A 143720-nucleotide genomic window follows, 5' to 3' on the forward strand; every position below is an offset into this window, starting at 1 on the left:
AGGAAATGGGTGAAAAAACTACGTGAAACCACGCGTTCGAACTGTTATAATTAGCTAAATCTGCTGCTCTCTAAGGCAAGATTAAGCATCGAGATTTAGCTAAAAGAACTCGAAAAACGCTATAAGCCTGCTATAAAATGTCAGTTGGGATCACATCACCAACTGTCAAACTTTGACATTTGAGCTTTTCGAATAAATGCACGTTTAAATTATTTTTTTTTACTTCATATAGGGTAACTGCTCCAGTTTTCGGCAATGTACCTATTTTCGGCAGGTGAACCAAAAGAGCATAATAATGTAATAAAGCCTGATAGAAATATTCTTTCAACAATTTTTATCGAAAGAAATCAATATTTACTCTCCTAATACAAATCTTGAGAGCATTTACATCGATATTTACAGAAATATTAAAATATTTGTGCACAGCTTCTAGCATTTCGTCAGATATGCTGTCAGTCAACAGTTCGGCAGATTTTGTGAATAAGCAAACTAAAGCATTTTAAAATGTTAAGTGTGATTTTTCTGACCAATCAAATTGTTTAATAATTTATTCAAAGCTCACTGAATTTTAAAAACCCCGATGAATAGTTTATTTTTCGTTTTAAAGACTGCCGAAAATAGGTACACGATAAATGTTGATTTTTGACAGCTCAATGCTGTGGGCAGTGCCAGCCTCAAATGTCAAATCGTGTAGGTGGAAATACCGAAGAAAAAGAAGAAGAATCATAAAAGCAAATTCAGCGCCGACGAGTTACAACAGTTTTAAAGTGATCTTCCTGAAGTTATCAAAAATGCCGAAAAAAACGAAACTTTACGACGAGAATGCGATTCGTGAATGTATTCATTTAATCGAGCATTCAAACGTGAAGTTATCTGATGCCTGCAAGCGATTTAAAGTGCCGTGAACAACAATTCAATATCGTTTAAGTTCTCGGTGGCAGTTAGGAACGTGTAATGGACCGAAAACTACTTAAGCTCCGAGGAGGAACATCTTATTTCAATGTGGATAGTGCAAATGCAACAAAGTGGTTTTCCAGTAACAAGAAACCATTTGTTGCGGAAAATAGCGGACTACATTGCGCTCAATGGAAAAACGACGCCATTCAAGGATAACCAACCAGGTAGTGCTTTTTGTTCAATGTGTTGTGTTTGTGCACTGGTACTTATTTTTATTTCACTTAAAACACAATTAAAACGAACATTAAAACAAAACGTAAAATACGAGGCCGCGCGCGAGCCACGTCTGTCCCGGAACCGTGATGAGCAGAGAGTCCCCCAGGATCCGCATGATCCTTACTCACGAACTTCTACGCTCTTAAAGCGCATCCCCGATCGTTGCTAGAGCGAGACAGCCATATCCGCTACACATCGGATGCTGTCAGTTCCCAGACGGCATAGAGCGTACGGTTAGGCTACGTTCTAATCAGGATGCAACACAATGGATAATGCATCGTATTTACAACTTATACATTTCTATTTCACAGGACGGAAATGGCTTGAGGCGTTTTTAAGGCAAAATTCTACAATTTCATTTCGCAAACCTGAATCAGTGTCATCTGCAAATAGTAGAGTTAGCGAATGTGATATTAGAGGATGGTTTACATCAGTTTATAAGTGGCTTAATGATAATGACTTGTGTGATATTTTAAAAGACCCGACAAGAGTGTTTAATGGAGATGAAACGTCGTTTTACATGCATTCAAAAACAAAAGAAGTGCTTGCCCAAAAAGGATCCCGTAATGTGTATGAAATCGAAAAAGCACTAGCCAAGCAAAACATTACCGTTATGATTTCCTTCAACGCCTGTGGATTTGTAGTGGATCCACGGTAAAAGACTCGAGAAGGCCCCCCCTAGAATCTTTTGTGTGCAGCACTGTGGCCTGTCATTTTTGTTGTACAAAGGGATTTCCATATGGTCAAAACCCATTTGATGTTAACATTGTGCATTGTTCCTTAATACTGTTAATAGATAGCGAGTAGAACTTGATAAAATACATTTTAACAAGTGGTTTGAGATTATGATATTCTTATGTTTCCTCCTTTGCTGAATATCAATGCAAGGTAACAAGTATTCATCGAATTACTGTTTCGTTACCGTCCGAGAACGCCGTGCATGTTTTAGGCCCGATTGTTCACGCCTAGTGCGACTGAAAACTAGTACGAAGCCCCTGTAACCAAAAATGAATGGTAGGGTTAGCGGAGAGGGGATTTTAATCAAATAATAGCAATATTTTATTCGACTTTCTTCAAACAATTTTGACCACACTGAAAGCACACTGAAAGCTCACTGTGAAGCTCTCGCAACGTGTACTGCGGATTGCATACCTTTAGGCATAAATCCTACAGCGCCTAACAAATTTTGTCAGGGGGGGGCCTTCTCGAGTCTTTTACCTTTTTTTTTAGAATGTATTTAGAAGGTGAATTTTTATCGATTTGAAGGGCGACATTTTAGTCGAGTTATGTCAGAGTTTGTTTACAAAATCGGTAAAAGACTCGAGAAGGCCCCCCCCTGACAAAATTTGTTAGGCGCTGTAGGATTTACGCCTAAAGGTATGCAATCCGCAGTACACGTTGCGAGAGCTTCACAGTGAGCTTTCAGTGTGCTTTCAGTGTGGTCAAAATTGGTTGAAGAAAGTCGAATAAAATATTGCTATTATTTGATTAAAATCCCCTCTCCGCTAACCCTACCATTCATTTTTGGTTACAGGGGCTTCGTACTAGTTTTCAGTCGCACTAGGCGTGAACAATCGGGCCTAAAACATGCACGGCGTTCTCGGACGGTAACGAAACAGTAATTCGATGAATACTTGTTACCTTGCATTGATATTCAGCAAAGGAGGAAACATAAGAATATCATAATCTCAAACCACTTGTTAAAATGTATTTTATCAAGTTCTACTCGCTATCTATTAACAGTATTAAGGAACAATGCACAATGTTAACATCAAATGGGTTTTGACCATATGGAAATCCCTTTGTACAACAAAAATGACAGGCCACAGTGCTGCACACAAAAGATTCTAGGGGGGGCCTTCTCGAGTCTTTTACCACAAAATCATATGGTATGGGGCTACAAACATGAACAAACAGCATCGATTCTCAGTCCCTTGAGCAATTTCGCTAATTTATGGGTCGTCTTCGCATATTAAGTGTTGTCCCACAGAAGATTGACGATATTTGGTTGCATTTTTCGTCAAAAAATCGCATGCGATACCACCACCGGCGCCTCCTCCGACGCTTCTATCACTCTTCTCAATACCCTTCCCCTCGATCACTACAGAACTGTTATGTCAGGTCGAGAAATGTCAATTTCCTCTAAACAACTCTACCTCCTATATCCATATACCTTGTTAACAACTCTACCTCCTATATCCATATACCTTGCTCTGTCTTATATAGACTTTGGTATGCAACATGAAATGGTGAGCAACAACATTTTTTTGCAAATATCAAATCCATCCGCGGCGCACGATACATTGCTGTAAATGTGTTAGTGCCACCGCGGTTGTCCTTGTGTGCGTGCAATCGATCCCCCGATAAGTTGCCGGTCGGTCGAGTCCAATAAAAAAAGCAAAAAACTGCTCGAATTTTCTACTTGAGAAGATTTCCTGTCGAGTAGTTTTGAATAGTTTTGTTCCAGCAGCATTTGACAACCGTGTAGGGGAAAATCGACCAAAAACGTCATCCGCATTTGACAGATCATCATTTTTCCTTCATTCACCGCTCACCGCGCTGCCTTCCTTCGGGGAATTGTTCTATCCCGTATGTTTATCGGTTTACCGAAGAAAAAAAGGTAGACTGGCTATTGGTAAATCCCATCGAAACTCATTCGGCACGGCAATTGCGTCCTTAGATTTTGTTATTTCGCCCATTAAGACGTGTTGCGACACTTTTTCACACCGTGCAGAAACAGTGACCTGGCAAGATTTCTTTGTTTTTTTTTTTTGGTTTAAGTTGTGCTCTACAACAGATAAAACGCTGAGGTGCATCGCATATCGTGCCCACGTAGGCCAAATTATCTTCTCTTTATTTGTCTGTTACTGTGTGTGTGTGTGTGTGTGTGTGTGTGTGTGTGTGGGTGTGTGTGTGTGTGGGTGTGTGTGTGTGTGTTTGTGTGTGTGTGTGTGTGTGTGTGTGTGTGTGTGTGTGTGTGTGGGGTGAAATCTGTTCCAGCGAGAAAGTTGTTGGAGTGTGTCGGGGGTAGTTAGGCTAGGTAAACGAAGAGATGCGAAGTTACGCTAGGTGACCGGGCGGATTGTGTGAGCTGGCACCTTAGCATCAAAAAACGCTGACAGCGACTCCCCCCACACGGTCCTCTTGTGGGCCAATGTCAATCGCACCCCAGCAGGGGGTACTCAGAAAGCAGGGCAACCCTTGCAATCCCGTCCGAAAAGCAAACCAATCAACCGGCACAACTGTCTGTCGCACAGGAGCCTTTCCCACGCACGAATCGATCAACGGGTACAGTCGTACACGCACGCTACCGTACCCGAAGGAGGCCACAATCAGACTGATCCTTGCTTCTTTTACTCCGCATCCGAAAAGACACAGCCAAAATGGCGCTGAAGATGGTAAAAGGCAACCTCGAACGGATGTTTGACAAAAACCTTACCGATCTGGTTCGGGGCATACGCAACAACAAAGATAACGAGGTAAGTGAAGCAGAAAGGATTAGAGTACGGGTAAGCAACGGCACCATTGGGGCAGTCGTAACTGTCGTTCGTTGCACGATGGATCTGCTGGGGCATGCAGGGCCTCGTCTACGGCATCTGTTGTATCGTGTCGATCGGAAATATTTCATCGCTTCTTTCCCGTTACAGGCCAAGTATATTGCACAGTGCATTGAGGAGATCAAGCAGGAGCTGCGGCAGGATAACGTGAACGTAAAGAGCAATGCGGTGGCAAAGCTAACCTACCTGCAGATGTGCGGTTACGACATCTCGTGGGCTGGCTTTAACATAATCGAGGTGATGAGCTCGAATCGGTTCACCTGCAAGCGAATTGGCTACCTTGCCGCTAGCCAGTGCTTCCATCCGGACAGCGAATTGCTCATGCTGACGACGAACATGATCCGGAAGGATCTGAGTTCCACCAATCAGTACGATGCAGGCGTTGCCCTTTCCGGTCTAAGTTGCTTCATCTCGACCGATCTGTCGCGGGATCTCGCCAACGACATCATGACGCTGGTATGAAAAACAATTGGTACGAAAGGCAATCAATTGCATCTTATTTGCTTCTTGCTGTTTCAGATGAGCTCCACCAAACCGTATCTGCGCATGAAGGCGGTACTGATGATGTACAAAGTGTTCCTCCGGTACCCTGAAGCGCTACGGCCTGCCTTTCCCAAGCTGAAGGAAAAACTTGAAGATCCAGACCCGAGCGTTCAGTCCGCGGCCGTCAACGTTATTTGTGAATTGGCTCGGAAAAATCCGAAGAACTATCTATCCCTGGCGCCCATCTTCTTCAAGCTAATGACCACTTCGACCAACAACTGGATGTTAATCAAAATTATTAAACTGGTGAGCTAATTAACGGTTGACCGTACATCATATGTTATTTGTTACTGATTAATCCCAATTACAACACTTCACCCTGGATGAGCAACAAACCCCTTTCAGAGTTTCGCCAAGTAGGCGTAAATTGTAATCGAATATTTCATTGACATTTTCTTCTGCACTCACAACGACGACCAGTTTGCCAGCCTGACCGCGATCGAGCCAGCGTTGGGCAAAAAACTGACACATCCACTAATCGAGTTGATTTCCAGGTTCGGCTTTCTACGCTAGATTTGTGAAACGCACACCCGCTGCCCCCTTTCGTAGGACTCGTTCGTTTTAATGCTCCCCAGCTTCATTCAAGCTTTTGGCTCTCTCTATATTGCTCTAACATGAAACCATTTTGGGGAAACGTCTGATAAATGTTACTTTTAATCATTTTAATGCATTTTGTTTTTACTCATTATCAAAAGTACGAAAACATAACACCGTTCTCACATGAATGGTGTTTATATGTGTATGTATAAGACGCGTTATATTTCTTCTGTTTTGTTGTATTTTTACAGTTGTGATTTGATTGACTCAGTTTGAACACTTCCACACCAATTTTGCAGGACATACACACACGTCCACAAACTGACACACATAAACACGAAACAACGAAGAGTTGGAATGTTTAATTCGTCGTGAATTTTATTTTTCTATTCATTTTTAATACATTGTGTCAACACAGTTTGGTTTTCGTTTCCATTACGCTAAAATCGTATTTCTTTTCTTATTTCGTTTCCGTTTACTTCCAGTTCGGTGCTTTAACTCCGCTAGAACCCAGATTAGGCAAAAAGCTAATTGAACCGTTGACCAATTTAATCCATAGGCAAGTTTGATACAATATGTTTTTTTTTTCACATATGTGCTGTTGTTTTCGTTACACGTTAGTAGAGCCACTCTATGCGTATATTTCCGCTCAACGCTTGTTATAGTTAAACACGTGCACTAGAACCTTTGCAATTTTATCGTGAAGCTGTAGTCGTTTTTGGTTTACTGCATTGTCGGCATCATTTTTAAGCATTTACTTTTTCGTGAAGAGCGACATTGTATCAGTTAGGAATTATTATTGTTTGAATTGAGATTTTCTTTAATTTCATTGCATATAAAACAGTAAAGACTTCATTTGTTTAATTCTAAAATTTCATAAATTGCCCAATTAATATGATATCAGTGCTAGGCCAAGCTGTTTCTCTTAAGAATGTATGGATTCTTAAATAATTTTGAGTCTGTCCCACGTTTTTTCAGATTTCTGAGATATTTTGCCTCGATGTTTTGAGCCTTTTTTTATGTTTCTTTCGAATTAATTTACTAATCAATTCGAATAAGTAACATACCTTTTTATTATTGTTAAATATTTTACTAGATAACTATAAAGTTATCAGTTAAAGTTAAAAAATTCTTGCTTTTAACGTAATGATAAAAAACAAATCTTTGTTTTCGATCCGTATAATTGTTTAAAAATACATTGAAATGTACAGCTTATTGTGCGCAAATTTAACAATTATAATGTAAAATAATTTTTTTTTATTCATAAAGAACGGCCTGGCCGTATTGCTTAAAGCTAAATTACAAATAATATTACAATTAACAATGGTTTGGAAACCCTTCCTTCTCCAAACCGTGAAAGGGCACCTTATCCCGGGTGAGCTCGGTTGATATATATCCGTCATCCAGTAGTCGTGGTAGTGTTGGTTGCGAGGGTCGGTATCGTAGGTGATCATCTCATCCCGTTTGTTTTTGGGATATGCCATCGTCAGTATTCTTTGGGTCGAGATCCATCGTTCTTCCATCCCTCTGGCTTGTCTGCTTTTCTTGACCGTTGCAACACGCCATTGCAACGGTGGTAAAATAAATTTTATTACATTTAAAATTTGAAAACATGTTTCAAAATAGTTTTCATGCTTCAGTTATTTGGCTCTCTCATAAACAAGTCAGATGTTGTAGACAGGAACAGTATTGTAGCATAAAAGTTTGAAACCATTTTTTTTATATAAAAATCAGCCAACCAAACTGCATGGAAGGGAGCAAAATATCTTTGAAAGTTTTAAAAATATTGTTTTGTCGTATAGCCGTTTAAACTACTTGCATTTTTGAATATGTTTAAATACAGTTGTATCTACTGAAGGACAACAAACTTCACTGTTCGTTGCGTTATAAGCAAGAATTTTGTAAAAAGTTATGGTAAACAACATGAGGAAAAGTGTTAAGAAACAACGAGATCTTCACTGTAATTGAAGTGATTTAATTTCAGTTTAAAAAAACTACATATATTACGAAATACTATATTATGTTTGTTGTACAAAATTTAGTAAAAGTTCGTAGAGTTGGTTGTGGCTTTCTGATAGTACTTTAATAAGCCCAAAAATAACACTCCAAACTTTCACAACCCGCGATTCCTTACACGTAAAGTTCCTTATCTATTTCTATCTCTCTCTTGCGCAAAATCTGATAGCACGTCGGCGATGAGTCTATTGTACGAATGCATCAATACCGTGATCGCGGTATTGATAAGTATCAGCAGCGGCATGCCGAACCATAGCGCTTCCATACAGTTGTGTGTCCAGAAGCTCCGCATCCTAATTGAGGACTCGGATCAGAATCGTATGTACCTTTTTATTTTCTATTGACGATAAGGGCTTAAACGAATACTTATATTCCCCGACAAATCTTTCCAGTAAAATATCTCGGCCTGCTCGCAATGTCCAAGATCTTGAAAACACATCCAAAGAGTGTTCAGACGCACAAGGATCTGATATTGGCGTGTTTGGACGACAAGGACGAATCGATCCGACTGCGTGCGCTTGATTTGCTGTACGGTATGGTGTCGAAGAAGAACTTGATGGAAATTGTACGCCGACTGCTCGGACACATGGAGCGCGCCGAAGGGTCATCCTATCGTGACGAGCTGCTGTACAAGGTGATCGAAATTTGTTCGCAGGGTTCGTACCAGTACGTCACCAACTTTGAATGGTACCTAACCGTGCTGGTAGAGTTGATTTTGCTCGAGTCAGGCTCGCGGCACGGCCGCTTAATTGCTGCTCAACTGCTGGACGTGGCGATACGAGTTCAGGCTGTGCGTACATTCGCAGTAAATGAAATGGCAACGTTGCTAGACACGTACCCTGTTACGGCAGCACCGAACGGTACAATGCAGGAAGTACTGTATGCGGCAGCCTGGATCGTAGGCGAGTTTGCAACCCATCTGGAAGGACCGGAGCGTACGTTGAGCGTATTATTACAACCAAAGCCCGTTGCTGGTCACATTCAAGCGGTATACGTACAGAACGCGTTAAAATTGTTTGCTCATCTGGTTGATGAAGCTGTACGAAACCGGGATGCAGCCGCCATCGACCGGTACTGCCAAAAGTTGCACGAAGGTCTACGCAGCTACCTCAGCTCGGCCGACATCGAGGTGCAGGAGCGTGCCAGTTCTGTGTTCTTTTTGGTTGCGCTACTCCGTGAATCTCTTGGTGCGGCTGAACAGACCGTATCGCTAAGTGGTTTGCTGGAAATAACGTCCGATACACGAACGGGGGCTCCCGTAGAAGTGGGAGATGAACATATCTCGAACTCGATGACGAATGATACCTCAGGCTACACCTGTGCCGCATGGGACGAGATTGAGCAGATTGCCACAGATCTGCAGGGGTTATTTGTCAGCGAGCTGAATCCGGTTGCACCAAAAGCCCAACGCAAGGTGCAACTGCCAGACGATCTGGATCTGGACGAGTGGATCAACCAGCCGCCCCCATCGGCGGATGCAAGTAGCGCAGACGGAGGTTCGAGTGACGAAGACTCGAAATTCCCACTATTTCTCACGGACAGCGCAGGTCGGAGTGGAGCTGGTGGTGAACGTGAAACGAATGACGGTGGTGGTGGATCACGCTCCTATAAGCGCATAGAATACACACAGGAAGAGCTTGACAAGGTAAAAGAAGAAAACATTATAGTACGGGAAGCTTTTCAGATACTGCACACACTGGTTACTCAAACGTATTTTTTGTGATTGAATTATTTTTATTTATTTGTTTGGTGTTGGTTTAGATGAGACAAACACGACTCCTGGAGCAAACAAACAATCCAAACTATCTTAAGCCGGCCAAAAAGAAGGCACCATCCGCTGACTGTCAGCAGCAGCACGATGGTTACGACGATATACCGATCGCTGAAATTGCTCTTGAGGTGCCTCTTCAAATACATTGTAAGATCATTATTGACGATTATGATCGGTCGTATTGAGCAGTAATGCAGCGTGAGTAATGCTTATCATTTTTTTATTTACCATGTTTAGCCACAAAACGTTCAGACAAGTATCTCATGGATGCTGACCGATCAACGCGTGTATTCGTTGGAAAGGGAGGTGGATCATCGCGAAAGAGCAAGGGCGAAAAATGTGCCTCGAGCAAGAAATCAAAGCGGCATGGCAAGAAGACTAAACGCTGTTCAGACGAGTCCGATTCGGAAAGCGATGGTAAGCGATGTTTGTATTTATTATAAAGATTAACAAAGCAATACGGCCAGGCCGTTCTTTATGAATAAAAAACAAAAAGAAAGATTAACAACATTTTCATTACGTTTAAAATTTTTTTCTGGATATGTAGGGTTAGTTTTATGCTATACAATACACATAAATGCTTAGAAGACAGAAATAAGACTGATTAGTTTACTAGTGGCATTAGTTTCAACTAATAACTTACGAGCATGAAAAATGTTTAACCTTTTAGATTTTATAATAGGCGAGGGTAGGGTCGAAGCTGCAAAAAGTTTTCGAGAACTCAGGAACACGAGTTGGGTTACTCCACAAAATAATCAAAAGGGTGAGAAGCTTAACCGAAACTGATGAAAACGATTATTTAACTAATCTATAACGATTGAAATGATGCATCACAAACAGATCAAAACGGATTTTTGGCATTTTGGGAATCCATGACAATGTGTAGCACATTTTTTCAACAGTTTATCTATCAATTCAACTTAATTGGTTTCGCAATTCTCACGAGTTGCCAAGGACGTTACTGCTAGTTAGTTTGTGCAGCAAATACCATCCGATGGTAATCACTGTAGAAAATTGAAATTGAGACATAGAAACGAACTCAGATAAAAATAATTTTGGACATCTGTTACGATTATTATCTAGTGGATCTAGCAGATCAATTTCATTTTAAAAAGGGTAAAACAACATTAAACGTGCTAACGGCATCAAATGGAATTTGATACCCGATATCGGCGCTGCTACCGGCTCGGCCATGGTGACAAACATTTAAAATTTTGATCTTAGATAATTTGGCCTTCAGCGATAGAACCATATGGTCCTTCAAAATTCTAATATAATTTTTTTTAACACCAGCGTCAATATATAAAAGGCAGCATTTTTAAACGATTGGATGCTTAATTTGAATCATAAACTTTACCTTCCGGGAAACATCCACAAGTTTGTCTGCTGAGATAATGCGGCAATTGATAGCAACATTGATACTGAGTTGGTTTTCCAACGCAGCAAATTTTTACCAAAGAGTCACTTGTAGTTCCTTTGCACGTACGTATGGTCTTTAGATTTAAACTTTCCAGTTTTCGTACCTAAGGATCATTTTACAGAGATTTTTCGATGCGGAAGACTATCGCCAGATTGTCATCCTACATGCTTGGTGATCGCGTTGTGTGTTCTAAGCTAGAAGCGAGCATATAACACATTTCTTCAGCATACTATCTCACAATAATAATAATAATAAAAATTACATTTCAATACACAGAACTGAATGTTCAGTTATGTAAAAAATTAGCCAAGGAAGCTAGTCACGGTAGGCCAAGATCCTACGAGCCAACATCGTGTAGAACCAAAAAAGAAGAACATGATTATTTCGTTTCGGAGCAATATTTAATAGTATCGGTTTTGCATTTTTCTTTTTGCATCCTGTATTGATAATAAAGTTCGAAGCGCGCCAGTGACAAACCTACTGTAGTGTTTAACTGTTTAAATATAATGTATAATTTGAAAATAGTTCATATAATCTTAGGTAACTCCTTAATGTGTATCGTGTTTTTTAACCTTTTTTGTTTGTCCTTATGCAGACCCCAAACCACTGCACGTCGTAAACACGGTCATCGAGCTACCGGAAGGTGCAATACTGTCCGACACAGAGGACAAGAACAATGCTGACCCGAACGATCCACATCGGGCGCTCGATATTGATTTGGATGCGTAAGTATATCCTTTCCCAGAAAGTACTTTAACGATTTGCGACAGTAAAGCACGATTCTCTTGTTGCTTTCATTGCTTCCCACGCACTCGCATAAAACTAGCCCATTTGACGATGACTATCCAGCGGATATGAAACGAAAATCGGCCAACGCCATCCAACACCACAGCATGATGCTTTTACGGGACGGGGAGGTCGGTACCAACGCCAAAGCCATCACCCGAACTGACCCGATTGGTCCTAGTAAGGAACAATACCTTCTGCGGCACGGCAGCCGTTCTTCATCAAAGCACGCCAATCCAACCATAGATACCAGTATCGTTCTACAAAATCACACACAAGAAAAACAAAAGAAGAAGAAAAAATCATCCGACAAGGAGCAATCATCTTCAGCGGCAATAAAAAAGACACCCAACGCTAATGAAGACACAATGATGCTGATGATCGACGAAGAACCGTGCAAAACGGAACAGACCAAGGGTGCAAAAGGACGAACGAAAAAGGAGGACAAGGATGGGGCGGTCGCCAACGAGGAGCTGGAGGAAACTAAGAGCAAGAAGAAAAAGCACAGTAAAAAGTCATCGAAACATCATCATCATAGCAAGCGGAACGAAGATCGACAAAAGGCAGGATATGAAGAGATGCCGGCGCAAGCAGCGGTCGGAAACGAGGCCGGTAGAAAGGATGCAATTTAATATTTGCCTTTACGTTCAACCACTGCTAGGTGTGACAGTTAGCGGTTATGTGTTACGATAGGCAGGGAGTCACTGATTGGACGAACAAACCCGAATGTAACGTGTCGCAGTTCTGTTCTTTTACAGATGTTTCGTTTACCCAGTGTGTATTTTGTTTCCATTGTTAAGACACGCTTAAGTAAACACTCTCACATACATATACACAAACACACAGAAAAAGCAAAAAACATTCGTTTTTGTATCGTATGTTGAATCTATATGAATGAGCCACTGAGGAACAAATCCGTTGTGAATTAGCAAAAAAAAAACACAACGAAGGAAAATGATCAAATATTTGATGTCTATTATTGAGCGTTGTGGCAAGACGAAATAAAACAGAATTTAGCATTGTCCAAGCGAAGCAAGGCAAGGAAGAAAGAACGCTGCGTGTATAACTCTTCAGAACGTTCCTCTAAGGACGCGTCCTCTCCTGCTCCCAGTTAGTAATGTGGTAGTGTGTCTCGATTTGTCTCATAATTAATAATTAATTAATAATTATTATCATTATTGCCATTTTGAGATCTGTATTACTATAAACATAAACGGTTACTCCTTCCAGCGCTATTCCTTTCGAATTTTGTTTTGTTTTCGTTGCGGCCTTTTACACAATGAAAAATGAATTGTACGTGAATAAACGCATTAGCTCGTATTTAGGAATGAGCATGGATGAGACTGTGTTAGTGAAAATAATGTAACACGCGACACGATCTCGATCGCGTCGTGATCTCTTGTTTTACACCTACCAAACGGTTGGTTGTCGAAGGTTTTCCTCTTATTCCATCGCACCCACAAACCTACCTTTTCCTAGAGTTTAACGTTTTCTACGGTATATAAATAGTTGCGCCGTATGAAATAAGCGCCAAGGAAGAAACGCAACTTAAAGTAATGTACTAAATGCTTCGCCTTAACTATCCTAACATCATTTTACACAAGCGTTCCACAACCCTTTAAAAGGAAAGTATAGACAGATGGCCGGAGAAAAGCTTTCACTATCGAAATAACGAAAAGGAAGAGATGTTATTGAAAGATTATTATTATTATACAAACAAAACAAACAAATGCAAAACAAACGTCTAAACATAGTCGGGAGGAAATTTAAACTTCTTTCCAGTATTTTTTTCACAATTTCAAAATTCTTTAAGTTCTTTTCTGTTTCAAACAATAAAAAGCTAAACATATGTGTAATGTTGTAATAGTTTTGTAGCAGACGAAAGGAAAAATTTCTGCAAGATGGAATGCAGTAGGTAGAAATTAAATTATATGTGTGCGCTTCGCGGTCTTGGCCTGCTCCAACAATCTTCGATATCGGTCACAGTTTAGCGCCGTCGACGGTCTAATGACATGACCAGCACCCCAGAATCTGGTGAGTCTAATTCGCTGCACGATATTGAGATCACCGTAGAGCTCGTAGATCTCGTCATTGTAGCGGCTCCTCTATTGTCCTTCCATACATATGGGGCCAAAAATTCTGAGCATCCTCTTTACGAACGTGGCTAAGATGGTTTCGTCAGTTTTGGACAGAGTCTATGTCTCAGAGGCGTATGTAAGTATCCAAGCGCCATAAATTGCTCAAACGACTTCTGAACGGGGTCGTTTAGACTAAAGCTTGTCCAAACGGAATGTAAAACTGTTAGAAGAGTAATCTATGAATTGTAGTAACCTTTGATTTATCATACATGTTCATTCTTTGTTTTCTCACTGAATATATCAGACGTACTTTTCAATAGGTTATGGGCCCAGGATACGGCTCTGTTAGTTTGAAATTAAAAGATTGAAAGCAGTTTTGTGAAGAATGGCGAATTCGAAACTAGCGACATCTTTTTCCCTGCCTTTGCGAGAAATTCTTCGAGGATCGGAAAACTACAGCTCTTGGTCTTTCGCCGTCATGATGGTTATGATCAAGGCGAAAATCTGGTGTGCAGTGAAGGAACCAGCTGTAGGAGAACCGGCAGTGAGCGAAGAAACATCCATGCAAGCATTGGCGACGATATGTTTGAGTATAGATTCTAGCATATACGGACTCGTGAGAGATGCTAAAAATGCGAAAGAGGCGTGGGATAACCTTCGAAATACGTACGAGCATAGTGGATCAATCAGGAAGATTGGTCTGCTGCGACGGCTGACAGGTATACGTTTGGTTGGAGATGAACGAGACGAAGATATCATTAGACGCAACAGTGAGTGAACGAATTATTCACAGCAAGTCGTCAGTTGGCAGAAGTTGGGTTCAAAGTCGATGACGCTTGGTTGGCCAGTTTACTTATGAAAGGCCTACCGAAGCAGTATGACCCAATGATCCTTGGTTTGGAATCATCCGGAATCCAGTTGACTGCGGATATAGTGAAAGCGAACATTTTGCAAGACGTGAAAGTGTCGAGCGAGAAGCAAGCTGTGGAAGCGTTCCTTGGCAATTCGAAATTGACGATGAAAAGAAGTAGTGTGAAATCTAACGTTCAATGCTACCGGTGCAAGAAAATGGGTCACTTTGGTCCTCAATGTTCGAATCAGTTTTCTGACAAGAAATAGGAGAAAAGCAAGGACAATGGTCACGCTACATTTTTCGCGGCTTTCAATGCATGTCAGACATCAACAGCGACAGAAGAAGAATGGATTTTTCATTCCGGAGGAACTGAGCAACAAATGTGAATTTGTGCCGAAACAGCAGTTTATTGGTTGATGCAGAGAATATTTCGTCGAGCATCAAAGTAGCCAACAATACAGCTGTTCCAGTGGTTGCTAAAGGTTCGGTGAACGTCTCTGCAGATGTTGGTGCATCGACATGTGCGATATTCATGAACGATGTCCTGCATGTACCGGAATTGGCGGTGAACTTACTATCTGTTAGCAAGATGAGTCAGAAGGGCTAAACAGTAACGTTTGAAAAGATTGAAAAGAGCATCTGGGTTGGCGAACGTGGTCAGTCGGATGGAAGACAACTTTAAACTTTGGCATCGCAGGCTATGTTATATGTCTGTTGGCTGCATGAAACGACTTGAAACCATGGAAAGCGGATTTGAATTTAGGTTGACGGATGGTATGCAGTGTGTACCACGTATACAAGGGAAACATCTTCGACATCCGTTTAACAACAAGGGACAACGTGCGGATCGTGTGCTTGAGTTAATTCATTCCGATTTGTGTGGACCCATGGAGACATCATCGATAGGAGGAAATCGTTATTTTATAACATTCATCGATGACTGAAGCAGAAAGGCGATCGTATATTTTCAAAAAAGGAAAACTGAAGTGTTTGAATCGTTTAAATATTTCAACAGCTCTGCCAAGAAACAGACTGGTGAGAAAATTAAGCGTCTCAGATCGGACAATGGACGGGAATATATGAATCGTGAAATGAAGCAATTCCTTTGTCAAGCCGGTATTCATCATGAGATATCCGCTCCGTACACGCCGGAGCAGAATAGATTAGCGGAACGTATTAACCGGACGATTGCAGAAAAGGCGAGGAGTATGCTGTGTGATGCTAATCTGCCAAAGCGTTTTTGGGCTGAAGCAGTTGCGACAGCATCGTATGTGATCAACTGATCACCCACTATGGGATCGCGAATGACACCTCACGAAGCGTTTACTGGAAGAAGACCAAATCTTGCCCATCTTAGAATATTTTGAGCAAAGGTGATGTGTCATGTGCCGAAGGAGAGAAGGCAAATATGGGATGCCAAATCAGAATCTAGCATTTTCATGGGATACGGAAGCAGTTCCAAGACGTATCGAGTTTATAACATAAAGACTAAGAAAGTTATCGTTAGTCGGGATGTCATATTTGTGGACGAGTGTTCAACGGATCGAGCTTCTCAGTTTGGAGAAACTTCTACTGAAGTTAGTCTTGGTGAATTCTATTTTGAACCTGATGATGATAGCGATGCAGAATACGACGATGCTATTGGAGATCAAGCAGAAGCTATTTGTTGAGTGTATACTCGACCAAGCAGCGGAGGCCCGGACCGTAACGCCGTTACTCGGTCCTGTCAACGGATGACAGCGATCGACGTGCCATGCGGTTCATCCTTCGTGTTCGGGCTTCGGGACCGATCGGCCTCCTTCTTGATCCAGCCGCTGCCGAGACAGGACGCGTTAGACGAGCGAAGTTTTAGCGTGTGTGTGTGTGTGCGTGTGTAATAAGTGTAATAAGTGTAATGTAATAAATAAGTTTTAATTTGTTGTAAACCGCAATCGTCCGCGTACCGGCATCATTGTCTCCCCCGATATCACCAACATAAAAGTGGCGACGAGGAAATTTGGTAAAAAAAAAAGTGATACACACGCAGAGCAACAATTCCTTCCTCACGCAAACGCCGTCGTACGGACTCATCGATGGAGGAAGAGCAGCGCCGTCTCTCGCAGCAGTTCGAAACCCCGGGTACTGCGTTACTACAACCCGGATACGGCCAACCGCTCCCGCCAAACGCTCCAGCGGTCGAGCAGCAGGGATCTCAAGCGTCCTCGGTACATTTTTCGCCATCGCTATCATCAGCGCCCACAAGCCTTCATCCGCCATCGCTCGCTCCAGCCGCTTCGATGCAGCACCCGCCATCGCTACCAGGCGTGTCACAAAACGGTGAGCCAACAATGTATCAAATAATGCAGCTTCTACGCCAATTAATGACAAAAATTGAGCAACAGCCGCCAGCATCACTGCCCACAAACGCATCGCAGCAGCAGCTACCAGTAGTGCATCCGCCAAGTGCATCACAGCAGCAACCACTAGTATCGGAAATCGCGTCGCAACCGCAGCAGCAGCATCGGTCAGCTCCAGCCAATCCGGAGCAAATCCTGGACTCGCTGGCGAGAAACATCACCGAATTCCGCTTCGAGGCTGAAGCCGGTCTAACGTTCGAGGCGTGGTACTCGCGCTACGAGGATCTGTTCGTCAGTGATGCAGCCAGGATTGACGATGCGGCCAAGGTACGAATGCTCATGCGGAAGCTAGGATCAATGGAGCATGAGAGGTACGTGAATTACATTTTACCCCGTAATCCCCGCGATTTAACATTTGAGGCTACCGTGGAAAAATTGAAGGCCATTTTCGGCAAGGCAGAATCCCTTTTAACTAAACGCTACAAATGCATGCAAATCGTCAAAACGAAAGCTGAGGATTTTTTGGCCTACGCATGTCGAGTCAATCGGGCATGTGTTGATTTTGAGCTGAACCGCATGGGTGAAGAACAGCTCAAGTGTCTGATTTTTGTATGTGGGCTGAAAGAAGACACGGATAGAGATTTTCGGGTAAAGCTGCTCTCGCGTATCGAGGAACATGCTGAAATCACCCTCGAGCAATTATCGGCGGAGTGTAGTCGTCTGGTGGCATTAAAGAAGCAAAATGCGATGATCATTGGAGAAAAAGAGGAGCGAGTGTTGGCAATTCAAAATGGCGCGCGCCGTAGCCATCATGGGTTTCGCGGCAAAGGATTGCGCTCGCGTCCCATACATCGTGATGACCGGTCGGGAAAACCAAGTAACCCTTGTTGGTTCTGTGGAGCTTTGCATTGGGTGAAGGATTGTCCGCATACTAACCATAAGTGTCGTGAATGCGGTGAAGTTGGTCATCTGGAGGAACGCTGCCGCAAGCAGAAGCATCGGGCTGGCCGAAAGTTTTATCGCCCAACGCGATTTGCTAAAACCGTCACGGTGTGCAGCGTACGGGCTAGTCGCAAGTTTGTGGAAGTTTCCATCAATGGAGTTGGCATCCGGTTGCAGCTAGATACGGGTTCAGATATATCGGTCATAGGTCGTTCAGCGTGGGAGAAAGTAGGGAAGCCGTCATTGGTGCAGCCTACCGTTTGCGCAAAGACTGCCTCTAATGAGAGGCTGGAGCTACTTGGCGAGTTTAGAGCAGAGGTTGCCATTTGTAATGCTACCAAGCCGGCGATCATCCGTGTGGCTCAAGTCGATTTATTGTTACTGGGAGCAGACTTGATTGACCTTTTTGCTCTTAGCTCCGTTCCAATGGATGTGTTTTGCGCCAAAGTTTCGACGACCGCACAGATTCCCAAGGAATTGCAGAGCCGTTTTCCGGAAGTTTTTCGTGGCACAGGGCTTTGCACGAAAGCGCAGATCAAGCTGCAGCTTAAGGATAATTGCCGTCCGGTGTTCCGCCCGAAGCGACCGGTTGCATACGCAATGCAGGCTACAGTAGAGGAAGAGCTCGATCGCCTGGTCCAGATGAATGTGATCACACCTGTTGATTACTCGGAATGGGCGACACCAATAGTCGTCGTACGCAAAAGCAGTGGAGCTATTCGAATCTGCGGCGATTATTCGACGGGGTTGAACGATGCGTTGCGTCCGCATGAATATCCGTTACCGCTCCCCGATGATATTTTTGCAAGATTGGCCCATTGCAAATTTTTTAGCAAAGTGGATTTGTCAGACGCATTTTTGCAAGTTGAGATTGAAGAGCGTTACAGGCCCCTTTTAACGATCAACACGCATCGAGGTCTTTACCTTTACAATCGTCTGCCTCCTGGATTAAAGGTTGCGTCAGCCGCGTTCCAGCAGATAATGGATGCGATGCTCGCCGGATTGTGTTACACTTCTGGCTATCTGGACGACGTTGTTGTCGGGGGAAGAACTGAAGAAGAGCACGATGAAAATCTCAACAAGGTGCTTCAGCGTATTAAAGAATTTGGGTTTACTATCAAAGCTGAGAAGTGTGCTTTTAAGACGCATCAGATAGAGTACCTCGGGCACATAATTGATCGTACTGGCCTTAGACCAAATCCAAAGAAAATTGATGCTATTGTAAACCTACCAGCTCCATCAAATGTGAATGAAGTCCGCTCGTTTTTGGGTGCCATTAATTACTATGGAAAATTTGTGCCTAACATGCGGAATTTGAGATACCCCCTGGATAACTTGTTGAAAGATGGCAATCAGTTTGTATGGACGAAGCAGTGCGGAGAGGCCTTCAGAAAGTTCAAGGAAATATTAAAGTCTGATCTGCTTCTGACACATTATGACCCTACGGCTGAAATCATAGTAGCCGCAGACGCCTCATCGGTTGGGCTCGGAGCCACCATTAGCCACAAGTTTCCGGATGGATCAATAAAGGTGGTGCAGCACGCGTCACGGGCTCTAACGAAAGCAGAAGAGGGGTACAGCCAGATTGACCGCGAAGGACTGGCTATCATCTTTGCAGTAACCCGATTCCACAAGATGCTTTATGGCAGGCATTTCCGCCTCCAAACCGACCACAAGCCATTGCTGCGCATCTTTGGATCAAAAAAGGGAATTCCTGTGTATACTGCCAACCGGCTGCAGCGGTTCGCTCTAGCGCTGCAGCTATACGACTTCGAAATCGAGTACATACCCACGGATAAATTCGGCAATGCAGACCTGCTGTCGCGGCTCATCAGCAAGCACGCGAAACCGGAGCAGGAGTACATGATCGCGAGTATTGAGCTTGAGGAGGCTGTAAATCACGTAGCCATACATTCGCTAAAAGTCTTTCCGATTCATTTTGAAGAGGTTGCAGCAGCTACGAAAAAGGACCCTCTACTGCGCGAAGTGTACCGCTACGTCCAATCGGGTTGGCCAGGCAAGGTCAGTTATGGTGCGGAATTGGCCCAATTCCACAACAGAAGGGAAGCACTGACGACCGTTGGCGACTGTATCCTCTTCGGAGAGAGGATTGTGATTCCCGCAGCTTTGCAGCAGAGATGCCTTAGACAGCTTCATCAAGGGCATCCGGGCATCCAGCGAATGAAGGCGATTGCACGCAGTTTCGTGTATTGGCCATCATTGGACAGCGACATCGCCGATCGAGTTGCTTCATGCGAAGCATGCCAGGCTGCGGCGAAATCACCACCATCCCAGATACCATCATGTTGGCCGAAGCCACCTGGGCCTTGGCACCGCGTACACATCGATTACGCTGGACCTGTGGAGGGAGCCTATTTCCTGATTGCGGTAGATGCCTACTCCAAGTGGCCGGAAATCATTAAAACTGCAAGTATTACCTCATTCGCTACAATATCTATTTTGCGAGGAATATTTGCCAGATTTGGACCGCCAGTTACATTGGTCAGCGACAACGGTACCCAGTTCTCCAGCGAGGCCTTCAAGGAGTTCTGTGAGTGTAACGGCATCGACCATGTTCGCACACCGCCTTTTCATCCACAGTCCAACGGCCAGGCAGAGCGATTTGTGGATACCTTCAAGCGATCACTGAAGAAAATACGGGCGAGGAACGTGTCCCTTGAAGAGGCCCTGGACTTGTTTCTTCTCACGTATCGCTCAACACCAAATCCTGCTTTGGACCAGCGCACACCAGCCGAAGTGATGTTTGGAAGAACGACCAGGACAATTCATCATCTATTGCGCCCTCCTGCAGCATCGGAGTCTACAGCGAAGGATGACTTTCGTGAATACCAGCCTGGTGATTTAGTGTATGCCAAGGTGTATCGGGCAAACTCTTGGAATTGGATAGCAGGGAGGATTGCTCGCAGAATTGGCAACGTCATGTACGAGGTTGTGTCGCACGACCAGAGAAGACTTCGGCGTCATGTGAATCAGCTCCGCCGCCGTGTCGCTAGCTCATCAGAACGGAACGAGATGGATCAGCACCAATTTCCCCTTAGTTTACTTTTAGATGAGATGAGTTTGACGTCTCGTCAGCAGTCGCCGTCCGCTTCGCTGCCAACGGAGCCAGCCTCATCTTCGGCAGCACCGGCGCTGACAGGGGTTCAGCGAGCACCGGCATCATCGCCAGCATCATCCGTGCAACCGGAGGTACAACGAGCGGCTTCGTCTAGTGGCAGCAGCAACACCCAGCAGACACAGCTACCACGACGATCTTCTAGGACTAGAAGACTGCCTCGTAGGTTCAGCGCGTATCGGCTGAATTAAAAGGGGGAGGTGTTGAGTGTATACTCGACCAAGCAGCGGAGGCCCGGACCGTAACGCCGTTACTCGGTCCTGTCAACGGATGACAGCGATCGACGTGCCATGCGGTTCATCCTTCGTGTTCGGGCTTCGGGACCGATCGGCCTCCTTCTTGATCCAGCCGCTGCCGAGACAGGACGCGTTAGACGAGCGAAGTTTTAGCGTGTGTGTGTGTGTGCGTGTGTAATAAGTGTAATAAGTGTAATGTAATAAATAAGTTTTAATTTGTTGTAAACCGCAATCGTCCGCGTACCGGCATCATTGTCTCCCCCGATATCACCAACATAAAACTATTGAACACCATCAACCGATTGAGCAGCTGCGCTGCGCTTCCTCCACAAAAAGAGGACCCACATAAGTTGGTAAGGCGTAGTGAGATGAAGCGTATCATCCCAGATACGATGCAGAAATATGATAAATCCTGTACCGTGGTTCCAGTGATGCTAATTAACCGACAACGTACCATCTTCCAGTGAAGATAATAGTCGCTGTAAAGATGCTATGAAATAAGAGTATGATGCCTTATTGGAAAATCGAACACGGGACTTGACGAGTTTGCCCGCTGGTCGAAACCCCTTGCGATCAAAGTTGGTGTATACGGTGAAAACCAATGCAGATGGCTCGATGGAAAGATTCAAAGCCAGGTTAGTCATAAAAGGTTTCTTGCAAATCAAAGGCTTGGATTACAATGAGACCTACGCACCTGTTGTTCGATTGGCTACCGTGCGGTAACTAATGTCCTTGGCTGTTAACATGGATTTGAAAATACTGCGGTTGGATGCAGTGACAGCATTTCTACAAGGAGACCTCGGAGAAGAGGAAATATACATGGAGCAGCCAAAAGGATTTGGTAATCCAGAAGCATCACACAAAGTATGTAAATTGAAGAAGGCATTGTATGGACTGAAGCAAGCTAGTAGAGTTTGGAATTTAAAACTGGTTGCTGAGCTGAAACGCATTGGATTGGTACAGTCCAATTACGATTCTTGTGTCTACTACAAGATCGATAGAGGAAGTGTGCTGATTGTAGCAGTATATGTAGACGATTTATTAATCTTCTCGAATAATGAGAGCTGGGAAAAGAGCATAAAAAACAGTTGACAAAGAGATTTAAAATGAAGGATTTAGGTCTCGCGAACAAAGTTCTTGGTATACGAGTGACCAGAGCAGATGGTTTAGTTATGCTGGATCAAGAACTGTATATAAATGAATTATTGAAGCGATTCGGTGTAGCTGAGTGCATCCCTGTACTCACTCCAGCGGATCCAGACCAGAAATTATCCAAGGAAATCAATTCACAGGAAATCAATCAAAAGCAATTTTGTGGAGAGGTTTTCGAAAAGAACTGTTGGGAATCGAAGAGCCATTGACGATTTATTGTGATAATCAAAGCGCTATCTTTTTGTCAGAGAAACAAATTGGCTACTCACCTAGAAGCAAACATATCGATGTTAGGCATCATTTTGTTATACAAAACATTGCAAGAAATCTTGTGCATGTGCAAATCATGTTTGCTAAGAAAAACAAGAAGCAGATTTGCTAACTAAGGTACTTCCTACTAGCAAATTCGAAGATGGACGAAAGGCCCTTGGAATTAAAACAATTCATGATTAAGGGGGGATGTTAGAAGAGTAATCTATGAACTGTAGTAACCTTTGATTTATCATACATGTTCATTATGTGTTCTGTTACTGAATATATCAGACGTAATTTTCAATAAAAACGATTCTGTTTACCAGGGGTTAAAAGACTGAACTTTCAGGTTTGTGATAAAGATAAGAGCTTACAAGCTCACCACAGAAGCAAAAAGCTACTCTCAACAATGCTTTCGCCGTTTTTACGTTTTCGATCCCCCTTTGCTTCCATGCTCTTCATTCTCTTAACTTTGGACTTCACTCAAGAACCTTTAAAGTGAGTGGAAGGGGGGAGATTTTTTTTTTGTTCTATGGCTTTATTGTGGGGGGATTAGTTCCCAAAGACACCCGTTCGCTAACTCGAAGCGTTACAACTAGGTCTGTGATGCCACGTGATACGTCGAATGTAAGAAACGTATAAAATAGTGCCAAACAAAACGTTTGAGAATGTTCAGAACTCTTTCCCTACCGTTGTTAAATAATTTGTTAAAATATGTTATAATTTAATTTTAGATCTTTTCCTCAAAACCTCCGTTCTTATGGGAATTGTGAAAGTTTTTTTTCATGCGTATGCGATCGGAAAAATGTTTCAAGGAGACACACAAAAACATACATGCTCAAACACACAACGGCTTACATTCGCGCACACACATGTGCGAAGGATCGACACGCGCAGTCACCCATTACGCAAGCACACACACACACAAAGAGCGAGCGCGTGCGCGTTCGTGCATGCCCACATTCGCATACCTCAATATTACCGAAAAAAAATTCTCATGCCAAGAGGTTTGCTTCTTGCAAATATGCATGTGTGGAGGAGGATAGGAGAAACAATCTCGATCATTTAGCTTTTCGATAGTGAAAAAACGTCATCTATTGAGTGCATCACTGAAGCTCTGACACTTTCTTTTTTTTTTAATATGGAGTTTATGCCTCTGGGATATCGAAAGGACGCCATGTAGTGATTAAACCACTGAAGCTCCGAAACTTTTATTTTTTTATACGGACATTCTGTATTCCAGTCGTTTAAAGCTTAATTTGTGGCGCTTGAGCTTGAGTACTATCCCAAACCTCAGTAATAATTTGATGAATTCCAGTTCAAGTTTCCTTATTCTGTTTTCTGTTAGAATTTCCTTATTCGGACAGCAGGTCACCTTAGGTCTGAAGTTAATTCGGTGGCCTGCTTCTTCCTTGGCACTGCAACCTCGAAAGGTCTCGGCCTGCCATTTCTGGCTTTCTGTGACTTGATTTTACCCGCAGCAAAGTAGTCAGCCCTGCCTAAAGGGAGGCGGTCTAGATGGGATTTGAACCCCGGTCCTGCCGTATGAAGACCGGCGCCGTTGTCGCCTCCCCCACCGGACCCCTTGGAAACATCACCGTAGGGAAAAAAGAACAAAAGAAACAAACAGAGAGAACAAAAAAAAGAGAGAAAAAATCAATAAGAAAAGCATACACAATTTCCAACTTAGAAAATTCATTAAAAAATCATTTAATTTCATTTATAAAAACAACAACTTTAATTAAATTGCCTTTTAATTTATTTATATACCATATAAATAACCAGCCATATAAATATCTACTTAAGTATTCACCTATTCTTAGTCTACTTAGTCACACAACTGTTTAATACCCCATCTTTATTATTCGAATTTATTTATCTATTTTTATTTATTAATTATTAATTATTACGGACTGATGCCGTATTGTCACCACTGAATGTGGTGACTGTGAATTCCATTCACGAAAAAAACAATTAAACAAAATTAACTAGGCATTTCCTCCTAGTGTGTGTGTGTGTGTGTGTGTGTGTGTGTGTGTGTGTGTGTGTGTGTGTGTGTGTGTGTGTGTGAGTGTGTGTGTGTGTGTGTGTGTGTTTTTTTTTTTTTTTTTTGACAAGGAGTTTAAGTACAAGGCAAGGGCGACATGGGATTTTTACCCATGTAAAAAAATCTCCTTGGCCACGCAGTGTCGCTGCCACCACTCACGGAATCACCTCGCGATATTACTTCATGAGTGGGGCTCTGCAATGGACTTAGTCAATACACACACGGAAAAACTACACATTACAAAGTTGGTAACAATACATTACACGAACACAACACTATTCACGGAGCACAGATACACTTATGAGGGACCAACACGTTGGTCTTCCTTCCACCGTCGTTGGAGACTCGTCCCGATTTGCCGCATCATGGTTGCCACAGCTTCCCACAGGTCAGCGCTTTGCAGCATCGACTCCACCAGATTTGCACTGGAAACTTCTCTGCCACACTTGCTGTTTAGCTGCTGTCGCTCTTCCGTAAACCTCGGACACTCAAACAGCACATGCCCTGCTGTCTCATCCTCGTCAACGCACGTTGGGCAACGAGGCGATGAAGCGTGCCGAAACCGGTGAAGATAGGCTCGGAAGCAGCCATGGCCGGAGAGAAACTGCGTAACATAGAAGTCGACCTCTCCGTGCTTCCTCCCAACCCAGTCTGCCACGCTAGGGATCAAGCGATGCGTCCACCGTCCCTTCGCGGAACTGTCCCACTCAGCTTGCCACTTCCTCGTCGAGTTCCTTTTCGCGGTGTTCCTTGCGTTACCGGCGTTAGGTTCCCCCGTACGTGCATTCCAGAAGCTCTCCAGATCTTCTGCCAATGTGATGCAGATAGGCACCATGCCGGCGATAACACACGCTGCTTCATAGGAGATCGTCCTATATGCGCTGGTGACGCGCTTAGCCAACATCCTATGTACTGTGTTGACAGCAGCTTGGTGCTGTTTCTGCACCAGGATGTGTGCCCACGCTGGGGCTCCGTATCTCAGCACAGAGGTAGCTACGCAGGTGTGTAGTCGTTTGGCACTTCTGCTAGGTCCACCGATGTTGGGCATAAATGAAACGAGTGTGTTTGCCGTCCTTGATGCCTTTACGCAGACCTGCTTCAGGTGCTCGTCGAACTTCAAGCGATCGTCAATGGTGACCCCTTAGTACTTGAGGTGTCTGACTGACTCAATGTACTCTGTTCCAACCATGATCGATGCCTTCTGGATCCGTTTATGACTGCTAATGACGATAAACTCAGTCTTCGCATGTGCTATCTGCAGTTTCACTGTCCTCATCCAAGAGTCGATACGTCCCACGGCGTCGGTCGCTAACATCTCGATCTCCGCGACGGATTCGCCGGTGATGGTGAGGGCGATGTCGTCCGCGAAACCGATTACTTACGCTCCTGGAGGTAACGCGAGGGTCAAGACATCGTCATACATTGCGTTCCACAAGGTGGGACCAAGTACTGATCCCTGCGGTACGCCAGCCGTGATGCTAGCGGTCTTGATTCCCTCCGCTGTGTCGTACTGCAGCATGCGTACATCGAGATAGTTCCTCAGCAGCCTGCACAGGTACGGGGGAACCTTCATTCGCTCCATTGCTGCCGCAATTGCCTCCCAGCTGGCACTGTTGAAGGCATTTTTCACGTCTATCGTGATGATTGCGCAAAAGCGTGCTCCACTCCTTTTCCGCTGGAACGCGGCATAGCCCTTTTCAAGCACTGCCAGTATCGCGTCGACTGTTGATCGCTTCCTTCGGAACCCGAACTGTCGTTCTGAGAGGCCGTATTGCCCTTCGGCATGGGCAGTCAGGCGGTCCAAGATTGGTATTTCCTGAACTTTGGCCAGGCCGTCTATGAGACCCAAGGGTCTTAGGGCCGACGGGTCACCCGGAGGTTTACCTGGTTTGGGTATCAGTACCAACTTCTGTTTCTTCCATATCGACGGGAACTGACTAGAAGCTAGAGTGCTCTGCAGTATGGCCTGGAAAACTTGTGGGTATGCCTTCATTGCTGTCTTGACTGCCTCGTTGGGGATCCCATCTGGTCCGGGGGCTTTCCCCAGTTTGAGGCGCTCGGCTATTTTCAGGACCTCGTCTATGGTTACCGGTTCTGGTACGGACTCAGGGGTACTGAAGGCAAAGCTCAGCTGCGAGGGTCCGTGTTCAGGGAATAATTGCGCGATAATTCCCTTCAGTTTCTCGGGGCATCTCTCAACGGGCGCCTTGCGAGTTGTGTGTGTGTGTGAGTGTGTGTGTGTGTGTTAAAAAAAAAATTAAAAGCGGTCCAGGCAAGACCGCTACTAAATTTCCGAGATCCTCTTTGAACTTTTCAATTATTTTCCTTTTCATTGTTGGCTTTTGGGGGGATATAAATAGGTGCAATTGTCACGTGAAGAACGCCCAGTTTTGCCTTAACTGCGACAGTTTCTATGATTTCTTGCCTAGGGGTAGGTATTCTGGTGAAAGTGTGACTCTTTCGGACACCAATCAGTACCCCCCACCCCTAGTAACGCGATCTTCACGGATTATATTATATCCCGGGAAGATTAATTTAATGTCATCCGATAGCCAAGTTTCACAGAGGGCAAACACATCGCAATTGTGTTCGCCCACTAATGCTTTAAAGGAGTTTAGCTTGCCAAGCAAACTCCTACAGTTCCACTGTATGATAGTAGCCGTAGGAGCCATTAATCATCCAAACGGACCATCATACTTAAGCATGGCCATTGAGCCAGAGCCACTGTTTGATCATTCCTTTCAGGAAAGGAAGGGCCCAAGTAGCGATCATATGCAGATGCTGCGAGAGGTTAAGGGTCAAGAGGAGGGTCTCAAGGATCTCGGATAGGGACGGGGTAGGGGTTCTCGGGAAGCTCGTGGGCTCGGAAGGAAAAACCAGGTTTTCCGCAGGAGCCTCGGTCCGAGAAGATCGCTTCTTCTTGGGCTGCTTCCTGGCAATTTGTGGGGCGGGAGTTTTGGGATCAGCGTCGCGTTTCTGGACAGGTGGAGAAACTTTAGCGAGGTGCTGTGGTGCCAAAGGTCTATTTTTTGTCTTTAGAACCTTCCGCTGTACCTTTTTGTAAAGCACTCTCGTGATCTTTACCGATCTCATTGGCACCTGTTCGGGTGCAGTCGGACTAGGCTCGCCATTTGCAGTTGTACCCAAAACTGCAAAAGGGTTCGTTGCGTTTGCTCCCTTGAGAGCATCGCTGTATGACCCGCTTGCCAGCTCGGCTATCGTTTTGGTCTGCTCCCTTTGCAGCTTCCGGTACACAGGGCACAATGCTACCTCATGCCACTCCTCCCGACAATGCGAACATTTCGAGGATGGGGATTTGCACTCCTCGGTAGCGTGAGCCCCTCTGCATTTTCCGCAGCAAATCTTGCGAGTGCAAAACGGATCGGCATGCCCAATCCGGCTGCACTTCGAACAGGTGGCCACCCTTGGCACGTATGGCTGGTCGATGGGTATCCGGAGGCCTTCTAGAATGAGGGCTTGCGGAAGTAACGTTCCCTCAAACGTAATCCGGAGGGAGGAGGTCGGGATATATTTTTATATTATAAAAAGCTTTTTTGCCTCAAGGACTTTTACCTTCGGCGTGTCTGGTGCATGAAATGCACCTACACCGAATTTAATCACATCCTCCTCCGGATAATCGAAGTCCTCGATAACGCCGGTAACTTCCACCTGAATACCGGGAATATAAACCCGGTAGTGCTCCGTAAAATCTGGATCAGCCGCAATGACGTTGGCTTGAGCCCGGTCCTTATTAGGGCGCATCCGAAAAACATCGGCAACGCCCAGGTATCTCTTAAATAACTGTGCCGCGATCGTCCTTACATCGAGCTGTTTTGATAGCGGCATGAAAAAAATAAACGGCTTACCCTCCCATGACGGCGGGTAAGCACGTGCTCGATGCTCCGATAGCGGCTCGCTGTTAAGGGTCAGCGGGATATTGCTTGCCGGTGGGGTACTACTCGAAGCCTGTGATGTTGAAGGCCTCTCTTCCAGGGCCACTTTTTTCGTGGCTGGGGTGGCCTTAGGGCGTCCTGGCTTACGCTTGATCTCCCTACTAGGCTCAACTTCCCGATCCGTCTCAGAATCCTCCTGCTCTACCCCCCATGGTAGAGCCGGACACAACGATGGGATTAGGAGAGGAAGAAAAAACTCACTGTGTATCACGATGCACAAATAAAAGCACACACTCACATACACTCAAAGGATACGAACGTCGATCGATGCGACAACGCAGCGATGATACACTCGCTTATCGCAACGATCTACAGGTGTACACACTCACAACACTAGACACAAACGTCGATCAGGGCTAAGCGCCGCTCGATCGATAGTACAAACTTCGAGCGAATGTCGGAGAAAGACGTAAACAACGATTAGCACGCTAAGCGTGATCTCGTGGGCTACGCAATCGCACTCGAGAGAAATTATCACTATCTGCCTTTAGCAAAAAACTCGTAGGAGCGCTTCCAAGCGTTAAGCATCCTCTCGCTACGGAAGCTGGAGGCAGACTGAATTTATTCATCTATTTTTTTATTTATTATGACCACATCTTAAAACAACAGTACAAAAATCTTTAGATAACTATGCAGAACATAAAAATACTACAAACAAATATTGAAAGCTTAAAACATAATAAAGAAGGAATAAACCAAACACTAAGAAATGATGACTTCCAAATAACCTGTTTGCATGAAACCTGGCTAAAATCGGAACAAAAGATAAACATACCAGGATACAATATAATTCGAAAAGATAGACCAGACGGCTATGGTGGAAGTTGCATCATAATTAGGAAAAACATTAAATATGAGATACACAACTTTCAAGATATAACAGAGAGCATTCAAACAGTATACGTAAAACTCATCACTGAAAATATACACATTATAACAATATACATCACACCACAAACTAACACAACAGACATAAAAAACACAATTAACAAAATCATCCACAATACATCAACGCAAAACAATATAATAATAACACGAGATTTCAACGCTCATCTCTCCTTTCGGAGGGATGACAAAATAGACAGAAAGGGTGAAATAATAATGGAAGAATTAGAAAACTCCAATCTAATCCTAATACCAAACAACACATACACGCACATACCCACAGACACCAACAAAAGGAAAACATCAATTGATCTCACAATAGTGTCCAACATTATGTACAATCTTTTGCTGAAACTTCGTTTTGAAATGCTGTCGCTTCGCCTTCTAGTCCGTTCTTCAGTATCAAATCCCTTGGTCCAAGAAAATTTTAAAGCGCTTCTAGAGGCAAGTTCTAAGAGCAAGATCTTGAAGATCTATGAAGATTTTATTGCCCCACAAGTGCATCCTAGCGCTCCACAGGCATTAAACCGTGCTGCCCTTCCTGAGACCTACAGTTCCCTTTTAACAACAGATTCCTCGTTGCACGAGGAAATTAAGACCATACCGAATGATCTTCGCCCGATGGTAGTTCCGGGCATTTTCAGGGATAAGTATGGCCATTTAGACCAAAGTAGCCAGTATTATACTGATGGATCATCTTCTAAGGAAGGCACCGGCTTCGGCGTTTTTAGTGAGTCCGCCGAAGCATTTTTCAAATTGCGGGAGCCGTGTAGTGTCTACACCGCAGAACTAGCCGCAATCTTGTACGCACTATTGATTATAGCAGCGAGACCTTCGGATCAGTACTTCATCTTTACAGATAGCCTTAGCGCTATTGAAGCACTACGATCCCAGAAGGTTGTTAAGAGTCAGGATTACCTTACCACCAAAATCATAGAACTGCTTGGCTCCATGTTCGACAAGGCGTTCAGGATTTCGCTAATTTGGGTACTTTCTCATTGTGGAATTCCCGGCAACAAGAAGGCAGACTTACTGGCCAAAACAGGCGTCCAACAAGGCGCATTTTACGACCGTCCAATCTCGGCCCGAGAGTTTCTTCGCCTACCACAGCAACTTTTCCTGTCTCGCTGGCAGAGCATGTGGGAGGCGGATGATCTCGGGTGATTCCTTTTCTCGATCTCTCCGCAAGAGTCCCTGCGGCCTTGGTTCGGTGGGCTCTTAGTAGACCGGGCATTCATACGCATCATGTCTCGACTTATGTCGAATCATTTCGCGTTGCATGCTCATCTGCAGCGTATAACTCTGGCCCAGTCGAAGGTGTGTGGCTGCGGTGACGGATTTCATGATGTGGATCACCTTCTGTGGTCCTGCGTGGAGTTTGAAACCGCAAGACCCTCCTTGTTGGGCGCAGTCGAGAGCATCGGCAGACGACCGGGTATAGAAATTAGAGAGGTTTTGGCGACTAGAGACCTCGCATACATGAGGCTTATCTTCCGATTCGCCAGAGACAACGGTCTTATCCTTTGATTCCGCATCTCCATGATCCTTTCAATCCTAAGACATTCCCTTACATTCCTTTTTTGTTATTCGTTGTGTTGTCTTTGTCTTAATTGTCCTTTGTAGTGCCACGGGTGATCCGTTGACGAAGCAACAGCATCCGGGGTCAAAGTCGACACTATCGTAAGAAGTGAGGCAGACTTTACTGCAATAGTGTTCTTCATAGAGCGAGTTCGGCCTTGTTGTCGTTGGGTTCGGAGGTGGTCGGCGGGCCCTACCTCGTGATTAGCAAAGATCCTGCTGTTACGGAAGGGAACTCGCCGATAGCTTCTAACTTCGGTGCAGTCTTGGTCGAGCTTGGGCTATCACTGTTGGGCAGTTTGAGGAACACTGTACAGAGGCAAATGTTTGTGCTGTCCAAAGTGTTGTTTTTTTTAGTTTGGTTTTTGTTTCCAGATCCATCCAGATCCAACGGATCATCCACATTCCAGATCCGATACGGAAGGATGATCCGTTTACGCACCACACTACCATCAACACAACACCGCCAGCAATAGACCCCGACCTAACGATTGATACAACTTCTACAATAGACCTGGATTCCACACTGCAATCACCACACACCCGCAACCGAGCATGCCCGGGATAAGGCTAAATATCAGGGAAGAAATGCCTTGGTAATTTCTTTGTGAATTTTTTGTTTTGGACATTTGTATTTCGTCAGCACAAGCGGTGCTGACAATACGGCTTCAAGCCGTCATATTTAATAAATAAAATAATATAAAAATTATGTACAATCGAATAAAAAGAACAATCAATGACAAACACATATGAAGAAGTAACCATAACACTATAGAAATCACAATAGAACAAAACAACAGAGTAAATCCTCACACTGTACTAAACAAACAAAAAATAATGAAAGACATCAACTTTATCGACACCGAACAAAATAAAACGATAAAACAAGTCTCTAACCAAATCCAAAAGATAATAAAACACAACAAAAAACAAGGTCCCCTTTAAATTATGGTGGAATAATGAAACGGAAACCGCAATGGAAAACAGAAATGAGGCAAGATCTAATTTCAACAACAATATAACTTTAGGAAACGCCATAGAATACAGGAAAATTTCAGCAATATTAAAATTGAAAATAAAAAAAAAACAAAAAGAAAACAACTGGAATAACACCATAGACGAAATAAACGAAAAAACAGAAATAAAACAACTCTGGGACCTAGTCGGAAAACTTAACAACAATAATAACAATTGTCACAACACAAACAAAGAAAGTAATATAATTAATACACAACAGCAAAATGAAAACACAAGAATTTCTAAAAATAAACTTTATCAACAACTCGAGACCCAAATTAAACATCAAAATAAACATAGACGAACAGCAAAGCACATAACTCATTAACAAAACAATATTGAACGAAATCATACAATGTAAACAAAATACGGCTCCAGGCCCAGATAAAAAAACTTACAATATGCTCAAAAATATCAGCCAGGGAACATTAGAAACAATACTAAATGAGGGAAATATGATGTGGAAAAAGGAAACATAAAAAAGAATTTAAAGATCACAAAAATAATAGCTATAAGTAAACCCAACAAAGACAGTCAAGCAATAGAAAGCTACAGAACTATATCCTTAATCCCCACAATATCAAAAGTTTTCAACTCTGCAGTATTATTAAAACTAAACAAACACATAGCAACCAACATTACATTGCCTCAACTCTCATTCAACTTCAGGAAAAAAGGACCATAATCCAATGCATAAACTACATGACCAACTCAATATACCATAATAATAGAATAAACTTAAAAACAGGAATAGTATTCATTGACCTGGAAAAAGCATACAATAGCGTCAAAACTAAAACTCTAATAGAAAAAATGATAGAGACAAACATTCCTTCAGAAATTAAAAAATGGGTCCAATCTTTCCTAAAAAACAGAACCATACAAATAGAAAGCGATAACCAAACTACAAAAAAGTTAATCACAGATGGACTCCCGCAAGGAGACGTAATGTCACCCACACTTTTTAATTTATATACCAAAGACTTCAACAAAAATATAAATAATCAAAACACAAAATTAATACAATATGCAGGCGATTTTGCCATAATAGGCCAAGGTCTGACACCTTTGGAGCTAGAAAATAACCTACAAATAGCAATCAATAAATTCATAGTAGAAATAAACAAGATAAATTTGACAATAAATGCTGGAAAAACCAAATCCATAATAATTAACGAAGCAATAAATAGAACCATACTAATTGTACAAAACAACCCAATAGAAGAAGTAAATACATACAAATATTTAGGAGTTTTTTTTTTATTCATAAAGAACGGCCGGGCCGTATTGCTATATTTAGGAGTTATCATAGATAAAAAACTCACTTTCAAAAGACACAGAATACATAAAAAATAAAGCAAACAACAGACAACGTATTAAAAATATTATGTGTAAAAAAAAACCAATCTATACCCACACAAAGCCCTCAACATACAGGGTGTTCGAGATAAATTTGACAGTTTCTGAGGGAATGGGAAAGAAATTTTTATCAAATTTATGTTAAATAATGAAAAAAATTCTACAAAGTTTAGCTTGCCATGTTTGCCGCATTTTTTATTCGAAGTACCTCCCCTCCGCGTCGATGGCCGCCTGCACCCGTTTCCGGAAACGCGCGCAAGCCCGGACAACCATGTCTATGGGGATGGCCGCAAACACGGCCTTTATTCTGGCCACCAGCTCCGCTTTGGTATTGCAGGACGCCCTGTTGATGTCCCGCTCAACTGTGCCCCACAAAAAGTAATCCATAGGATTAAGGTCAGGGGAGCTGGGTGGCCAAACGTCGGTGCTGGTGTATCGGTCGAAATTGGCAGTGAGCCATTGGCGTGTTTTTACGGCCGTATGGCATGGTGCAGAATCCTGCTGCCAAACGTACGGCCGCCCATTGGCCACCGTCTCAATCCACGGCTTCACCACGGTGGCCAGCAGGTCAATGTACCCGTCAGCATTCAGCCGCAGGCCCTGGGGGAAGATGTGAGGTGGCATCACGTCTCCCTCCGACGAGACGCACCCGAACACCATCACCGTCTGAGGAAACTTCGTCTGCGGCACACGGGGCACATCAGCACCACAGTAAGCGAGCCAGCGGTTGTTCTGTACGTTGTGCTTCTGGTCTTAACAAAAGTTCTTCTCGTCAGAGAAGAACCACAACGTGCCTGGCTGCGCCGGGTGCTTCAGCCAGCTCAGCAAGCGCTTAGCGTTGGCAAGCCGCTTTTCGCGCGTTTTTGCTGTTATGAGCTGTCCCCTACGTCGCTTGTACGACGCGTACCGCAGGTCCTCATTTAACGCCACCTTGACGGTGCTCGGGGCCACGCCAACGTCTCGCGCTAGGGCCCGAATGCCGACGCTGGGATCGGCCGTCGCCCCCTGCTGCAATCCGGCCAGGAACGCGTCGGTCCGCACACAATCCGACCGCCTGTCAAATTAAGCCCGCACACCCTGTATATAGAGCAACTATTAGAAACATACTAGAAACAGGAAAATCATTCATAAATAACAGCATAAAAAAAAACAAAATTCCATGAATTCACCAAACATTAAGAAAAGCGACAAGAGGCACTAAAACCACACCTCTCAACACATAACACGCAATAGCTGCCAAAATACCTTTCCACATAAGAAAGCAATTCATCGCAAAAAAGGAACTAGCAAAAAAAAATTTATTTTCAAAACCTATAAGAACTCAACTACAAAAACAACATAAATACAACTACAGGAAAAGGAAAAAGTCATTCCAAGAAACAATTTTTGAAAAAAAAAAAACATAAACATATACAATAATTTATACCTGGCTAAAATCAACAACACCGAAGCCAAGATCCCTATAGACATAACATTAACAAACGAAATAGGACAGAAGAATAATACGAACAAACAAACAATAAAACAAATAACCCTAAAAAAAACCAAAAAAATCAAAATAGACCCACGATATATACAGACGGCAGCATAATAGACAACAAAGCAGGGATAGGCATGTATATAAAAACTAATAATCCTTACACATACCATGACTACAACATTAAAAACTACGCATCAATCACAACAACAGAATTAATCGCACTATACGAAGCATTAAAGACAGCAGACGAAAAGAAGTTATATAAACATCTAATTTACACGGATAGCCTTACAGCATGCAACATAATTGAAGCTCAACCTTAAAAATAAGGACAAAACTGAAGGCGACAATAACATGGATACCATCACACATAGGTATACGAGGGAACGAAATAGCAGATGATCTGGCAAAAAAGGCACCATAACCGAAAATGACATAAATAACAAATATTGATACACAGATGCCATTAAAATATACCATACAGAAATGAAAAAGGAGACTCGCGAATGGCACAGAACAACAATAGAAAACAAAGGCAAAAAAAATCGGAATTCCAAAAGAAGTTCAAATTTGACATATGGTACAAACAAACGACCCTCTCAGCAAAAGAAACTAAAATAGCAAATAAAATAATATCAGGGCACGATTTGTCTAAATATTAGGGTAACTGTACCAGTTTTCGGCACGTTATTTTGGGCAGGCTGTGTTCCTGCCAAGTGATTTGAAACATTTTAAAAGGTGTAATTAGTTAAAGAAAAATATTTCAAACAATTTTCTGTTCTTAATTTGCTTAAATTCTTGATAGAAAGTTGTTAAATAATTAATTTTATGTTGCTCATTTTGGATTTCAAACTGACAGATTTTGACGTCTCTCGAAAATCGCTCTGAAATTGCACTGGATTGAGCTGTCGAAAATCAACATTTTCCATCTACCTATTTTCGACAGCCTTTAAAGTGAAAAAATAATCATTTATTGGATTTTTAAATTATCAATGAGCTTTGAATAAATTTTAAAATAATTTTATTGTTCAGAAAAATTGAAACTCCAATTTTTTGAAGCTCTAGTTTGCTAAGTCTCAGAACTGCCGAACTATCGGCACGAAGCCAATCTGACGAAATGTTTTGAGCTCGGCACAAATAATTCGATATTTCGGTAAATATCGATCTAAATGCGTCAAATCTTCGTATTTAAAAATAAACAATGATTTATTCCTTTAAAAGTAGTTAAAAGATCATTTCTTTTGCGATTTTTCCCATAATTTTGCTATTTTTGCCGACCTGACGAAAATAGGTACACTGACGAAAACTGGAGCAGTTACCCTACCTACAAAAAATGAAAATAGCACAAGAAGGAAATTGTGAGATTTGCAACTTACCTAACAGAGGACGACATCAAATATTCGTGTGTCCAAAATTCATCAGACAAAGCGACATTACTAAAGAAAATCTAATAGAAAACTGGCAATTGGTATCGGAGAAAACTATAAAATCTGTAATAGAAGTCATAAAAAGAAACAAAATAGAATTATAAAAAAACTAATGGAAAAAAGCAGACTGGAAAACATAACCCCAAAAATTGCTTTATATCAAACAAAACAATCGATAGCAGAGACACAAGAAAAATGGTCCTTTAAACTAGTTACTCAAGCATTTATTATCGTAATTATTTGGTCATCTATTTATCCATTAATTTATTCATTTACTTATTGATTCCTTTACTTATATATTTATTTATTTATTTATTTATTTATTTATTTACTTACTTACCAATTTATTTATTCATTTGTTTGTTGTCTCAGTCACTTATTTATTTAAGTTACCTTTCTTGCAAGTAAAATTCAAACTAAACTAATTATTATTAATAGGAAAAAAAAAGTCAGTACGCCTCTGCAAGCACCGTTGACAGTCGTCAATTTTTATGACCGTTAAATTTGCTTTTCACATTCTGCCTCCAGCTTCCGTGGCGATAAGACGTGTTTCGCTTCGAAGCGTCAAACGGATCATTTGCGTACGGCAGATAGTGTTCATTGTCCTCGTTTGCGATAGCGTAATCAACGTGATTACCCGTATCGCACTAATCGGTGTCTCCGCCTTTCTCCGGGTTTCGCTCGGAGTTTGTGTTTATCGATCGTGTGGCGCCTAGCCCCGATCAACGTGTGTTCTCAGTGTAGTGAGTGTGTGTATCTGCCGATCGTTGCGATAAGCAAGCGTATCGACGCTGCATCGTCGCATCGATCGCGAACTGTCTTGTGTGTGTGTGAGTGTGTGTGTGAGTGCGCGCGTTGTTGCTTATCGTGTATATCGGTAAGTTTTGTCTTCCCCTACTGCCCCCGTTGTCTCCGGTCCTGTCATGGGGACCGACTTATCGGATTCGGAGAGGGAGATAGAGCCGAATGTGAAGCGTAAGCCTGGTCGCCCTAAGGCCGCTCCTGCCAATAAAAAAGTGGCACTAGAAGAGAGACCTTCTACCTCGAAGGCATTGTGTAGTGCCCCGCTGGCAAATAGTTTTTGTACACCGCTGGCGAAAAATGATGATCAGCCATCTGAGCATCGAGCTCGTGCTTACCCGGTGTCGTATGAGGGTAAGCCGCTAGTGTATTTTATACCACGCACTAAACAGCTCGACGTGAGGACGATCGCGGCATCGTTATTTAAAAAGTACCCGGGCGTTGCCGATGTGTTTCGGATGCGCCTTAATAAGATCAGGGTCACCGCAAAGGACCGGGCTCAAGCCAATGTAATTGCGGCTGATCCAGATTATACGGAGCACTACCGGATTTACATCCCTGGTAGTCTGGTTGAAGTGACCGGCGTGATTGAGGATTTTGATTACCCGGAGGAGGAAATTTTGAACTTTGGGGTGGGAGCTTTTCTAGCACCAGATACCCCAAAGGTAAAAGTTCTTGAGGTGAAAAAGCTTTTCAAGCTAGACCCATCAACAAAGGAAGAAAAAAATATATTCCGACCTCCTCCCTCCGGATCACGTTTGAGGGAACGGTACTTCCGCAGGCCCTCATCCTAGAAGGCCTCCGGATACCCATCGACCGGCCATACGTGCCAAGGATGGCCACCTGTTCTAAGTGCAGCCGGATTTGGCATGCCGATCCGTTCTGCACTCGCAAGATTTGCTGCGGAAAGTGCAGAGGGGCTCACGCTACCGAGGAGTGCAAAGCCCCGTCCCAAAAATGTTCGTATTGTCGGGAGGAGTGGCATGAGGTTGCATTGTGCCCTGTGTACCGGAAACTGCAAAAGGAGCAGACCAAAACGGTAGCCGAGCGGGCACGAGGCTCATACAGCGATGCTCTCAAGGGAGCAAACGCAACGAATCCTTTTGCAGTTTTGGGTACAACTGCAAATGGCGAGCCTAATCCAACTGCACCTGAACAGGTGCCACTGAGATCGGTAAAGATCATGAGAGTGCCTTACTAAAAGGTACAGCGGAAGGTTTTAAAGACGAAAAGTAAACCTTTTCACAGCGCCTCGCTAAAGTTTCTCCTCCCGCCCCAAAACGTGACGCTGATCCCAAAACTCCCGCCCCCCAAATTGCCAGGAAAAAGCCCAAGAAGAAGCGATCACCTCGGCCCGAAGTTCCTTTGGAAAACCTAGCTTTTCCAACTGAGCCCAAGGGCTTCCCGAGGATCCCTACACCGTCCCTTTCCGAGATCCTAGAATCCCTCCTCTTGACCCTTAACCTCCCGAAGCATCTGCATATGATCGCAACTTGGGCCCTTCCTTTCCTGAAGGGGATGATCAAACAGTGGCTGGCTCAATGGCCATGCTTAAGTATGATGGTCCGTTTGGATGATTAATGGCTCCTACGGCTACTATCATACAGTGGAACTGTAGGAGTTTGCTTGGCAAGCTAAACTCCTTTAAAGCATTAGTGGGCGAACATAACTGCGATGTGTTTGCCCTCTGTGAAACTTGGCTATCGGATGAAATTAAATTAACCTTCCCGGGATATAATATAATCCGTGAAGATCGCGTTACTAGGGGTGGGGGGGGTACTGATTGGTGTTCGAAAGAGTCACACTTTCACCAGAATACCCACTCCTAGACAAGAAATGATAGAAACTGTCGCAGTTAAGGCAAAACTGGGCGTTCTTCACGTGACAATTGCATCCATTTATATCCCCCCGATAGCCAATAATGGAAAGGAAAAAATTGAAAAGTTCAAAGAGGATCTTGGAAATTTAGCAGTGGTCTTGCCTGGACCGCTTTTGATCCTGGGAGACTTTAACTCCCATGGAATCGAGGGGGGGTGCGAAAAGGATGACATTCGCACTCCTATCATCCGAGATTTCTGCGACAGATTTGGGTTTTCGATTCTCAACTCAGGAGAGGCAACTAGGATGCAGACACCTCTAAGTAGGGCGAGTGCACTGGACCTGTCTCTATGTGCATCAGCAATGGCCCTGATTTTAGTTGGAAGGTGATCCAGGACCCTATCGGCAGTGACCACTTGCCGATAGAAATTTCCTACATCAAGGGAGGATGTCCAGTAGAAGGAATTCCCGTTAAATGTGACTTAACGAGGAACATCGACTGGACGAGATACGGCGAATTAATAGCCGCTTCGCTTTCACTTGACTTGGAAGATTTGTCTCCTGTCAAGGAGTACGAAAAACTTGTTTCACTGATAAACAAGTGCGCCCTTGAGGCCCAAACAAGGCGCTCCCACCAAGCAAGGACATTTAAAAAACCTCCCACTCCTTGGTGGGACAAGGATTGCCAAGCGGCTTTCACCAAGAAGCGTGAGGCATTTAAAGCCTTCCGGGAGACGGGCTCGAGGTCCTTATATGAAAAATATAAAGGACTAGAGAGAACGTGCAAAAACCTGTTGAAGGCGAAGAAAAAGGGTTATTGGCGTAGATACGTCAATAATCTAGACCCCGCCACTTCACTTAATTCGCTCTGGAGAATGGCTAGAAGGATGCGAAACAGCAACAACATCAATGAGAGCGAAAGCTTTTCTGGCGAGTGGCTGTATGAATTTGCCCACAAGCTTTGTCCCGATTTCGTTCCTGCGCAAAGCTTTACACAACATGCGCCTAGGATGGATTCACCGTTCACAATGGTAGAGCTGTCACTTGCTCTCCTATCAAGCAAAAATTCCTCCCCGGTTCTGGATCAGATTGGTAGCAAATTGCTTCAAAATCTGCCCGCCATAGGGAGGAAGCGTCTGTTAAGTATTTTCAACAATATTTTGGAGGTCAACAGCGTCCCGCAAGAGTGGAGAGAAGTGAAAGTTGTCATTATCTTGAAGCCTGGCAAACCACCATCAAGACACGATCACTAGCACAAGGGTCCAGCTTGAGCTCCCTGCTATATAACTTCTATGTCAGTGAAATAGATTCTTGTCTAGCTCCAAACTGCAGCATTAGACAATTAGCAGACGACGGCGTCATATCTTTTGCAAGCAGGGACGCTGCCGAAATACAAATGGCTTTACAAACCACTTTGGACAATCTTGCCGAGTGGTCTGAAAACCTTGGTATCAAGTTCTCTGCAAAGAAAACTGAGATGATAGTCTTGTCTCCTTTTAGCGACACGACAAAAAACAGGGAGAAAAGACTATTTGACCCGAAAATTGATGTCTTTTTGTACGGTGAAAAGATATCAACTACCGACAATTTTCAATACCTTGGTGTTTGGTTCAACTCAAGGCTAAACTGGAGTACACACATCACCCATCTGGTGCAAAAATGCAGCAAAAGAATCAACTTTCTAAGGACAGTCACAGGATTCTGGTGGGGCGCACATCCAACAGACGTCCTGCGACTGTATAAGACAACGGTACTATCCGCGTTGGAATATGGAAGCATATGCTTCCATTGGGCATCCAACACGCATATCCTCAAACTAGAGAGGCTACAGTATCGTTGTCTTAGACTCGCACTAGGGAGCATGAAATCAACACACAACATGTCCCTAGAAGTGATGACCGGAGTGATGCCGCTAAAACTACGTTTTGAAATGCTGTCGCTTCGCCTTCTAGTCCGTTCTTCAGTATCAAATCCCTTGATCGAAGAAAATTTTAAACCGCTTCTAGAGACAAGTTCTAAGAGCAAGATCTTGAAAATCTATGAAGATTTTGTTGCCCTACAAGTGCATCCTAGCGCTCCACAGGCATTAAACCGTGCTGCCCTTCCTGAGACCTACAGTTCCCTTTTAACAACAGATTCCTCGTTGCACGAGGAAATTAAGACCATACCGAATGATCTTCGCCCGATGGTAGTTCCGGGCATTTTCAGGGATAAGTAGGGCCATTTAGACCAATTGAGCCAGTATTACACTAATGGATCGTCCTCTAAGGGGGGTACCCGCTTCGGTGTTGATTCCGCCGAAACATTTTTCAAATTGCGGGTTCCGTGTAGTGTCTACACCGCAGAACTAGCCGCAATCTTGTACGCACTATTGATTATAGCAGCGAGACCTTCGGATCAGTACTTCATCTTTACAGATAGCCTTAGCGCTATTGAAGCACTAAGATCCCCGAAGGCTGTTAAGAGCCAGGATTTCCTTGTCATTAAAATCATAGAACTGCTTGACTCCATGTTAGACAAGGCGTTCAGGATTTCGCTAATTTGGGTACTTTCTCATTGTGGAATTCCCGGCTACGAGAAGGCAGACTCACTGGCCAAAACAGGCGTCCAACAAGGCGCATTTTACGACCGTCCGATCTCGGCCCGAGAGTTTCTTCGTCTACCACAGCAGCTTTTCCTGTCTCGCTGGCAGAGCATGTGGGAGGCGGATGATCTCAGGCGATTCCTTTTCTCGATCTCTCCGCAAGTGTCCCTGCGGCCTTGGTTCGGTGGGCTCTCTGTAGACCGGGCGTTCATACGCATGATGTCTCGACTTATGTCGAATCATTTCGCGTTGAATACTCATCTGCAGCGTATAACTCTGGCCCAGACGAAGGTGTGTGGCTGCGGTGACGGATTTCACGATGTGGATCACCTTCTGTGGTCCCGCGTGGAGTTTGAAACCGCAAGACCCTCCCTGTTGGGCGCAGTCGAGAGCATCGGCAGACGACCGGGCATAGAAATTAGAGAAGTGCTGGTGACCAGAGACCTCGCATACATGAGGCTGATCTTCCAATTCGCCAGAGACAACGGCCTTATCCTTTGATTCCGCATCCCCATAATCCTACCAAACCATATCCGCGATTCCTTTTTTGTTATTCCATGTGTTGTCTTTGTCGTAAGTGTTAAGTGTTTTTTTTTTTTTTGTAGTGCCACGGGTGATCCGTTGACAAAGCAACAGCATCCGGGGTCAAAGTCGGCACTGTCGTAAGAAGGGAGGCAGAATTTTCTGTAACAGTGTTCTTCATCTTTGTCTAGCCGTGATGGAGCGAGCCCGGCGTGGCTGGCGTTGGGTTCGGAGGTGGTCGGCGGGTTCAACCCCGTAATTAGCAGAGACCCTGCTGTTACGGGATGGAACTCGCCGATAGCTTCTGAGTTCGGTGCTGGCTTGATCGAGCTTGGGCTATCACTGCTGGGCAGTTTGAGGAACACTGTACGCAGGCAAATGTTTGTAATGTCCCGATTACTGTTTTCTTTTTGTTTTGTAACAGTCTAGATCCGCTACACGGAAGGATGTTCCGTTCCACACACCACACTACCACCAACACAGTAACAGAAAGCAATAGACCCGGACCAAACCATCAACACAACCTCCACAATAGACATGAACAACCACACTGCAATCTCCACACACCAACATCCGAGCATGCCCGGGATAAGGCAGAATAACAGGGAGGAAATGCCTTGTTAATATTTGTGAATTTGTAATCGTCAACACATGCGGTGTTGACAATACGGCGTCATGCCGTAATACTGGAATTATAAATAAATAAGGAAAAAAAAGTTTACTCCCACAACTTAAATAGTCTCATAGTGATCCTAGCGCTTCCAGGAGAAGGGAATAGGAAAAGCAAAAAAAAAACATTAATGTACCAATAACCAAAGTATAATTCTGAACATAAGTATCCTCTTTGATAGGAAAATAAAGAAAGCACGGATTCCAAAACATAGCAAAATAAGGTACCAACTAAAAGGAGGAAACTCTAGTAGACATTTGCAAAGCAAACATCGTACTTATGGTAAACCAACGAGTAACAAACAACACAAACCTCATAGAGCTCAAGCAGAAAAAAAACAATAGAAAAAAAGACAAAAAAAATCTAAAAACCAAAAATAAAAAAACAACAAAAAATAAAAAAATATATAAATAAATAGCCTAGCACCTTAGGGAAACTATTTATTTATATCTCTAGTTAGACGGGGCGGTCGGGTGGCCGAGGCGATAACAGCGCCGGTCTTCATATGGCAGGACCGGGGTTCAAATCCCATCCAGACCGTCTCCCCGTACGCAGGGCTGACTACTTTGCTGCGGTTAAAATCAAGTCACAGAAAGCCAGAAATGGCAGGCCGAGACCTCCCGAGGTTGTAGTGCCAATGAAGAAGAAGAAGAAGTTAGACGGCTTGACGCCGTATTGACTCTTTAGAAAAACTAGTTAACCAAAAAAAATTGAAAAACAAGGGCACAAAAATTTCACATTCCAAGTAATCCTCACGACACGACAAGACAACAAGACACAGATACAAAGACAGAGACATAAACCAAGAGACATATAAAAACACAGAAAAACAAGATAAATGGACACATAGTCCCCTCTTTTTAAACAATGCAGTACGCCTCTGATTGTGATCCTAAAAAAGTCATAGGAGGATACAACCTGCAACACTGAAGAAGAAGAAGAAGAAGAAGAAGAAGAAGAAGAAGTAACTACTTCTGGCTTACCACTTGTATCAAAAGGACGTGTTTCTTGATCTGTGCACAGATTATTCAACAAGATCATCATTGATTGCGATCACTATTTGAATTATTGACGAAGAGCTTAATCGCCCTTTTCTGCGTCAATAAGAACGAAATAGATGGCATTAAACACGAACATACGCAGAAGAATATTATTAACATTTTAGACGAGAAAAAATGAGTTTACCGTACTAAGGAATAACTTTACAGCAATCAATACAGAAACTCCAAGCAATCTGAGTACTTCATAGAACAAGAAGAAACTTGTGATAAAAGATGAACAGATCACCAACATAACTCTAGACCTAAGGTGATCTCTAGCCGTACAAAAGTATATGGTCAATTACCAGAGATCCTATTGCAGTGGACTGAATATTTTAAAGAAGTTGTAGCGACTGAGCGCCTTAGGCTAGAAACGCGTAACAGAGAAATAGCCAGGACACAAACACTTACAGAACGCCATCTATGGGAAAACGCACGAAGTACGAGTTCTGGAAGGATCGGGAACCCGTCACGCGAAGCGGGCCAGACGAGCGCGGAAGTTTCGGGAATCCGATACGCGAAGGCGGACACAAAGCGCCAGAAGGTTCTGGATACGGACACCAGAGTATAAAAACGGTGCCATATCCAAACCATGATCAGTATCGTTCCATCCGCGACGAGGATCACATCTCCTGGAGGACCAACCGAGGAGTAGGAAGTAGGAAGGAAGACCGCTCTCAAACCACAACCGAGACGAAAAGAAGGAAGACCGCTCTAACCCAAGAAGGCAGGAAAGAAGGAAACGGAAGGAAGGATAAATAAAAAATTAGGACTCCGTACCGGACCATATCCTAAAACTGGTGACCCCGACGTGATTCCTTCCACTGCACGTCTTCGCCAGGACCTTGTTGGGAACCGCTCGTCCACCCCGGAGGATCAACAGCAGCAGCCAAGAACCACCCGGTTCCTCTCCGTAACTAGCCTGTAGCGTATCACCCCGGCCACTCACACTGTGTTGCGAGTGTCGCTCCAGCTCTTGCACGCTGCGCTGACGATTCTTATTCCAGCCCGTGCACGCTGCGCTATAGAGTGACGCTCCGGACCCTACCTGGCAACCCTACGGCGGCCGTCCAGACACACCGCTCCTTTCCGCCGGATTTCGTCCCACACCGAGGACACCGCATCGATTCTACCTCGCAGTTCTTTTCGTCGCAGCGCGTTGGGATACGTAAGCATCCACCTCCTGCGTTCTCTTCACCGCCTCCAATCAGAGACAACCCGGGGATCATCCGTGTCAAACGAGGAGGAACCATGCTCACCACGTTACATAGTCCACAAGACGGTGTAACCGGAAACGGTAGTTCCTCAACCGTTACCAGCCCCGATGCCGGATTCATCGCACCGCCGTTGATGATCAACATACCCGGTGAACACGACACCGCAACCAGAGTGCAGGATCCAGAAGTGCAGACGATGAACGCCTTGCGACTCAAGCCACCGGAGTTGAGTACAGCCGACATCCATACCTTTTTCTTCGCCCTGGAGAATTGGTTCGAGGTGTTGAACTTTTCCCCCCGCAGTGACGCCAAGCGGTTCAACATACTAAAAACGCAAATCCCGACCAGCATCCTTCCCGAAGTGCGACATTTTCTTGAAAATGTCCCCAATACCGACCGTTACGAAGCTGCCAAGCGGTCTTTAATTCAGCACTTTGAGGAATCGCAGCGAAGCCGCCTACATCGTTTGCTGTCGGAGATGCACCTCGGCGACTGCCGTCCCTGGCAACTGTTGGCCGAGATGCGACGCACGGCAAACGGAGCCCTAACGGACCTGGCTTTAGTGGATTTGTGGATCAGCCGGCTACCGACGTATGTACAATCAGCTGCGTATGTACAAACAAGGTGAAAGTGGCCGACGCCGTGATGGACTCCTTCGCCCTCTACCATCGAACCGGATCCTATCCAAATGTATCGGAGGTGAAAAACGGAAAGGTTGAACAATTCTCTCGCAAGGTGGACCAGCTAACCGAGCATTTGGAGGAAGTGCTGCGACAGATCAACCATCGGGAACACTCTCGACCGCGATCCCGGTCTCGACCACACAGCAGGGCCAACTCACCAGCACCGGGATCCAACTCCGCTTGATGCTATTACCACCGGACATATAGACCGAAGGCGCGCAGCTGCCAGGCTCCCTGCTCCTTCCACGGCCGTCGATTTAGAGCTAAACCGCCCCCTTCTTCATCCTGGCTAGAAGCCGACGACGCCGAGCCGGACGTCCACTCCTTAGTATCCGCTAGTCATCGTCTCACGGTAGTGGACCGTCGAACGAGGCAACGCTTCCTCATCGATACCGGCGCCGATGTTTCGGTAATTCCTCGCCATCACAGCTCTTTTCCGTGTAAACCTTCAACGATGAAACTATTTGCTGCCAATCGGACACCGATCGAGATATATGGAGAATCGCTATACACTCTGGATCTGGGACTTCGTCACACATTCCTGTGGAGTTTCGTGATAGCGGACGTAGGCTCAGCCATCATCGGGGCCGATTTCCTCCAGCACTTCAACCTCTTGGTGGACCTTCGCCGCAGGAGCCTAGTGGATGCGCTTACCAAGCTGTCTACACCCGGGGAAACGGACCACGAGCTACAGGAACCAACCGTTAAGGTTTGCGATAGTTCGTCGCAATTCGCCAACCTACTGAAGGAGTTCCCCGGACTAACCACAACGATCGCGCCCGGAACGCTCCTGCGACCTAAGATCACACATCGGATTGAAACCACCGGACAATCAACCTTTGCACGACCCCGAAGATTGTGTCCGGAGAAGTATGCTGCAGCTCGTGCGGAATTTGAATCGTTGGTTCAACTCGAAGTTTGCCGTCCATCGAATAGCAGACGTTTCAGCGACTCATAAATGACGTCTTGCTAGGCCTGCTATGATATGCTATTGCTATCATCTTCGGAGGAGGAACATCGCGAGCACCTACGTCTGCTATTCCAGCGTCTCGAGCAACATCAACTGGCCATAAACCCAGCCAAGTGTGAGTTTGGGCGTAGCGAAATCACCACCTGGTCAACGCAGAGGGGATACGCCCTCTCCCTGAACGAGTGCAGGCCATAAGCGAGATGAAGAAACCGGCCACCGTCATGGAGCTTAAAAAATTCCTTGCGATGATCAACTATTACCGCCGGTTCCTACCACATGCCCTGGAAACGCAAGGTATCCTGTTGGAGATGATTCCGGGGAACAAAAAGAAGGACAAAACACCACTGATATGGACGTCTGAAGCCACCGTAGTATTCGACCGCTGCAAGGAACAACTGCAAAAAGCAACGCTATTGGCACATCCCGCTTCAAACGCAGAGCTGTCTCTTTGGACCGACGCCTCGGACTTTGCCGCTGGAGCCGTTCTACACCAACACGTCGACGGACAACTTCAGCCCCTAGGATTCTTCTCAAAGAAATTCGAGAAAGCGCAGCTGAAGTATTCGACTTACGACCGTGAGTTGACCGCTGTTTACCTCGCCGTGCGATATTTTCGCTACCTGTTGGAGGGTCGTGAATTCCGAATCTACACGGATCACAAGCCTCTAACGTACGCGTTCCGGCAAACACACGACAGCGCATCACCGCGACGTGCCCGACAGCTGGACTTCATCGGACAATTTACCACCGACATCCGGCACGTAGCAGGGGAGGACAACGTAACCGGCGACCTTCTTTCACGCATTGAAACGGTACACGCGACTCCTACCATCAACTTCGAGCGTCTAGCTGAGGAACAAACCAGCGATCCTGAGCTTTCGGATATCCTCAGTGGGAAGACAACTTCCGACTTATTCCTCCAGAAGACACCTATCCCTGGGTCCAGCAAGTCACTGTATGCCGACTGCCCTGGAGGAATAATCCGACCATACATCACGAGGTCATTTCGGAAACAGCTCCTACATGCCACGACCTTAGCCATCCTGGAGCACGAGCCACAGTCAAATTGATGACGCAACGATTCGTTTGGCTGAACATCAAAGGGAGACCCAGGAGTTTGTAAGGAGCTGTATCGCCTGCCAACGAGCCAAAGTAGGACGTCATACAAAGAGCCCTCTAGCAACATATCCGACAACCGCCGCAAGGTTCTCGCACATCAACGTGGACATCATCGGGCCCTTCCCGGTCAGCAACGGCAACCGCCACTGCCTGACCATCTTCGACCGCTTTTCCCGTTGGCCGGAAGCAGTACCGATCCCGGACATGACTGCATCGACTGTGGTTTCGGCACTGCTCTTCCACTGGATCGTCCGATTCGGAGTTCCCTCTCACGTGACTACGGATCAAGGAAGGCAGTTCGAATCTTCCTTGTTCACAGAACTGACACGAGTGCTCGGAGTGAAACATATCCGGACGACCGCCTATCATCCCCAGGACAACGGGCTGATCGAGAGATGGCATCGCACCCTGAAAGCAGCCATCTGCTGCAAGGATATGACCCGATGGAGTGAGCATCTACCACTGATTCTGCTGGGGCTACGCACCACCTACAAGGAAGACATTGGAGCATCACCGGCAGAACTCGTATACGGGACAACACTCACCATCCCCGCCGAATTCGTCGCTGAGAAGCAACCACCACCCGACCAAAGCAACTTCACTGAGACACTACGGGAAGCGATGAGCAACATTCGACCAACGAAAACCGCTTGGCATACCAATCGGACCGCATTTGTACACGCCGATCTTAACAAATGCACTCACGTGTTTGTGCGCAACGACACGGTCCGCTGACTACACCGTACCAGGGACCATACCGGATACTACAGCGAAGTCCAAAGTCCTTCCAGATTCTGGTAAATGGACAAACCTCGTGGGTATCCATCGATCGCCTGAAGCCAGCTTACATCGCCGAAGATCCACCCGAGTCGGCTCGAAAACGAACATCATTGGATATAACACCATCGACTGAGCAGTCGTCTCTAACGCAGGAACCGACGTCCAGTCCAGCATCATGGCAGACAGCTGATCCAACCGCCATCCGCAACCCACCTCCGCCGATCTTACGACAACGGACTGACGACAACATATCGACCGGCGTTACGAGATCACAGCGTAGAGTCATAATTCCTCTTCGCTATCGATAACACTGGTCTAGGAGGGGAGTACTGTAGCGACTGAGCGTCCTAGGCTAGAAACGCGTTACAGAGAAATAGTCAGGACCCAAACACTCGCAGGAAAACGCACGAAGTACGAGTTCTGGAAGGATCGGGAACCCGTCACACGAAGCGGGCCAGACGAGCACGGAAGATTCGGGAATCCGATACGCGAAGGCGGACACAAAGCGCCAGAAGGTTCTGGATACGGACACCAGAGTATAAAAACGGTGCCATATCCAAACCATGATCAGTATCGTTCCATCCACGACGAGGATCACATTTCCTGGAGGACCAACCGAGAAAGTAGGAAAGAAAACCGCTCTCAACGCACAATCGAGACGAAAAGAAGGAAGACCGCTCCCGCTCTAATCCAAGAAGGCAGGAAAGGAGGCAACGGAAAGGAAGGATAAATAAAAATTAGGACTCCGTACCGGACCATTCCTAAAGAAGGAAGACCGCTCCAGCTCTAACCCAAGAAGGCAGGAAAAAAGGAAACGGAAGGAAGGATAAATAAAAAATTAGGACTCCGTACCGGACCATCCTAAAAAGTATTAAATCACCTTCATTAAGTCAATCCAGATTCTAGTATGCCCCTATTACATATTGTTTCGACACAATGAGATTGAAGCAGTATGGTTTTGATTTTCACTAGACACTTTATTGTTACTCGTATGACGCGTAAATTTTAGATATGATTAGCAGTACGAAGGATAAAGCACAAATGGCTAATTAGGGTGGCAAACCCTTTTCATACCGTTTTTAACCATATACGCATATTAACCAATCCGTTCGATTCCCTCCTCTGTGAAAGCAGTTTTCTTCCATTTCAGCTCATTATCACAAATAGCCTCGTCACAGCTGCAGCTCGGATCCTTGAGAAAGGAATCGATACAACTACCCTCATTACCAGAGCTATCGCCAACCTGTAACAACTCACCAATTACCGATCATCCAATCCACCCGCTGGGGAATACGTCCCTCGTACTACCGCACTCCTATCATAGACTGGGAACTATAACACATTCTCCGAGGAACCGGAAAAAGCAGCCACATCATCAATAGCACCTTTACGCACCAAATCCGAACCAAATACCAGCACAATCACCACATCTTCACAGACGACTCCGTTAATCGGAAGTCTGCCGACTGTGGGATCCATTCCAACCACGATAACTGCATCATCAAACTTCCTAACCACACATCTATCTTTTCAGATGAACCAATAGCCATCCGACTTGCCGCCGACGAAGGATTTCGGACCGACATTCTGAACGACATCTTAACCGATAATGCCAGTGTTCTGACCGCTCTCGAACATCTCGAGCTTCTCTAAAGACTCTCACATCCAGATCCTTGACGACATCCCCTCATCACCTGCAATAGTTTTTTGTGGGATACCGGGCCATTTCGGAATCGACGGAAACGAAAAAACCGACCGGCTGGCCAACGATGGTCGACTCCATCCAACCGAATCACACAGCACTCTTTCGTGCCGTTACGCCATCCGCTTCACTAACCTAATAGTCGCTCAACACTGGAACATCACCTGGTACAACCTAGATCATTCATTCATTATCAGGCGCTATGCGGTCTTGGCCCGCTGCAACAATCCTCGATACCGCTCGGTACAACCTAGATCCCTCCACAAAATTTCGCTCCATCAAGTACAACACCCCACCTTGGGACGATCCCGACTCCAGCCACATTCAACGAGTGCTTTCCCGTCTACGCATCAGTCACAACCGCCTGACACACTCCTACCTTCTCGATAAATCCAGTTCTCCACTTTGCAGCTTCTGTGGAGTCGACATTACCGTCCGCCACATCCTTACCGATTGCCACGGATACACTACACACCGAGTCACCTGCCAACTTGATACTGACCTAGCCATCATACTATCACCCGACAAACAACAGCAGAACCGTCTCATTCGATTTTTACGCATCAGCAACCTGTACCGAGAGATATAAATTCATAGTGCAATAGTTTTTACATTACACGAACCATACAGGCAATATTTAAGTAATATTCGCAATAATTGTACCACACATTTAACATTAGACAGGAAAGCGAATAATGTCGCAAAGCCCGAAAGTTTCTATAAATAAAAGAAATTAAAAAATGTTAGCGTCTGGTACGTATGTTAATAAGTTTGCAGAGAAAGTAAGCCTAAGAGGAGTATGTTTCAGCATAAATAGACGAGCAAATTATAAACTAAATACAGTGAGCTAACGAGAAAGGGAAATAAGGGACAAAGAAAGATAATACGCAACAAGTTTTAGCTATGATTGTTGTTTCGTTCACTGCATCATCTAGTTCATGTGTCTGTTTATTGAAAACCCGCCACTCTCGTTTTACTTCAACCTTTATCTTTTCTTCTGTTTTGTTCCATTCGTTTTGTTCGCTTTCAATTTCTGTTTTGTCAATTATCTCTCTTGTTTCTCTATTATTTATTGGTTCTGCAGTATAAAAAACTCATTCTTGCAATCCTTGTTAACGTTCTTCTTTTCTATCTATCTATCTACTTAATCTCGTTTCATAATGCTTTAACTCATTCTCTATTTCTCTTCTTTCTCTCTTTCTCTTCTCTCTCTCTTTCTCTTCTCTCTCTCTTTCTCTTCTCTCTCTCTTTCTCTTCTCTCTCTCTTTCTCTCTCTTCTACGCTTAGTCTTTCTCATACACTCTCTTCAACTGTTCCTATCGTTGTTTTCTCAAAGCACATCAGCTCTAGATCTTTATTTTCAATTCTATACCAGCCAATATCAACCATTATCAATGATTGCTTCAACCTCTTACTTATCCCCACGTCATATTTTTCTCTCACTCTCTTTTGTTAATTTTATTATTCGCACTCACGCTCTTGGGATTTCCTCCATGTCACAGCATTTCATCATTATCGCAAGTTTGTTTTGTTAAGTGTTTGATCGTTTGTCTTACTCTTCATTGCAACCATTCATTTGCTTTGCCTTCTTTTAGGTTTCGATAAAGATTTATTTCGTTTTGTATTTTCTTTTGCTTGTTTGTAAAATAAACTTTCCCATTTATTTCTTGTTTTGCTTCTTTATACTTGCAGAAGTATGTTTAAATGCTTAATTACCTTTACACTGTTGTGGTGGATTCGAAGCGGGAAAAAAATATCCGTTAGAGGGTTTTAAATTTGCCTATGAGTGTGTTACGGGGAAAACGTTAGCTTGGTATTTTGTTTAGTTTATTTTTATAATAATTAAACATAACCCTTACACCTCCACAATGTTTTAAATGTCTTTTTGTCTTGTTCTTCTTTGTCTTGTTTCTAATGTGCTAAAAAGAATTTGAAGAACGTGGGAAAAACATCATCCATAACCAAAGCTTATGACAGATCCAACCGGGTAGTTGGGTGGTTTTGCGAGGGGGGGGGGATAGGGCATGTGTGATGGTGGGGAAGAAGGAAACATTTTTTATTCGTTTGTTTTTGTTCTTAATATTTCTACACAGCTTAAAAGCATTTTGTTCTGCAGATAAAGAGAGCATATTTAACACTGCGAGTATCTGTGTGTATATGTGCGTGTGAGAGAGATAGATGGAGAGAGAGGGGGAGAGGGAGAGAGAGAGAGAGAGGGAGAGAGAAGTGAAAAGAAACTCATAATTTTTGAAATTTTGAAAACATTTAATTATAAATCAATTGTTTTGTGTGTTGTCCTTTCAGCCAGTCTTGTATATACCTCATAATGTTTCTATAAATGTTGATGGCTGGCAGCTTCCTTTTTTGCCTACGCTTCACAAACGATCCAAATATTTACTGCCCACATCTGCAATTTACGACTTATTATCTTGCTTTCACTTTTGTCCTGATATAGAACAAAAGCAAACACACACCCACATCCACACACACAGGAGAGTTTTGAAATTGTGATCTAAACAAATCTAATTCAACCCTCTACTAATCTCTTCTTGTTCCCATAGGGATCCAACGGTAAAGCACCACGCCACACACATCACCAACACTCGCTTCCCTGCAAAGCCTTACACACGCAAACTCCCTTCCATGAGGACATTTTTCGCTCTAATTTCAATAATGTGTTTGCCTATATAATTTTATGTCATTTTGCTGTCGTGTGTTTTTCTTCTGTTTTAACATATCACGTTGATTTGCGCGCTCCGGTACAGAAATTGCTTTCGTTAGGATACAGAACAGCTTTTCTATTATATTTATGATAATAATAATAATATCTATAAGAAGTAGTAATAATTCTAATGATAATAATATTACAACAATTTAGGGGTTTAATTCGTAACTGCATAATTACAGATAGCTTTTCATATCGTGTACACACATTAGAAGTTTCGTAATTTCTGCGTGCCCTGGGATTTTTGTTACTCTACAGCATTTGCGCCATAACAATGGCATCGTATTTGTTTTGCTTTTTCATTACTTATTTTCCATCTTATGCACTCTGTATGTCATGTAGTGTCATTTACTACACTTAGCGGTGAATAAATCGGTCATCGGTAAATGATGGTTCTTATTAGTTAATTAGTTTCATTACTTGTGTTTTTTTTTCGGATCTCTATTGTCGCATTAAACTGTATAAACTTATTCATAATGTGTCACTCGTAACATTCGGAAACGATTTCAAAAAACCAAAAACAAATCAAATTATGATATGATATATTCATCGAACTTCCCTTCTAAAAAGTCGGGTGGAAAGGAATGCCTTGTATTGGAGGTTTTGGGGGGAGTACTTTAGGTTGAGATGAGTCGTGTTTTTTTTCACCTCATAATAGTATTAACCATAGTTTTTTTTTGGCAAATTAAGTTTTCAAAGCAATTGAGGATTAATATTACACAATACTGCCGCTAGCACCCAGAGCACGCTGAGCTCATCGTAAAAGTGAAAACACTTTTGAGCAAACAAGACAACCACTTCCATTTCACGCCCGGTATACTATAAGCAACTCGCACATCTATATAAGAGCATCAACTAAACCTTCATAAATGATTTGCAAATTTTGACAATTGTTTGAACAACGAACTTTCTTAGGAATGTTCCGCTTCTGAACTTGGTGCTTTTATTGTGCCCTTTATTCTTCAGTTACTTACAACCACGGGTGGAAACCTGTCAAGGGTCATCACACTCGGTACATGCATTCAATTCGATTCTATTTTAGCGTTATTTCACATCTGTTCTTAAAACATAAAATACCAATCATCATGACTATGCGTGCTTTCATTCATCGAGAAAATTAAAGAGAAACTTGCAGTAAAAAAGGGATATAGATTTGTTGTGGCAAATTTACTTGTTTTCAACGCTTCGTTAAATATTATTATTTTGCTTCTTTTTTTTATCGGCGTTAAAAAAGACATTGGGTTTGGTCACATTACTCACGCCATATTGTTACCTACGCAAGATCAAACGATAATATTTCCAGTGCCCGAACTGTAAACTTGTTGAGGAGTTGCGGTGAAAGTGATTAATACAGTAGTAGTAGTCATAATGAGTTGTTTGCTTCATCTAACAAAATAGTTACAGTAAAGCTAAATGAGACGACGTTTGGATCACGTGATAATGATTCTAGATTCATGTTCCACCAGGAAGAGACTCGAACCATTCAGCACGAAGAAGCGAAGAGGAATTTTTACAACTTGTTCAAGGCAATTAAATGACGTCTGAGCTGTTGAAGATCAATTGCAGTCATGGGTTAGCAGAATGAAGCGAGTTTATTGTAAACGGATGCGTGGCCTGACTATGGCAGCAAGAAGTACTGAGCTAGGAACTGATCAAAAAGCAGAACGTACCACAGAGAAAAGGTGTGGAAAAATCGATGATAGCTTGTATGTAAAAAATGATATTAAAACTAATGCAACGAAATTAAAAAAGAAAACACTTTCCACGACAAGTGTTCACAAGCAAAATGCCACAGAACAATACGAGGTAAAAAGCAGAACTAAAGATTGCCAATAGAAAAAATATATAAGTTACTACACTAATGTTATGCAACGCTACATTTTTACAGTTCCTTTGAAGATTTTGATGGACGTTGATTTGGTTCTCTCGGCGTGTACGGGCTCGCACGTCCGCAAGGTTGACGGTTAGTGCATGTGGAGAGGCCCATAACTCGTTCTCAGTTGGTGTATTAGTATAGTTAAGGAAAACGTGAAACGCGTCCATAACACTGCACGATTGGCTTTACTTGCGATGGCTCAATTTAGCTGCTTGTGACACCATCTCCTCTTGAGATAATTTCGTACGGAACTCGGACATTAGATCCTTGAAAGAATTGGCAACTTCGGCAAGCTGTGTAAAGAGCTCCTCTCCGCGCTTACAGTAGGCTATGGATAAAAGAATACAACAGTTAGTTAGATTCGTATAGCATTAATAACATTACCGATGACCAATGATAAGGACATTCTAGTAAGTTATAGTAAGATATTCATTGAAATCTGTGCTCACAAGTATGTAATTTATACGGTGTCCAAATTTTTTTTAAACTTTCGTGGATATTAACTTTCGTGGCAACAAGCATCTCGATGTTTTTGTTTTTTTTATACAATTTCTCCTATTTTGTTCATCCTGAAGTCTTTAGAAGGTTTCCTTAGTATTTCAATAATAGTCCCAAGGAATCGTATTTAACGATTTTCCTTCACCATGCTTTCGAATTTTGGCAGCTATTCATTCCTTGGTGTAAGTTTGTAGCGCTCTCGACCTTTTTTAAATTTTTGAGAAATCTTTCCTACTACAAACTACAAAAAATACGGGCAAACCCTTCAACAATAAAAAAAACATCATTCTTTTCGAGAGTTGTACACAAAAATTCAAATGTTTGCTGGTATATTTTTATATATCTTTTTCAGGAACACAAAAAACATATTTAGCATGAATTAACATTGCTTTTCTGTGGAATAGATAATTTACTTTTTTCTATATAATTGTATCGCTTTGCTCGATATAACGAGTGTTTAGTATACAATTGGAGAAGCGATTTTACTCATTACAAAATCATTTCGATCCATTCCGACATTAAATAAAAAACCAAAAAAAAAATTATACTCTTACCATCTTGATCGTAATCCACCAGATTCGTGAGGTTGTACAGTTCCTTTGCTTCTGGCAAGAACCTTTCCAGAAATTCGTTTACACGCTGATGATTATCTAGCACTTCCTCTTCTTTCTGCTGCAAATCTGATATGGCCTTATGTTGATTATATAGCTCCATCGTCATCTCGTTTTCCTGCGTATAAAGGGTATGATTACTTAGTCTTTGTCGAAAGAACGTTTGAAAAAAAAAACGTTGCACATCCACTTACGTTAAGCGAACGTAGCTGTTCTAGGTCGTTGAAGTTGTGTACACCGCCATTGACGGGTTCATCGCCTTCAATCAAATCCTCTTCTGGGTCGACCCGCTCGTCCGGGTCGATGACGGCCAGTTCCTTCACGCGGTACGCGTACCGGAGAGTGTTGAGTGTGTGCTCACACGATGTCATCCCGGGCGCAATCATCGCAATCATGCAGGTTCTTATATTTTTGCCGATAAACGAATCACGAAGGACTTTCGTCAAGACGCTGCCACGGTACGGAAGATGCTTTTTGCGCCCGAGTGCGCGAATGCATTCTTTCAGCGATAGGAGCGATTTGTTGATTTCCGAACTTTCTGAGCGAGTGCGCCGATTTTCAGAAACCGTGTCCGCGCCTCTCTCGTTACCGGCCAGATCGATGAAGGAAAATTTGCCGTGTACCTTGGTAGTTCCCTTCACGCGCAGCGTGAGCGAAAAGATGGCATGTGAGCGAGACGAGTTCGAGTTTGCCGCAGTTTGACCGGATGTTCGCAAGTTTGTGCCACTACTGATGATGGCCTGAACCTCCTCTACCGAGTAGACTTCACGTTCCGTCAAACCAACAACCTGTACCTGTTTCTTCCCATCTTCTAGGACGCGTGCCTTATTCTTGTTCGACAAGAGATCGAAAACCTGCGAGAAACAAAAGGAAAGAATCGTTGTGAGAAAGTTCCGATCTACTGCCTAGGCAGTCCATCTCAGCACACGTACATTGCCGCAATAGATTTCGTAGAAGCTTGCCGAAACGACAAGATTGTTCGACCTATACTTAGAGCTTTGCAGTAGTTCGAAAATGTCCCTTGTAGCTAACCCATAAATGCCATTATTGCTATCCTGGGAGCGACCGTTAAATGTGCCGCCCATCGTATGCGTCTTGCCAGACCCAGTCTGACCGTATGCGAAACAGGTTGCCATCGCTCCTTCAAACACTGCTTGGACCAATGGTTTTGCGGTATACCTATAAAGCAGCAGTTGAAAATGCAAACAAAGTATTGAATATTATGAAACTTCCACTCGCCATGTGCAAACAACAGAAATGTGCTACACCTACATGTAAACCATCTCATTGGAACAAGTTTCGTCAAAGGTGTAATCGAACCGGAACTTCTGATTGTCGAGATATTTCGTAAGATCGACCTTTGCCTTCGGTTCGTGCACGATCAGCGTATTCTTGTTAGGTATGCACACCACATCTACTTCCTTGCGCGTCATTTCCTTCTGGTTAAGCGGCCGCTTCCGCACGCACACCGTTATCTGATGAATGTCAACCGGTTGGCCTTCCACTAGCGGCCTGAAATCGATCGTGCTCTGGTACTCCCGGATCATGTTGATAAATTCCCAGTTGGGGTTACCGCCATCCTGATTCATCAAGGCGTTTTTCTTTTCGCGCATCACTTTAAACATGTCGCGCTGCTTGATCCGGTTTTCCTCCATCATGCCGACAGTAACGACGCAGGAAGATTTGCGCGGTATCGAACCGGCGACCGAATTGTTCGTGACCGTGTTGACTTGGGCAGTAGTCGGTGCGGCCGCTTGCTGCTGCTGCTGCTGCTGCTGTACATTGTTCACTATGGACATTTTTCCCAGAGCCTGCCAAATACATGATTGATTGATGACGATCGATAATGTTACATGCATTAATAATAAATACCTTCGGCTGTGTTCTGGATTCCGTTGCTGGCTCTACCATTCTGTTGGTGGTTATTGTAGAACGACCAATGTGATTGTTGCTGTTGTTGTTTCGTGCGGCTGGAATAGATCAATAAATAACACCATTTAACAAAAATATATTAAAAACCGTAGTCTTATGATGGTTACTATACAAACGGATGGTTTGCATTCTGCCTGTTTCCTTATGTTCTTCAACTCCACTTCAACAAAGGGCTTTCTCTGTAGTTCTCAGAGCACCTGCCACAGACACTATCGGTCCTGTTTATAACATACTCCACCTTTCTGATAGCTCCCAATTTTCTAATAACAAACCAACTGTTCATGTTTAAATGTTTAGAGTCATTATATCCTTAGAGTTTATGCGTGTATTCTATGCATAGCACAGCGAAATCCCACATATGAATGTAGATGTTCTTTCGTGAGCAAATTTACATACTTATTAGAAACCTGACCAATCGTAGGTACCACCTATCTTTCTAGACTAGAAAGGCTGTTTGTAGAGAAGCTGAGTAATTTGATTACTAGTGACTGGCGAACACACATCTAAATTAAAGTGCAAACTATTGACGGAGAAGATTGTTATAGACTAGAGCATTCGTCTGACTATCAGGACTGGAGAGCACCTATCCTATCTTAGCGTTTTCTCATTTTTAAAACTTTGCGATTCACCCTACCCACAGTAAGGCCACGATGTGTCCATTATTTCTGGAAGGGAAATCTTTTTCATGATTTTTTAAGAATTTGAGAAAATAAGGAGAGGTGGAAGTATAAGTAGAGCTTCTTTGATATGAGATATGAGCACGCGGAGAGTGTAATCGTGTGCGATACGAAACATGAAAAGAAACGAGCAAGAAAACTAACTGCGATAGATCATATTTAAGAATACTGTGTCGGTGTAAAGGTCATGTTCCCAAATTTGCCTGATTGAAATATTGAAAAAACAAATCCGCACACTCAATTTAGATTAAACGTTGTTATGAGATGGCCTAATCGATTTGCGTAGTTTAAATAATCTTAGCCATAGTCTTGATTTTTTAATAATCAAATTATAAGTGACCTAATAAAATATTAAACTATTTTTATGAATTCGCAATCCACATAACTTCTAAATATTTAATTATTCAGAATGTATACCATCCGTTCGTATTTAGGATTGATTAAATAGCTATGGAAGCTATTCACAGCAAGTCAAGATCGCGTATAGTGCCAGAAAAGAAGATATAACTTCGATTGAGCTAGCGTTTTCGCTAACTTAGCGAGCTAGACAGATCAAAATCAACCTAACGAAAGAAAGGGGTCAAAATCTGGAATATCCAACTAAAAACTTCAGAAGCAATACGGCCAGTCCGTTTTTTATATTAAAAAAAAAAACTAAACACTTCAGACATATCAGACATTCAGACCTTGTTTCGTGAAAGTCCAAAATAAAATATGTTGGGCCCACTACTTAACAAAAACTACTTTCATATCACCATCATAGTAATGACACTCTTCAGAAGTTTGAAATTTTTAATTCAACCGTACACTTCGTCAAGCCGTAATCCTAAAAATATAAATAAACCTACACTAACTCATCAAAGATCAAAGCAATTCTATCGCAACAAAATTGCAGTTTTCACGCAAATCTTTGTTTCTGCTGCAAAATATTCCTTGAAAAATGCAAAAATGCGTAAGATAAAAAAATCAAATGCAAATTGCGCTACATAAAGCATTTTGTTTTTTCATTTTCAACTGCAGCATGTTGTTTAGTTGTTGCAAAAGCCTGCCACATTTAGTGCTTTTAGAACTTATAAGAGTTCAGTTTTTTACAGCTAGAATGCAACGCCATAAATTCAGTGACTAAACAACGGAGTAAGAACAGAAATTATTAACATTTCTTTTAATTCATTGTAAAGATTTTTTACAGAAAATGGGGGGGGGGGAATATAAAGCCTACACCTACCGACAACAGTTTCATTGCTAATCTGAAGAATGAGCACAGAAACCTATACTGGTTTACACCAAAAACGATAGTAACAAAGTAGTTTGACACGATTATCGTTCTTGCTACTTCCCTAAACTGAATATTCCTTCCAAATATATTCCGGTTAAGGTGAAAGATGCGGCGAGTTAAAAACATGCCCAATAAATCTTAAGGATTTAACGGGAGCATATATATCAACACACCACTCTTGGCTATTGGGTGAAACTCATCCGGTACTGAGTTTGGATGCTAGCAAACAATAAGAAAAAAGAACAACAACACAGCTGTTTAGCGAGTTCTCGCGGTGTGTGAATGAAGCGTCTCTTTAGGTCAATGCTGCCTTCAATCCTTAAGAAGCTTGTGTGGGGTACAGCGGTGGTAAAATACAGGGGTTTTCAGATCAGACAGCATCGTCAGCATATTTAATTAATGCGATGAAAATGTCCCGACTATGCATGATCAAACAGATAAATCAGATCTATACCAAGATAAAACGCAGTAATTGCTTTACTGTCCACCTAAGAACATGTTACTACAATTGTATGCTCGGTGCGTGAGTTGTAGACTGTATTGATTCTCGTCCTTCGTTTTACAGGCTTATGTGTTTGACCTGGTCAATCCTTTATCTTTCTTGAAGACTGTTCCTTTTATTTCACCTTTGTCTTGCCTCAATTGGAGCCCTACATTTTGATTGGACCACCTTGGAGTCCGCGTCCGATTGCATTAGAGCTCTGAACAACTACTAGACTAGCGAATCAAACTAGAAATCTAGCTTTCTACCGCAGCAGCTACATCAACCGGTGATTGGCAAACACCAACAGGAATACATGTGTTGCGGGAGAGGGCATTCTAGTGCACCTCGACCGTCCCAAAGCAAAAGAGTGAACCATACGAAAACAAAGAAACCCCCTCCGGTCCCTTGATGCTAAATAACCGTTATAGCGGGATGGAAAGAGCACCAAAAAAGAATCAACAGGGCATACGAAAGATCTCGCGACAAGTGAAAGAAGAACGGTAAGAAATTGGGAACAATAATATGCCCGGACCGGAACGGGAAAGCTATCCCCTCAAAATACCAAACCAAAAGAGGCAAACCAGTTTCGAAAAATTCAGTTCAGCAGCACTTTCTTTACGTTCCTACGGGAGACGAGACATTAGCAACGAACCACCAAAAAGGTATAAATGATAGTGGAAAAGTTAGTTCCAGCGTCAGAATATCGAGAAACCGCAAGACAACCGGTAAGATTGCGTTGTGTGTGCAGTGTCGATTTTCCCGGCCCCGTTTTTTGTGTGTTTGAAGCTCAAAGCTGCTAGGACGGGTTAGTAGGTCGGTTTGATTTGTGTAGTTTGAAACTTCCAATCCCTTGTTGACGTAGGTTTTTGTTTTGTTTTGTTTAATTCAGTGTTGATAGTGTGAATATCGTTTGATCTAGAGTGTGAAGAGTGTGTTTTGTATATCGTACGCTAAAATGAAACGTCCAGTGATGTCAATACTGTCCATGGTCTTGCTGCTAGTAGTGGGTCAGGTTGCTACAGAAGCCGATTCAGGATCGCAGGAACAAACCACCGTCACGGTACCTCCGACCAGTCCGAATCCCACTGAGCCACTCCCTTTCGATGGTAAGTGTGGTAAGCAGTTTTATATCGGCCGTTGCAACTACTCTAACAGATTCTTTACATACGCACAGAAACCACGGTGGAACGGTTCTTCACCGCCGTCAAAAGCCAACTACAATGCGGTTATCCAATGTTTGGTGTCCCTTCGCTGGTACCATTGAAACTAAGCTACACTCTCAAGACGTCGTTCGATTTGCTTTCGCTGAAGAAGTAAGCGATGAATCAAAACTTAGGCCTATCACACCAACTCACGCGCTAAAGTAAATTCACTTTGTCACTATCAACAGGATCAGTGTTGTGGCGTCGAACATTACCGTGCACGGACTGAACGAGTTCAGCTGGGATCCATCACGGACACGGTTCACACGAACAGCCGCCACAGTACCACTTTCCTTCCCAAATGTGACAGCATTCGCGCACACCTCGTTGAACGGTGCCAACGGGACGTCCTTCGTCGAGTTGCGCAATGTTTCCGTACGGCTGGACGCGCAGTACGAAGAAAAGGATGATCTGCTGTACGTGACTGAGCTCAGCGGTTCTATACTGCTCGAGGACGCGAAGGTAATGCTCTTCCCGCGTTCAACCCGAACCAATAATTAATCATTTTCCATCCCGGCTAGGTGAAGATTGCCTCACTCTTCCCGAAAAGCGCAAAACTGAGCAAGATTTGGAACAAGGCCATCGGCAAATCGCTACCGATTTTGGTGGAGCTATTCAATGGTGGCAAACTGAAGATCGAATATCTCAGCCGGTTGCTGAGCGGTGCCAAGTTCTACGCGATGAACACGATCAACAATGCACTCAACACGCATAACCTCAACTTTGACCGGTTGGTGGAAAGTATGTTGAAATTCGCCGACGGTACATCCGATTCCCTCCAGTGTGAAGAATCTGCAGCGATGAACGGAAACGAACTTGTTGGATGGCAACGAGCATAAAACAAACACACCGGAGCGCGAACTATTATATATGTTTTTGCTCGGGAATCTCTTGCACATTAAAGATGCCCTATGTAACCGACCTATACGTACGTGCTGGTTTGCAGTAAGGGCAACGATTTATCCTAATAAAATATTTACAGTAATTATCCGAGCCGGCTGCCTCAAATCTCAACTCCAAACAATCAAATTGACAGTGCGCACTTTTTTCCATCCTTCAACCATACGCGCTAAACGGCACACAACCATCGGTCAAAAACACACCGAAAATTGGTAGGAACCGATAGTAAGCTTGGCTACAGGCGGTCTGGTTATCCAATATGAAAGGAGTACGAACCTCACGAACCAAATTACACTTAGCTTTTTTTCATGGTGTAATTTTTGTTCCTTGTTTTGTCCTCTTTTTGTGAACGATAATAACAAAATGATTAAGAATGACAGAAAGACAAGCACTATGGCATAAAAATCCAATGTTTGTATACCTACAAAGTAAACTCTTAATCTTGTGTTTCAATACACTATTGAAATTGTTCCGTTTTTAATAGCGTTTTCCTACTATAGATTTTCCTTACGCAGCTATATTTATGCACAACAAAATATAAAGCAGTAGATCAATACTTGACAGAAGGCATAAATTGCCGTACCCGACGTCAGCTGTACCCGTTCGTACAAAAATCGATCACAAAGGGGCCCCCAACAATCTTTAGTTGGCGCTTTCCTATGACTCAACGCTTATCTATGAGTTCTTCCCGTTCAAAGGACACAGACACATGCATCATCAAGTTCCGAACGCCAACTACAAACTCACCACCTCCACCTCTCCTCTTAACACTCTCTTACCCAACCGTCGGTGAACCATAGAAACCAATGCCACCAATACGAAAGGATAATGTTGAATGCCACACGATTGTCCTCTGCACTACTCGACGACACTGCAACTACTGGCGGCTGTGTGTGGTTTGCTTTCCCGATTCACACGCACCCCAAACATACGACGGGAGGAGATTGTAGGATAATAAGCCCCGGTACTATGGTGGTAACCGTGCGAAACACGAACGGATGGCGCACACGACCATGAAGCAATTTCCTTATCCTTTTTCCATTGCCCATCATGCCTACTCCTTTCAGCAACCGTTCGCTTTAATCGTTTTCGTACGACCCCGTTGCATTCTCTCCATTTCTCTTAGCTTGTTCGGTCACCGGACGAGCGTGAGTCTGGGTGACTGCGTGCGTGACCAGAAGGACCAGCAAGGAGAAGGTTCACGTTTTTCTAGTCATTTAATGTTTCATCCCTTCACACGTGGGTAAACCATAAACGATTGACAACCTTTACGAACTTGACGGATATTCACATACGCATACATACACATTTCAAAAACAAATCTGCAACAAAAGTTTCTTTTTCTCGCGTCATCATAAAAGCTTTATGAGTACTGTGATAGGAAAAAATTCATTGGTTATTATTACGTCGCCTCTCCCAACGTACATATACAATCAACCATACACGAAAAACGTTTGTGCACACATTCACATCAGCAAATTTATGTGGAAAGGATAAGGTTGCTGTGCATGTTTTGTCACGTAGGAAAGGGAAAACAAATATGCAACAAACAGCAATTAATGTACTAGTCTAGCAGATGAACCGCAGTAAGTGCTACCGAGTGTCATTAGTATTTCAATGACCTTTCCAATTTGCTTCTTCCTGAGCATAGTTGCAAAGGTACCTTTACATCCTAATGATGATATGGTCAGCGCGAATCTCTAATTTCCCGATCAACACAAGTTTTGTGTTAAGCTTATCCCGCGAAAACACGGTGCAGGCTTTGGGATCATGAAGCTTTAAACGTGCAAGGGCAACATATCCTCACGAGTCTATTGTTGTTTAATGATCGGCATTGCACAGGCATATATCTGGAATATAACATACGGCTCAATTACTCAATAACTTGAGTGAGTTGCAAAAAATGTTGATCAGATCAATTGCACTTAAAACATTCCACTTCTACTTCCTTAAGAGCTATTTAAGAGGGAGTTTCAGAACGATGGCGAGGCGTGTTCGTTGCCAGGTACAATGAAATATATAAACATATATCCTAGCATCGTTTCACTAAGAGTTCGTGAAAGCTAAACAGGCGTAATTACCATTGACTATGCGACCGGTACTGGTTGTTTCCATGCGGTTCAACTGACCACTGACCATGGTGGGACGACTGAAATCAGAAGCTACCGGTTGCCCCGCTTTGGCCGATTCTGCACGTTGCGCCATCAGGTTCTGGAAGCGAATTACGGCTTGCGTTTTATTCTGCATCGTTTCCGATCCGGATTGTATTAACAGTTTGATTGTGAAGATGTTAATCGTTGTTGTTAAGTATATGGATCCGTTACGATGCGGTTTGAACGAGTAGTTTGATTGATGGTTGTTGTTGTTGATACAGCACAGGATGCAACGTTTCCATACACAGTACAAGTAACGCGATGTCCAATATATCCGTATAGATGCGTGCAGGAAAGATGAAAAAAACAAAAACATCAGATTACTATAACGCAATAGAATATTTTCTCACACAATATAGAAAAAGTTTCTAAAAAAGTCTTAAAAACACTTTAAAAGGTGACCAGATTGCACACCATGCCAAGTATTGGAGTGTGTGGTGTTTAAGTGTTCCAAAGGCGGAAAAGGAAGAAACCCCTTGTGCTACATTAACTGGTGCATGTTACATAAAGCAGTAAAATTAATACAAGATATACAAAGCAAAAAACACAAAACCACATTATAAAAATATCGAATTGAGAAAAACAAAACCAAACCATACCAGCGCGTACTAAGGCAAACACTAGAACAGGCAAGTCAAACATACGGTTCGCAAAAGAAAGACGAGAGCATCGATTACAGGCACAATATTTGTTCCAATATGGCTCGGCATGAGTTTAATACCACCAACACTAGAAGCATTGAAGTGATAAAACACAGGAAACTAAAACTAAAAACAAAAAGTCACTGCCAAACAACACGCTACGGTTTCGAGTAGATTCGGATTGGGTTAGTATTGAATCATTATCACACTTGCTCATTTAAATCCTGTCCTTTTCCTAATAGGACGATACAAGATATGAATACAGTCTAGATTTTCCAACGTGTACTCAAGACACTTTGGAGATGATGGGTAAAGGGATGTCGTGTTCTCCACATAGCTGTCCCGTTACAGAATCAATTTTACCGAAGTATTGCCATTTTTGAAATAAGGGATATCGTAATTTTCTGCCGATATACCTATTTTAGAAAATATGTTACATTTTCTCTGAGCAATTAGTTAATCTTATCAAACCCGATAAGAGGTTTATAAAACTTTTTGTTTTATGTCTTGATTGAAAAAACCAGAAAACAAATATTCAAACACTTTTTTTTTATTTCTAATTAGACGGCTTGGCGCCGTATTGACATATTCAAACACTTATCTTCTACAAAAAAGAACAAAATGAAACAACAAAAAACTAAACGGCAAAGCAAAAGGCGTTGAAGTGGTAACAGTCGGTGGTGGTGCTCGGGTGAAAACCGTGTGATGAACAGATCACTACTACTGTCAGAAGTGTATAAGTGATGTAAAGAAGATGCCGGAAATGTAAAGATTTGGATGTAAAGGTGAAGGTTCTTGCGGTGTTTAAGAGTATGATTTGCTAGCCGCCTACCGTTTGTTCTAGCTGGGCATCCTCTTCGTCCTCGATGGAACTCGAACGCTATCAGAAGGATGGGGTATGATTGTTTAAATTAAGGTTAAGGTTAGTTAGATAACGTTGTATGATATATTTTGAATAACGAAAAAAAAACACACGCACACACACGAAAACATACACAGATGATACGGATGTATGAGCATCATAATACGAAAGAGAAATAGGAAATTTATGCACGTTTGATGTATTGAAACAAGCGGTGTTAGAAACAAAACATGGAATTACATAGAAGACAGAAAGAAAAAGGGAAAGAAAAAGAGAGAATATATGGTTAGTTTTATATGATGGAACAAGGATAATATAAAGTCGTATCACAGTAGTTAAATGGACACATTGTCATTACTCATATTGGCTGCGAATTTTGATTAAGCTCCGGGTGGTTGTGCAATTTTGTTACACATTTAACTGAATTTGATAAATTTAATTGATATGTTTGTAACCTTGTGTGCCTAGTTTTGAATGGTATTTGTAGAAGAAGTGTATTTTCTTGAGATTTTTGCCAACCAAACGAGGTTTTGCGTATCGTAACAAGATATAAGCTTTTAATAAAGATCGTTACGGCGCATGGAAAGCCCGTTTTAAACAGCACTCTGTATAACTGGCGCATAATTTAGAAAGGCGTTGAATTAACTGAATAGACTTGATTAACAACTTTAATGTCGGTGGCCATTCGACGCATCAAAATCTCAAATACATCTGTGGTTTGTGTACTACAACCAGACGCTACCTTGTCGGCTTCCTTCTTGATCTGTTGCTCCACATCATCACGCTGCTCCTTCGGCGATCCAGCGCCAACCATTTGACCGTTACGTTCGTTATTATTTATGTCCTTCCGCTTGACTCTTGGTACGCGTTGTCGCAGCACATGGGCGGCCAACGGTTGACCAGGATCATGAAAATTGATTTCAAAGTATATTGGAAACATGCTAAGAAACACTACACCCCACTGTTGTGTAGATTAGATTGCCGTGCTCCACACAGATAACCGTTTGCTTCTGCCTCTCAAGCGTAAATCGAAGCCTAAGTTAAATGATTTTGCCACTTGAGAAACCGACGGTCATTCACAGAGCTCAGTAGAACATCGTAAAACATTCGGATTACGATAAAAAAAGAATAATCCTTGTAGATTTCACGCAAGACGAGAAAAATAAATAAATACGTGCACTCGCGTTCGTATTCGAAATTTCACTGGAGCTTCTCTCCTTCAGGGCGTACATTTCTATCTGCCGGCCTTATTTCTTCCAACCCAATCAGTGAGTTGCCATGGATGCAACCGTATTTCGGTAGTTTGTTTTGTGTTGGAAAACCTCGCATCATATCGTTCGAGACAGGAACGAAAAAAATGCATACAACTTAGATACCTCGTTCTTCCGCAAAAGTACGCTTGTGATTGCGTAATCTAAATTCCATTCTCATCCCATGTTCGGCCTTGTCGTGGTCTGTGACCGTGTTACCCCGGCAGGGCGTTGTGGTACCTTAACTACCGAAAGCGGACCGACACCATGATGGGTAGAACTTGTTATGACAACGAAAAAAGGAAAACCAGACTGGTGTAAATAAAATGGTGATTATAAAAAAAAACACGCGTTCATTTTTCATCTCTTTTGTTCGGTCGGGCTGTGAATTGATATGCGTAGAATACTAAAATAAGTTCATATATCGATCGTCTTATAACGTTGTTCATTTGTTCCAAAACCAAAAATCATTCATTTTTTTATTCATTGGAAGAATCAAAACTTAAATATAGCTATCCGCCAGTGTACTTTTTCCGAATGCTGGTAGGACAGAGCCGTTTTGATAGGGAAGTCTGTAGTTCAGAACGAAAAGTGCATTACGTTTTTGAATTGGCAATTCGTAGGTACACATTATGGAATCCTTTGTTTTAGCGAACATTTACACAAAAACCTAATTTTATGATATGTTCATGAAATTTTAAACTAAGATATTGAAAGTGAATAATATTACAATGTAAATTTTCAATATTAAGTACAATCGCTAGTTGATGATAAAGCTTTTGCTAATTTGATCAAATTCGTAAATTATGATTATTTCCAGTTTTATACAAAAAGGAAAATTTATAAAAATTTTAGGTCGCTCTCGTTCGATTAATGACGAACTCCCAACAAAAGGGAAATCAGTGCAACATAAGTAAGCGTGCACAACGAGTTAAAAATGGGGTCTATGATGACTTAAGTACTTTTTTATGTTTATGCTCTGACGTTTAGTGGCTGAAATGCTACTTGCTATCCATAAAAACCACAGAGCAAAACTTGACACCGCCCAATAACGAAGATAACTAGTTAACTGCTTTATATAGTGACTTATTCTATTTTAAGTGCATGAATTCTTCCAAAAATGTTGCAAGTAATTGCTGATAAGATATGTTAATGGTAAGTGTAGCCTAAGCTGCAGGATAACTATGAAGGTTATTTTTAATTCAACGATTGATATTTCTAGTGCGCCTGATTAGTTGTGTTGTTTTTTCCTGCTTAAATATCAATCCGTCAAAAGATTACGCGATAAGTTTGTAGCTCTCGGAGCGTAGCTTTATTCGGCATGAGTCAAACCTGTTTTAATTTAAATGCTGCATGATTGCGCAAATGTTGGACAACAGTTGGCTTAAATTGTCAGATTTTCAAGCTAAAGCCATCACAGAACCCGATGACTTTTTTTCAAAACCTTTATAGTACTAACACTATACACTGCCACAACCAAATAACATACATCTACAATCTCAACATGAATATTCCAAGTCCAAGCATGAGTCGGAATTGCACCAAGACCGGGCATTTTACAGGACCAGTGCCTTACCAATGCTATTGGTAAAGCCGGGCCATCCGACGATTCGGAACAGTAGTTTATCTGCATCCAGGTCGTCCTTCACGCAACACCTAAGATGCGTACTTTTTTCCAATAGGGTGACATTTATCTGTATTTATTAGCCCTGCTCACTAGGATCGTGGATCGGCCTAAATCGATGCTGTCAGCTCATTAGATGTCCTATCTACCCCCACTCCTGCAACCAGAGGGCACTAATATCTTCAGATCTAAAAATAGCACAACTATCCTGCCATCTCGTTCTCGCATAAGAAAGGGATGACCGAAGGGCGCGGATGCTGTTCTCTCTTACTTTCTGCTTGAGCAAACCAAGAATATCATTCGCACTAGTATAGCCTTGGGTTACAGTCTAGTGTGCTGGGCCTATCCCTTCCCCCTCTCTCCCACAGGAGGAGCTGGTTCGATTCCAGCATTAGCTCCCGGTCCATATTGTGCGGTGTCACGGGCCGTCAATTTGATAGGATTTAGGTTAAGTTTTAACCATAACAGCTTTAACACGATCATCATAGTAACATTCCATTCCTTTCCCTTCCTACGCTATGTTGTGTGTACAGAACAGAAACAGGGGGAAGAGCGTGGGTGGGGATATAAAGCTCCAGTACCTAGTTCGTGTAACACAACCAAAGCGCGTATATCGTTTTTCTTTTTTTTCAGTGTTTATCTTCAAATTGCTTAATAGCACTGTTTTTCCCTTTAAATAATACAGCAATTCGGACTAGCCGTTACTCATTAGTTAATCAAGATGCACCTTGGTTAATGAAATCCAAACCACAGATTTCACGTGTTTTGCTATGATATTTCTCACAGTAATATCCTATATTCCACCTATATTCCACAACGGAAGGACATCATGAATACAGCATTCCATATACTTACACGTGCTAGGTTGGCAGGCGCGGGCGTTATCTTTTGCGTCTCCGAATTTTCTTCTTGCACCGGCTCCAGTTGACACGGTTGATGCTGGAGCTTTTCGTTAAGCTCGAGCAACATGTCGATCTCGATCTCTTTCCCCTTCGATTCGCCCCTTTCGTACCATTCGACCGTAACCGAGCGAGTGGCTTCATGGAACCGTGATACGATTGCCGTATGGATTCGACCTGCATTAAATGAAAAAGTGAAAGGAATAATAAATTACGCATTAGTCAAACGTTCAAAAGTATGGTTAAACGGGATGATAATGAAGGAACAGCATAAAATGGCGACAGGATTACATTGCTTCCCGCGGGTGCACTGAGCACAGCGAATATCAGTGCTAGGTTCGCATTTCTTTTGTCGAGGATTCTTCGATTTTATCTTCGGTGGGGCTTTGGAGGCTGCATCGGACGAGTTGACGATTGAGGTAGTGGTGTTGGTAACGATGAGCGCAGTATCAATACTGCGACCTGTTGCAGAGACTGACGATGCACTGCTACCACTGTATGTAGATATGTTTCGTCCGCTGTCATCCGCGGTAGCATTAGCTTGACGTTCATCACGCTTTGATGATCGTTTGCCACCCCCGAACAGAGTGCTAAGCCGCTTCTTAAACCACAGCATGGCACTTCTAGTTAATACTTTTAACACACCAACAGGAAAAACAAAAACTGCCCACCGCACCAAGTCCTGCCTGGGCTACACTTGATAGAACTGTTTCAATGTTTTATCAAAGCACAGAAAACAAACACACCGGTACGCGCCTGAGAGTTTAAATTTTAAGCCTACGATGTCCAACGCATCGAGTGCTCCTTCCGTAATTGACACCAATCATCGACTATAGTAAGCAAGCAGTTAGTGGATTTGGCAAACCACCGAAGGCACGTCACGTACTTGCGGAGACTCTTCCCGGGGCACATTGAGTCGCGCTCTCACTGTCTCACTTTTACCGATTTTCTTTTAACCTTCCCCGAAAAGGAAATATAATACTAATAAATAACGCACACACAAACTACGGCGCAAGTATTTCGATTAGACTACCAATGTTTATATCTCTCCACCGATCGTCGTTTTGCGAGGAACGGAAGATGACCCGATGACACCAATGTGCAATGATCCGCGATCATTGATGTTGCAGGGGTCGGGTGGCCCAGCGTCGAATCTTTCTGTTATTCCACAAAATATGGACGACTCTGCCAGCTGATCGTCTTCAATTGAATCACGCCTTTTTCGATGCGAGATCCAGTGTGAGTTAGTGTGAGTTTTTTTTTTTTCAAACCATAAAATAAACTTAAACTGAGATCTGTGCCATGTACTATTGACGAGTATGGCCCGATGTTATCGTTGGTACATGTATGGAGTTTTCTCCTTGAATTGTTAACAGTAACAGTCACAGCTTATTTCAGAAAGGCCTAAACCTAACTAACTTTCCGTCCAATGTCTACCAACGAACGATGTCGACTGTTTCGGGTACGAGTTATGAACAATTATGTCCTGAAGGACGCATCCACCCGACCAGAACCATTTCCATGTTCGTGGATAGGGAGGACATCATCTACATAACAGTGGAAGGTTTTCCGCCAGCCAACCGTGAATCCTTATTTGGCAACTGCGCGTACTACACAACCCCCCCCCCCCCCCCCCCCCATCCTCTTTACTTCAGTGAGACGGGAGGGAATGGGTAGTAAAAAACTCCCATACTTTGTCTCACTTTTTCTCTCTCCTTTGCACAGTGCTAACGAAACATACATAGAAAGGGACAAAAATGTGATGTTAAGGACCTATCTGTGTTGACGTTTATGGGACCAAAAAATATCACCATAAAAAGGAGCAGTTGGGGTATGAATAAGGTCGTAAACGTTCGATGTCCCTTATTACTTCTTGCTTTGCTGGTTAGCGTTTGATTATGTGTCTGTGTAGTTGTACTTGGTGATGAGGTGTGTGCAACTCGATCCTCGGAAAACTACAGAACGTTCCTCCTGTTCGATTTCAATCATCAATATTACTTCAGCTTTGTTTGTATTTGCGCATATTTCTAACGCTTGATTTTCGTTTCTTTTTTTTTCCACATAAAGATTGTGCAAGGCTGATGTAGTTTACTTTTCAAACGTGCACTTATCAAGTTCACATTGGTATACAAAACAACACTTATGATGTTGTGATACGTACAACCAACTCGTCGTCCAATCATTTAGTTTTTTTTTTTTTTTCTACAGAATAAGCCATTTATTTCAAATCGAAATTATACTTACAATTATTTTTCGAAGTTAAGGTCATATACATGCGTATGTTTATGTAAATTATAAAGGAAACCCCGGTTTAAGGAATCGACTTTGCGGGAAGCAAAGATCGCAAAATGGCTGTTACATCGGACAAGTAAATTAATGTTACTTCAATTTCATACTACCGTCGGTATGATATCTGAACCGGCCATTTCAAACGTTACCCTAGAAGCATATGGCTTCTCGCCTAGACTCACAATATTTGATCAATAATTCAGAGAGAAGCATTTTTTTGTTTTTGAGCTTTTCCTGCCTACCAACATATAACGCTCTACCACAAAGCCGAATTATTTCCTTTCCAGTCGTATCAACCGTCATTGAGTCCATTTATTTATTTATTTTTTGGCTGCTGGTTGTGGTGTGGAAAGACGGCGCAACTCTCTCTTCGTTGAAACGTAACTTTCTACTTCGTCAACGTTGGATACTAATTTCCTTTTCTCTGATTTTCTATCTCTCCCGCTTTTTTCTACTCTGTCTCTCTAATACAAACACGCAAACTTTCTCACATGTTTTTTTTATATCTATTGACGTTGTTTATTAATGTATTGAGAAAAATAGATACACACATGTAACAAATTATGTCGTCATGTGTATACGACAAGACAAATAAAACGAGCCGATACAGTGGACACCAGATAGATGGGTTCTCAAACTACCGAATATAATACAACCTGTGCGCGACGTACAACAATAACAATAATTTATGAACAAATGTACCTCTGATATAGTCTGAACCAATTTTTTAATGTGTATGTGGCTAACAAAAAACTCAGAAAGAATGTATGTTAAGTGTCTGGATCATATCCACGTAGTATGGTGATTACCTAGATACCACGTAGATAGAATCATTTAGTCTAGTAAACCTTTTATCCAAATAGCATGCCCCGAAAGTTATTAAGCTAAAAAATCTAAATTGTTCAAAAACAAAAATGATACTACAGTGAGGAACACTGTGCGCAGGCAAATGTTTGTACTGTACATATTCCTGCTTTCTTTTTGTATTGTTACAGTCCAGATCCGCTACACGGATTGATTGCTACACTACAATCACCACATACCAACATCCGAGCATGCCCGGGATAAGGCAAAATAAAAGCGAGGAAATGCCTTGTTAATTTATATGTACTTGTAATCGTCAACACACGCGGTGTTTTCAATACGGCGTCAAGCCGTCTAATTAGAAATATAAACATAAATAAATAAAAATGATACTTCAATAAGAAATATTTTTATGGCTTCCATCAAAGTGCCCGCAACCGGTGAAAAAGGATTTAAATACAGGCATATAAACAAATATTACCAAGAGGTCTCGATTCTCTGCGAGTTGAGCTCAAAAATCTATATTCTACTGTCTGGGTTGTTACAGTAGGTGGTTGCTTTGTTGCTACCACGAAATAAAATATGACTAGAATTGTGGATTTTATAGGATTATATGGTCCATCCTCATACCACGGCAGGGCCGGGGCTCAAATCCCATCTGGGCCGTTCCCCCCTAGTGAGGATTGAATAAACAACTAAACGGTATCAATAAGTCTAGTAAGCCCGAAATAGCAGGCATGACATAAGAGGTCGTCAGGCCAAAAAAGGAAAAGAAGATGATACATCCTCGAATATACGACTTTCTACTTTGCCTATTTCGGTACTGCAGTACTTTTCGAATCGAATCGAAATAAACTACATTTCGCACCTAACTTTCCGAGAAAGGTAAAAGACTCGAGAAGGCCCCCACCCTGACAAAATTTGTTCGACACTATACTATATGCGCCTAAATGTATGCAATTCGCAGTACCCATTGCGAAAGCTTCACAGTGTGCTTTCAGTGTGGTCAAAAATGGTTGAATAAAGTCGAATGAATTATTCCTTATTATTCAATAAAGTCCTCTCCCCACCCCTTCCTTCTAATCTTGAGCAGTCATTTTGGCTTAAAGAGGCTACTGAACTTATTCTCGGTCGCACAAGCGCGAGACAATCTGTCCAATAACTTGCACGGTGTTTCCGAACGGTAACGGATTGCTTCGATGCATACTTGTTACCGGGCATATATATTCGGTAAAAAGGGAAAAATTAAGAATATCAACATTTCAAAACACTTGTTACAATGTATATTATCATGTTACATAGTGACAGTATTAAAGAACAATGCACAATGTTTATATCAAACATTTTTTGACCACATGAAACATACACTGTGCTACAAAAATGACAGGTCACAGTGCTGCACACAAAAGATTCTAGAAGGGGGGGGGGGGGGGGCCTTCTCCAGTGTTTTACCGTTTTTGTTCGTGACGTCCGATGACGACCTTGCGCGTTGCTCGTTTGTCTATCTCTTCCCTTTAAAGACGTTTTACAGTTGCGCAAAGACCGTGAGAGCACTATTTTTAGACCACCGCGACAATATTGCCAAAAGAGAATGCGAAAGAAGGCGTCAGTACTGTAGCAGGCGCCTGTAGCAGGGAACCACCGTGTAAGTATTGAGGGGCTGAAAAAAACGGAATAGTTACTCACAACTTGCACTCACACATGCAACGAAGGCACACCAAAAATACAGCAACACACGTACAGTTACACGGTTGATGGGAGAAGTGCAACACAGTGTGTGGAATAACAATATCTTTTATGGTTGCCGATTGCCTTGCTTTTAAGTTACGACGGAATTACGTCAAGAAAAGAGCAAAAATGAATCCTGTATCCTTTCAATACACACATTTTTGCTCGTGGTAATTGTGACTTGCCCATCACAAAATACCCCGCGGGCAAGCTCAACGAAACTTTAATGCGTTTCACCCACTTCCGACCCTCGTTGGCCTACACTTTCGAAGCGATTGGCTAGCTCATCATGTATTTACACATGCAGCGCATCGAATGCGATTGTGTGTGTTTGCGAAATTAATTGACAGAAAGTTTCATTCCGTGGTCACTGTTTGTTTGGTTGAGATCTGCAGATTTTGCTTAATATAAAGAGCAAAGTAGCGTAAAGAAGTTTGGCTGTGTCGTTTAGTGACGTGAAGAATACATCGGAGAAACAACAGGAGTGCAAAAAGAGTGAAGAACATTGACATACGCTCGTGCAAGCGGCCAGAAAGATGAACAATTTCCGAAGCCGCTGATAAACTTTGGTAAGCATTAAATATTAAATAACTAACCTCAAAATTGTAAAGCAAACGATTATTTTTCTATTTTAATTAATAATAGATAATATCTGAAGTGAAAAATATCCATAGGCTATTTCAGCTGGTTGGCTACCATCGCGTCTTTTTGAGATCATCATGCACTGCAAGACACTATGAGTCGTGATTCCGGTCATAAAAGTAAGTTTTAAAAAATTACATTATTTTACAATTTCAAAACAATTCTCTTCTTTACCAGATTCGATGCAAATGGAACAATCCTGGTAAAAATATCAGGTAAACATTTTTTGTGAAAGTTAAAAAAATATATCACGAGAACTAAAAGTTCCCGCAATAATAAAGAATAAAACCATAATTTTGACCTTTCCTTTATCATTGATGACACAACCCTACTATGCACAAGCAAGCAAACATCCATACCAATACGCCGAACGTGCTCCATACTAATACATGCGCAAACACAACATTCGTTAAGCAGGCATCATAAGGGCAGCACAACGGCTTTGTGCTTCCCTTATGATGCCTGGGTTAACGGAGCTTTCGGCCGCGGGGTATCATCATATTACCATAGAGAGCCTCCCGGTTGCTCATTTTCTGGCAGTTGTTCCTTGTATTGCTGGGAAGGCTTTACACTGTCACACTATAAAGTGCAGTCTATGCAGAAAACACAAACACTAGAACAGCGCACAATACCGCGCCGGACGTGTGCAATTTGCTTCGTCATTGCACACACATACAGGGTCATGGTCACGATACGTACACCAGCCAAATGCCCAATCATGGTAACTAGTCCGACACTCGGAAGGCTATAGGAAGCCGATCAAACTGCGGAAAGTGTTTGTCCTCTTCACAGCACACAAAACGAGATTGCACTCCACTGCACACTGCGCTGCCCCTTTCGCAACCATGTGTTGCACGCGTATACAAATGTCTGTGTGTATGTATATGTACGGTTTGAAGGTATACATGTTTTTATTTCCGCTTTTGTGTTGTTCCGGCCAAATAAGGACTTTTTTCCCTGCATGACATCACCTTCGAAAAGATGCATACAAATGTGCTACACGAGTGACGAGAGGGCGTCGGATGGGGTATTTTGAGCGAGGGAGAAAGCAAAATGATAGATTGGTTACAATACAAGCAATCAATTTTATGACAATCGCGATGCGCTGGCTTATCACAATAAAATAAATTAAAAGCGAAATGGTGTGCTTTACTAGCCGTACGCCCATCACTAGACATTAGAAAAATGAATCTTTTCTATTTTCTTCGTTTCATGATGATATAAATTTTTACTCGAATTAATTAATCACATTAATCTCGGCACAGTGCACTTGCACATTCAGATGCACCGTGAATAATGCCCTTCATAAACTGAACGCGGGCATTTATGTAATTTTACCTTAGGATCAAAGTAATAAGAAACCGTTGCTATAAATTTTCAATAAATTAGCAATGATTACGATCAACTATAAATCAAGCACTCGCGACAACGGTGTCTGTTATCAGCTGAATCTTTTAGCCCTGCTCACTAGGATCGTGGATCGGCCCAATTCGATGCTGTCAGCTCATTAGATGTCCTATCTGCCTCCACTCCTGCTACCAGAGGGCACTAATATCTTCAGATCTAAAAATAGCACAACTATCCTGCCATCTCGTTCTCGCATAAGAAAGGGATGACCGAAGGGCGCGGATGCTGTTCTCTCTTACTTTCTGCTTGAGCAAACCAAGAATATCATTCGCACTAGTATAGCCTTGGGTTACAGTCTAGTGTGCTGGGCCTATCCCTTCCCCCTCTCTCCCACAGGAGGAGCTGGTTCGATTCCAGCATTAGCTCCCGGTCCATATTGTGCGGTGTCACGGGCCGTTAATTTGATAGGATTTAGGTTAATTTTCAACCATAACAGCTTTAACACGATCATCATACTAACATTCCATTCCTTTCCCTTCCTACGCTATGTTGTGTGTACAGAACAGAAACAGGGGGAAGAGCGTGGGTGGGGATATAAAGCTCCAGTACCTAGTTCGTGTAGCACAAAAACCAAGACGCGTAATTATTTTTTCATTTTTTCGGTTTTTATCTTCAAATTGCTTAATATAACTGATTTTGCGTTTAAATAATAATTGAAACAGCAATTCGGCCTTGCCGTTCCATCACAATAAAATAATAATAATAATGTTTACGGTATACAGACATAGCTAGATGCTCCTTGAAATGAAATGAAATACCCACATTGGGATATCCGCGACAACCCAAACCACAGATTTCACGTGTTTTCGCTGTGATATTTCTCACAGTAGTATCCGCGCATATATTCCACAATGGAAGGAAAGCATGTTTATGTGTCACACGGAAAATGTTAGACAGACATTAGAAAAATTGGTCATTTTTTACCGTTGAACCGTGGGGGAACCATTGACATAAATTTTGCAATAAATAAGCAAAGATTACGATCAACTATGAATCAAGCTCACGGAACAAAGGTGTCTTCAAAATGGTCTGGTCAAGATCGTAATAAAAAAATATCTAACAAGTGAGTAAATACACCCTCGATACCCGAATCGAAACTGGATTCGAGCGCGTACTTTCCGCGTATTGCTTACTGTGACTGGCAATAGAAAGACTTGAATAGTAACATGCCACGAACCTTTAGTTACTTTTAGTTATATTTTGCCATTTTTTATTGGCATTTCAATCAAAAACGACCACTGTCGTTGTTTCATAATTAAAATATGTTATGTAAGCATTTGTTACATAAGTGAAAATGAGACTGTGTCAATTGATTGAATACATAGAGAAAACCTTTCTATACTGCCTTTTTTTTCATTTGTCTTTGGCTTTTTGTAGTGAATTTTCCATTTCAAATGTGTTTATCAAACAAGCAATTTTATATAATCGTATGAAGTCCAAAGTTAGAGTTTAAAATGCATTCAACAACTTCGAATAAATAACTCAGCGTTCAGATTATACGAAACCATTTCGCACAGGAATTTACTCTACAACTTCAAAATTTTATTATACGAGATCCATGAGAATCTTTCGAAAATATCTCATTCTTAATAGGTTATTTTAGAAAATACATAACGGTACAGCTGACGATATTTATAAAGTGAATAAAAAAAAACAAACCCTCAAGCTATTTCTCTTACTTTTCATTATCAAGGTGCAGAGTGATGGCATTCCATCACACACACTCGCCCCTTGGTAGTTTTCCGCCACCTAGTAAATGATTGCCTTTTTTCGGTTTCCTCTTCTCACACAGTTTCAGTACAAGAAAGTGCTGCTTGGAAAATGAAAATGGTGTTGTAAACAACTAACGAGTAGTCAATCCGTTCTACCACACTGCATTCGTACTGTGGTCGGGGAAAAGAAAATACAAAAAAGAAATGCGAACCGATCAAAGAAATAGGAGAAAGAGAGCACACAACAGAAAGAAAAAAAAAACATAATCTATTGCAGGAACATGTGAGAAAAGGGGAAAAATCTAATTCATCCATCGATAAGTTCATAACTCTCGTCATATCGGTAATTTTCTTCCCATTACAAGATGATAAAGAGAGTCACAAAAAACATGCGGCGAATAGAAAAGAAAGGGAAGCAACAGTGCTCGACCACAGCTTCAAACATCTGGTGTGCTCTCTTCGGTGGAAACTTGGTCAGAGAGTATTCTACATTACATGTGGAAAACGATTGCTTTTCTTTTGCTTCTGTTGCCTTTTGAGTGTGTACGGCTAGCTGCATGTGCTGGCTTCATTGTTTTTTTCCTCTTTGCAGTATGTTCACATTCCAGCAACATCACCCGAAAGCAAGAATAGGCTAGAGGAGCACAACGAAACTTAAAAATAAACGCTGTTTGGCATGAACTTTCAAATAATTTTGCCTTGTTTAGGTACGGGGCTTGCTGGAAGGTTAGACAAACATGGAAAAATTCTAAAACATCAAAGAGAACACAAGAGAAGAAATAATTATAATGGATAATAATGGAAAATAAAGCAAAAGACATATAGAAAAGTGTTCCACACCCACTCACCATTTTCCGGCAAAAATGTCTAAATTCGTAAAAAGTCTATACTTTTAATTAGTAGCAAAAAAAAAACGATAAATGAAGTAAAATATCTTTCTTCATTGGCAGCACTACAACTTCGAGAGGTCTCGGCCTGCCAAATTTTCTGGCTTTCTGTGACTTGATTGATTTTACCCGTAGCAAAGTAGTCAGCCCTGCGTACGGGGAGGCGATCTGGATAGGATTTGAACCCCGGTCCTGCCGTGTGAAGACCGGCGCCGTTTTCGCCTCGGCCACCAGACCGCCACAATGGAATATAATATGACAACCATTTCTTTTCAGCATCTAAAGCTGGAGGCATGTACGGCCAGGCCATTTCTTCAGAATAAAAAAATGCTGGACGCATAGATCCACAGAACGATGCCGTCTTTTCAAAATATATGATATTCCAAATTATATGAGAATTGGCAGACGGCATCGCATCGTAGGAGGACAATTTTGTCGAAGGATAGAATCAAAATTATTTGATTCAGTCAGAACTTCGCATAAGATTTCTTAAACACTACTTGTCAAAGAAGGCTCGTTTGAATTAAACCGTGGATCTGTCGAGATGAACCAGGAATAATTTTGAGCGATATTGATTTGAGGATGTCGGCACGATTTTAAAATAAACAAATCATTTTTTTTTAATTTTGAAATGCCAGAAGGGGAAGAAGGGGAACCACTTGAAATGCCAAATTCAACTAAAACTTCAAGAGGAATTTCAGCCTACCATTTCTGACTTCCTTTGACTTAATTTTACCCGTAGCTGGAAACTTTCAATCCGCCTTGCGTATGGGATGTTGGCGTAGACTAGTTATAAAATTATTTTACACATTTTTTATGTTTTCCCCAGCGCATACTGGTGACGATATGAAATGAAAGTTCAGCGAAGTGTCTAGGATTACATGTTTTTATTTCCGCTTTTGTGTTGTTCCGGCCAAATAAGGACTTTTTTCCCTGCATGACATCACCTTCGAAAAGATGCATACAAATGTGCTACACGAGTGACGAGAGGGCGTCGGATGGGGTATTTTGAGCGAGGGAGAAAGCAAAATGATAGATTGGTTACAATACAAGCAATCAATTTTATGACAATCGCGATGCGCTGGCTTATCACAATAAAATAAATTAAAAGCGAAATGGTGTGCTTTACTAGCCGTACGCCCATCACTAGACATTAGAAAAATGAATCTTTTCTATTTTCTTCGTTTCATGATGATATAAATTTTTACTCGAATTAATTAATCACATTAATCTCGGCACAGTGCACTTGCACATTCAGATGCACCGTGAATAATGCCCTTCATAAACTGAACGCGGGCATTTATGTAATTTTACCTTAGGATCAAAGTAATAAGAAACCGTTGCTATAAATTTTCAATAAATTAGCAATGATTACGATCAACTATAAATCAAGCACTCGCGACAACGGTGTCTGTTATCAGCTGAATCTTTTAGCCCTGCTCACTAGGATCGTGGATCGGCCCAATTCGATGCTGTCAGCTCATTAGATGTCCTATCTGCCTCCACTCCTGCAACCAGAGGGCACTAATATCTTCAGATCTAAAAATAGCACAACTATCCTGCCATCTCGTTCTCGCATAAGAAAGGGATGACCGAAGGGCGCGGATGCTGTTCTCTCTTACTTTCTGCTTGAGCAAACCAAGAATATCATTCGCACTAGTATAGCCTTGGGTTACAGTCTAGTGTGCTGGGCCTATCCCTTCCCCCTCTCTCCCACAGGAGGAGCTGGTTCGATTCCAGCATTAGCTCCCGGTCCATATTGTGCGGTGTCACGGGCCGTTAATTTGATAGGATTTAGGTTAAGTTTCAACCATAACAGCTTTAACACGATCATCATACTAACATTCCATTCCTTTCCCTTCCTACGCTATGTTGTGTGTACAGAACAGAAACAGGGGGAAGAGCGTGGGTGGGGATATAAAGCTCCAGTACCTAGTTCGTGTAGCACAAAAACCAAGACGCGTAATTATTTTTTCATTTTTTCGGTTTTTATCTTCAAATTGCTTAATATCACTGATTTTCAACTAAATTTCAAATTCAACTAAAACTTCAAGAGGAATTTCAGCCTACCATTTCTGACTTCCTTTGACTTAATTTTACCCGTAGCTGGAAACTTTCAATCCGCCTTGCGTATGGGATGTTGGCGTAGACTAGTTATAAAATTATTTTACACATTTTTTATGTTTTCCCCAGCGCATAATGGTGACGATATGAAATGAAAGTTCAGCGAAGTGTCTAGGATTAGTCATTTTTGTTCAAACAAAAGTGCTTCCAAATCGCATATCTTTCGTGTATATTATGTGTGATGTGGACAGTTGATTTAATGAATCATTTAATGAATTTCACATAAGTGATATCATCAAATTGCAGCTAAGTTTCATGTTATTAGAAATTTACAAGCCTCCACACGAATAGCTTGTTTAAACATAATATTAAAATATTTACTTACTGCCGACCAGCGCTACCTTATTTCAGTCACGATTCTAACAACAAAAAGATTTTTAACACAGGATGTATCAATAGATATACAAATACTTTACATTGATTTAAACAGTGTATTACACATAACAGATTACACTAGGTTTTCGATTTTCTGTACCCATGTATAGCAATTTATGTTAAACATTTGCCATATTTTTGTTTTGCTTATCAATTTCTATCACAGTTTGGGTATTGCATATCCAATACAAATATATCATTTAAAAAGTTATCAAAAATCCCTTATTTAAAAAAAAAGGGTATGAATACATGTGATATCAAAAATACAAAAAAAAAAACAAAAATATGAAAAAATCGTGTCTTTCCCGTAAAAACCGTATGGCAGGGAGCTAAAACCGTTTACTTAACTACATCAAAAATATTTTTACGTTCAAAAAAGTTGTCTTAAACTACTTTTTCGAACGATTCTTAAAATCATTACAATAGCGGAGAAAAATATTTTCCGTAGGTATTCGTATAGTTATGTTACATGGAGAAAATTGCAACTGCAAAAAAAAATGTTAAAGTGTGTGTAACATACTTACAACTATACAAAACTATATTATACTATACTATACAAAATGTGTGTTTTACAATTCTCTACAACTTATTCGAACATAAAATTTAGCTAACTCTTCTAGTTTTTATTCTATTCTAAAAAGACAGGTGTTCGTATAGTTGTGTTAAGGACTGTATATTCACAAATCTACTAAGTGTAAAAGATCAACCTTTTTAGACGGTAACTGATTAAAGCCAACATTTCTGCCGTAACCAAATTAATAAATGAGAAATTATGCAAATTAAATCCAAATATCCGCATCAAGAATAAATGGTATCAATTGATGAGTGATAAAGAGTGGTATTCATAAAACCAACAACTTTGAAAGCGCTAAATCAAAACTCATTCATCGACTTCGAATACCATGCCCAGAATTTAAATATTTTCTAAAATGGCTATTCACCCTAGGAAATGGCCAGTTCCGAGAAAAATGCGCGGATCATTGGCGTAGAGAATTAAAGAACAACTATTCATATGATCATTTACATTATAACAACGTCACGATCGAAGACCGGAGAAAATGGCCATTAAGAACACACTGCTGTGACAGTGCAGAACCATGCGGTAAGCATTAAACGTTCGGTTGAAGCGCTATATACACTACCATCACCCGACCCGGGACGCGGTTACTTTTGTGCTGCTGATTTACCCGCACCATAACGATCATTGGATCTTTGTACGCACGTTCGAACGTGTTGAGTACGCTTTCCCCACGGTTGCACTACGCCATCCGATTTTGTTGGTGAGTAATACGAGCCGATGCTGCCATCGGTGAAAGATTGTGGTACACTTGTGTACCACTCTCGCACTACGTCACCATGGCACCGTGTGCGTTGTCCAGATGAGTCATGGACCGCTAACGTAGTGTGCTGAGCAAGGAACAAGCAACAGAAAAAAAACTCCACAAGTGTGTGAGGGCATCAAGCAGCACCACTCTTGCTCGGCTTGCTTTATTTGGAGTGCCTCAACCGTTGCTGTAATGGGGGAGATAGAAGGTTTTTTTTCGTTGTTTTTGTAGTTCCCTGTTGCTCCCACAACGCCTCGTTGCTGTAGCACGTGTTTGTGTTCGTGGGACAAAGCAAAATGTGTGCGAACGCACACTAACCCCACACTATCTTCCAGTGGAGATAGTACCAAAACCACATATACACACACCAGGAACACGAACACACAATCGCATGCAAGAGGAAGTCCAGCTAAGCGTCAAGATCGCAAAACGCCGGTACAGGAGAGCACACGGGTGAATGAAATGATGCCGCTAAGCGAATGTTGCCCCACCGGATCCCCAACGGAACGCGCACCACACACCAGCAGAAGCGAGGCGAGTGGCAGAGAAAACAGTGAAGAAAAAAAAATAGCGACAAATTGTGCACGCTCTATCGAAAAAGGAAATCAACTCAGACTCAGCGTACCTTAGGCTCAAAGAACAAACGGAATGTGAGATGGGATCAGGAGGGAAGACGCGACCCAGACGTTTCCCTGCTTGCAAGTGTTCGCTTACTTTTGGAAGTTCAAAGCTCTTTGCGTCCTTAACCGCTGCTTGCGATCGAAAGAAGACACACATTTTCACATCTATCATACCGGCCGGGCTGGCTCCTTTCTGATCGCTTGGGCTCAACTCCACCATCGTTTCTTCCACCAGAACTACCGATCTAGAATAATCTCCAGAACAAATCCCGATAACACTGGGGCGATAATCGATAGCCCGTACCGGATCAGGTCGTTGGCACTATTTTCTGTGCACCCGGTACGAATCTGCCTCACTTATAGCGATGAAGTGGCGAACCGAGTGTTAGTGCAGGGAAAGAAAACCACCTGTTTATTACCATTGGTAAATTGCAATATGAGACGGTTTACTAAGCGGAGCATACAGTGGTGGGCATGAGTGGTGGGATGATATTGGATTAGCTCCGTTGCCATCTTGCTATACGTGCGATCATTTGTTGAGAAATGTTCGTCACCATGCAAGTGATAAGTAATCTTCTATTTTTTTATAGATACCGACACCAATATCATATCATAGAAATTAATGTAATCATCCATTGCTATCAGTTTGTACACAGAATTTGTCCATTGGAAGAAATTTCCAGGAAAAGTGAATTAAGCATTTACTTCAAACGGACAGATTCATCATGTAAAAGTCAAACATGTATTTAATATTATATAACTGCTCATTGTAAGGCTCAGGCTGCTTATTGTAAGGTGCCAAAACTTTAAACGCAGTGCATGCAGAACACGCCGTCAAATGGACCTCTCCTTATGCTTTAAAAAATCTTGGAAGTTGTAGCAGGCAGAACATTTTATGTTAATAATGAAGAACCAAACGAAACACGGAATCGATTCAACGTCTTTTAACTGCACCAAAAAGTCGGTGCGGTGGGTTTGTGTGTGTGTGTGTGTGTGTGTGTGTGTGTGTGTGTGTGTGTGTGTGTGTGTGTGTGTGTGTGTGTGTGTGTATGTGTGTGTGTGTGTGTGTGTGTGTTTGTTGCAACTTAAAATAGAGATCTCGGCACGACCCAGCAAAACCAGTGGGAAACACTTATGTGGAGTGTGAGTCCGCTTCTCTGCGTACGTAAAATGCAGGGGCGGCTTATAGTAATTCTGCTTGGAACAGTGTGAGAGGCCATTCAAGATCGAATGTGCGCTTGTGCGTGTGCCTTTTTCGCGTGGGCGTCTTGCCCCGTAACCTTCCCATGGATTTTCTTCCTGGCAGATCACCGTCCATGCTTTGTTGCGCGCGCCACGCTGCTAACAGTTCGGACGGACATATTGGACAAATGCTTTAGTCACATTAAAAAAAAAATCGTTTCGAGCCAACTGTGAAGAACCTACTGTTCAAAGATCACATTATCTTTCAATTCAGTCAACTGAAGATGAAAGCTCAGTAGTGATGATCGCCAGCACGGTGTTGAGGCTCGGCAATCGATTCAGTAAAAGCGTTACCATTGCAAACCACACAGCGCTGACAACCCCCACGCATCCAATTACTCAAGGTGATCGAGTTATAAATAAATCGAAATGGACTTTTTTATGTGAACTAATGATAAAGGTGCGAACTTTGCCAAATATACGATACAGGACAATGCATTGTAAAACTGTAAACCATATGGGTCTAAGATAAATATCGAAATAAAGAACATATTCCGGACATTTTGAGACTGATCCTCTGGAAAAGAAATCAAACTAAAAAAAGGTTTCCGCATGGAAACGATGTTGGAACAGTGTTGAATAAAAATTCTGTTGCTTCTTTTCATTTTTTAACGAAATTCACATCAATTACAAACGTATATCTCATCTTAAATGTCTGGCAGAAAATTAGCGAGCGGTCTTGGTATGCCATTATTGGCTTCCAAGACAACATTTAACATTAGAATTTGCTTCTTTGGCATTCATATTATTGACTTTCATATTATTCTTGGCTTACTAATATAATAATATTAACCTGATCATGCAGATAGTCTAAAACCAAACTAGACTTATTTATATAAATTAGGCAAATAATCAAGCATGATGGCCAGGCCGTGATTCATGAAGCAAGTGTGAATAATAAAGTCCCGGTGTTTTCCTGTGTTGGGGCGGTCCGGTGACCGAGGCGATAACGACGCCGGTTTTCACACGGCAAGACCGGAGTTCAAATCCCTTCCAGACCGCCTCCTCGTACGTAAGGCTGACTACTTTACTACGCGTAAAATCAAGTCACAGAAAACCAGAAATGGCAGGCCGAGACCTCTCGAGGTTTGTAGTGCCAAGGAAGAAGAAGTTTTCCTGTGTAATGCCGGTGCCACTACCATTCGATTATCGAAAAAATAATAAAAGCACCGTTGCAGTACATCCTAATGTGTTTTGTGGTGTATGTCCTGCTTACAGAGGCCTTTCTTCATATTCTCTAATGTTGCAGCAGCCTTTACAATTTTAAAGTAAGACCTTGTCGCTTTGTCTAAGGTGTCCAAACTAGAATTTTCGTGATTTCTATTACGCAACTTATTATCCTTACACCAAAGAGACTCGTCGCTGAGTACAACACAAATGGGGAAACGAAAATCTAGGCTGAAAAGCGTTTGTAAAGGATTTATAGAAATCAAAGCGAAATGTTACGCTGCACAGTTGCTTTTACACCTGTTTACAGTTACAGTCGAATCGCTCACACATTTTCTTGCCATTCCATAGTAACGGCATATGATTCGGTCGTTATGTCGCGCATTCGATGGTAAGGGCATGCAAATCTAAGCAAGCAGCTCATGAGTCGCACCAAACGGTGAGCGATTCGACTGTAACTGTAAACAGGTGTATATCGCGACCTCGAGACGATCATAGCACACAAACAAACATAGACTTGAAAACGGGAAGCGCAAACCCACCGTGAAATGTCCTGTGTACGCTACCAGCATATAGCATAAAAACTGCATCGCGTGCCTTCGATGACGAACAACGAGATATGTATGCTTCAAAGTTTGCACGCACACATTCAAAGATAGACACAAGCTGGCGGCGTATCTGCTTGGCGTGGGAATGATGCACGTGAGAAACGTTAGTGCACAACATTTATCTTGCTTAAGAGTGTTGAAGCGAAAGTGGCGCAGTGCAACCCGTTTGCAACTGCAGAACTGCTGTTGCAGTTTTCTCCGGTTATGGGACGACGAAAAAACTATGGGATTTATTTTTGGACATTGCTCTCGTTTATGCGTATTTTGCGTTCCTTTACAGAGAATCTATAGTTTTCTTCGATCGAAGCTGCTTGAATGTAACTGTTATCAATAAGTGTATACACGCTTTTTGGATGCACACTGGGATAAAAAAGGGCTGCTATTTGTAAGCAATATGAATATTAATTGTCAACGTACCATCGCTTCGCATAATGTATACGACGTTTCCTTTCTCGAAGAGCTCCATGGTGTGTTGATTAAATTTTCCCTGTCCCCTCAACTGTGTTTGGAGAAGAGCATACGCGATTCTTACTACTGTAAAAGCACAATTTCACAAAACACCAAATACTCGGTACAGTCGTCTACACAATACAGTAGTAACACTAATGAGCACTAACTGAACACGGCTTGTGATGTAAAGTCGTTACCACGAGCAGCTGGAAGAGAAAATGAGAACAAAAACAAATGCATTAATTCCAATCTATCAAGCAAAAAAGAACGAATACGAAGAGTACGATTTAAGCTTCGCTTACTTTGTTGACATATTAAAAATAAAACAGTTGGCACAATAAATAGACAAACAATTGCGACCTCTTACATGATACACAACCAGTCGAAGTCAAAAGAGGAAGTAAGCCTCTGAATACATGAATTTAGAATAGAAAGTTACATAGGAAAATACGAGCACTATTATGCAGGATTATATTTTCAAATTAGTTGTTCATTTTTACTCTCGAATTTTCTCGCTGAGCCACAATATCTGTAGAGCAGTCATGAGGATCAAATAAAAAAGAAAAGAAATATCAGAACGATAAAAAACACAACAGCGCTCTGAATGGGATTTGGTATCCGGTGCTGCCGAGGTAAAAACCAGCAACGCTAGCACCGTGCCACCAGATCACTCCGCTCCGCCAATGGTACATTGCATTTGATGTATTGATATGAGGTCTGGCCCGCAAAATTAAACTAAACCTAGTAACACCCGTAACGCCATTTTTACGAGTGGCACAAGATTTTTTTCACGTTATCTATAGAGTCGGTCGTATGCGCTAGAACACATTTCAACATTTCCTTCAGGCCTTTCTTCTTGGCCCTGCTAACATCTGCCTCTCTCGCATATGCGAATTCGATATACACTTTAACATTTGTTAAATGCTTATAATTTTATTATTAGCAATACGGCAGGTTGTTCTTTGTGAATAAAAAACTTATTCAACAACCCACATTCCAAGTAACAGTTCTATCGTCAGACCGGTGAGCAGCTTCCTAACGATTCACATTTTTAGTAGTATTCGAAAATATTCGTTCCCAAGAGAGGCTAAAAAAAAAAGATTGAAATTAATAAACGGCATAAATTCTTTGAAGGAAATGTTTGACCAAACTTACTGCTGGTGTCATGAGAATACTCTCGTCGTTTGAGAAAATTTAATATTAGATACTGAAAAATAAAATGTGGATTCAACATTATTTAGCAAAGCGTAAAACATTACCTCATGAAGAGTCGATTTTTGTCATTTTACCTTTTTGATGGACGTACTTTTGAGTTGTGTTGTGCTGGAGTTTGAGTTGTTTTGGTATGAATGTTTGTTGAAGATGCATTTCTTCAGCCACTGTGTTTTTAATGAACGCAAAGCAAAATGCTGGCATCGGATTCCGTAACGATAACAAGTGATGAATTTGAATAGCACCACTATTTGTACAACAACCGTATGTACGTACTCTTCCACATAAGTTGCCCCAAAACTGTGAAGGCTATTTCGTTAAAGGAATACTGTCCTCAGTCGAGCACTTTTTGACGGTGGAAGAAATGGACAGAACACTTTTGCACCGAATCATAGATGGCGCTCCCGTACGACGTTTGCTTGATTGTTTCACTGCCGGTATTCTTGCCGTTCCTATTATGCTGCACATAAATAATAGCAACACACGTTTCATTTGTTCTACAATCACTTTTACAACATGTGGCCTTAACTAAGAAGTACGAAATTCGAAATTCCAAACCACATAGAAACCGATGCAGTGGGAATGTTTTTAAGATTCTAATAAGAATCCATCATCAGGTTGGCTCTTACGGTAATGTTGCAACATAAATGGAAGCTCAATATAGCATAGAAATGGAACACTTCAAACGCAACGTTTCCCAGACCGTGCCGGAATCCAGCGTCCTGTTACCTATTGGAAGATTGCTGTATCGCAGACACTTTTACAGTAATTTTCTCAAACATTAATTTTCTCTACCATTTTTACATTGCGTTGGGGATGATCTCCAATATGGTAGCTACACCATTTTATAGAAGGGCTGATCTCCAATATGGTAGCTACACAATTTTATAGAGTTAGATAAAAAAAAAACTATGGCGTTAGAGGAAAACTGTATGCCAACTACCTATAGAACTATGGCCGATGAATGTTCTCAACATAGAGCAGAAACCGGGAGAACCAAAAAAAAAATGCCATCTGCGTTCCTACAGCAGCTGTCGCCTGTTGTTGGACCGCATTTATGGCTCTTATGGTTTGTGTTGGGGACATGAACGATTTTGTCCCCAGGACGCCAAGAGATGGTTCCCCTTTTCGTGCAGCTTTCTGTACTCAAATTTATTATGCCAAAATTGCCATCCCATTGCCATGTTCTTCTTCCTTAACTGTATTGCAAAACAGCCTAACACAACCCTCATTCGTGGCCCCGGTGTAGTGACGTACTTGCTGGGGAGAGTATCGCTTGCCTACGGTAGGGATCTTTTTTGCATCGGCGGATAACGGAAGCCGCAAGCCACACCGTCCCAAACCGGAACACTTCTCCAAATGGCCATAGTTTAAGCCACCAACGCCATTTTGATGGGGTGGGTTTTGGCTGAGACAAACACTTACCGTGCAGGTGAGAACATTCGACAGCAGCAGCTGCTCCTCTCGTATCGACACGAATCGCCAACGCAGCGAGAAACCGTTCGATGGCCGAGGAACCATGCGAAAACTGCGTGCGTGTGGCTGTGGTTATGTTCGTTCTCTTTACCAGCAAGAATACAACGAAAAAAGCAAGGATGAAGCTTCACGGACGCGGCAGAGAAAGAAGAAATATGCCGCACCTTACCTTTGCCAATGAAACTTGCTGATATAAATACACACACACGCATACACTGTCACAAACACATACGCCAAGCTCTATTTTTTGAGGGAAGATTGATAGAAGAAACAGGAGCAGAATTCGCAATACAATTCGGATGTTCCAACACACTAGCACGCCGTGCTGTACGACATTCACACTTGCCCACCTGCCTGATTTGAGGCGTTCGAAGAGACTGCGGCTGCTCGCAACGGTACGCGGCGAATACGGCGAAACCACTGGACAGCTGCACTCACACACGCGAGCACAAATTCACAATTGATGTCGAGCAGTAGTGATGTGCAAACTGAATCAGAATGAGTGAATGACTTAAATCTTGGTAATGAATTAGATGATTTAAATCATCACGAAGAGTTATTTCAACTCACCTTTGATTTAATTCTCCGTGCCGACTAACCACTCACTCACCTCGTTTTAACTCACTCACCTCGTTTTAACTCACTCATCTCGTTTTTACTCACTCACCTCGTTTTTACTCACTCACCTCGTTTCTACTCACTAGAGATTTAAATATCGTATTGGCATATCGCGAGTTCATTCCGATGCTCATTAACATTTGTTTTGCTTCATTAACATTTTGCGATGCATTAACAAAGTTTTGCCCAAAGATCGCTTCGATATCATATAATAACTGACGAGCAGTATAGTTAAAAATTTTAGTGCGGCCGTACACACAAGCGAAAGCGAAAGAAGATAATATTTTTTTTTATGAACAATCTATCCTTACGGCTCGTTACCGTGTTGTATTTTCTTAAATCATCGTGTGATCGTGACCAATACGATATGCCAATACGATATTTAACTCTCTAGTGATTAAAAACGAGGTGAGTGAGTTAAAACGAGGTGAGTGAGTTAAAACAAGGTGAGTGAGTGGTTAGTCGGCACGGAGAGTTAAATCACCAATGAGTTATTTAACTCATGATTGAGTTAAAACGCAGTAAGTGGTGAGTGGCTAGTCGGCATGGAGAGTTAAATCATTATTCAAGAATAAACTCTTAAAGAGTGAGTATAAGATGTAACTCACTATTATAACTCATTCACTCTGATTTAATTCACACTACTGAGTGGTTATTCCCATCACTCGACTCGAGCGACGCTACGGTGTACATAAAGCTACCCAAGCAACAATTCACCACGGCCTGCATTCACCATTCCTTCTTTTGCAGCGTTTGGAGGGGTGCTCAAGGGGAAATTTTCGAGGATAAATATCCCCCTCTCTTTCTATTTATAAACTTCTTCCGTTCGCACTCATGGATGATTTGGCACACACTCGAGTTTGGTTTATGATGACCAAATGTTTACGTTTTGCTCTCCTTTTATTATTATACCCATCTCGCTTACGCCTATAGATTCACCATGTTTGGGTGCATATGTGTATGGGCATGTGTGCACTCGTACAGGGTTTGTCTCGTTACTTTACGATATGAATGGCATATATTATACCGTCATTATTGTTTTTTTCAATTCGTTCGAGTACTTTCATTCAATCCCGAAGTGTTTTTAGTTCTTCAATTTCTTTCACATGGTTTTCGATATGATTTTATTGTCAAAACGGTAGGTTTTGTCGAAAAAATGGGTAAAAGACTCGAGACTTTGTATGCAGCACTGTGGCCTGTCATTTGTGATGTACAGTGGGATTTCTGAATGGTCAAAACTCATTTGATATAAACATTGTGCATTGTTCCTTAATACTGGTACTAGACAGCGAGTAGAAGATAATTATATACATTGTAACATGTGATTTGAAATGCTGATATTCTTATTTTTCCTCCTTTCCTGAATATCTATGCCCGATCAAAAGTATTCATCGAATTAATGTTCCGTTACCGTCCGAGAACGCCGTCCAAGTTATAGGCCCGATTGTTCACCCCTAGTGCGACCGAAAACTAGTACGAAGCCCTTGAAAGCCAAAATGAATGGTCAGGTTAGGGGATACGGGGTTTTTATCGAATAATAACAACATTTTAATCGACTTTCTTCAACCAATTTTGACCACACTGAAAGCACACTGAAAGCACACTGTGAAGCTTTCGCAACGTGTACTGCGGATTGCATACCTTTAGGCGTATATCCTATAGTGTCTAACAAATTTTGTCAGGGGGAGGGGCCTTCTCGAGTCTTTTACCGTTTCCTCCTTTGCTGAATATCAATGCAAGGTAACAAGTATTCATCGAATTACTGTTCCGTTACCGTACGAGATCGCCGTGCATGTTTTAGGCCCGATTGTTCACCCCAAGTGCGACTGAAAATTAGTACGAAACCCCTGTAAGCCAAAATGAATGGTAGGGTTAGCGGAGAGGGGGTTTTAATCAAATAATAACGATATTTTATTCGACTTTCTTCAACCAATTTTGACCACACTGAAAGCACACTGAAAGCACACTGTGAAGCTTTCGCAACGTGTACTGCGGATTGCATACCTTTAGGCGTATATCCTATAGTGCCTAACAAATTTTGTCAGGGGGGGGGGGGGCTTTTCGAGTCTTTTACCAATGGTGGGGTTAGCGGAGAGGGGGTTTTAATCAAATAATAACAATATTTTATTCGACTTTCTTCAACCAATTTTGACCACACTGAAAGCACACTGTGAAGCTTTCGTAACGTGTACTGCGGATTGCATACCTTTAGGCGTATATCCTATTGTGCCTAACAAATTTTGTCAGGGGGGGGGGGGGGGCCTTCTCGAGTCTTTTACCAGCACAGCCTCTCTTTTTTTTCGTTACCAGATTTTCTACCTCTACCTGCACAGCCTACCTTGCACGAGCATGTTTTGCAGGAGCAGCAATCTTCGCTACCTCTGGCTGCAACTCCTCCTCAGTCGAGCCAAAGAGGCAAAGAAAATGCTTCGATCATATCGGATGTTGGACAACGACAATCAAAGTGTAAGCCAACATACCACTATATTATAATACCAGTTATTCAATTTATTTTTCATATACATGTTTAGCCAAACAGTTGAGAATACAAACGGGGCCTGCTGAGGATAATGGCGCTGAAAAAGAAAACACGCTGATGTTAGTTTTAAGCAAACTCGGCGATATTCAGCGGGAGCAACAGCTGATCAACAAAAAAATGTCGGACGTGGAGAAGCAAATGAGGCTGATGCGTGCAGAGATGAATTTGATAGCTGATAGAGTTGCTCCCAGGACCGGAATTGTACGAACCAGCAGCTTGCAACTCGTCCCTGGATACTCTTTCCTTCGGATATGCACTTCAAGCAGCCGTTTTTAGCATTGAAACCAATAACACCTGTAAGGAAAAAAAAGTCATATTACAACCAGAACTCAAAATTGTATGATTGTTTTTCATTACCTTTTATAAATGCACGAGCGGGAGAGTCGGCTATAATGGCACGTATTTTTAACATAACTCTCCTATTATTGACGAAAGCTCCATGTCTCACGAGGAAATTTAATTCATCAACAAAAGGTCGAAGTAAATGTCCGATACTTGCTGGTTTAATAGGACCGCAATAGATTGCAACTATCATAACTGGCACTTTCGGCATTCCATGGATGTTTATTAATATAGACCAAAATTAAAGGTTAATGCTTTTGAATATCGGTAACCCATCGATTGAAATACTGTTCGAAAGAGTTGCATCGGTTGGAACTTTTACATTGCTACAACGGAACAAAGCAGTACATGTAAATATAATGAACCATAAAGTCTGTACAAAATGAATTACCTCCCCGTACGAAAAGCATTTTTGGACTCCATCATACCAATACTGTCCTCCTTGTACCCTTTGTATCTCCGCAGAAGGGTTGCGGCTGATCTTTAGCAAGGTTCTTGCATCTTTCGGTAGCTTGCAGTCACTTACTTTCCGTATTATCTCCATTACTTCCTCGATCGACTCGTACGTTGGGTTTTTGGATATGGCTCAGCGATGTAAGGCATCTTGTACCGAATATTCTTTTGTAGATAGCTCATCTTCTAGCTCTTCATCAGAACTTTCAATTAGATAATCGACAACGTGGTCAATGCTATCATCAAGATCATCATTGTCATATGCTCCATCACCGTATTCTGTTGTTAGAGTATTTCCATTTTCTCCATATTCGCATTTTGTGTGAGATGATTATCATCCAGCTCATACGTGGAACCATCATGAACGTTAGGCAATTGAAGAGTAACTATAAATAAACGATAAATTTATCACAAGCGAACTATAAAGATATCTTATATCTGTCTCTTACCATTAGCACTTCCGCAAGGTAGGAGCTCATCATCCTGTTCGGCTTTTAAGAGCCGATCGAGATTGCGATAGAGATGAGAATTGTACCTAATTCGTTTCGTGAAAGGTTTCCCCATGATATTTTCTTTATGAATAACAACAAATCTTTTCAATTCATTTAAAATATCACTGAAATATTAACTGGTTTTAATCACAGTTGTTGCTTTTGGCTGCTGTTTTGCTTTATTCGTGCGTCCTCTTTCGTATGACATATAGAAAAACAACAACAATGACGGCCAAAGTACCAACATCAACAATATTAATCTTCTTCTTCTTCTTCTTCTGTCGAGGTGTTTCACGATTCGGCACAGAAGTCCAGCTTCCTGGGCCCTTCCGTGCTACTTCGTGAGCTTGTGTACACAAAGGCCTCTAGGTATGTGGACCGACTACTAAGGTCATATGTCCCTATTTTTTTCCACTGTTTCCTGCATTATTTCGATATTGTTTTTTGAGATTTTTATGTTGGTGTTGATTGCTCTTCCCATGCTTGACACTTCGTGTGCTCGAGCCTGTCATAAGTCTGTTTACATTTGCTACTTCTGTTCTTTATGCTTTTTTCGTTTCCTTCCCTTTTCTGGTCCATTCTGTTCTGTCTTCTTTAGATCTAGAATTTGATTTTGTTTGCTTGTATAAAGTTTAAAACTTTTTGGATTACCTGTGTTTGTTTAGCTTTCCAACTGTTGATGAAAGCTTCTTCTACTGGTATTTTGTCTTTCGTTCTTTCTGTTTCAAACCTGATGCAATGGAAAATTCTATGTCGTCCAGTGTCTGGGATATTGCAGGTTCTGCATATACCATCTTCTATGACTTTGAATTTTTGTAGCCAGTAGTTGCTGTAATCGTGTCCCGCGATCAGTCTGTTAATTATTTTTATGTCTCTAGGCGATAGTTTCATTTTGTGATGCCACATTTTTTTTTCAATTTTTGACTGGTATTTCTCAAATTTTTTTCCTTTAGTTACACACATATCCGTGTACCATCTATCCGTTTCTTGTCTCGTTTTTTCTTGTAGTTTTGCTATAGCGTCCTTAAAACGTATCCTATTGTTAATTATTAGATTGCTTCTAGTCCCTTCCTTAGCCAATTCGTCTGCTATTTCGTTGCCCTCGATGTTTACGTGGCTGGGGATCCATTGTATGGTTGCCTCTAAGTACTCGCAGTTGTTAATAATTCTACTTATGATATCATCTGTGTACTGATATTCTGTGGCTTGCTTTATTAGGATACAGGCCGATTTACTGTCTGTATATATGGTGGGTTTTCTAATTCTTTGGAGGACTGCGTACTCTAGAGCCTTTTTTATTGCATACAACTCTGTTGTGCATACCGATACTTCATTTTGTAGTTTAAAGGCTAGTTTTTCTTCTATTTCCTTTTCCTTAATAATGTATATTCCTATTCCACAGCCATTGCTATTTTTGCTGCCGTCTGTGAATATTTTGAGCTTAGCTTTGTTTGAGTTTATCATCTCAATACTGAGTTGTTTCACCAATAAGGGGTTGCAGTTGTTTTTTTTTTCGGTCAAACCCGGTACATTTTCCCTTACATTTATGTATTGGTAATTATTGTTTAGATAGTTAAAACTTATTTTAGATACTATGCTTAGAATTTCTTGATTTTCCTTGTATATTTTTTCTGTAGCAGATAATTTAAGAATATTATTTGAATCAGGTACTTTGTTTAGGATTAGCATGTTTTTTGAGGGATATGCTACCGTCTTGACAAGCTGTTTGGCGACTAGATATTTACTTCTGATTGCAAATGGGATCTCTGCTGCAATGGCATAAAGAGTATTTGTGGGGGTGGTCTTTGTGCACCCTGTCACTCTTCTTAGAGACTGATTTAGTATGGTGTCTATGGTTTTGAGTTTTGTTTTTGTGGCATTTAAGCTAAAACCAATGCCATATTCCATGCTTCCGCGGATTAGTGCCCTATGTACTTGTATGGCCTTTTCAGGATCTATATGATTTCTAAAATTGCAAATTGTTTTAATAGCGTTTAACCTTTTTGTAGCTTTACTTTTTTGATTCTCCAAATGTTGATGAAATTTTAATTGGCTGTCTATTGTGACTCCCAAGAATCTGTGTTCTTTGGTTTTCTGTATATAACGTCCTGCTGTTTGTATGTTTACGTTGAAATTGTTTTTTGGGAAAGTCATATATGTACATTTTTGGGGGTTGATTTCAAGATTCAGTTCTTTTAGTTTGAGTGTCAACCAATTAAGGGATCTTTGTATAGAATTTTCCACGGCATTTTGTGTGAGTCCGGTTTCGATAATGACAAAATCGTCTGCGTATTGTAGTAGTTTAATTTTTCCCATATTTATGTCATGGCAACTGCTGGTGTATATGTTGAAGAGTGTCGGGGAGAGGACATCCCCCTGTGGGAGCCCGTTCGACACTCTTCTCTTGATTGTTTCGCCATCAACGGATATTTCTAAGCTTCTGTTTTTGAGAAAGCTGCTAATCCAAGCAATAACATCGTTAGTTATCGTTAGGGATTGCATTATTGCTGTAAGCTCATTCGATAATACACTATTGTACGCGTTTTTAACATCTATAAAAACCACACCAGTGTATTTTTTTTTTCTATTGTTTCCCGTTATGGTGTTGATTAGCAAGTCAATCATATCTGTGGTCGATCTATTTTTGCGAAAGCCAAAGCTGGTTTCCGGCAGAAGTAAATGCTTTTCCAGGTAGTCTGTAATTCTTGATAGTACGGCTGTGTTTGCTACTTTTAAAATTGTCATTAATAGTGCTATTGGCCTAAAATTTGTAATTTCATTTAGGTCTTTTCCGATTTTGCCGATTGCGATTATTTTGATTCTTTTTAGTCTATGAGGTACCTTTCCCTCTCGGTACATTGCGTTGATTTCTTCTATTATTTTCAATGCCATCTCATCATTTAGGATTTTGAGCGTATCATATGTAATGCCATCAACCCCTGGTGTAGTATTATTTTTTGATTTTAGTATTTTGTGCCATTTGTCAAGATTTAAAAGTTTTATTTCTGAATCGTATAGGAGTGGTGTCCTCATGAGGTTGTTTGTTGTGTGTTTAGAAATTGGGAAATTTATTTTAAGGAATTTTTTGGCATTTTGATGGCTGGAGTTTATGAGATTAGAGTATTGCTTACAACCTTTTTTCCCATGGCATTTGTTGATAATGTTCCATAATTCAGTGCTGGTGGTGTCAGTGTTTACTTTATCTAACCATTTTTCAAAATTTTTTCGTTTTTCTATTTTTTTGAGGAGTTTAAACTTTGCTAAATCCTTTTTAAATTCGATATGATTTTCCAGGGTTTTGTTCGTGTTAAATTTTTTCCTACTTTCGTTTTTCTTTTCCCACGCTATTTTAAGTTCCTCCGTCCACCACGATTTTGGGGTATAATTGCAATTTCTTGTATTATTTTTTATTATCTTTTTGATGTCTTTAGCAATACTGGCCATGGTGGTGTGTTCCATGACTTTTAATTGACGGATTTGTTCTTCTACTAGAGCTTTGTTAATGATTTTGTTGTTGGTCGGGATTGTGGGTTCTTGGATAAAGGTGTAGATTAATTTATGTCCACTGTTACCTATGTGTTGATCACAAACTATTCTGCGCGTTTCTTGTACTATGTCTGGTGACACGATTGTTAGGTCGATTGCGGTATCCCTTTTGTTTGGATCACTGCTTATAAAAGTTGGTTCTTTGTTATTAATTAAGATCATGTCTGAGGAGTTTATTTCATTGATTGTTATTGAACCTTTTGTATCATTGAAATGATTACCCCATATTCTGTGGTGGGCATTGAAGTCTCCTACTACAATGATTTTGCTATGTCTTTTTGCTAGATCTAGTATTTTGGTTAAAATTATATTATAAAATGTCTTTGGCGTTGTTGGTTTTACGTAAGTCGATACTACTACCAAGTTTAATATTTTTATCTTTATGCCCACCGTTTGTATAAAATTACTTGAGTGATGTATATGCAAAAGCTCGAATTTGAATTTTTTGTTGATTATAATACTGCTACCTCCGTAGCCGTCTTCTCTGGTTTGGTGTATGTGGTGGTAATTTGGGATTTTTATCTCTTTTGTAGTGTCTTCTTTAAGTCACGTCTCTTGTAGGCACACAACGTCTATGTTCTCGTCTGATATAATTTTTTTCAGTTCATCATTGTTTTTTATGAGTCCTTGAATGTTTGCTTGCATTATTTTCAGCTCTTTTAAATCGTGCAAGGGACCGTCTTGTGTGGCAGTTTTCCTTTTTTTCTAGTATATTTTTGTTATTGATTTATTTATTGTTTGTTGTTGTTTTTTTTTCGTACAATTTTTTTTTTTTTTTTAGGATGGTTTTTGCTCGTCAGTTTTTTTGCAGTGAAAGATGATCTTATCATCTATTGAGAGCGATCTTGATGTGACTGTAGTCCCATCCTGTGTTTTGATAATTTTTTGATAATTTTTTGTAATTGGTTTTAATGTGTCGTTTGTTTTGGATGTTGTTGGTTCTTCTGTTTCCATTATTGTCTGTTGGCGTGTTATGTTCTGTGTTGTTATTTGTTCTGTTTTGTCTGTTTTCTTTCTGTCTGTAGGAGTGATTTCTTTGTTCTGTGTTTTTGTCTGTGTGTTTTGTTCGATATTTGTTGCGTTATTTTGTGTCGTCTTTGCGTATGTCATATTCGTTGAAGTGAATTTTTTTGGTGGCGTAGGACACTGTCTACGTCTGATGGCTCTTGCTTCTTTGTATGTGATTCGGTTAATCGTCTTTATCTTCTGTATCTCCGTTTCATCTATGTATATAGGGCAGTCTTTGTCTAATGTATTGTGGTTGTCACCACACGATACGCACTTAGTGATAACACATACCTCTTCATGCGCCGGTAAACTGCAGTTGGCACATGTACGTTCACCTTTACACCATTTTTTTGTGTGACCGATTTTTAAGCACGTGGCACAGCGCATTGGTTTGGGGATGTATAGATCGACGAGCAGAGGGTAGAACCCGAAATCCACTGATCGTGGCACTCTTGTTGTGTTGAACGTAAGTATAGCCGTTTTGGTGTTTCTTAACACATTTTCCACTTTTCTTTTCATTATGTTCACTTCCGTCACTTTTTGATCTTTTAGTCCCGAAAGGATTTCCTCTTCCGACATAAATTCGATGTCCGGGCAACGAATTACACCTTTTGTGGTATTCAGTGTTGGATGTTCGTACACTTTCACTTCGATATTTCCGTTAGTGTCTGGAATTTTTTTAATTCTTTCAGCTTTTTCTGCCAGATTTTCGTTTTTCACTTTAATTAATAGTTTTCCACCACGTACTCGGCTCACTTGCTCTGGTTTGCATCCGAGAGCGTTTTCAATAATTTTTTGCAATAAGAAAGGGTTACATTTTGTTAGGTCCTTGCCCTCTGATACAGACTCCATTATGAGTACTTTCTCTTCTTCAACCACTTGGTTTCTAAGGCTGGCGGTCATGTTTGATGTTTTTCCATATTTCCGCCTAGGTTCACCTAAGTCAGTCAGAATATCGAACTGATTTCCAACGGGGATGCCCCCGCCAGGGTCTTTGACCCTCATCTTTCTTAAAAAAACTTCTCTCTTTTGCTTCCTATTTTTTCACTGGTATCGACTGAAGAAATTTCTCGCTTAGCAACAAGGATATGGAACGTGTTCACTTTCGCTTGCGGTATATGCGTTAGGCGTTTCTAACGGTGCAATTGAAAAAATAACCACGTGTTTACTCTTCAGTGTCCAACTGTCGAATAACAATATTAATGAACACGATTTTTGATACAAAACATAAAATTAGGGAATAAACAAAAGAATTTTAGGAAAACGTAGGTAATAAATTAATAACTTTGTATTAAAACTAGTTTCTGATTAATTTTCAACTTATTTTCAATAAAAAATGATTAAAAAGCATGTGAACTCGTCAACCTAGTAGTGTAAATAGACAAAAGCTGCCCGTTCGCGTGTCGATTGCTATGGACTGTTGATTGGACCCAAGCGCCACAAATTAAGCTTAAACGACTGAAAAACAGAATGTCGCTATAAAAAAATCAAAGTTTCAGAGCTTCAGTGGTTTGAAAACTAGATGGCATCCTCTCGTTATCCCCGAGTCAAAAAGTTCATATAAAACAAATCAAGATTCCGAGCTTCACAGGTTTCCTCTCTAGATGGCGCCCTTTCGATATCCCAGAGACAAACTCCATATTAAAAAAAAAGAAAGTTTCAGAGTTTCAGTGATGCGCTCAATAGAAGGCGTTTTTTCACTATCGAAAACCTAATGATTGAGATTGTTTCTCCTATCCTCCGCACACATGCATATTTGCAAGAAGCAAACCTCTTTGCATGAAAGTTTTTTTCGTTCATATTGAGTTATGCGAGTGTGGGCATGCACGATCGGGCAAGCGCTCACTCTTGAGTGTGTGCTTGCGTAATGGGTGACTGCGCGCGTCGATCCTTCGCACATGTGTGTGCATGCGAGTGTGTGCGTGAGTTTGAGCCTTTGCGTGTTTCTGCATGTATGTTTGTGTGTGTGTCCTTGAAACATGTTTCCGAGTGTGCACTCATGAAAAAAAAGAACTTTTTAACAATTCTCATAGGAATGGAGGTTTTGAAGAAGAGATCTAAAACGTGCACAAATCTCTTTTAACAACGGTACGAAGAAAGTTCTGAACACTCACAAACGTTTTGTTTCGTACTATTTTGTACGCTCCTATCATGCTGCGTATCACACCGCCGCATAAACCTAGTTGTAACGCTTAAAGCGAACGAGTGTCTCTGGAACAAATCCACAATTAAAGCCATAGAACAAAAAAAGTATCTCTCCCCCTTCCACTCAGTTTAAAGGTTCTTGAGCAAAGTCCAAAGTTATGAGAATAGAGAGCAAGCAAGCAGGAGTGTCGAAAACGTGAAAAACGACGAACGCATTGTTGAGTAGCTCTTTGCTTCTGTGATGAGCTTGTAAGCTCTTATCTTTGTCACAAACCTGAATGCTCAGTCTTTTAACCCCTGCTAAACGTGGTCGTTTTACATTCTATTTAGACTTAAGCTTTAGTCTAAACGACCCCGTTCAGAAGTCGTTTAAGCAATTTGTGGCGCTTGGGAATAAACACATAACACACTATATTAGGTTGGACGACAATCAATAGTGCGTACTATAATGGAATAGGAAGCGGGAAGGAATCAGAGGGTGATTCCCATCTCTTTGGCGAAGCGCGAAGTGTGTGTGTATTCGCAGTCCTTCTGCCCTAGGATGTCGCGTATTGGTACCGCGGAGGATCTTCCTGATGCCCGAACGGCTGATAGTATAGTAATCCGAGTCTTCCTTCTTCTTCTTCCTTGGCACTAACAACCTCATGAGGTCTTGGCCTGCCATTTCTGGCTTTCTGTGACTTAATTTTACCCGTAGCAAGGTAGTCAGCCCTACGTACGGGGGAGGCGGTCTGGATGGATTTTGAACCCCGGCCCTGCCGTGTGAAGACTGGCGCCGTTATAGCATCGGCCACCGGACCGCCCGGGTCTTGCCGCATCGAATTTCACGCATGACCAGAGGATGTGGTCAATGTCGTGTTATCCGTTGCTACAGCTACAAACCTTGCTGTCGGCACTGCCTACACGATGAAGATGCGCGTTCATTGCATAATGTTTCGACGTGACTCTAGACATCATGCGAATAAACGCACGATCCACCTGGAGCCCGTGAAACAAGGGACGCAGAGATACCTGTGGTGAGATTGAGTACAGGAACCTCCCGAGTTCATCCTCATCCCACTGGTCCTGCCAGCGGGCCATGCAATGCTTTTATGGGGTAAAGAGGAACTCGTGAGGGGGAATCGACCTCTCAAAAAAATTGCCTTCGGAAGCACCTCGTTTGACCAAGGAGTCTGTTTTTTCACTACCCGAAATACCGCAATGAGCAGGCAGCCATATAAGCGATATTCTGAATGCTTTGTCGAATAGAGAGCTAAGAATATCCAATATTTTTTGGATAAAGTAATCAGAGCTCTTTAATGTCTCTACGGATTTATGTGCTTCGACAGCGCTTAGGCTGTCAGTGAGTATAAAATACTGATCCGGAGGATTTGCGCGTATAATTAGAAGTGCATAAAAGATAGCAGCCAGTTCGGCAACAAAGATAGAGCATGGCTGTCTAAGCTTGTAGAAGGCCTCAGGGCATGTGTTAAATACACCGAAGCCCGTGCCCGCCTCCGAAGAGGATCCGTCGTGAACTGCTGTGACGGCCATACTTATCCACAAAAATGCTGGAAATTGTCATCCTGCAAAGATCATCTGGGATGTTCTTCGTGTCCTCTCGCAACGAGGTGTCGACTACCAAAAGGGAATTAAAAGGGGCGCGAATTGTTGTTCTAGTAGTACTAGAGTTCATCTGTAAAGAAACAAAATCATGGTAAACCATCATGATTTTGCATTTAGAGCCTGCCTCTTGTTGCGATTTAAAATTCTAAATCACTTACGGGTTTGATACGGTGGATCTCAGTAGAAGGCGAAGCGATAGCTGTAAAAAATGTAGTTCTAGCGGCATCAGTCCGGACATCACTTCTAGGGACATTGTATGAGTGGATTTCATACTGTCCAGCGCTATCCTAAGACAACGATATTGTATTCATTTAAGTTTTAGTGTATACGTCTTGGACGCCCAGAAGACTAATAGTATTAATAGATGATTTGCAAAACTTTGATGATAAAATTGAATCTGAATATCTGGTAAACATGTGCGTGCAAAATAAAAAAATCAATCGAAATCAGAAAATCTACGCAAAAACGAAATTGAAAGCTGTTACATTTTCCAATACCAAACTTTTGACCAACGTTGTCAAACTTGTTATAAGTTTTGGTATAGGTGAAAACGCTCCTTTTAGATTTAACTGTAACTGTGGCAGTCTGGTTTAATTATGACGAAACTAGCTATTAGTTGCAATGAAACATAAGGAACTTTAGACTCATGAGAAAATGTAGAAAGTTACACTAGTAGACACTAGCGTTGAGGATGCTGTTTCAGTTTACTGGTTTTTGCACTACTGTTTTACAGCATATCCTTGGGAAACCTTTGTGACGCATTACCCTTTTAATATTTATTTTAACTGCAAAGTAGAGCAGGCTGAAATAGTTGTTTCTAACTGTTAGTTATAGTCGGTGGCATTAGGTCAAGGTCGTGACGCAAGATTGATAACAATTCTATATCTTAAAGTGCGGGAAATACTATAAATCAAAATAATCAAAAAGTCGTGCAATCATCAAGCTACACATCTATCTACATATGGTAGCACAACAATAGACAGATAACACCGAGCTGTATCATATAGAAATAAATTAAGCAGCTATAGAGAGCTATAAGTAAGACTTTCACAACTTACAATATGAATGATACAGTGAAAAGCTTACATTGGCATAATTAATTTATTTTCATTTTCCTATTTCCTTTGATATCTTCTTCCTAACTAAAATTTCAGGAATTATGTACCGTTCTTCTTTATGTTGATTATTGTTGAGTAGGGTGGGGCAGCTTGATTTACTTAGTATTGACTATGACAGATTGTACAAAACTCTTATTTTGCATGTGCAGCCACTGTTCACATACCGACTCCTAACAATTCCTAACCGAGACGTATTGCTATGTGTATCTGGTTGCTTGTGTGTTTGTTATACTATAATCGTATAGCTTGGACATTAGGTAAATGGTTTGAATGGTCGTTGTACCGTGCACTGTGGTTGGTAGAGCACACTCTTCTCCTTTATATACCCATTTACCAATAGCATTTGCGGAAGATCTGTTGCGACAACTGAATGGAATTATAGCAATGAAAGTTCTTTTCCAAAAAATCTAATCCCTTTCCTATAGTTTTATAGGTATGAATGTATGTTTTGTTGGCTGTTATATGGTGGATTGTTTGACGGTGCTGCTCTCGATTTAGATGGGCCAAGATCTCATGATAATATACCGGTATGTAGATTAGCTACTTAATCTTAAGAGACAGTCAAATGCATTACACATATACTGTCAAATTGTTGCTTTTCTTTGCTTGTTTGTTCCATTTGTTGTTTTTGTTTTGTTTAGCTTGTTTTGGTTGAGTTTTGTGGATACCCATTCGTCACAAAAGGCACAATACCGCTAATTACATGCAATTTGTCATTTTGTATGTGTGAAAGTTTACCTTACGCCTTGTACGTTCTCTTTGCTTTTTTCTTTTACTGTATGTTTGTTACCATTTTTGTCAGTCAATAATTATGTTTGATTGGAATTGCATTACTCGCCGAAGCTTGTGGCCAACCGTTGCTTATCCATTTCCTAGTAGCCTTCTTTCTACTCCATTCTCCGACCGAAATCATCGAATGTCGCCTTCCGTACCCCATTTTTCTTCGTCTGCCGAGACCATTTTTCTCCTACGAGCCTCTTCATCTTGCTTTAATCGCACTGCAATAAAGAGTACGCAATACATTTTCGGTTACATCACATCATCCGTCGTTTGTCGCTAGTGCGCATCGTACTGCGTTTAAATCTATAATTGAATTAGTTAATCTAGATTGTTCTACCAGCCAATTCCTTCGCTTCTTGCTCCGCGGCGCATAAATAAAGATGCGGGAAAGGTGCACACATATCGATAGGACTGCACAACCAACAACTAAGGTTTCAAGCCTTTGGGGTTGACTGTACCTCGCCAAAACGAACGAATGAAAGCGTTCTGTTTGTGCTGAGCCGAGTGACCGATTGTCCTTGAGAAAATTGGTTCTTTGCGAATGAACAAAAAGAATAAAGGATGAAATTAATGATAATAATAATAAACCGCTGTTTCGCCGAACAAACCGATCGCGAATCGAGGGGTTAAAGTGGAAAATCGGTTATCGAATTGTCAGCGACACTATTATCATCACCGTCGTTGTTGATGACGTTTGATTTTTTATGCTTCTTTGATTTGTGCGCCGAAAGTGACTCCTGTCCGCTGTCGGTGTTTGATTCACAGTCGCTGTCGTCATAGTTGCTCGAGCTGGAAGACGATGAGCTAGAGTTGCTCGAGCTATCCGACGCAACGCCCGTACTCTGCCCGATGTCGGTTTCGGATGCGATTTTGGCCAGATCCGGTTCAACTACCTGCAACACCTTCAGCCACTTGTTCGAAAGCTTTGGCCTGCCCCGCACCGTTTTGTGCCACACAACCGGGAAGTTGGTGCGACTGCAGAAATTTTGTGTAACGGCAACGGTATCGTCTAGGTTAAGTACTACGTGCCACCAGCCACCTGGTACGAACACCGTTTCGCCAGGTTTTTGCAAAATTTCAAGCTGTGAAGAGAGGTGGAAGATTGAATAAGTATGAACGGAACGTTCCCGTGAAAACGGTTACTGTGCATACGAACCGGCTTACAGTCACTGGGCCAATCTGGTTGTTTCGTGCGCGGGTAGATCAAACTAAACCAGGTAATTGCTTCATCCCGCTGTTTTCCCCCGATCGAACCGGTCACCTTGAGCAGTTCCTTGGGCGTGTGGGTTGGAAACAGGCACCAGCGTTTATGGCCGTGTACCAGCGCATTCCAGGCGCTCGTGCCAAGCGGATCGATATGTATGCCGGTACCGGAACGGGCTGGTCCCATCACGAACCAACGGTACGGTGGTCGACGTACCTCACCCGCATGCTTAAACAGATCGTCGCGGAAGTAGAGCGGTACGTCGTAGTCCTCTAGCAACTTTCTGCGTCGGTGATGCTGTATAGAAAGTAGAAAAAATGCAGAAAAAACAATATATTTCGATTCAAATCTACTTTTTTACAGTATTTTACAGCTTACCTCACCAAAACTGCTGTCGAATATGTACAGTGGGCTATCGTCCGTGGTGCTACGCATGTATTCCACGTAATACTTCATCTTCATCTTAACGCTGTAACCATCATTGTCTTCGCCACATTTAAACTTCTGATTGCGATACTTCTTCGCGAGTCGCTCCAACGTCCACTTGTGACCAGCCTTCCAACCGTCCTGCATACCTTCTATGACGACGGGTAGGTAGATGCGCTCGAAGCGCTCGATAAATTCCCGCGGGCTCACCTTGTTGACGTGAATACGCTCCACGTTGTCTTCGAACTGGCTGAAGGGCTCGAACGCTTCATGGTAGCCCAGCTGTACCCATGCCGATTTGTCCGATAGTTCTGTGTAGGGTGAGAGTGGAAAATAAAACAACATACTATTAGCTCGTTGTAAGTAGTAGAGTTACTATAACGTAAAAGGGACATTTCCTCACTCTATCAATAATAAAGAAACTCTACAAAATTGACAAATGATTATTCCTGCCTACCATATGTAACCGATATCCATACTTGTTTCTAGAACATTTTAGAATAAATTACCCTGTTAAGCATGAACTCATTCTTAAATTGTTGCTTAATAATGCCTACTTTCTAATTCCTCCCAAAGGAAGAAAGTAGTAATGAAAGTTCTTTTTCATAACTTTCTCATAACCAATCTGACCATTCTCTCTATGCGCAAATGTGTTAAGCCCATTGGACTATTACTACTATCGTTGTGTATAATTTTTTATTTTAAGACATCTTACGTGTTTGATGATGTTTTTTCGTTTCGGCTGTTGAATTTACATTTTCCTACCTATTAAATTCAGTAGGTAATACACTATTTATTATAAAGCGTAAAATTGTTTAAAAAAAAAAAACAAAACAATGTTTGTAGTATGAAGTATGAATATCCTGTATGATTCAGGACCACAAACTACATCGTTGCAATAGTGAACGATTGCAAGGCAGTGATGGTAGAACGCTGGTCCGCGAATCATGAAAAGTCACGAGGGCATATCCCAAACACTAATGGGATGAGATGATCAGACACGATACCGACCCTTGCAACCAAAGCTACCACGAATTTGGATGACAGAATTACTGTTAACGGATCGGTGGAGCTCATAAGGTGCCCTTTCACGGTTTGGAGAAGAAAATGTCTTCATACTGATGTGAATTGTATTTATTTATAACCTAGTTTAAAGCAATACGGCCAGGCCGTCCTTGCTGATCAATAAAAGTAGTATTAATACTTCATAATTAATTCATCATTCATTTGGATATTTGTACTTCGTCAGCACATGCGGTGCTGACAATACGGCTTCAAGCCGTCATAACTAAAAATAAATAATTGTTCTTTTAAGGAGTTATTCCACGATATGGCACGATAGTCTAGTTTCCTTGGTCTTCCAGTGCTAGTTCATGGATTTGTAAGCGAAAAACTTATTTATATGTGGACCAGGAACTATGGCCATATGTCCCAAAAAAAGTATGTCTTGATATCATAATACAAGGTTTAAAGCAAAAATTCTAACAATCCTCTTTTTGTAATAGTCTATTATAAGCTTTAGGTTACTAATTTACGTTTCAGTAAATTCTGGCTAGTAGGTATTAAATTGTACTAGAGTTAAAAGACGCCATGTACTTTTCTTTTCGATGATTTGCCATTGTCGGTATGTACGCGGCTGACGAACAACGAACAGTTGTGCAACGAACACTTGCGAAATTAGTTTCGTGAAGTTTATGTGAACCCAATGCATGATTTAATGTTACTTTTCTTAGAGAAAAAACCCCTCAACACTAGCTCATCCATATATCACCATCGTAGGGCCTTCAGTTATCACCTTGACCGTATCGATAGAAATATTAGTCGACAAATAGCGGCGGTATTACAAAAGAAAAAAAAATGAACTGCTTTGCTTTTGCTCTAAAAGCTTTAAAGTTGTTAAATCTGAAAAAGGTACCGTTTGTGCACGGGGAAAAGCCGGAAACAGACTTATTGTGGAATGTGTCGAAGAAGCATCCAGAAGGTTGTGATTACATTTCAAAGTCATCCCCCGCTTCATCCTTCACGAGAAACGTCAGACACACACAGATGGTTGATGGTTCGTCGTGGTATTTTTTTCTCCTGTTGTGTAGTGGTTGTTACCGTGCACCTTCGGCATTTGATATCTGCAAAAACGATCCCACGTACACTCTACCCATACGTACGATGCAATCATCCAGACACAAACACAACTGTCCCGTAGGGAGATTCGCTAGCACCTAAAATGCACCCGTGATGACGATACATACCAGGCCTCGCTTTACGCTTTACTTCCCGGACGCGTTTCCGGGTACGATGGGACAGCTTAACAGGGTCAGCCATCTAGCGATGTACTTCAGGATTTCCGCTGCTGATGAAATCTTCCGACAAGGGTACAACTGTGCAGAATGCAGCAAACTGAGTTTTCACAGTAGCAAACAGTTGGTGTTGCGGTCTAGCACTTGTGTTCTACCGGATACCGACAATGTTCCGAGCGGTGGAAAATCAGGAAGAAGGATCGGTGGTTGGCGTTGTAGGTACACCAGAAAAGCGGCACCGTAGCGATGAATAAGGCGGGAAAACGGGAAACGGAACAGAAAACTAAAAACCGAATCCACCGACAAAACACCGCAGTAAAGTTTGTCGTACTCTCCTCGTATGCACGCACGGTACTTTCGTCGGTGGTGGTGGCGTATGTGATGAATGAATTTCAGCAGCTTGCTTTATGGTACCATCTGCTGTTGCGTTACGTCAAAATGGCGTTTATGACAGATGCGATCAAGCTTATGAGAGATTGGCAGCCCCATAGCAATGACAAATGTATCGCCAAGTAGAATAGAAACCCCGCGGCCGAAAGCTCCGTTAACCCAGGCATCATAAGGGAAGCACAAAGCCGTTGTGCTGCCCTTATGATGCCTGCTTAACGAATGTTGTGTTTGCGCATGTTTAGTATGGAGCACGTTTGGCGTATTGGTATGGATGTTTGCTTGCTTGTGCATAGTAGGGTTGTGTCATCAATGATAAAGGAAAGGTCAAAATTATGGTTTTATTCTTTTTTTTATTCATAAAGAACGGCCTGGCCGTATTGCTTTTTTATTCTTTATTATTGCGGGAACTTTTAGTTCTCGTGATGTAATTTTTTAAAACTTACTTTTATGACCGGAATCACAGCTCATAGTGTCTTGCAGTGCATGATGATCTCAACAAGACGCGATGGTAGCCAACCGGCTGAAATAGCCTATGGACATTTTTCACTTCAGATATTATCTATAATTGATTAAAATAGAAGAATAATCGTTTGCTTTTCAATTTTGAGGTTAGTTATTTAATATTTAATGCTTACCAAAGTTTATCAGTGGCTTCGGAAATTCACTCATCTTTCTGGCCGCTTGCACGAGCGTCAATGTTCTTCACTCTTTCTGCACTCCTTATGTTTCTCTGATGTATTCTTCACGTCACTAAACGACACAGCCAAACTACTTTACGCTAATTTGCTCTTTATATTAAGCAAAATCTGCAGATCTCAACCAAACAAACAGTGACCACGGAATGAAACTTTCTGTCAATTTTTTCCGCACACACACAATCGCATTCGATGCGCTGCATGTGTAAATACATGATGAGCTAGCCAATCGCTTCGAAAGTGTAGGCCAATGAGGGTCAGAAGTGGGTGAAACGCATAAAAGTTTCGTTGAGCTTGCCCGCGGGGTTGTTTAAATTAATTTTCATTAATTTTTCTGTTGTCAATTGTTTTAAGAAACATGTAAAATCTTCATGCATGATTGCAGCGTACAGATTCTTACAAAACTATAAAAATGTCATCATTTTCAGATTGTACATTTTCTGCTGAAATCCTGCTTTTCTCTACAAAACTCGGTAAACGGACATTTCGGACAGTTTTTTTTAAATGAATAAATTGGGTGAAGCAATTCCCGATTTCCAAACCACTCTTCCACACACCGGTTTGTGTCTCAGCTAGATTGTGCCCCTACAATCAATAATAGTGGCAATATTTCGATCGTTAAATAAGTGTGAACTGACGTAAAAAGAACCAAGAAATTAGATTTTCCTATTCTAGTAGCTTTTCCCATCTTTACTAGTACCGGGCGAGTATTTTGTTTGATATCATTTGCCTCACGTGCCTGGTCGTGTGGCATGTTCACATAAAATTAAAACTGTTCTACGTCGGTTTGTCGGTATGGTTTGTTTGTTTTACATACCGTATGTTATAGGGTAACTGTACCAGTTTTCGGCACGTTAGTGCAGCTGATCAGAAAAAAAATACAAATACAATTATTGAACTCAATAATTTTTATTGAAGGTGGTATTATTTTGGTTGTAAAACTATCAAAGAATGTTTCAGCATACATGATTTATTGATTAAACCCAATTTTGTAGAAATATTAGTAAAAATGCAAACATTGGTTTTGCTCCTATTTTGGGCTGTGTTCTTACTTTCGGCATCACGAATAGACGATTTGAAACACTCGAAAAGGTGTATTTAGTTAAAGAAAAATATTTTAAACAATTTTATACTCTTTTATACTCTCAACATTTTCCATGTACCTATTTTCGGCAGCCTTTAAAGTGAAAAAATAAATTATTTATTTATTTATTGGATTTTTAAATTATCGATGAATTTGAATTTGAATAAATTTTAAATTAATTTTATTGTTCATAAAAATCGAAACTCCATTTTTTTAAGCTCTAGTTTGCTAAATCTCAGAACTGCCGAACTATCGGCACAAAGCTAATCTGACGAAATGTTTTGAGCTCGGCACAAATAATTCGATATTTCGGTAAATATCGATCTAAATGCGTCAAAACTTCGTAGCTTATGTTGTCGAAAAGCTTAGCGGGTAAGGAAAAATTCGACCGCGAATGACAAGCTGAAAACGACAACACCCAAGTGCCACAAATTGCTTAAACGACTTCTGAACGGGGTCGTTTAGACTAAAGCTTGAGTCTAAATAGAATGTAAAACGACCACGTTTGGCAGGGGTTAAAAGACTGAGCTGAGGTTTGTGAAAAAGATAAGATGTTACAAGCTCATCACAGAAGTAAAAAGCTACACACAATGCGTTCGCCATTCTTTACGTTTTCGACTCTCCCCTTGCTTATTGCTCTCTTCTATTCTCTTAACTTTGGACTTAGCTCAAGAATCTTTGAAGTGCGTGGAAGGGTAGAGATGTTTTTATGTTCTATGGCTTTAGTTGTGGATTTGTTCCAAAGGCACTCGTTCGCTAGCTCGAAGCGATACAACTAGGTCTGTGATGCCGTGTGATACTTCCAATGACAAGTAGTAGTAACAAAACGTTTGAGAGTGTTCAGAACTCTCTTCGTACCGTTGTTAAAAGAGATTTGTGCATATTTTAGATCTCTTCCTCAAAACTTCCGTTCTTATTGGAATTGTGAAAAAGTTCTTTTTGTCATGCGTGTGCGATCGGAAACATGTTTCAAGAACACACACAAAAACATATATGCACAAACACGCAAAGGCTCAAACTCGCGCACCTCTCATTACGCGTTACGTTGCGTTGCGGGTTGCGCATCGCGTAATTCTCATGCCAAGAGGTTTGCTTCTTGCAAATCTTCATGTAAACGGAGGATAGCAGAAACAATCTCGATCATTTAGCTTTCGATAGTGAAAAAGCGCCATCTACTGAGCGCAACACTGAAGCTTTGAAAATTAATTTTTTTAAATGGAGTTTATGAACTTTCTGCGTCGGTGATGCTGTATAGAAAGTAGAAAAAATGCAGAAAAAACAATATATTTCGATTCAAATCTACTTTTTTACAGTATTTTACAGCTTACCTCACCAAAACTGCTGTCGAATATGTACAGTGGGCTATCGTCCGTGGTGCTACGCATGTATTCCACGTAATACTTCATCTTCATCTTAACGCTGTAACCATCATTGTCTTCGCCACATTTAAACTTCTGATTGCGATACTTCTTCGCGAGTCGCTCCAACGTCCACTTGTGACCAGCCTTCCAACCGTCCTGCATACCTTCTATGACGACGGGTAGGTAGATGCGCTCGAAGCGCTCGATAAATTCCCGCGGGCTCACCTTGTTGACGTGAATACGCTCCACGTTGTCTTCGAACTGGCTGAAGGGCTCGAACGCTTCATGGTAGCCCAGCTGTACCCATGCCGATTTGTCCGATAGTTCTGTGTAGGGTGAGAGTGGAAAATAAAACAACATACTATTAGCTCGTTGTAAGTAGTAGAGTTACTATAACGTAAAAGGGACATTTCCTCACTCTATCAATAATAAAGAAACTCTACAAAATTGACAAATGATTATTCCTGCCTACCATATGTAACCGATATCCATACTTGTTTCTAGAACATTTTAGAATAAATTACCCTGTTAAGCATGAACTCATTCTTAAATTGTTGCTTAATAATGCCTACTTTCTAATTCCTCCCAAAGGAAGAAAGTAGTAATGAAAGTTCTTTTTCATAACTTTCTCATAACCAATCTGACCATTCTCTCTATGCGCAAATGTGTTAAGCCCATTGGACTATTACTACTATCGTTGTGTATAATTTTTTATTTTAAGACATCTTACGTGTTTGATGATGTTTTTTCGTTTCGGCTGTTGAATTTACATTTTCCTACCTATTAAATTCAGTAGGTAATACACTATTTATTATAAAGCGTAAAATTGTTTAAAAAAAAAAAACAAAACAATGTTTGTAGTATGAAGTATGAATATCCTGTATGATTCAGGACCACAAACTACATCGTTGCAATAGTGAACGATTGCAAGGCAGTGATGGTAGAACGCTGGTCCGCGAATCATGAAAAGTCACGAGGGCATATCCCAAACACTAATGGGATGAGATGATCAGACACGATACCGACCCTTGCAACCAAAGCTACCACGAATTTGGATGACAGAATTACTGTTAACGGATCGGTGGAGCTCATAAGGTGCCCTTTCACGGTTTGGAGAAGAAAATGTCTTCATACTGATGTGAATTGTATTTATTTATAACCTAGTTTAAAGCAATACGGCCAGGCCGTCCTTGCTGATCAATAAAAGTAGTATTAATACTTCATAATTAATTCATCATTCATTTGGATATTTGTACTTCGTCAGCACATGCGGTGCTGACAATACGGCTTCAAGCCGTCATAACTAAAAATAAATAATTGTTCTTTTAAGGAGTTATTCCACGATATGGCACGATAGTCTAGTTTCCTTGGTCTTCCAGTGCTAGTTCATGGATTTGTAAGCGAAAAACTTATTTATATGTGGACCAGGAACTATGGCCATATGTCCCAAAAAAAGTATGTCTTGATATCATAATACAAGGTTTAAAGCAAAAATTCTAACAATCCTCTTTTTGTAATAGTCTATTATAAGCTTTAGGTTACTAATTTACGTTTCAGTAAATTCTGGCTAGTAGGTATTAAATTGTACTAGAGTTAAAAGACGCCATGTACTTTTCTTTTCGATGATTTGCCATTGTCGGTATGTACGCGGCTGACGAACAACGAACAGTTGTGCAACGAACACTTGCGAAATTAGTTTCGTGAAGTTTATGTGAACCCAATGCATGATTTAATGTTACTTTTCTTAGAGAAAAAACCCCTCAACACTAGCTCATCCATATATCACCATCGTAGGGCCTTCAGTTATCACCTTGACCGTATCGATAGAAATATTAGTCGACAAATAGCGGCGGTATTACAAAAGAAAAAAAAATGAACTGCTTTGCTTTTGCTCTAAAAGCTTTAAAGTTGTTAAATCTGAAAAAGGTACCGTTTGTGCACGGGGAAAAGCCGGAAACAGACTTATTGTGGAATGTGTCGAAGAAGCATCCAGAAGGTTGTGATTACATTTCAAAGTCATCCCCCGCTTCATCCTTCACGAGAAACGTCAGACACACACAGATGGTTGATGGTTCGTCGTGGTATTTTTTTCTCCTGTTGTGTAGTGGTTGTTACCGTGCACCTTCGGCATTTGATATCTGCAAAAACGATCCCACGTACACTCTACCCATACGTACGATGCAATCATCCAGACACAAACACAACTGTCCCGTAGGGAGATTCGCTAGCACCTAAAATGCACCCGTGATGACGATACATACCAGGCCTCGCTTTACGCTTTACTTCCCGGACGCGTTTCCGGGTACGATGGGACAGCTTAACAGGGTCAGCCATCTAGCGATGTACTTCAGGATTTCCGCTGCTGATGAAATCTTCCGACAAGGGTACAACTGTGCAGAATGCAGCAAACTGAGTTTTCACAGTAGCAAACAGTTGGTGTTGCGGTCTAGCACTTGTGTTCTACCGGATACCGACAATGTTCCGAGCGGTGGAAAATCAGGAAGAAGGATCGGTGGTTGGCGTTGTAGGTACACCAGAAAAGCGGCACCGTAGCGATGAATAAGGCGGGAAAACGGGAAACGGAACAGAAAACTAAAAACCGAATCCACCGACAAAACACCGCAGTAAAGTTTGTCGTACTCTCCTCGTATGCACGCACGGTACTTTCGTCGGTGGTGGTGGCGTATGTGATGAATGAATTTCAGCAGCTTGCTTTATGGTACCATCTGCTGTTGCGTTACGTCAAAATGGCGTTTATGACAGATGCGATCAAGCTTATGAGAGATTGGCAGCCCCATAGCAATGACAAATGTATCGCCAAGTAGAATAGAAACCCCGCGGCCGAAAGCTCCGTTAACCCAGGCATCATAAGGGAAGCACAAAGCCGTTGTGCTGCCCTTATGATGCCTGCTTAACGAATGTTGTGTTTGCGCATGTTTAGTATGGAGCACGTTTGGCGTATTGGTATGGATGTTTGCTTGCTTGTGCATAGTAGGGTTGTGTCATCAATGATAAAGGAAAGGTCAAAATTATGGTTTTATTCTTTTTTTTATTCATAAAGAACGGCCTGGCCGTATTGCTTTTTTATTCTTTATTATTGCGGGAACTTTTAGTTCTCGTGATGTAATTTTTTAAAACTTACTTTTATGACCGGAATCACAGCTCATAGTGTCTTGCAGTGCATGATGATCTCAACAAGACGCGATGGTAGCCAACCGGCTGAAATAGCCTATGGACATTTTTCACTTCAGATATTATCTATAATTGATTAAAATAGAAGAATAATCGTTTGCTTTTCAATTTTGAGGTTAGTTATTTAATATTTAATGCTTACCAAAGTTTATCAGTGGCTTCGGAAATTCACTCATCTTTCTGGCCGCTTGCACGAGCGTCAATGTTCTTCACTCTTTCTGCACTCCTTATGTTTCTCTGATGTATTCTTCACGTCACTAAACGACACAGCCAAACTACTTTACGCTAATTTGCTCTTTATATTAAGCAAAATCTGCAGATCTCAACCAAACAAACAGTGACCACGGAATGAAACTTTCTGTCAATTTTTTCCGCACACACACAATCGCATTCGATGCGCTGCATGTGTAAATACATGATGAGCTAGCCAATCGCTTCGAAAGTGTAGGCCAATGAGGGTCAGAAGTGGGTGAAACGCATAAAAGTTTCGTTGAGCTTGCCCGCGGGGTTGTTTAAATTAATTTTCATTAATTTTTCTGTTGTCAATTGTTTTAAGAAACATGTAAAATCTTCATGCATGATTGCAGCGTACAGATTCTTACAAAACTATAAAAATGTCATCATTTTCAGATTGTACATTTTCTGCTGAAATCCTGCTTTTCTCTACAAAACTCGGTAAACGGACATTTCGGACAGTTTTTTTTAAATGAATAAATTGGGTGAAGCAATTCCCGATTTCCAAACCACTCTTCCACACACCGGTTTGTGTCTCAGCTAGATTGTGCCCCTACAATCAATAATAGTGGCAATATTTCGATCGTTAAATAAGTGTGAACTGACGTAAAAAGAACCAAGAAATTAGATTTTCCTATTCTAGTAGCTTTTCCCATCTTTACTAGTACCGGGCGAGTATTTTGTTTGATATCATTTGCCTCACGTGCCTGGTCGTGTGGCATGTTCACATAAAATTAAAACTGTTCTACGTCGGTTTGTCGGTATGGTTTGTTTGTTTTACATACCGTATGTTATAGGGTAACTGTACCAGTTTTCGGCACGTTAGTGCAGCTGATCAGAAAAAAAATACAAATACAATTATTGAACTCAATAATTTTTATTGAAGGTGGTATTATTTTGGTTGTAAAACTATCAAAGAATGTTTCAGCATACATGATTTATTGATTAAACCCAATTTTGTAGAAATATTAGTAAAAATGCAAACATTGGTTTTGCTCCTATTTTGGGCTGTGTTCTTACTTTCGGCATCACGAATAGACGATTTGAAACACTCGAAAAGGTGTATTTAGTTAAAGAAAAATATTTTAAACAATTTTATACTCTTTTATACTCTCAACATTTTCCATGTACCTATTTTCGGCAGCCTTTAAAGTGAAAAAATAAATTATTTATTTATTTATTGGATTTTTAAATTATCGATGAATTTGAATTTGAATAAATTTTAAATTAATTTTATTGTTCATAAAAATCGAAACTCCATTTTTTTAAGCTCTAGTTTGCTAAATCTCAGAACTGCCGAACTATCGGCACAAAGCTAATCTGACGAAATGTTTTGAGCTCGGCACAAATAATTCGATATTTCGGTAAATATCGATCTAAATGCGTCAAAACTTCGTAGCTTATGTTGTCGAAAAGCTTAGCGGGTAAGGAAAAATTCGACCGCGAATGACAAGCTGAAAACGACAACACCCAAGTGCCACAAATTGCTTAAACGACTTCTGAACGGGGTCGTTTAGACTAAAGCTTGAGTCTAAATAGAATGTAAAACGACCACGTTTGGCAGGGGTTAAAAGACTGAGCTGAGGTTTGTGAAAAAGATAAGATGTTACAAGCTCATCACAGAAGTAAAAAGCTACACACAATGCGTTCGCCATTCTTTACGTTTTCGACTCTCCCCTTGCTTATTGCTCTCTTCTATTCTCTTAACTTTGGACTTAGCTCAAGAATCTTTGAAGTGCGTGGAAGGGTAGAGATGTTTTTATGTTCTATGGCTTTAGTTGTGGATTTGTTCCAAAGGCACTCGTTCGCTAGCTCGAAGCGATACAACTAGGTCTGTGATGCCGTGTGATACTTCCAATGACAAGTAGTAGTAACAAAACGTTTGAGAGTGTTCAGAACTCTCTTCGTACCGTTGTTAAAAGAGATTTGTGCATATTTTAGATCTCTTCCTCAAAACTTCCGTTCTTATTGGAATTGTGAAAAAGTTCTTTTTGTCATGCGTGTGCGATCGGAAACATGTTTCAAGAACACACACAAAAACATATATGCACAAACACGCAAAGGCTCAAACTCGCGCACCTCTCATTACGCGTTACGTTGCGTTGCGGGTTGCGCATCGCGTAATTCTCATGCCAAGAGGTTTGCTTCTTGCAAATCTTCATGTAAACGGAGGATAGCAGAAACAATCTCGATCATTTAGCTTTCGATAGTGAAAAAGCGCCATCTACTGAGCGCAACACTGAAGCTTTGAAAATTAATTTTTTTAAATGGAGTTTATGTCTCTTGGATATCGAAAGGACGCCATCTAGAGAGGAAACCTCTGAAGCTCAGAATCTTGATTTTTTTATATGGACTTTTTGACTCGGGAATAACGAGAGGACGCCATCTAGTGACCAAACCACTGAAGCTCTGAGACTTTGATTTTTTTTTATAGTAACGTTCTGTTTTTCAGTTGTTTAAGCTTAATTTGTGGGGCTTGGGCAAAGTGAGTTGAGAGAAGGTGCCGTAAAAAGCCCGTTTTGACACATGGAAAGAAGTAGAAGAACAGCACCAGTTTGACGTTTACTTGACCGCATCGAATCAGCTATATGTGTTGTTTATTATGGGGTTATTAGACGACGGAATTTTCATCGGTGGTTTTCTGTCAAAACGCGTTTGACAGATAAATGCCGGTCTGAAAAAATGAATTCGACATGCTCAATTCAGATTTCGATCGCGCTGGTTGTTGTTGCTACGGGAACAACAATGGACGCAAAACGTCCCCGTTGGTGAACCGGCCACGCGAAGGTATGGCCGATTCGGAAAAGAAGTCGCGCACCTTCCTTCGGGCGTTGAATCAACGGATGCATCGTACCTCGCACAGGTCAGACAAGTGGCTTCATTCCCGGATTACCGGGCGATCTTCCAAAAGTGGACCTGATGGGAGGGGCGGTCGCGATTCTTCCAATTCCTCCGACGGAGCAGTTGGTACTACTAGAGCACCGGCCCGAATTCCGTAGGGAGGACGAGGTCGAATCTTCCGCTGACCAACGCCTGGACACTGGCTTCTCTCCTAGCTTCCGTCGGAGTGGTAGACACCGCTGAGGGGTCGAATCCGTTCTCCGGAGGGAAGGATTATTTCGGATCTCGTGCCTGGAAAGAACACTGAAACTCTTACGAAGTGTTCGGTTCGCCGGTTAAATTTTGGGGTACCTTAGAACGAGACGAAAGATCATTCTTTCTTGTTTAACTATTGCCTTTCCAGCTTGTGTTTACGTATCCTATATGCTAACGCTGCATTATGCTAAAGTTTAACTCACTATCGTGGTCGCAAACCACCAGTTCAAACCCATGCTATAATGTTCGTTCATTGATCAGGAACACTTGCGTTTCACATAAGGTAAACATTCATCGCACTGGACGCACTTGCCGTTTGTCACATGCTGTAATGTAAACGTTAATCGCGCTGAACGCGTATGTTGAGGCGCGCATTGTTCCGTAAACATTTTCGATGCTCTAGCACCGCGCTAAAGGCGTTATGTACGCCACACTGTGTCGTAAACATTGGTCGCGCGCTGCTTACGTCTTATCCGCACTGATTCGCTGCCTAAGCTGAAATCTTCTCGGTGCGTGGGACATTCTGTCGAAAGAATTGCTTCTTTCATGCAACATGTTTAATCAAGATTTGGTTTGATTATGCCCAAGGTTACCTTCCTCTGTCCCTAGCGCTGTCGCGTTCGCAACATACCGCCCCTTGTAAAACTACAAGTTTTACCAAATAACGCTACTTATGATTTCTAGCGTGTAATAGTTATTATGACGTGTCTTGACGTGCATTTCTACTACCATCGTTATTCTCTTTCAAATAGCTTAATTGAAATCTTTTCACTCTCATCTTTATAACAAAATTAGTTGTATTTTGCGCACGCAACTATACCACGATGAGTTATAGATGTCCAGACGCCTAATGAGTGGCCGCAGTTGAAATGTTGTCTTCGAGTCTCGCTTGGTCGATGCGCCCGAGGTTGCCCATACTGCTCTTGAAGATCTATCTCGTGGTGCAATTCAGGAAATATCTTCTTTGTCTTCTGGTTCGGTCTGCGCACTGGCTGCTTATTTTCGACTTCCGCCTGGATGTCAATTACGGTATTGTCTTCCCCGCCGTTCGCTTTTCTGCTTTCTCTCATGTGGTTGCGATGAGATAGTAGATTCGTAAGCGAGTCCCAGAGCGAGGCTAGTAGTTGCCAGCCGATGCCGTAGATACCATACAGTATTCTACCGTGTATGATGGTGTCTACTATGAACTTGAAGCTTCTGGCGATTATGTAGATACTCAAGGCTGTCGAGGTTATATTACCTTGCCATGTCGACCATGACACCAACTTGTTCCAGTATCTGTTAAAGGCACTATGGATAAGATTCTCCGAAATTAGCGGTTCGAAGGAAAAGCCTTGCAGATTTGGGTGCTGGCCGGTTATCATCTTGTGTAACACCGAAGACGCAATTTTGGTCCTGCTGTTCGGAGACCATGTTCTTCATCTTCTGCAGGTTATCATAGTCGTAAACCCCTCTTTCCATCAGGCTCGGTAAGGGTGTGTACGACCAACTCGTAACGATGTCTGATGTCAACTCTTGCAGGGGTGTCGTTTCTCGGAGTTTGTGGTCCGTGGTATACCATCTTCCACCGATTGCGAATTTGGCGGGCAGCAACGGTGTGCAATCGATTTGAGTACCTCTCAGCTGTAGTATTCTGGTGACCGGCGCCATGAACATAGATTGGTTGTTGTATTTCACCGGTATCTCTTGGTAGCAGTCGTTGCTGTCGATGCTTGCTGTCGAAGGTGACGTATACTGGTTTGCATTCTAGGATGTACAAAACCTCTGCAGCGACTACTGCGGTGTATCCGGGACGTTTGACCAAATTAGAGACGAACTCGCTAGGGTTGAGGCGTGCGAGTGTTAATTTGGTTTCCAATATGGCTTTATCGATCTAGCACATTTCGGTCATCACCGTTGTGTAGACGTCGTTTAGCTGTTGCCCTAGGTAACTTTCCACGAGCGTAATCTTGGAGTTAAAATAGGTGAATAAATCCAAGTTCCTCCCGTTCTCCGCCTTACGCTTGAACGGCGATTGATAACCGTTCAGCTCGAGTATGAAGATGCGTGGGTGGTCTGTGACGTAGCTGTCGAAACCGCAGATTTGTCTTGTGTCGCGTGCTCTTATGGAGAACATGTGTTCTGGTGTTATAAGAGTGTACACCGCGGTCATTGAACCTCTGACGTCGTTGCTGTCAAATGTCTTGTTGACCGTACCTTCGTAGATGATTTCAAAGTCGGTTCCTTCGCACGGTATTTGGTGATTTTTCTCCCACGTGAAGTAACCGAATTCTGCATCCAAGCACCATCCAACGCTATATGAGCCATTTCGTAAGGTGATTTGATCGCTCTCGATGTTCGTTGTTGTGAAGTAGTCGTACATGCTGATCTCGTATTCGTAGAAGACAAGCGCGTTTTCCCAGGCTTGGGATGAAGTCGCGTAGAGCCCTCCGACGCAGGCTGAACCCTTGATGCTGCCGGTGACAAGCGCCATTCCCCTGGTGGTATCATTGCGGCTTAATTCCCTAACCATATAATTCATGGAGAGTGAAATTTCGCCTGACGTTTGAGCGGTTTTACATTCTTCTGGAGTGAATTCCTTTACAATATACGCGTAACCGTTTTCGTACTCAGAGGTGTGGGACCACGCGCCACAATGTTTTATCGAGCGTTTGATTGCTACCTTGCATTGGTGAACATGAACGAATTTCTTGTTGCAATACTTGAATTCGCGACTCGTTAATGGTTATGTTCTTTGTCGGGGTTTCGCAAGAGGCTACATTTATGAGTGAGTAACTTGTGATATTGATGTTGTCATGCGCACAGTCATACGCGATCAGACCTTTCATCGCACTACCCATGGCTTGAGCTGAAATGAAGAGCAGAATCATTAGTGCCAAGACATTGTGGTTGAGTAAATGCGCCCTTGAACCCTTCGATTGAGTTCGTGAGTGTATTTCTGCTGGCCTAGGCCCTCGTTTGGTCGCAGTGGCGATCTTCGAGTCAGCGTACCATGCACACGGATTTATCTTTCTTTTACGGACCCCCCGTTTTGATGATTTACCACTGAAAATTTTATTGGTGGTGTTTTCTTCGTAATGCACACCCGCGAACGCTTGTTTTACTAGCTTGTCTTCGGGGGAGACTTTATTAGTTCCCGTTGTAACTCCCGGATTGTGTTTGTTGTATACATCTAAAACAGTTACACCGGTTACTGGGCGGTTGTATGTGCCTTGTGCGGTTTTCACTTGAATGGACCTTATTTGTTTGTCCTGTCCCTTATGTACTTCTACCACTCGCCCCTTCAGCCATGTTCCCCAATTTGTGGCAAAGTCAGTTATGACGACGATATCGTCGATTTTAATCGGGTCTGTTGACTTATTCCATTTTGGACGCTGGGCGATTAATGGAAGATATTGTTTCCTCCACATATTCCAAAAGATTTTCCCATAATGTACTGTCAGATGCCAGTGCTTTCGTTCTAACTGGTGTGTTTGGAATTCAAATGGAAGAGAGTAATCACCTGCTCTTCCAATCAACATATGGAACGGTGTCAGCGCTTCATCGTCTTCGTCATTCAAGGGAATATTTGTAAGCGGACGCGAATTTAAAATGAATTCCGCTTGTATTAGTGCTCCTCTCAATACTTCTATTGGAGGTAGGCGTTGTGGTCTACAGTGAATCATTTCATTGATCCTGCCTTTTCTTTTCTTTAAGATGGCCTTCGCTCTGGCTTCATCTTTGGATTCCGGAAGTCGGGCAACTGATTTGACCCCAAAGTCTTCGTCTGAAAAATTCTGGGTCATGTTACGAAGGTCCTCTTCACCTTCGTTTATTACCATAGAATAGTCTGCCTCTTGAATCTGATTTTGCCCATAAACCAACCATCCTAACCGCGTCTTTACTGCGATTGGGTCACCTTGCTTTCCATATCTATGGTGGAGTCCCATCAGCAAGTGATTGTGCCTGATGCCAATAATTATGGTTGTTTGAACCATATCATAGGATTGGATTGGTAAGCCTTTTAGGTAAGGGTGCCTGTTGCTCAGGTCCTCATAATCTAATGATTGAATAGGCAATCTTAGATTTTCAATTGTCCTAACATCTTTTAGGACGAAGCCTTTCCTAGTTGTGCCCTTTATCCTCAATTGTACACTTTGGCTTTTTTCATGGTTGACCTTCTTTCCTTGAGTCCAAACCAACTGTAATGGAATCTCCTGACCTTGGAGTTCGAGATTCCTTGCAACCTTGGCATCTAACAGCGTCAAGGATGACTCAGGGTCCAAGAATGCATGAGTATTTACCCTTTTGTCGTTGTTTATTAACGTGACCGGTAATACTTGATAATGTGTCATTGGAGCCCTTTGATCTTCATGGTGATTGTTCACACTTTCCCTTTCTGTCGCGGGTGGAGAGATTTTCTGGTGGAGCATTCTATGGTGCTTGCCTTTGCACCCGTCTATGCCGCATGGCCGTGTGGTCTTGCAATCTTCTATTTTGTGGTCATTTGCTTTTAAACAACCATGGCATAAATGCTTGCTTTGAACGATCTTCAATCGTTCTGCTGGAGTTTTTGTGGTAAATGCATAGCACTTGACCGTAATGTGCTGTTTGTTACATATCAAGCATCTCTTTGTACCTTTGGATTTTCTTTCGAAATCCTTACCCCGTTTTATTGGTTTCGCAAAACCCTTTGATGAGGTTGGTTGCTCATGGAGATGGACCCCCCCTTTTTGAGTATGTGCTGACATTGTTTTCAGCATATTGGCCGTTTCTGCATAAGGCTTTAGCCAGTCGCATAGATTGTCCACTGTTTGGACTTTCGAAAGTGACTCCGACTGAGTCATATATCTGGCTCTTTTGTTTTGTAGGGGTTGTGGTAATTTCGCCACTAAATCCATTACTAACGTATGGTCCCTGAGATAATCTGGTTCGTTTATCAGATTTACTATCTGAATGAAATTTTCCAGAGCGTTCACCATTGCCTTTGGGGTCTCCTCGGATTTTATACAGGTTGTTTCGTAACTCAAGGTATACGAGGTCTGTTCTTCCGAAAGAGTTCTTTAGACGTGTCATAATTTCTGGCACGTTTTCTGCTTCCATCATTAACTGCTGGACACTCTTTAGCGCCTTTCCGTGTAGGGCTTGTCTTAGGCGGGAAAGATTTTCCACATTAGAAAATTTTCCTTCCTCGTTTGTGGCGTCAAACGTCTGCTTGAAATTTGGCCACTCTACAGGATCACCTCCGAATTTAGGCAATTGCATCAGTGATTGCCTTTTCAATAGAGTTACCATGTGCGTGCCCTGTTTATTGTTTTCGACCAGTGTCGTTACAACCTGCAGGAAGGCTTGTAGTTACTCTTGGGATTGCTTGGTGTGACCCATTATCAGTTCCTTGAAACTTGTCTCGAGTCCCTCTGTATCCTTTGTAACCTTGCCCTTATCTGTTCCTGATATTTCAAACGCCTTGAGACGATTGATCTCGTAAGCGATTTTCTGGCACTTCGCACATAGCCAATGCACGCTTGGCTCAGGTTTGCGCGTCAATTTTACGCAAACCAAATGGAAACTCCTATCACATTCGGAGCAGTCGACCATTGTGTTGTCGGAAGTGTCTTCCTTCTCACACAACCGGCAACTGCCAAGTGGATTCATCACAAACGTGTAAGGCATTTTGAACGATTTGTATTTTCCCGAATTATAAAAATGGAAAGGCCTTCACTTACCGCGATCCGATGTCGGGCTTCTAATACTTTTCCTATGTGGTTCCGGGATAACTACGACGATAACCGTTGTCTGCCTTCCTCGTGTGATGTTTCACTGCCTTTTACACTTCAGTTGGAACCGTAATTGTTCACGTTAATGTGCCTTGTTGCTGAGATATTCGATTTGAATCGTTCTGTCGAATAATTCCACGATATTCACCTTTCACTGCTGTTCTTTTAGGCGACAGCACGCCTCGACCGCGATATTCGATCGGATGAGATTACAACGCGCGCGAACACTGTAACCTCCTCTCTGGAGCCACTATGTTGTTGCTACGGGAATAACAATGGACGCAAAACGTCCCCGTTGGTGAACCGGCCACCCGAAGGTATGGCCGATTCGGAAAAGAAGTCGCGCACCTTCCTTCGGGCGTTGAATCAACGGATGCAACGTACCTCGCACAGGTCAGACAAGTGGCTTCATTCCCGGATAACAGGGCGATCTTCTAAAAGTGGACCTGATGGGAGGGGCGGTCGCGATTCTTCAAATTCCTCCGACGGAGCAGTTGGTACTACTAGAAATTCCGGTAAAAGACTCGAGAAGGCCCCCCCCTGACAAAATTTGTTAGGCGCTGTAGGATTTACGCCTAAAGGTATGCAATCCGCAGTACACGTTGCGGAAGCTTCACAGTGAGCTTTCAGTGTGCTTTCAGTGTGGTCAAAATTGGTTGAAGAAAGTCGAATAAAATATTGGGTAAGGACTCGAGAAGGCCCCCCCCGAGAATCTTTTGTGTGCAGCACTGTGGCCTGTCATTTTTGTTGTACAGTAGGATTTCTGTAAGGTCAAAACCCATTTGATATAAACATTGTGCATTGTGCCTTAATACTGGTACTAGACAGCGAGTAGAACATGATAATATACATTGTAACATGTGATTTGAAATGCTGAATTCTTATTTTCCCTCCTTTCCTGAATATCTATGCCCGGTAAAAAGTGTTCTTCGAATTAATGTTCCGTTACCGTCCGAGAACGCAGTGCATGTTTTAGGCCTGATTGTTCACCCCAAGTGCAACCGAAAATTAGTACGAAGCCCCTGAAAGCCAAAATGAATCGTAGGGTTAGCGGAGAGGGGGTTTTAATCAAATAATAACAATATTTTATTCGACTTTCTTCAACCCATTTTGACCACACTGAAAGCACACTGAAAGCACACTGTGAAGCTTTCGCAACGTGTACTGCGGATTGCATACCTTTAGGCGTATATCCTATAGTGCCTAACAAATTTTGTCAGGGTGGGCCTTCTCGAGTCTTTTACCCCTAACAAGGTTTTTCTCCCAACCTCTTTTCTCTTTGGAGAGTCTACACATCCTAATTATTTATAGTCATGAATAATTCCAGGATAGAAATGATAGCCAGCCAGCTATGCCCGTTACATGATGCTGGCTATCACCGTAATTTTAATCTAGTTATTACCCCAATTCTCCCAAGCAGTAGCTCAAAAATGTCAACAACATGTTATTCTTTCTTATGCTAGCTTTATTTATACTGCTAACAGAATCAAATTTTAAATTTGGTAGTTGCACAACTATTACCACAGATTTGATTTATTTTTCAATAAATTCTTTGATTATACCATTTATTGATACTTTGTGGTGTTGAAGATTTGAGCTTAGTGCAGCTTCCTGAATTTGACAAGAAGGTATGTGATCTAGGGTCGATGTTAGCCCTTTGATGACCGAATGGTTGTCCCGATTCATCTGCCTGGTATTTGAGATCTGAGACGTGAGGCGTAACCTACCTGAGTATGGTGTAGATCGTTGCAGCAAAAATAAAAGTCGTAGCGCATATTACTACGCCTGTTGTAAACATCATATATTAGCCATCGAATCTCTTGCAACGCTACTAGGTTCACGTTCAATGTGGCTAGGGCGTCATCCAATTGTTTCAAGCATCCTGCTCTACAGAGAGTTCATACGTTCCATGAGATCATTAAAATAGTTCGTTAAATACGTGTCTTTCATTATTGCTTTTTCTTTCCATAGTCCGTTGGATACTTGAGGAAGGGTGATCGGCACATCACTGAAGTTCCCAAGTACCTCTGCAGGGTCCTTGGCAGTTAGGTTTATCGTCGAAAAGTAATAAATATATTCAGAATCGGACAAACATCTGCGACGGTGGTGGTTGATCCGACTGAAACGTGAGGCTCATAGGATAAGCTTAAAAAACCAATGTAACGAAGAAAAAGAATCTGCTTTCTAGAGACTCTGGCCCTGATAGAGGCTAACTTGGAAGCAGAGTATCAGTTGACGGCGGCTATCTAGAGCTGCTAAATAAATTCTGCTAGCGATTGTAATATCAGATAACATCTTAAACAGTGAAATTGGAAGGCACTTGTTTAGGAGAAATGTACTTACAATGAGCTTCACAAGTGTCCAGGGATTCAGAGGTCTCCAGAAACATATGAGTTTACTAATCATCACACTTTAGGCGAAGGTGTAAGAAGATGGAAAATAAAACACCAGATAAACGAACAGCAAGGCGAAGCAGAAACACGATGCCTTATTTGATGGCCTTAGCCTTAGCGATACGATAGTGGTTTATGATGAGAAAACTAGAATGATCCTCCATACTGTATCCATGTATATTGGCACGTGATTCCATAGTAACGGCATGCGATTCGACCATAGGGTCGCTCTTTCGATGGTAAAGGCACGCAAATCGAAGCAGGCAGCTCTTGAGTCGAAGCAAACGGTGAGCGATTCGACTGTAACTGCAAACAGGTGTATTTCAATCTTCCTAGACCACTCAGCTACAGAATGGGTTTGGAGTCCTTGGCGGGTAGCGACATTCCGACACTCTGCAGTGTTCTCCAGTGAGTCTAGCCTTCCGTTGTTTTCTTTTCGTCCTATCCCTAACCTTCGCCCCCTTTCCTTCCCATCTGGTACGCGATCAGTTGGCACTGCCCGAGGATCCGCACCATTCTCTTCCTTCCCTGGGACGTGAGATGCCTCATGGCAAGAAGAAAAGAAATACATTTCGACCACCTCCCTCCGGATCACGTTTGAGGGAACGGTACTTCCCCAGGCCCTCATTCTAGAAGGCCTCCGGATACCCATTGACCGGCCATATGTGCCAAGGGTGGCCATCTGTTCGAAGTGCAACCGGATTGGGCATGCCGAACCGTTTTGCACTCGCAAGATTTGCTGCGATAAATGCAGAGGAGCTCACGCTACCGAGGAGTGCAAAGCCCCATCCCAGAAATGTTCGCATTGTCGAGAGGAGTGGCATGAGGTAGCATTGTGCCCTGTGTACCGAAAACTCCAAAGGGAGCAGACCAAAACGATAGCCGAGCGGGCACGCGGCTCATACAGCGATGCTCTTAAGGGAGCAAACGCATCGAACCCCTTTGCAGTGCTGGATAACACAGCTACAAATGGCGAGGCCAATCCGACTGCACTCGAACAGGTGCCATTGAGATCAGTAAAAGTACTGAGAGTACCTTATAAAAAGGTACAACGAAAAGTATTAAAGACAAAAAACAAACCTTTGGCACCACAGCGCTACACTAAATGTTGCGAACGCGACAGCGCTAAGAAAAAAGGAAGGTAACCCTGGGCATAATCAAAACAAATCTTGATTAAACATGTTGCATGAAAGAAGCAATTCTTTCGATAGAATGTCCCACGCACCGAGAAGATTTCAGCTTAGGCAGCGAATCAGTGCGGATAAGACGTAAGCAGCGCGCGACCAATGTTTACGACACAGTGTGGCGTACATAACGCCTTTAGCGCGGTGCTAGAGCATCGAAAATGTTTACGGAACAATGCGCGCCTCAACATACGCGTTCAGCGCGATTAACGTTTACATTACAGCATGTGACAAACGGCAAGTGCGTCCAGTGCGATGAATGTTTACCTTATGTGAAACGCAAGTGTTCCTGATCAATGAACGAACATTATAGCATGGGTTTGAACTGGTGGTTTGCGACCACGATAGTGAGTTAAACTTTAGCATAATGCAGCGTTAGCATATAGGATACGTAAACACAAGCTGGAAAGGCAATAGTTAAACAAGAAAGAATGATCTTTCGTCTCGTTCTAAGGTACCCCAAAATTTAACCGGCGAACCGAACACTTCGTAAGAGTTTCAGTGTTCTTTCCAGGCACGAGATCCGAAATAATCCTTCCCTCCGGAGAACGGATTCGACCCCTCAGCGGTGTCTACCACTCCGACGGAAGCTAGGAGAGAAGCCAGTGTCCAGGCGTTGGTCAGCGGAAGATTCGACCTCGTCCTCCCTACGGAATTCGGGCCGGTGCTCTAGTAGTACCAACTGCTCCGTCGGAGGAATTGGAAGAATCGCGACCGCCCCTCCCATCAGGTCCACTTTTGGAAGATCGCCCGGTAATCCGGGAATGAAGCCACTTGTCTGACCTGTGCGAGGTACGTTGCATCCGTTGATTCAACGCCCGAAGGAAGGTGCGCGACTCCTTATCCGAATCGGCCATACCTTCGGGTGGCCGGTTCACCAACGGGTACGTTTTACGTCCACTGTTGTTCCCGTAGCAACAACACTAAAGTTTCTCCACCTGTCCCGAAACGCGACGCTGATCCCTCAACTCCCGACCCCCAAATTGCCAGGAAGCAGCTCAAGAAGAAGCGATCCCCTCGGGCCGAAGCTCCTTTGGAAAACCTAGCTTTTCCGACTGAGTCCAAGGGCTTCCCGAGTCCCTCCTTCTGACCCTTAACCTCCCGCAGTATCTGCACATGATCGCTACTTGGGCCCTTCCTTCCCTGAAGGGGATGATCAAACAGTGGCCATGCTTAAGTATGATGGTCCGTCTGGATGATTGATGGCTCCTTCGGCTACAATCATACAGTGGAATTGTAGGAGTTTGCTTGGCAAGCTCTAGTAGACTGACTGCTTAGCCCTTCTGGTTACAGAAGTTGAGCTTGCTCGTGCACGCAATCAGAATATGGGATCTATTTTCCTGGATATACAGGGGGCATTTGACTCAGTTTCACCATACAAGCTGAGCCAAAAATTAGAAAATGTGGGGCTGGGTCTAAAATTGAATAACTTCCTGTTCAACCTTTTGTCGGAAAAAGCTTTGTATTTCAACAATGGTTATGTTCAGCTAAAGCGGACCAGTTTCCATGGACTTGAACAAGGGTCCTACTTGAGCTCCCTGTTATACAACTTTAATAGATGTTATACAACTTTAGCGAAATAGATTCTTGCCAAGCTCCGAACTGCAGCATTAGAAAAATAGCAAACGACGGCGTCATATCTTTTGCAAGCAGGGACGCCGCCGAAATACAACTGGCTTGACAAACCACTTTGGACAACCTTGCCGAGTGTTTTCATGGTATGAAGTTCTCTGCAACGAAAACTGAGAAAAAAAGGAGAAAGGACTATTTCATCCGGAAATGGATGTCTTTTTGTACGGTGAAAACGGTCAAGGCTGAACTGGAGTACACATATCATCCACCTGGTGTAAAAATGCAGTAAAAGAATCAACTTTCTAAGGACAGTTACAGGATTCTGGTGGGGCGCACATCCATCAGAAGTCCTGCGACTGTATAAGACAACGGTACTATCCGTGTTGGAATATGGCAGCATATGCTTCCATTGGGCATCCAACACGCATATTCTCAAGCTAGAGTGGCTACAGTATCGTTGTCTAAGACTCACACTAGGGAGCATGAAATCAACACACAACATGTCGCTAGAAGTGATGACCGGAGTGATGCCGCTGAAACTACGTTTTGAAATGCTGTCGCTTCGCCTTCTAGTCCGTTCTTCAGTGTCAAATCCACTGATCGAAGAAAGTTTTAAAGCGCTTCTAGAGACAGGTTCTAAGAGCAAAATCTTGAAAATCTACGAAGATTTTGTTGCCCTACAAGTGCATCATAGCGCTCCACAGGCATTCAACCGTGATGCCCTTCCTGAGACCTACAGTTCCCTTTTAACAACAGATTCCTCGTTGCACGAGGAAATTAAGACCATACCGAATGATCTTCGCCCGGTGGTAGTGCCGGGCATTTTCAGGGATAAGTATGGCCATTTAGAACAAAGTAGCCAGTATTATACTGATGGATCATCTTCTAAGGAAGGCACCGGCTTCGGCGTTTTTAGTGAGTCCGCCGAAGCATTTTTCAAATTGCGGGAGCCGTGTAGTGTCTACACAACAGAACTAGCCGCAATCTTGTACGCACTATTGGTTATAGCAGCGAGACCTTCATCTTCACAGATAGCCTTAGCGCTATTGAAGCACTACGATCCCCGAAGGCTGTTAAGAGTCAGGATTTCCTTACCATGAAAATCATAGAATTGCTTGGCTCCATGTTGGACAAGGCGTTCAGGATTTCGCTAATTTGGGTACCTTCTCATTGTGGAATTCCCGGCAACGAGAAGGCAGACTCACTGGCCAAAACAGTCGACTTTTACGACCGTCCGATCTCGGCCCGAGAGTTTCTTCGTCTACCACAGCAACTCTTCCTGTCTCGCTGGCAGATCATGTGGGAAGCGGATGATCTCGGGCGATTCCTTTTCTCGATCTCTCCGCAAGTGTCCCTGAGGCCTTGGTTCGGTGGGCTCTCTGTGGACCGGGCGTTCATATGCATGATGTCTCGACTTATGTCGAATCATTTCGCGTTGAATGCTCATCTGCAGCGTATAACTCTGGCTCAGACGAAGGTGTGTGGCTGCGCCAGAGTTATACGCTGCAGATGACGGATTTAACGATGTGGATCTCCTTCTGTGGTCCTGCGTGGAGTAGAAATTAGAGAAGTGTTGGCGACCAGAGACCTCGCATACATCTTCCGATTCGCCAGAGACAACGGTTTTATCCTTTAATTCTTCTCCCTACTATCCTTCCAATCCATATCTGCCCTTTTTTGTGATTAGTTGTGTTGTCTTTGTTGTAAATGTTTTATGTTGTGCAACGTGCGATCCGTTGACGGAGCAATTGTATTCGAGGGCAAATTTTTTTACTGCCGTTAAAAGGAGGCAGGCTTGTGTTTTTTTTTGTCTGTAGTAGTGTGCTCCAAGTCAGTCCAGCTTTGGTACAGCGGGGTCGCCTGGGTTGGCGTTGGGCGTGGGAGTGGTCGGCGGGTACAGCCTCGTAAACAGTGGAGTTACTCTAGCTGTTGCGAGATGGAATCCGCCGATCGCTTTTGAGTTCGATGTTGACTTGGTCGATCACGGGCTGTGTCATTGCTGGGCTACTTGGAGAACATTGCACGCAGAAAAAATCATGTTTGTACTGTGCAAATAACTGTGCTCGTTTGTTCCAGTCCAGACCCTCATCACACACTACAATAGACAACCGGAGCGAACAAATCCCCTTCGAAGCCATAGCCACAGCAATAGAACCGGACCAAAAAATCTACAACACACACACACACACACACACACAAACAATAGAAATGGACAATAACCACCCATCTTTACTGCACAACCGAGCATGCCCGGGATATGGCAAATGACTAGGAGGAAATGCCTAGTTAATTTTCTTTTGTTTTTGTTAATTGTTTGTTTTCGTGAATCTAATTCACAGTCACCACACGCGGTGGTGACAATACGGCATCAGTCCGTAATAATTAATAAATAAATAAATAAATAAATATGTTAAAAGCTTTGGCAACTGTTGATAAATATTTTTCAATTTTACCTGTGTTCGGAAATCATCAATTTTTATTTTGTTAAAATCTTGGCGACATCAATAACTTATTCATATTTACCGAGATAATTCGTGTTAGAAATTAAATTGTTAAAGATGAGATGCCGTACTTGTTAAATATCTGCATCATCACTTAACTTTTACGCTGATATAAAATTAGGTGGTCTTATTGTTCTCCCCATAACTGTTTCTGTAGACAAGAAGAGCGCAGTAACATAAATACTTTTAACAAACACTTTTGAACAAAATTCTGATGTTTTTGTGTTAAGCTTAAATTTTGTTATTACAATTGTACCTGTATTTTGTTTTTACGTATAATTGTACTTGTAGCAGGATAGTCAGTCAAAAACTGTTTGGCTAAGATTTAATTCGGCTCTTATTTAAATGAGGATTTTCAAAAACATCTGCTAACTGTTGCTAGGAACCTCCACTGGCCTGACAGTTATTGATAGCACATCTCCCTTAAACCAGTTCAGCTCCTCCAATGAGGTCCAACAGCACAATAAGCCGAGAACAAGTATGGCCATATTATCACTCCTTTTTTTGTATACTTCTCGATTTTTATATATAGTTCCTCTTAGACCTATTTTGTCTAATCCTGGATACCTACCTCCTTCCAGCCACCTCGGTAGATCCTCAAGACCGGACGAAAAGCATAGCCATAATTAACTCTTTTTGGCTACTTGACGTGTGCATCAGGTTTTATAACAAGAGCAAAGATGCCGTATATCCCAAATCAGTTATAACAGGAGTTGAGGAAGTGTCTCACGATATATAGCTTTTTCGCAGGCTATGATCAAAGTAGCTTTGTTTTGTTTTTTTTATGATTGTCTGATTCTTCCTAATCTAACGTAGCTTATAGTATATATCATAAGGCAACATCATATTTTTGTTCTGGTTAGGTTGGATGAAAAATATTGCAAGTATGGCTTCGTAATTACGCTGCTGCAAAAGAGAGTACGTGTTGATGTATCGTTAGCTTATTTTTTGTATATTTTTTCCATACTGCCATTCTGTACTGTGAGGTACAGTCCATACCCACACTTCGCAGGCTAAAAGAAGTGGAATGCACTAAATCAATCTGGTGTGCAGTACATAAGTCTAGTAAAGAATTGGTCTTCTTGAAATGTTTTTTAGGTCAAATTTTTAATAGGCTTTAGACAAGAAATTCATTTTGAAGGTGTAAGATACATGCACAAATTTCAAAAATATTAATTACGACTACCGGTTTTTAGTGACACGCCTTGTATTTACTTGGCAGAGGTCTAAGTTCAATATGTTTGTATTTCGAACTGTAATCGCAGTGTTCCTTGTCACGGTCCACTACAGCGAAAGGTAGCTGCGCCTCAGATTTTGACCCAATCGGAGATCTGATGCTACGTACGTCATGCTGTTCAGCGTACAACGATTCAGAACGATCGGAACGATCGATCGGAGAGCTCACATCACGAGAATCCAAAGAACAAAGCTACATCAAATGTAGCAACTGGAGCTGTATAGGCATTAGAAATGAATGCTCCCTGCAGCCGGAATTAATACCGCTCGGTGTCGATGGCAACGGTGCTGAGTGATTTCACGGAACATGCCTAATGAAAACTTATCCGGCTTAATTGAAGAGGAATCGGTCAAATCGAGCGTGTCTGCTCAGAAGTGCTAGGGTGTGTGTGCAGAGAATAGAAAATAGAACTCTATAATTTTCTAGTGCTAATTAAAATGTATTATAGCACCCGGGAGTTAAGTAGCGGGATGATGACGCTTGGCCAATCAAACTTTAGCCCCGTTGAGCGAGGGGATACGCAAGAAGGTAGGAGTAAATATAAATAAATAAGCCTAAGGAAGGTTATGTGAATGGGAATAGGGAAGAAAACCATCGAAAGGAAAGGTAATCGCGAAAGGGAATGGGGGTAACGGTGTTGTTCTTTAGGTTTGCAGGTGAGCAACATAACGGCGTCTGGAGCATGGGAAAAGATTTGTGAAACCGACAATTTGTATTTTCAAAATTCACGCAATCATTTTTTTGGAACCTGTGTAAGTTTTAGGAAAACGGATAAAAAAGTGGGAGATGTTGGAGTATCATGGTGATCTAGATAGGACACCGTGTGGTGAAGATTTAATGACGATGTGGAGCTATTACGAAAGTTCATTTGGTTAGAACTCTTAACAACGAAATAGTCTGACTTAAGAGAACAGAGATAACCCTGAGGACCTTTAGACTATGTTTTGAAAACCACCACAAATTGTATTGCGTTGTTATTGCCATGTTATAGAACTACACAGAATACTAGCAAGCTTCTAAGAGTGAGGGGGATGAAAGATGAGAAATAAAAAAAGTTTTGGAAACTTTTCAAAAGCTGACTTTCTCAAGCGTGAAAAAATGGCTTTTTCCGCCGAGTGGCGGCCCGGTTGTTGTGAAGCCTATCTTTCACAATGTAAAAACTTGAGTCCTATCCGATTAGGTCCAGTACGAACATCTGACTCTACATCTCCAGTCTAAATTTCTTCTTCTTCCTTGGCACTACAACCTCGAGAGGTCTCGGCCTGCCATTTCTGGCTTTCTGTGACTTGATTTTATCCGTAGCAAGGTAGTCAGCCCTGCGTACGGGGAGGCGGTCTGGATGGCATTTGAACCACGGTCCTGTCGAGTGAAGACCGGCGCCATTATCGCCTCGGCCACCGGACCGCCCCTAAATTTCTAGCACCCTAGTTTCCTGAGCAAACTCTGTGAGGGTTTCCTTTAACAATAATGGTGTTTGCTCATTTATCGAGTATGGACTTAAATCTGTCTTTTTTACCATAGAATAGCCATAACAGATCGTACTGCTGTTCTATTGGTATTGGACTTGACTCTAATTTTAACTTAACTTATATTAACCGGTCCGGTGACCGAAGTGACAGCGACACGACAGGGCCGGAGTTCAAAACCTATCCATATGGCCTTCCCGCACGCCTTTCCGTATTCAGAAATTGGCAGAACGACACCTTTTGAAGTTAAAATGTCAAAAAAGAAAAATATTTACCTTAGTTATCATAGAACTCTCTATCTATCCTACCTTTAACGACAGAAGAGATTCTAGCAAGTGTGGCGATATAATAACATTGACTTTGGCGTTGGCTTAATAGAAATGGTGTAGGAAATCTATATTTCCAACATCTCAACTCTAGAGTAACCTTGTAACTTTGTTAGCGAAACTTTGTTATGCTATGACGAGAATTAATGGAGTAAAACTGTGTTTCGTGTCCTAGGGTACAGTATTTTACATTTTTTTCTCCATCCTTTTTTTCGCATTACAACTTCAAGGATTCTCCATTCTGTTTACTGCTGCTTTTTTCCAGCGTATGAAATTGAATAGAACAGGTATAGTGCTTGAAATGATTTGAAAAGTCTTGATGCTAGGTTCAGTAAACTTTGGTGCGGTTTCCACTTTCCAGATTGAAATCGTAAAATTTTACACCCACAGCCGTAATTTACAGAAAAGATGTGTTGGTGGTGAAGTTACTGGATGCTTCTTCTGTTGGTTTATTTGTAACACAGATCTACAGGTGTGCTAAGTATGTTGCTCTCTCTCCTTGTTTCGAATTCACAATCGGTGGGTCATTAGTGTATCGTTATCGCCCTAAAGTGATATCCCATCCCCCCTTTGAAATAGCTGCCATTCCCTCTTGTCATTGATTGCTTTCTGCGAGAGAAATCAATTTTTATATCAATTTTTGGTTGGTCCAAAAATTTGAGAGAGCTGTTATGTAGGTTTCTTACATGTTCTCTAAGCGTCTTTCCAATGTTCAACAGAAGTGGCTGATGGGCATGGTAGAAAGAGACGTTTCTACTGTATCGAAATGTGCATATATAGTATGTTTGATTTTGATTTTTTTACTTTGATTTTGATTTTCGTTTACGATATTAGCTTTTAATATTGCCGTTTGGGTCTTCGCGATATGTTGGTAACTCGCCGTAGAAGGCAAACAAGGATGGCACTTCTACCAAGACTTTCTTTCCGATTTCAGTCGGGCGAGCGGCTGGCCACATACACTAGAATCCGAGCGCTCCGTGAACTGGTGGGTCGGAAGGAATATAAAAAATAATAACAATAATAAAAATATACGCGCACCCGTCAGACTGTTCGACATTGATGACAGGGTACATTAAAAATCAATTTGTGCCGTTTTAAAATATGTGTGTAGGGAAATGTTCTAAACGCCAAAACGGCCGCGTATTTGACGGAGGTCGTTGCTTTTTGGGTGTGTGAGGCAGTCCGATGAAGGAACGTCAGAGCATCTAAACGATAGCCATATGAAAAGATTTTCAAGCAAAGACCGGTACCGCCTTCGCCGGAGCAACCATCGGCTAGCCTTCGGTAGGGCATGTGTTGGGCATTTGGTAAGCTCCATATTTTTTTACGGCTTTATACTGCGGTTATTAATGAAGTTATGTTGTTGTGATGGAATATTGATATGGATGGTGGAACGGTAGGAGAAGAGATATAAAGAGGGACGGAAGGATGCGAAGGTAGCTTTCTCTCCAGAATGAAACATAAGCTTTTTAGTACGCATTACAAAACGTGATAAAAATGGTGTCAAAACTTAGCGACAATAATTCTTATCAAGTAGTATCAGTAAGATACTATAACTGTTGGAAAATATTGATGGTTGGGAAGATACTTCATCAAAATTTGTAGATCCTATAGAATCTCGAGTTTCTTAACCAACTGCTTTAGTGCTGCATCCTCGAGAGGGTTTAGCCGGTTATTTCTGGATTACAGACCTTAAATAAAATCCGTATCAGAATAGTCAATCAGTTAGTGCTTACAAGAGAAGGGTTCAGATGGAATTCAAAGCTTGTTTCTGCATTGTGAAAAACCAGCGCTACTGCTGTTTCTCTGGATCCTGTTAGTGGTTCTAGGATCTTTCTCAATTTATTTTAACCGATCTTCTACATACTCTTGCAAAGTATACGCAGGCAGTACACAATATCTATAAGATCCTAGAGGATCTAAGCAGTAGTTGTTTGTTAGATGCTACATACTAAATCTATGTGATTACAAAAGCGTGGGATGGCTTTAACTGCTAAAATTACGAAGTAGAGATCTTTGCAAAAATGAAAAAAACAGACAGGATATGTGTAGAATATCCTGTACATATTTATCTAGAAAAAATGCTCAGGTAAGTCATCATTTAGCGTAACATAACATGTTCTCTGATCGTTCCTTACGAATAAAAAAAAACATGTTCTCTGATAATCATAAGTCATTAAGTCTACGACTCACGTTAAATACTTTTTTTTGGCTTAGCGAGCCGCTTGGGCGTGCCAAACACCCGATGGTTTTCTAAACTAATTAATATCTCGTAGTTAGATGATCAGTCCTCATTCCGGAGGGAAGGATCCAGATCCACGGCCATCAGACAGTCCCAAATATTACCGTGACATATATTGCCAACACAACATGGAATATTCATTAAGACTAATAGACTAAGAATCAAATTCCTTAGTCTCAACGCATTTAAAACGTTTACGCTACCGTATTTGGAAGTTTTACAAGAAAGTACGGATTGAACGTTAACATAAATACATTAACAGCCAGCCACAAGCAAAGCGAAAGCGTCTTAAACTCTTGATCGGGTTACTGGGGTGCGAGACATACTTATTGAACACAATGTATTTTTTAATTTTAACTACTGGGATCCTTTTTTCTTCTTCTCAGAATTTATTGGACATGGGGCATTGAACGTGTCCAAAAGGAATGATTTTATAAATACTATTTTTTTAATTTGTACTAGATTCATGTTATCCAATTTAAGCTTGACTGAATAATTGTGACTTGTGAAACATTAATATTTAAGTATTGGTGAGGTTCACCGTAACTTTTACATGTAAGTGTAATAGTAAAAATTGAAAATGGATAAAAATAGTCGTTAATTTGTTCGACACATGTCAGCCAGGAGCATTGAATTGCTTATAAAAAATACAATATTTAATTTGAGGCAGCTATTTTTCAAACGATGTCTCAGAAGCAGAAATTCTAACTGTTTCAACTAATCCAATGTCATTGGAAACCTTTACAAAATGTGCCTTGAGCTGTTGGTAACCTTTTTAACCTTTTCTTTATACCGATAGAAAAATACCACGTTCTTGCACTTTCGCAAAAGTATATGTGATATGCATCTAGCCAGAAGAAAACATTTTGCATTCCAATCTTATCCTCGTATATCCAAACAACCAAAAGAAGTAGGAGAATGAAGCAGGCAAAGCGAAGGTAAGAAGGAGGGATCGATGGAATGAATAACAAATCCTTAAGCCAAAGATAGGAAACAGCTGTCACAGTTCTACTTCGTCCAACGTCGACCACAGATCGAGTTTTCCATCTTCCAGCACATTTTCATTCTGATTTGGGGCTCGAACAAAATGAATTTTTCCTTCTTTTCAGCGCCAAGAAGCGGCACTTTTCCTGCAAACGTTTCCGATAAGCCGAATTGTAATTCATGAAAATTCGATGATGCGAAAAATTTGAAGGAGATAAAGTTTTCCATTTCCAGCTTTCTGAGCTGCCTCGTACATGCGTGTGTTTGTGTATGTGTGACAATTTTTTGCTGATGTGTTTCGTGTATGGTGGATCATACTTCCATTTCCGTTTCCTTGCTTTTTAACTTTATTTTGTACAGTTCAAAATGGCCTTATGCGGTACGTGATTTTAAAAGTGGTTCCGTCAAATAAGCTCACACATCTTTGAGGCAGGAAAACGGTCCATAGATTTTTAACTTTCACGAGCACTGGAGCATAGGACGTAAGCTGCGAGTATAATGCAGTTTGTTGTTTGTTTCTTTGGCTGTATGATCGAGATTAGGTGCGTTTCTTTTTTTTTAATATACAATACGGATTTGTTATACAACATCGTGCACGTACGTCATAAGAACAATGTACAGGAAAATTACAATCAGGAGCAATCACTGATTAGTTCTAATTCTAAGCTTTTTGTAAAGCCAACAAACATCGCTTATATAGCACAAACAAATGTTTATCAATATTCGTTCAAAGACATAGAATAATAAAAAAAAAGTATTGTCAAAACAACAGACGTATGTAGACCGTAAAAGATGGTCTGATCTTTTCAAGATATACCGCATTGTATTTAGTCGATCTCCATTCTTCATATATTACTCATACATTACTCCAATATTGTCGAATCATTGTAGCACGTTTGCCTTGAGAGCCTGTGGTTTGATGATGAGCATAAGTGGTGCTGACACGCAGATATGCTGATGACGCACCAATACCGACCCAATTACGCGTCGATTTAGACAATAAAATAAAGCAGTTTCGTAAACAAATGAATGAATGGATGTAAAACAACGTAACGTAAAACAAAGAAATGTAACATGCTATAAATATAAATAAATTTGCCAGCATATTTATAGCTAGTATAAATTAGCCAGTAAGTATATGAATAAAGTAGCATTCTAAAACCCACTCTTGGAAAGCTCACTAAGGTCGGAGGTCATCTTCCGGTATTTCTTTAACAATGCCGAAATACCGGGGTGGGGCAAACAACGCCGTGGGATTTGGTTGTGGTCCGGTGTCCGAGACTGTAACGGTATCGATCTTCACAGAGCAGGACCGGGGTTAAAATCCCATCCAGACTGACCCAGGACTGACTATCTAACTATGAGTAACATCAAGTAACATAAAATCAGAAATGGCAGGCCGAGACCTCTTGAGCTTGTAGTGCCAAAGAAGAAGAATAAGAAGAATATCCAACCCATGCTTCAGAGTCGCTCGCTCGATCTATTGATAAGCTTCTGTTTCATAGGAGACCCTCAAACCACCTCCGAGTCACGGATGGCCCTCTCTAGCGATAGATTGAAAAGAAGACAGATAAGTAGGCCCTTGGTGGATGCAAAGGGCCCTGAGAGTTTTCCATCCACCTTCACCTGGTATGTGATTTTCATATTATAAATTTTAAACACTTTCAGTCTTATCATTTGTTCGAATATTATACGTTGACAATACATTGGCATGAAACGGCTTGAATTGTATGTTTTAGTGATTATTTCGATTCTATTTAGTAGAAAATAGAGTAAGAGATATGCGTATAATAGTGAGGTAACTCGTGATTGCAAATCCATAAACGATAAATTAATGAGCAAATGGAAAACCTAGCAACGCAAATCAAAAATTGGCGATTGCATTTTCACACTTACGTTCTGTTTCGGATGATGGAAAAGAAGGATGGAGAAAAGTGTTATTTGTAAGTATTGCCGTTGGGAAGAGCACGGTAAGGTGGCATCAATACTGGGGAAGCAGACGAACCGTGGTGAGTTCTGAAATGGGAAGATGTCTGAGATAGTCCAGTCCAGAGGTTTGAAGACTGAAGACCTACCGCAAAGATTTGGCTGGCAGCAGCAAAGGAACACACACACACGCACATACACACACACACGCGCACACACACCGAGAGACACACATGCACTACCAGCGAAATTGAGTACAAAAGCAGAACCGTCGCTCAACGTCGTGAACACTGGAGTCTCAATCTCTCCGGAGCGCCTGTATTGCGTGAAGAGGTAGTGCGATGATGGTATGGCTGGAAATAAGCATTAATTAAGGTTGGAGGATGATGTTGTGTGCCTATCATTTATCCCACAAGCCTCACATAACGGAGCGGTGTGGAGTTGAGAATCTCGCACTTTAAAATGCAACGGGGATATTGGTGGAAGAGATCGTAAAAGTTTATGGAACCATTGTCTCTGCCAGTTGCATTTCTTCATATTCGATTAGACTTCTTTTCTTATAACATAAAGTCCATCAATATGGAAGTCTACAACAAGCTTTGTCGTCAACAGCTACTGATTCACTATAAGGGTGGTAAAAAGGGTGTAATCAGTGCATGTTTTACAATTTTCATCTAAAAACGCTCCCGGAAAGAAAATGATTTCTTCATTAAACTCACGTCACTAGACAGACTCGCTACGAATAGCACATGACACAGTGGCATGGCGTCTTGCAGTAACATATTATTCAACGTGTTCTGGTCGAAGGCATCGACAGAGGAAAAGAATTCATACACGACCACACGGTACGGAACGAAATGATGATGTTCATTTGCCAGCGGGATCAATTCTGCCAACTTCGGGAGGTCCTGATTTCGATGAGCAAGAAGGAAGCGGAAAGACAGAAAAGCACAGGAAAGCCTATCGCGTTGTGGGATTTGATTTCACTTTCCGCCTGCTTACTTTAGCTTCGTGTTCGTGGACCACTTCGTGTTGTGACTGTGTGTGGGCATCCTGCAGGGCAACGTTTCTCATAGCTAAAGTGAGTAATTATCTTGTTAAGATTGAGGTGCTTGCGCTGGTGTTGTTTTGCCAATTTCTTCGCTTTTTTGCGTCCGTATTTTCGAAGCACGTTTTCTGGTTGAGCGTGTGTAATGCGTGTTTGCTGCCCTGGGTGCTGTACAGTGCAGGCTTCACTCTTGCATACTACCTTTAGATCAACCAAAAACACCGCAAGTAGAACCAAGCTAAGTTCAGCTAAATATAAATTCACTCACGGTATTAGAGTTCGGGTGGATTCGATGTAGTAGTAGAGTAGTAGTAGAAGTTTTATTGGGAACAAGTGTATAATGTTATTGAACAATGCATACTTAAATAATAATGGGTTCGCTAAACTTGCACTCCACATTGATAATTGAATTTTTAGATTAGTGATTGCTGTGATAAAATCTTTTGATTTGAATGAACTTATTTAGTTGCGGAAAAAAGGATTCGATGTAGTTTTTATTGTGCTTCGGTTGTAAATCGTTTACTTTCGGCTGGTGAGTTGTGAGAGTCTGGTAGAGCTTGTGCCAATCTAGTGCAGCGAACGGTGGAAAAATAAATAAAACTGAATAAAAGCAACCATGAAAATCTGGAACTGGACTGACTGACGTCAGGGTAATGTCTTTCGCCTCTCGGATAATTATGACCTTTCGTGATTTGACGGGTATATCACAGCCCGGCTACGGGCTTGCTTTCCCAGCATTTTTGAAGGTTTTTTTTGTTGGTTCTAGTTTTAGTGCTTGGAACACACGAGTCGATGAAGCCGAGGACAGCTGTATAAACAATACAGTGGCTGACTTGTTTTGCCACGCTTAGCTCTCTGTGTTCAGGTTTGGCAGACTAACCGAGCTATTCAAAAGTTCTCGAGGAAGCGCCTGCACAAGGACGATGAGAATCTGCATAACTTGATGGTTTTTGGTGCCAAGTTACGCATTTTAGTGAGCGGTACGATGAAGTGGGTCCCGCAAACATTACTCAAATCGAAGTCGCTTCCCTCCGAAGCTTTCTTGGTGTGATGAAGCGTACGTTTCGTTTGCCCCTTTCAACCGTGGCATCAGTTCAATTCGATCGAGAATTATTCGATCAAGTCGACGTAACTCTTAAACATTGGTGGTAAAATATGGGGCGCAGAAATAAGGGCGGGAAGGTTTGGATGGCTGAAGGCGCTGGAAAGGAAATTATTTGGAGAATCCTCGCGACCACCCAGTGGAGCACAAATTGACCGTTGCGAAACCTGGGACACGAAGGGAAGCGCACGGGTTGCGGAAATAAGCAGCGAAGCTACAGCGGATGAAGATGATGATGATGGTGATGCAGGGTACGTAATTAGTGTGGGGGCTATTTTCGTTAATTTTCGCTGAAATTGTTTTATAAACTTGATTACCCATCGATTGGGATGTTTGGCATTCGTTTGCGGTGCGTTGACAGATGCCGGCAATCCACCTGAAAGTTGTCGTTTCGTTGCGGCAGCTACCGCCTTTCAGCAGGCGTTCCGGACCCGTTCGGTATTAGAGGTTGTGTTTTGTCACAGCCCCAAAAGATGGCACTTTGGGAAACGGAAATTTTGGTTCGCCTTTTTCGGCGTTCGATAATGTCGCTTCGATGATGTTCTCTTGGTAGTTTCGAGATGTTGTCAGAAATTTTGCGTAAGGTATTTTCGTTGCCCAAAAAACAGGGGTATATCTAGCTGGATTGGCTCTAGAACTAGCCCTTAGGCTACTTCATTGGTGGTACGTTTTTAGCTCAATCGCACCAATCCAAGCAAGTTCATACGCAAGAGAAGACCAAGAAGTACTCCCGATTGTCTGGAATAACAGACCGAGGCACAGTGCCGAGGGGAAAGTTCAAACATTGGCAGATTGCTTTCTCAACTGTACAGGACTTGCTTGCAGTTTGTTATCTAACCGCCCGACAGACTAAACAACAGCATTCCGCGGCGCTTGATGCGGCGTGGTAAACTTTGCTTTGGCCAATTGTGAATTTGTTTCCCGTTGCAAGCTGCAATACCAATATCGACAACAATAACAACTTCTGGTAGAAGGAAGATTTTCATGAACCGAAAGTCAACTCCGAGTTGTGTTGCTTTCGAGCAATTTCCAACCCAACGCAAATGGTTGCTTTGCTAGTGCAGTTTGGTATTTCCGTGCAACCTGTCAAAATATGCGAACTAGCATGAAGGACTTCAAAAAACTCCTTCAGTGTGTTAGACCTTCACTGAATAGAGGAAAACAGAAAAGCGTTATTTCCTCTTGATGTTTCAAATCAAGAAGCGTTTTGATTAACTTTGACGCTATAGGTTCCACCGCACATC

At 42.0% G+C, this 143720-nt stretch overlaps 8 protein-coding genes and 2 long non-coding RNA genes across 26 annotated transcripts; 4 read left to right on the top strand and 6 right to left on the bottom strand.

Moving 5' to 3' along the window:
• The first annotated feature begins 3657 nt into the window (after window positions 1–3657).
• On the top strand, window positions 3658–13652 carry LOC118512290 (AP-3 complex subunit delta-like). 4 transcript variants are annotated; one of them, XM_036056526.1, is made up of 11 exons: window positions 3658–3793; window positions 4431–4652; window positions 4821–5186; window positions 5250–5519; window positions 6296–6369; window positions 7996–8144; window positions 8219–9471; window positions 9588–9744; window positions 9835–10014; window positions 11613–11742; window positions 11844–13141. In XM_036056526.1, exons 2-11 carry the CDS (start codon window positions 4557–4559, stop codon window positions 12433–12435), a joined length of 3267 nt encoding a protein of 1088 aa, XP_035912419.1. In that variant the 5' UTR covers window positions 3658–3793; window positions 4431–4556; the 3' UTR covers window positions 12436–13141. The 4 variants fall into 4 exon arrangements, with proteins under 4 accessions (XP_035912419.1, XP_035912435.1, XP_035912410.1 ...); XM_036056542.1 differs by having other exon boundaries at window positions 3664–3793; window positions 4546–4652; window positions 11844–13652; XM_036056534.1 differs by having other exon boundaries at window positions 3776–3793; window positions 3955–4652; window positions 11844–13652.
• Window positions 13653–16379: 2727 nt separating this feature from the next.
• LOC118512231 (uncharacterized protein K02A2.6-like) lies at window positions 16380–21658 on the top strand. Of its 2 annotated transcripts, none has more exons than XM_036056373.1 (2): window positions 16380–20527; window positions 20614–20842. In XM_036056373.1, the coding sequence occupies exons 1-2, from the start codon at window positions 16807–16809 to the stop codon at window positions 20691–20693; spliced, it is 3801 nt and encodes a 1266-aa protein (XP_035912266.1). In that variant the 5' UTR covers window positions 16380–16806; the 3' UTR covers window positions 20694–20842. The 2 variants fall into 2 exon arrangements, with proteins under 2 accessions (XP_035912266.1, XP_035912258.1); XM_036056365.1 differs by having other exon boundaries at window positions 16381–20439; window positions 20614–21658.
• Window positions 21659–51387: 29729 nt separating this feature from the next.
• On the bottom strand, window positions 51388–90510 carry LOC118512366 (kinesin-like protein Klp10A). Of its 5 annotated transcripts, XM_036056715.1 has the most exons (12): window positions 90288–90510; window positions 90068–90203; window positions 87398–87636; window positions 70007–70227; window positions 66248–66295; window positions 64703–64862; window positions 58023–58120; window positions 57423–57961; window positions 57083–57329; window positions 56345–57004; window positions 56094–56268; window positions 51388–55369 (listed from the first exon to the last, which is right to left on the bottom strand). In XM_036056715.1, exons 3-12 carry the CDS (start codon window positions 87444–87446, stop codon window positions 55227–55229), a joined length of 2340 nt encoding a protein of 779 aa, XP_035912608.1. In that variant the 5' UTR covers window positions 87447–87636; window positions 90068–90203; window positions 90288–90510; the 3' UTR covers window positions 51388–55226. The 5 variants fall into 5 exon arrangements, with proteins under 5 accessions (XP_035912608.1, XP_035912617.1, XP_035912628.1 ...); XM_036056724.1 differs by lacking the exon at window positions 90068–90203; XM_036056735.1 differs by lacking the exon at window positions 66248–66295.
• LOC118512725 lies at window positions 61184–62714 on the top strand. Of its 5 annotated transcripts, none has more exons than XM_036057610.1 (5): window positions 61184–61244; window positions 61409–61625; window positions 61694–61832; window positions 61910–62183; window positions 62243–62714. In XM_036057610.1, exons 2-5 carry the CDS (start codon window positions 61475–61477, stop codon window positions 62558–62560), a joined length of 882 nt encoding a protein of 293 aa, XP_035913503.1. In that variant the 5' UTR covers window positions 61184–61244; window positions 61409–61474; the 3' UTR covers window positions 62561–62714. The 5 variants fall into 5 exon arrangements, with proteins under 5 accessions (XP_035913503.1, XP_035913486.1, XP_035913494.1 ...); XM_036057593.1 differs by having other exon boundaries at window positions 61228–61332; XM_036057601.1 differs by having other exon boundaries at window positions 61228–61324.
• Window positions 72089–75015, bottom strand: LOC118513180. Its single transcript, XR_004906428.1, has 2 exons — window positions 74885–75015; window positions 72089–74803 (listed from the first exon to the last, which is right to left on the bottom strand). It is a non-coding gene; the product is annotated as an uncharacterized LOC118513180 (long non-coding RNA).
• LOC118513108 lies at window positions 74587–75807 on the top strand. Of its 2 annotated transcripts, XR_004906411.1 has the most exons (4): window positions 74587–74788; window positions 75267–75440; window positions 75517–75632; window positions 75691–75807. It is a non-coding gene; the product is annotated as an uncharacterized LOC118513108 (long non-coding RNA). The 2 variants fall into 2 exon arrangements; XR_004906410.1 differs by lacking the exon at window positions 74587–74788 and having other exon boundaries at window positions 74796–75440.
• Window positions 90511–93219: 2709 nt separating the features above from the next.
• Window positions 93220–100313, bottom strand: LOC118512332. 3 transcript variants are annotated; one of them, XM_036056627.1, is made up of 5 exons: window positions 94520–100313; window positions 94009–94456; window positions 93633–93943; window positions 93485–93569; window positions 93220–93312 (listed from the first exon to the last, which is right to left on the bottom strand). In XM_036056627.1, exon 1 carries the CDS (start codon window positions 98267–98269, stop codon window positions 95162–95164), a length of 3108 nt encoding a protein of 1035 aa, XP_035912520.1. In that variant the 5' UTR covers window positions 98270–100313; the 3' UTR covers window positions 93220–93312; window positions 93485–93569; window positions 93633–93943; window positions 94009–94456; window positions 94520–95161. The 3 variants fall into 2 exon arrangements, with proteins under 3 accessions (XP_035912520.1, XP_035912511.1, XP_035912529.1); XM_036056618.1 differs by having other exon boundaries at window positions 93220–93569.
• A 3634-nt stretch (window positions 100314–103947) lies between these two features.
• LOC118512658 (bifunctional arginine demethylase and lysyl-hydroxylase PSR-like) lies at window positions 103948–109279 on the bottom strand. 2 transcript variants are annotated; one of them, XM_036057405.1, is made up of 5 exons: window positions 108640–109279; window positions 108309–108516; window positions 106346–106704; window positions 105920–106264; window positions 103948–105845 (listed from the first exon to the last, which is right to left on the bottom strand). In XM_036057405.1, the coding sequence occupies exons 3-5, from the start codon at window positions 106538–106540 to the stop codon at window positions 105390–105392; spliced, it is 996 nt and encodes a 331-aa protein (XP_035913298.1). In that variant the 5' UTR covers window positions 106541–106704; window positions 108309–108516; window positions 108640–109279; the 3' UTR covers window positions 103948–105389. The 2 variants fall into 2 exon arrangements, with proteins under 2 accessions (XP_035913298.1, XP_035913287.1); XM_036057394.1 differs by lacking the exon at window positions 108309–108516 and having other exon boundaries at window positions 108640–109278.
• Window positions 109280–110662: 1383 nt separating this feature from the next.
• On the bottom strand, window positions 110663–115118 carry LOC118512903 (bifunctional arginine demethylase and lysyl-hydroxylase PSR-like). Its single transcript, XM_036058024.1, has 3 exons — window positions 114479–115118; window positions 112185–112543; window positions 110663–112103 (listed from the first exon to the last, which is right to left on the bottom strand). Exons 1-3 carry the CDS (start codon window positions 114549–114551, stop codon window positions 112068–112070), a joined length of 468 nt encoding a protein of 155 aa, XP_035913917.1. The 5' UTR covers window positions 114552–115118; the 3' UTR covers window positions 110663–112067.
• A 5494-nt stretch (window positions 115119–120612) lies between these two features.
• Window positions 120613–124606, bottom strand: LOC118504953. The gene is made up of 2 exons (XM_036040116.1): window positions 124445–124606; window positions 120613–121587 (listed from the first exon to the last, which is right to left on the bottom strand). Exon 2 carries the CDS (start codon window positions 121258–121260, stop codon window positions 120613–120615), a length of 648 nt encoding a protein of 215 aa, XP_035896009.1. The 5' UTR covers window positions 121261–121587; window positions 124445–124606.
• Window positions 124607–143720: the final 19114 nt, after the last annotated feature.

This window comes from Anopheles stephensi, chromosome X (assembly GCF_013141755.1).
Source record: "Anopheles stephensi strain Indian chromosome X, UCI_ANSTEP_V1.0, whole genome shotgun sequence".
NCBI classification, from domain to species: Eukaryota; Metazoa; Arthropoda; class Insecta; order Diptera; family Culicidae; genus Anopheles; species Anopheles stephensi.

Excerpts from the sequence above, each read along its gene's own strand:
- LOC118512725 (XM_036057610.1), top strand. The coding sequence starts at position 61,475 with ATGAAACGTCCAGTGATGTCAATACTGTCCATGGTCTTGCTGCTAGTA. Across the intron at positions 61,833-61,909 it reads GATTTGCTTTCGCTGAAGAA|GATCAGTGTTGTGGCGTCGA; the intron begins GTAAGCGATGAA and ends CACTATCAACAG. Across the intron at positions 62,184-62,242 it reads TACTGCTCGAGGACGCGAAG|GTGAAGATTGCCTCACTCTT; the intron begins GTAATGCTCTTC and ends CATCCCGGCTAG.
- LOC118512658 (XM_036057394.1), bottom strand. The coding sequence starts at position 108,712 with ATGGCTGACCCTGTTAAGCTGTCCCATCGTACCCGGAAACGCGTCCGG. Across the intron at positions 106,705-108,639 it reads AAAGCGTAAAGCGAGGCCTG|AACTATCGGACAAATCGGCA; the intron begins GTATGTATCGTC and ends CACCCTACACAG. Across the intron at positions 105,846-105,919 it reads GGCCCAGTGACTGTAAGCCG|CTTGAAATTTTGCAAAAACC; the intron begins GTTCGTATGCAC and ends CTCTCTTCACAG.
- LOC118512903 (XM_036058024.1), bottom strand. The coding sequence starts at position 114,551 with ATGGCTGACCCTGTTAAGCTGTCCCATCGTACCCGGAAACGCGTCCGG. Across the intron at positions 112,544-114,478 it reads AAAGCGTAAAGCGAGGCCTG|AACTATCGGACAAATCGGCA; the intron begins GTATGTATCGTC and ends CACCCTACACAG. Across the intron at positions 112,104-112,184 it reads TCGACAGCAGTTTTGGTGAG|CATCACCGACGCAGAAAGTT; the intron begins GTAAGCTGTAAA and ends CTTTCTATACAG.
- LOC118504953 (XM_036040116.1), bottom strand. The coding sequence starts at position 121,260 with ATGAATTATATGGTTAGGGAATTAAGCCGCAATGATACCACCAGGGGA.
- LOC118512332 (XM_036056627.1), bottom strand. The coding sequence starts at position 98,269 with ATGATCTTAATTAATAACAAAGAACCAACTTTTATAAGCAGTGATCCA.
- LOC118512366 (XM_036056724.1), bottom strand. The coding sequence starts at position 87,446 with ATGGAGCTCTTCGAGAAAGGAAACGTCGTATACATTATGCGAAGCGAT. Across the intron at positions 57,962-58,022 it reads AATCCAGAACACAGCCGAAG|GCTCTGGGAAAAATGTCCAT; the intron begins GTATTTATTATT and ends TGTATTTGGCAG. Across the intron at positions 55,370-56,093 it reads GGTGGATTACGATCAAGATG|CCTACTGTAAGCGCGGAGAG; the intron begins GTAAGAGTATAA and ends TTTTATCCATAG.
- LOC118512290 (XM_036056526.1), top strand. The coding sequence starts at position 4,557 with ATGGCGCTGAAGATGGTAAAAGGCAACCTCGAACGGATGTTTGACAAA. Across the intron at positions 4,653-4,820 it reads GCAACAACAAAGATAACGAG|GCCAAGTATATTGCACAGTG; the intron begins GTAAGTGAAGCA and ends TTCCCGTTACAG. Across the intron at positions 5,520-6,295 it reads TAATCAAAATTATTAAACTG|TTCGGTGCTTTAACTCCGCT; the intron begins GTGAGCTAATTA and ends GTTTACTTCCAG.
- LOC118512231 (XM_036056365.1), top strand. The coding sequence starts at position 16,807 with ATGGAGGAAGAGCAGCGCCGTCTCTCGCAGCAGTTCGAAACCCCGGGT. Across the intron at positions 20,440-20,613 it reads GGCCGGAAATCATTAAAACT|TCCAACGGCCAGGCAGAGCG; the intron begins GCAAGTATTACC and ends TTTCATCCACAG.